General features: G+C 40.8%; 6 protein-coding genes and 2 long non-coding RNA genes across 9 annotated transcripts; 4 read left to right on the forward strand and 4 right to left on the reverse strand.

The window, feature by feature from the left end:
• The first annotated feature begins 791 nt into the window (after window positions 1-791).
• fam20cb (FAM20C golgi associated secretory pathway kinase b) lies at window positions 792-56,890 on the forward strand. The gene is made up of 11 exons (XM_031739668.2): window positions 792-2,078; window positions 2,267-2,442; window positions 6,850-6,928; window positions 48,256-48,348; window positions 52,233-52,348; window positions 52,961-53,141; window positions 53,409-53,518; window positions 53,741-53,822; window positions 54,325-54,384; window positions 54,593-54,743; window positions 55,170-56,890. The coding sequence occupies exons 1-11, from the start codon at window positions 1,567-1,569 to the stop codon at window positions 55,284-55,286; spliced, it is 1,677 nt and encodes a 558-aa protein (XP_031595528.1). The 5' UTR covers window positions 792-1,566; the 3' UTR covers window positions 55,287-56,890.
• A 4,830-nt stretch (window positions 56,891-61,720) lies between these two features.
• Window positions 61,721-64,152, forward strand: foxl3 (forkhead box L3). Its single transcript, XM_031739700.2, has 3 exons — window positions 61,721-61,963; window positions 62,674-62,842; window positions 63,155-64,152. Exons 1-3 carry the CDS (start codon window positions 61,857-61,859, stop codon window positions 63,620-63,622), a joined length of 744 nt encoding a protein of 247 aa, XP_031595560.1. The 5' UTR covers window positions 61,721-61,856; the 3' UTR covers window positions 63,623-64,152.
• A 5,270-nt stretch (window positions 64,153-69,422) lies between these two features.
• On the reverse strand, window positions 69,423-84,172 carry tom1l2 (target of myb1 like 2 membrane trafficking protein). 2 transcript variants are annotated; one of them, XM_031739693.2, is made up of 15 exons: window positions 84,069-84,172; window positions 83,587-83,671; window positions 82,783-82,861; window positions 82,338-82,487; window positions 80,795-80,929; window positions 80,519-80,665; window positions 79,426-79,542; window positions 79,140-79,273; window positions 78,927-78,978; window positions 76,568-76,736; window positions 75,575-75,701; window positions 75,379-75,454; window positions 74,576-74,635; window positions 72,203-72,239; window positions 69,423-72,096 (listed from the first exon to the last, which is right to left on the reverse strand). In XM_031739693.2, exons 1-15 carry the CDS (start codon window positions 84,118-84,120, stop codon window positions 71,948-71,950), a joined length of 1,569 nt encoding a protein of 522 aa, XP_031595553.1. In that variant the 5' UTR covers window positions 84,121-84,172; the 3' UTR covers window positions 69,423-71,947. The 2 variants fall into 2 exon arrangements, with proteins under 2 accessions (XP_031595553.1, XP_031595554.1); XM_031739694.2 differs by lacking the exon at window positions 74,576-74,635.
• A 421-nt stretch (window positions 84,173-84,593) lies between these two features.
• atpaf2 (ATP synthase mitochondrial F1 complex assembly factor 2) lies at window positions 84,594-90,936 on the reverse strand. The gene is made up of 8 exons (XM_031739653.2): window positions 90,595-90,936; window positions 90,458-90,502; window positions 90,180-90,328; window positions 89,812-89,909; window positions 88,976-89,056; window positions 85,993-86,105; window positions 85,653-85,768; window positions 84,594-85,403 (listed from the first exon to the last, which is right to left on the reverse strand). Exons 1-8 carry the CDS (start codon window positions 90,710-90,712, stop codon window positions 85,266-85,268), a joined length of 858 nt encoding a protein of 285 aa, XP_031595513.1. The 5' UTR covers window positions 90,713-90,936; the 3' UTR covers window positions 84,594-85,265.
• A 197-nt stretch (window positions 90,937-91,133) lies between these two features.
• On the forward strand, window positions 91,134-96,937 carry LOC116320128 (glucose-induced degradation protein 4 homolog). The gene is made up of 6 exons (XM_031739654.2): window positions 91,134-91,517; window positions 91,907-91,966; window positions 94,226-94,333; window positions 94,428-94,529; window positions 94,618-94,748; window positions 95,498-96,937. Exons 1-6 carry the CDS (start codon window positions 91,326-91,328, stop codon window positions 95,559-95,561), a joined length of 657 nt encoding a protein of 218 aa, XP_031595514.1. The 5' UTR covers window positions 91,134-91,325; the 3' UTR covers window positions 95,562-96,937.
• Window positions 96,938-106,680: 9,743 nt separating this feature from the next.
• On the forward strand, window positions 106,681-110,168 carry LOC116320104 (NADPH oxidase organizer 1-like). The gene is made up of 8 exons (XM_031739618.2): window positions 106,681-106,804; window positions 106,914-106,994; window positions 107,163-107,235; window positions 107,497-107,680; window positions 107,765-107,979; window positions 108,086-108,196; window positions 108,489-108,606; window positions 108,754-110,168. Exons 1-8 carry the CDS (start codon window positions 106,730-106,732, stop codon window positions 109,403-109,405), a joined length of 1,509 nt encoding a protein of 502 aa, XP_031595478.1. The 5' UTR covers window positions 106,681-106,729; the 3' UTR covers window positions 109,406-110,168.
• A 10,500-nt stretch (window positions 110,169-120,668) lies between these two features.
• On the reverse strand, window positions 120,669-124,010 carry LOC120441478. The gene is made up of 3 exons (XR_005614136.1): window positions 123,352-124,010; window positions 122,345-122,689; window positions 120,669-121,602 (listed from the first exon to the last, which is right to left on the reverse strand). It is a non-coding gene; the product is annotated as an uncharacterized LOC120441478 (long non-coding RNA).
• A 3,851-nt stretch (window positions 124,011-127,861) lies between these two features.
• On the reverse strand, window positions 127,862-128,936 carry LOC120441490. The gene is made up of 2 exons (XR_005614142.1): window positions 128,898-128,936; window positions 127,862-128,784 (listed from the first exon to the last, which is right to left on the reverse strand). It is a non-coding gene; the product is annotated as an uncharacterized LOC120441490 (long non-coding RNA).
• Window positions 128,937-134,865: the final 5,929 nt, after the last annotated feature.

The following is a 134,865-nucleotide window of genomic DNA, read 5'->3' on the forward strand; positions in this document are numbered from 1 at the left end:
TTGCTTCTTTTCACCTATTTACAGCCACTGGGAAGGGTGGAGGAAGCCTTAATGTCGCTTCAATTAGCCATAAAGACGAAACATTACTCAGCTGGCCAAATAGTTTGGCCAAGAGAAGAAGAATCTCTCATTTCAGTATTTAGTAAATGGGCTTTTTGTGGTATGCTATATAGGTCTGAGGTGAGGGCAGCAGGAAAGCAAGGAGCCTGTTCATTTTTCTTTACTGCCAAAGTCATTTCTTTGCCTTCAGAATGCAGCGCTGAAAGGTGCTTTGTGGTTTTCATTTCATGCAGCCTTTAAACATTATTGAAGATGCGATTGCTGCTGAGTGGCAGCAGTGGAGGATGGAACTGGATCCTCAGACTGATGAGCGGTCTAATAGGCCTGTCTAATGTATCATCGATGGATTGAGTGCCGTCTCGGAGGAGACATTTCAGAGGGATTCCAGCAGATGAATTTCAGATTTAAAGATAAATAAATAAATAAAATAAAACGCTTTGCTGCTGCGTGTGAGCCAGCCTGGATATTGGCCAGGAGAAAGACGCCCTCTTCTTGCGCAGCCGGGATGTGCAATGAGGATTTATTCCAAGAGGAATACAGACAAGCAGTTATATGCTTCACATGGTCTCACTGTCCGCCCCCCTCTCTCTCTCTCTCTCTCGCTCTCCCTCCCTCCCTCTCTCACCCTCTCTCTCCCTCCTCAGCCAATCTGTGCACTGTGACGCTGCGCAAAGGCAGGATCTAGCCTCGGCTTCATCATCATATTTAACACACCCACCCAGATTCACACATTCTACAAGAGGTGCGTTCTCTTGTCCCGCTGTACTCCTAAAGGTTGCCCGGCCCCGGGAGGGAGGGAGAGTTCGGTCTCCTGTTACCTTACTCCTTTGGCTCGCCTCTGGTGGTTTGACGGCTCTCGATGTGGCAGAATTACGCATCCCGGATCGCTTATAGGTGAATTGGAGCAAACACGGCGACTACTTCCCGGGGACTTTCCCCCAGAAACAACACTTAAATGTGAAGAGCTGCACTTCTCGTGTGTCTGTTCCGGGCTGACGTCCCGGCTAAACCAGGCCACTCTTCCTTGCGCAGGCTGGTCGGTGAGATCGATGCGCGCTGTCGGACCTCTCGGGCACCGACGTTTAGCGGATCGTTTTCTCTTCTTGTCCCGGCTGCTTCACCCGTCTTGTAACCTGCATTCCCTCTGATAATTTTACTGGCTGACAAGGAAAGGAGACCGGGGCCAGTGCGAAGAGGATGAGGCTTGACCAAATCGACCGCTGGTCTGAAGCGACTCGACCTGTTTTACCTGGACTCTTGCGGATGATTTGGCGCTTCGGGGATCTCGCCTAAAACCCACAAGCAGGACTCTGATGTTGAAAATACAAAGGCTGAACACTGAATCCTTTACTCAAGACGGCAAGCGAAGATGGGTCCTACGTGTTTAATGTGTATTTCATTAGATTGGCGTCCAGTCTGATAAACATCATCAGCGATGTAGTCAGCCTGTTCATCTGCGTGCTGATCATTTGCAGTAAGTACTCACATCTACTCAAAAGGGAGACCATGAAGATGATACTCCTGCGCAAATTCCGGGTTTTGATCCTCATGGTGTTCCTAATTGCATGCTCCATGCACATCATGATAGACTTGTTACCAAAGCTGGAGAGGCACGGCAGCACCGGCTGCTCCTGCTCGCACACGCCTAGCGAGGAGCCAAAGAGCTGGGGCAAGCAGGGTTGGCCTAACAAGCACAGTCTGCGGATCCTCCAGGACTTCAGCAACGAGCCCAGCTCAAATGTTTCCTCGCACTCCCTGGAGAGGGTCCCGGTTGCAGGAGATAAATCCCAAGCTTTCAGGAGACTTGACCATCAGGGCCAACGTAGTGACAGGAAGAGGCAATTCATACAGGACGCCGGGGTGACCAAGAACGTGCCGGCTAAAGGTTCAAGGCTGTCAGCTCTGTATGACCATCCCTTGTATAAAACGTCGCTGCCGCCTTTGACAGACGAGGACACGCTGTTCAACGTCAACACAGACATTAGATTTGACCCCAAAGCAGCAGAGGATCAGGCATGGTAAAGTGTTTAAAGCCAAACTTTAATGCAACAAAACATACAAATAAATATTTCATAATTTCTTTGAACATTACAGTAAAGTTCAGTCATGTGCAATAATACAGTAATAACATTACCAGCAACAGGAATACTAATAATAACAATCTCTACCTCTCTGTTCTCTCCTTGTCCCTCTTCTTCTCTTCCAGGGCTGGGGAGAGCAACATAGACGAGTTCAGCCCGACTGGGGAGCTGACAGCCGATTCCTACCCCAACTGGCTCCGCTTCCACATTGGGATTAATCGATACGAGCTGTACTCCAGACACAACCCGGTCATCGATGCTCTCCTGAAGGACCTGGCTACCCAGAGGATCACCAGCGTGGGTGAGTCATATAAATCAGCACAGGGGGGCAGCTTGATCGAAACAAAAACCAGCAGGTGGGCTTCAGCGAACAGATGGAGGGTCAAAATTACATTTGGTCTGAAGACACCATGTTGACACTACAGAAAACGTTTCTCACTTATTTTCGGCTGACACGCGTCACTGCAGCGTGTGTGGATTAAATCTGTGCATTTTGCAGCTGAAGGTGAAACAGCTCAGCCACTTTTCCGGTGTCATTTGGTGAACCGCTAAAACGAGATTATAGGGAGTGCGGTGTCTTACTTCAGAACAGGCTGATAGGCCAGTGTCTGCTGATGGACACAGATACCGATTGTTGTGCTCACGGTTTAAAACCTGTGCAATCCAATAAAGATATCTCTTGTGATGACTGGGTCAGCTCACCCAATCATCACAAAGATGTCTCATTTTTAATTACAGTTTACACAGTTCTCCTCTTTCCTGGCATTTTAAAATAATGACCTGTTATTAAATGGCTTAACTAGTGTGGACAGTGCCGATAAGCAAACACATCAGATGCCGATATTGCTGGTGAGAAAATTCTAAGTACAGTTTTTAAGTCCTTCCTTTCTGAATGTTAAGCTAGCACAAAAATTGATATGTTAAGAAACAAGAAAACTCTTTTGCTTTCAGGTTAAGAAGGCCAACATCGACCGATGCTGATGTCTTTCCACAAACATTTACAGAGCTTTAACCTAAATAACCTCTTTTTCAGCAAGAGCACACACTTTCTAAATATTTATTTAAGTGTATGCGTGATGATCCTCTGGACTTCTATTATACGTGTTTAAGTTTTGCAATTTCAAAACCATGATCAGAGTGGATAGAAAATAATCTTACAGGAGCAGATAAAGCTTCAAGGCTGCTTGTTGGGATAAAAACGAAGCCTAGTTGCAACTGAAGTGCCTTTTATTGATCATCACTTTTCAGTCGCTGCATGCTGAGCCTGTTGAACTGACTGCTCTGTAATGCTCAGCTCTGATTCCCTCTACACTACTGGGTGGAGTTATTATGTGAACAACTGTTTAATACCACCTGAAGCGGAAAAAGGGACGAGTGTATCTTAAAGTATTTCATCGGCGAGGACCTGCGAAAGTGGCACAAAGAGTAGCCCAAAGTACAGCAAGCCGCACAAAACAAATTTCATCTGCATGCTCGCGTAAGCAGCCCAAGTTGGGCCGGCGGTTGTGAGGAGGGGCTGCTAACTGACTGCGAAGCGTGCTCCTCGATCTCAAAGTTGTACACACAAGCGAGCTGCGGGCGCCGAATCTGATCAGCTCGCACGCTCCCGCCTCACAAGGCTGAAGGTATAATATAACACCCCGGTCTCTTCTCATGTATTTCCACAAAAGCGTCGCAGTGGAATACATCAAGCCCGAGAGAACACCTGGTCTCGATGCAAATCACACAGCTACACTGCCGTTTAAATCAAATCAAACTCAGACTTTTTATTTGATTGGCAGGTGGGCCGTAAACCTAGCAAGCGGCAGAGAACCCCTAAATACTTGAAGAAAGTGTCAGTAGATACCTGATAGAGGTGATAATGTGTTGGGTCATCTGCCTATACTGAATCTAATTCTTTCTTTTTGTTGTTCCTTCTTGGCTCAGTCTAGCTTCTGCATTCCAAGAGTGCTTGTTGACTTAAGGTCTCCTATCATTGGCTCGCTGTAAAAAGGTAGATTTCCAGATTTCAGGTTTTTCTGCCGGTGACTAAAATGTAAGTGGTCTGCAGCAAAGATTAAAAAATTGTTGGGGAGTGCTGTATGCTTATGAAACTAGCCTTCATGCAGCATAATTTTCTCAGATTTCTCTCCCTCTTGCTTTCTGTCTGTCGGCCTGGGTGGATAGCGGAAGCAGTTCTCAGCATCTCTTGCCAGCTAAATACATGGTGGCTCAGTAATTACAGAGTCTTAGCACAGGCCTCAGGCAGACTACCAATAGAAGCCAACAGCAGTCATCTATTATCTCAAATTCGGCATAGGAGATCTTGGATGTATTATATGAAGACCGAGCATGCAAAAGAAGACGATATCGAAGCTGATAGGATGAACCTGTAAGCTCACAGCCCGAGCAGAGACACAGGTAAACACTTTGCAACACGGAGGCTCAGTGAATACGGTTTGCTCGCTGAGAGTCGAAGCTGAAACATTATTTTCATGGCCCCTTGCATGCATGAGTTCCTAGCGACTACAGTCAGGGGTATCCATTATTTGAGATATCCCAAATGTCTGCACAAGCACACACACAGCTTTGCACAGCAGCAGGTGGGGGGGCAGATGGACACTGATCTTTCTGCCTCTATTTTTCTGTAAACAGTCTGCTTGTCGTCATGATTCATGTATGTAAATATAAATGAACACATTGATAGAGGAGGTCGTTCTCTGGCAACGCGCCACCGAAAAACAGCCTCCAGTCGATCAGTGTGTAGGAAATAACGGGCACTCTGTCATCTCTGCTCCTTTTTTTTTTTGGTGAATTTCAGTGGGTTTTCTGCCTGTCATTCTGGCACCAGCTAGTCCCACGAGGGCCTTTAGACTGCATTATCGTGTTCAAAAAGGGAGAGAACATGAAAGATGGAAGGATGAATAAAAAAACACAAAGACACACACACAGAAACAGAGGGATAGACCCCCCCAGAGAATACTGGGGGGGAGAGTAAACAGCAGAGGAGCAGCGAGCGCTGGGTGTCCTTCACCCTCTCGCTATCCTTTCCCATCAAACAAACACTGTGACATCAGCTCTCGGTCTTTTTGGAGTTCAAGCACACAAACATAACTGGCTTAGAAAAGACACATCGCCACCACTCGTGTATGAGCTTACATATGCAGCGGGGCTCTTCACTTAAATAGCAGAGGAGATTGATGTTTCTGCTGTGCTGTGAGATGTCGCTGAAGTGTAAATCAAATCATTCCCATTTAAAACGAGATCATGTCTAATCCATCTACAGGTTTGGTAAATCCAAGCAGAACATAGTTCAAATTTATGATGTATGAGAACAAAGGGCGCAAAGTCTGTTGCTGCTAAAGAATCGCATTAATACACATGTATGGTTAGTGTTACTATGTGTGAAATGACTACATAAAGTTAGGTGACAAGTGTTTTTAAATGCAAGTTTATTATATGCATTTAAAAAGATGACATTTGGTTCCATAGCATAAAGAGAGATGGTAAAGTGTTTAACACTGTTGTATCGCAGCAAGAAAGTTCCTGGTTTGAACCCCGGCAGGGACTTTGTTTGCGTGGGTTTCCTTTGGTAATTCAAAGGCATGTATGTTAGGTTCATTTGTGAGGTATATAAGTGCTTCAAGTGTATAAAGTGCTGTATGAATGTGTGCTTAAAATGAAAACTTGTAGTTTAAAGTCCTTTGAGAGGTGAGCCCTCATTACTAGCTTTGTTGATGTGTAAATAGCTTAGTCTTAATATTTAGACAAGAGAGTGATATTGAGCTTTTCCCCCTACAATGGTAAATTCTCTCTTTAAAAAATAAGGCAGTGTAAAAGAGACATTAAAACAGTGTCCTATAATGAGCAGACTAATCTTTGACTGTGCTGCTTTAAGGAGAAAGTTTTTCAGTAAACTTTGAAAACAGTGAGCACAGACTTGATTTAAATTTTCTTAGAGCCAGAGTTCAAAACAAGTACAGTACAGTCAAAGGCAAATTAGCTACGCTGCAAACTTGGAATGGGCAAAAGTTGAACACTGGCTATGACTTATTCTATTTATTTATTTATTCATTGTGATATGCAAGCTTACTGAATTAGCTGAGCTAAAAACTATACCTAGCTTAAGTTTAAATTTTGCAGGTTAGCTAGCAAAAGTAGCTAACACCACTAGCTAGTATCTAGCTAGTCAAGCGAGATATTAGCTAGTCAGTATAGATAGATACTTTATTGAGGTTAATTTTTATGTTGCAGCAGCAGAGTAGATCATTCAAATAGTGTAGTCGACAATAAATAAACAATATAGTTATAGTGAAAGCATCACAGGCATTTACTGAGCGCTTTATACTGTGAGATACCTGAAAAAAAATTATACATACACAACAATGATTATAAAAAAACAAAGAAAATAAAAAATAAAAGTGAAGTTAAGTTAAAGTTAAAGAGTAAAAAGTAAGACTGAGATTGTGCGAGAGAGTAGTGCAAACAATATTAATCAATAATATGTGCGCTATAAATCTTAGAAAGAAACTTAGAAACAGTAGCAAGAAGGTATGATACAGAATTTTAATGGGAGAAATTTTTGATTTAACCAAAACCTATATACAGTGGGTCAGTTTATCTCAGGGCATCTACAGTATTACGACTCATTTCTTCAACATACCCGCAAAACATGTGTAGCTAATATCAGTTGAAGTTAATAGCGGTCTTGTCTGTTTGACTCCAACAGCAATGAAATCTGGAGGCACTCAGCTGAAGCTCATCATGACCTTCCAGAACTACGGACAGGCACTATTCAAACCCATGAAGTAAGTTTTTTTTCTCATTTTGAGGTGTGCGTTCCTGCTAAATGTACATTTCTCCTGCTCGACCACACATGAAGTTCAGCGTTGTGACCCTGCTCTCTTTAAGAAAATAAAAACCAAACAAAAAAACGACCTTCGTCATATGGTATTAAAGCTCGAGTGCCATTTCAGCATAAAACACGAACTATGCAGCTTTCTGCCTTGGCTCACTTCCTTTTTTTCCGCATCTCACCACCTACCCATTCTCCTCACAACATCAATCTCATTTCCTCATTCTCCTTTCTGGCAATATCAAATTGCTTTCATTTCAGCACAACCTTGATATTAGATTGAAGGCCGACATCATTCTGCTGTGTCAGAGCCAAATGTTGAATAGGCATTTCACCTCTCGCAGCTTTAGGATGACACATCACATTCTTCAGTGGCCATGTTGGAGGCCTTCGGCTCTCAGCCTGAGACATTTTGTTACTGATTCCATCTGATTAGTTTTCTGTGTCCAGATATTATCGCGCCATCTACTCAAGCTAAATGTCCCTATCTTGTTGTCAGCATGTGAGCCACATGTAAGCAGACACCGTTGATCCAGCTTATCATAATCCAGTAGAAATGTATTGTTGCTGATATTTGCCTGTCTGGACTATTTCATCTTAATAGATTGTTGGTGATTGTTGGTAAGATTGAGGTAGGGATCAGGATCATGGCTGCAGGGGTGGCAATGTTGGTTGGTTCACCTTTTAGCCAGACTTTGGTCCAGAGCAAAGGTTAAACAAGGCATTTGTAAATGCTAATACTACTAAAAACATCCATGGCTCCCAGATGACGAATCCACACTAAAGTACACCAGCAGGCAATGTTCCCTCTAAGCTGCGCACGTGCGCAATTGCGCACTGCTGGCACGGTCTCTGCGCACAGAAAATCTGTGTGGGCACAAAAAAAATTAACCTGAATTGAAATTAAAATTAATACTTTAACAATTCTGTTTTGCAGTGTTAGTCAGTAAGTGACTGGCTGCTCCCATATTGTATTAGAACGATGCCACCTTATCCTATAGTCCAGCCAATAATGCGATTTACATTCGTATATACGCAGCCAATCAACGTCGTTGACAGGCTATGACAGCGTCCTTATGTGCCGACACCGGTGCTTTAGCTAGCAAAACGGCGTGGCTGATGTGGAGTGAAGCCACGTTAATGACAACGTGTACAACCATTGGAGACGTGAGCAGGACAGACGGAACAATTGACGGAAAAAGTGTGGACTTTATACCAGTTTTTAAATTGTGTTGATAGGCCACGTAAAACCAGAGTTATGATAAAAATATCTGCAATGTTTGGTTTTCTTCCTGAATACTGTCGTTGTTTATATTTACTGCGGGAAGAAACGGTAAAAACGGCGTTTTATAAGGAAAAAGGCTCGAAAGCGCTCTCCGCCTGTGAGCAAAAACAAACTCCACCCCCCTCTCCCTTTCCTATTCGTCCAAAAAAGTACCATGTCGACCAATCAAAAAATGATATGGCAACGTGGCATCTAGTTGTTAAGAAACGGGGGGAAGTTTTAGGAGTGACGGCGGTGCTTTGATATGTGAGAGATTTGCGACGTTTAGCGCAAATCTTGTGTAGTTAGTGTGTAGTTAGTGTGTAGTGTAGTCAATAGTTTTGCTGTGTGCGTCAGAACAATGAGGCCGCTGCTGAATGTTACAGGTGTTACAGCAGTGATACATCTCCTGTTGTCAGGCCTGCAGGTATCAGGCTGTTGTTCTCCTTTATTTCATAGTGGACAGAAATTATTTTTTGGAGGAGTGGCACAAATAATTTGTGTGGCATCAGATTTGATGCAGAACAGCTGATTGTTCTGTAAATAGTTTGAAATGTTTTTAAAAAAACGCCTTGGCTGCATTTAAAAAAAAAAATAGCTGCAAAAATCTTTGTTGTTTGCCAAACTGAGTTAGTTTTTTGATGTAGTAACTATATAATTAATTGCCCAGCATTGGTCATTATATACTATATTTTGCAGACAGAGAGTTACAGACTCTCTCCCAGACCACAGACTCATAATACAAGTCAGAGCTTTTTTTTAAAAAAAGAAAGAAAGTTGTGTTTTCAAAATTGAAGTTCAAGTTATTTTTACTTCCAATAGTGTTAACATGACTGGATTAACAGTCATAACAATAACAATGACTAGATTTTTTTTTACATTTTCATTGTAAGTGGGCTAAAGCAGTTAATTAAAAGTAGTCTAACATAAATGTAAATGCTGTAATTTGATTATTTTAATAAACCATGTAACTTGGATGGATTAGATCCCGGCGTGACCACAGTGCACACGTCTGATGTCGCTCACAGTGGTCCAAGGGATCGCTCAGGGAGTTTGTGTGTTCGCTCAGACATGTGAAAAATTCGAGGGAACATTGCCAGCAGGTCAATTTTTTTGGACTAACTACTAACTGAATTGCCACAAAACCTACTGCCACGATTCATGTAAGAGAAAGAGTGATGGATATTTGGGATGTTTGCATAACGTCTTCTTTTCTTCTTGGACTGAAGTGCACATTACCTTCTCCATGAAGCGGGTACAGACACTCCCCTCTCTTCTATGATGAGCTTTAATTACTTTGATAACCTTCATTCTTCATTAGGTCAGAACTTTTTTCAATTTGTGCCAAGACTAATACCAGTCCTATTATCTGTCCTATTGTACCTTGTGTTTTATATTAAGTAGCAAGTTTAAGGGTGGTGATAAAGTTATAAGCCGCCACTTTTCCGTCTTCACTGGTTCTTGAGGGCAAGGCCTTCGGTCTTGAAGCAGTACTGTTCGTAGATTTATTCGTTAGGTTCTTTTGTAGAAAAAGTCAGCTAACATGCTAGATATTTATATTTCTTTATATTTCTATCATAAAAATGAGGGCGACGGGCTTTCATGCCGATGTGAAGTGGTGCCACAATTCCTGTGAGCCTTATGGTTCAGCCCCTGTTCTTTGCCTCATTTCTGTTTTTAATCTTATTCCACTTGTGAATCACTGAACTACAGTAACCTGTATTTACCTGTGCAGACAATTTTAAACCCCTTTGGCTTAACCTGTAAATGTCTACCCAGTCGTTCCCAGCTGCCCCCCTTTGGCCCACATACTGTGAAATATTTTATTAATTCACTTTTCCTTTGTCTGCACCATCATATTTAGAAGAGAATGCATCTCGAGAAGAGTGCTCTTTGCTCCTAATTCCACCTCAATTGGTGGATTTAAATGTCACCCGTCCTTTGCTGTTGTGATTGTGATTTAATTGTGGGTTAATGGTTCTGTACGCGGGCTGTTTTTCTGGCCCCTGCATGTCAGTTTGGAGAGCGGGGTTAAGCCCGCGGATGATAGGTAGGAGGAAGGGAGGAAAAGCTATTCAGAGACTGTTGTAATTACTGTTTCGGTCGCACCCCACAAAGTCAGGCCAGACGCAACAAGCCTGAAATCATCCTTGACAGGCGGGGGAAAAGCAGAGATAAGAATGAGGAGAGAGGAGGCAAAGGATGAGAGAGAGTCTGGGGAGGTGAGGTGGGGTGGATTGGGGAAGACAGGGGGTAGGAAGGAGAGACAGATGAGGAGATGTGGGGAGAGAGCGTTGTCAATACATGCACGGAGTCCAAATCCACAGATTATCTCGGTGCACTGCCTCGAATTTGAACCCAGGCGCAAAATGTGAAATGACATTTTCCGAGAAAAGCACGGGCCGATGGTGTTGGATGTAAATCTGCTGCTTGACACTCGTGGCTGTCGGAGCCGCTGTGATGTTTGGTAATCCTGAAGAACGGCAGGAGCGAAGGGGAGCTATTTCATTTCCTCCAACTTGAATGCACTTGTCTTTAACAAAATAGGGCAACCCATGCAGACATGTACGTGTGCGTGTGTGCTCATTTGGGCTGCAATCAAGTTCTTGACAGATTTGCACAGTCATTCCAGATATGTACATCATTTCCCTCGCAGAGATCACACATGACATACACAGACACTCAAAAAAAACACACACATCCACTTAACACCCAACATCATCCCGTCGTTCCCAAATCTGCTGGTGTGTTTCCACACGGTGCATCAAAGAGACAGAGGCTGAGAGATCAAAGACTTCTCTGGCTTTGCGCTTCTGCTCGACTCCTCTCAGCTCTAATGCAAATGTGTGCCAGGCAATCAGGCAGCGAAAGGCAGGCAGGCAGGCATGCATGCAGTGTCTGGGTAACGATCGACCCTCCAACCATCCATATCTGTGTAAAACTGCACTCTCGCTCCTGCTCTCTATATGGTTATCAGCTCCTCTGTCTCTTTCTCACTTTTAGCATTCTCCATCATTCTCCTCCTCTGTGCATGCAACACTGTCTGCCGTGTGTTTTTCTCTCTTTACTGAACAGCAGAAATGCAGAAATCCATTAACAGACCTTCTGTATCGATCCTTTAGGTATTCTTTCCCCTGTTTATCCCCTCAGTTAGAGTCAATATCAGATGCTACGGTCAGTATTTCTTTATGCATTTGGAGAAGCAAAGTATGCCTCAGCGTGTACTTGAATGTGGCAGATATTTATTTAGCTTCTTGCTGTACTGGGTCACCACAAAGTGGCCTACAGTATCTGTCTGTACTGATGCAATAGGGATGAATCAGACCATTAAATCTGCTGTCTGTGGTCCAGCTTTCCAGACATGAAATAAACCCAGTCTTAACTAGTCTAATCTAACTCCAGGGTTACTTTGCAATATTTGTTAAGTCTGTGTGCTCTTGGAGGATCCGAGAGGCTTTACGGGATGGGGCTAAAATCCCAGCTGATGCCCAGCCCTGTGTTGCTTAAGCAGACAGATGAAAACATCTTTGTGCAATGTCTGTAACAACAACTCCATTGTAACCTGAGCAGCATTCAGCTGGATGAGTAAGCTCAATTATCATCTTTGTCATCCTCTGCTTTCGTTATGTCTGTGGTCTGGACTGAAAGAACATTGATTCACAGCAATTTCACAATTTCTGCCTTTAGTGCGGCAAAAAAAGAAAGAAAGAAAAAACTTTTCAAGTTGGATGAGGAGCCAAAAGCTGGTCCTGTGGTCCTGAGACTCACAGGGAATCTTTCTAGAGTCTACAGTGTAGCCTGTGTAAGTGATTACATCGTAGGCAATTGCCTACATTTATGCTTGTGCTGGTGCTTTATGTGTTAATTAGTGCGTGGTTGTGTCCTGTTGTTTTACATGCGATGGAAGCTGATAGGAAAAAATAACATGCTAGGACTTTTTTCCTTCCCTTTTGTTGTGGTAATGTTTTGGGGGGTGCACATATAATTATGACTCAAGTTTTTCTGCTTTTTTGGACATTCCCCATTCCAATATTCTTAACATCTCCTTTCAGGAAATTTGCGAGTCCTTATATTGAACCTATGATTATTATTTCTCATCCTGACGTGGTGATTGTTTTTCTCTTGCTGATAAATTTAAAAAACTGCAGCAAAAAAGTAGCTGGAAATGTACAGGAGGAATCGAGGGTGCTGAACAGGCTAATCGCGTTCCTCAAATCGACGTGTAGTTACAATTCTCAGGAGGAGCGCGTAAGGTTATGTCGTATGTTATGTTGTAGGGTTCCTGTAAAGTGGTTTTTAAAATCAGAATTTTTAAAACCAAGAATAAACACCTGACAGGTAGAACAAAGCAAAATGAGACATAGTCACACTGGTTTTGTATTATATGCAAAACCATTGCAACAATTACTGCAAACTATTTCTAGATGCAAAATGGCAGCAAAAGCAAAAAAAGCCTCAAAAAGATGCATTTGAGCACAAACAGATGCTAAATGACAGCAAAGAAACACAAAATGATCATGGTACCTGCAAATAGATGAAAACTGACCTAAAACACACACAAAATTCAAACCTCCAAAGAGGTACAAAGACAGACTTTTGGTGTGTCTTTTGCACTTGTAAGTTGGAGGTTTGTGGAGATTGTGCCCAGTGTGATGTTGTCTAACAGTTAACATCAACCAGTAACCAGTGAGCTGTTTTTTATTTTAATTATTATTATTATTACTTATGTTTTACAGCCGTGCTGGCCTTGAACAAAACAGTGGACTGCATTTCTGTGGCACTGTGGTGGAGTCATCCACAAAAGCTTCTGCATATGTGATGATAACCTCTCCACCAGGACTGGTTGAGTCATTTTGCCCTGTCGTTTTATATATGAAATGACATCTTTCAACCAAAGTGTGGCACACAGGTACATTTTAGGCCCCCGAAGGTTCTAAATCTGTATTAGAAATCATCACGTTGCCAAGCAACTACATAGCAACAGGATAAAATGATTCGTTTTTAGCATTTATGCGCCTATAAAAACATTATATCGTTTTCAATTCACAGCCAACAGCACGAACAAGCCAAACAATGCTAGTATGTTAAATGTAGCTGACCTGTTTGAGTAGGATTACGTGATATTTAAAGGATCTAGAATCTTGAAAAATAGTCTAAATGGCGAAACGAGCTGCTTTGAGCTAATAATAATAAATGGTAACTGTGAGCTATACTTACTACTACAGTCAACTTTGATATCGTCCATCTTTACCTTCCAACCATCCATCCATGCTCAAACCTAGCTCGGCTCACCTTTGCGTGAAATGTAGGATACTTTAAAATCATCCACATCTTTGATCAAAACACTGTAAAAATGACTTTTGCTATTTACCAATACCATGTATACAAATCACATTTTCAGCTTCTGCAGCAGTATTACATCTAAGACAAGCTCAGATAGGCCCTTGGGGCTCACCAACAGGTAGCAGAAAACTGTGATTCCTTTTTTATTCTCTTTTTTTTAACTTCATGTTCAACCCGGGTTTGTATGAATCCAAAAACCACTAGGGGTGCCTCTGTTCCCTGATAATTGAAAAACTTTTTTCCTGTCTTTGATTGACTGGCAGCTGTGAAGTCCTGCTCTGTAATATCTCACATTAGTCCCAAAGGGTCACTAATCACAGCTGTTCTGGTCAGAAACTGCAAAAAAAGACTGACTGAACAGGCAGTCCATGGTAGCAAAAAAAATAAAAAATTGCCCCTTTAAAAGGTACAGTCCCACTGGGAGTAACACTCCAGCAATGACACATTTTGTACCTTCAAAAGCTTACATTCAAGTTCAAATAACAGTAATACATATAATGCCTTTTCCTGTCACAAATGTCCATGTACCTGTTAGTGGAAGTAAAAAAAGGTATGCAGGTTATACTCTATGGACTGGGGGAGCTTTGGTACAAGTATTTGTGTGTACAGCTGTTGCTGGGCTTGATTGTACTTTGAACCTGAGGCGCTAGGTAACGAAAGCAAGCTCTTCTGTTCTATTTATCTTCAACTCTTCTTGTGTTTTCCTCCAATCTTTTGTCTTTCTGTCACCATGACTTTGTGCTTGTGTCAACGGCAGAGACGTGACTGTAATATTTACACTGAAATTAGTCTCAGAGCACACAAAGCCCATTAGATGATGAGTGCAGATGATCGACGAAGGGATGCGGGGGAAGGACTGATGATTGATATAATGATGGTCTTCCGTTCCTTCTTGCTTCCACTTAATTGTATCGCTTGTCAATCAGCCCGGCTGTTGGCTCAGTCGCACGCAAATCAATTCCAGTGTTCCTCGAAGAGATATCCGCTCTTTCCGCTGCTCCTCCTCACCGAGAGATCTATATCTGTCTCGAGTCGGGGTCCGTGAGTAATTTTTGATTGACACGCCGGGGACACAAGAGACTGATGCCACACGTCACCTCGTTTGTGTCGATAACATATTGACTGCAGCGCAAAATAACAGCGCGTAGGAAACGTCTGTGTTAAACGTGAAATATTAGTGAGAAATTGCCGGTGTGTATGGGGAGGATGTGTGATCAAGGTGCGTAAGCTGTGGAGGGTGAAAGAATAAAATTGAAGGAGCTTGTTTAATAAGGTGAGGGCATGTGTCCTTATTATCCTTGTCCCTGCAAGCTGCCCAGATTTGTCCTTGAAAGAGGCAAATGACCAAAGACTGAAAAAAAGGAGCAGGACAGTTCAGCGATTGTTCCAGCATGTATTCAAACTGTGACAGTGCCAAGCAAACACAACGCCTCCGTGGACCAAGCTCTGTATTTGTCCCTCAATTTTTTGTTATATATATTTCAACTTATAGCCGGGTTTTTGGTTGTTTGTGCATTCGCTCTTGTTTACTGTCTGATATTGTATTCACAAGGTCTTCTGTGCCTGTGCTTTGACTTTGACTCAGGAAATAAAGGGATGAAGCGCCTGAGGACAAGTCATTCAGAGCGCGGATGATGAGTGCAGCTCTGTTTGGAAACAGAGGAAATTCATAGCAGCACAGAAGCAACACCAGAGCTGAAAGTTCCACGTTAACCCTCAAACTGCTGGAAAACGTGTCTGGAAATGGTGCAACGCAATATTTTGGCGCCCGCGATTAACCATGCATAAGATATTTGTACAGTAGCGCAAAAGAAATTGCAAATGCATGCAGTATATATAGCAATTAAACCCTATAATATACACAGCTGCAGTGAAACTGTGAGTGTACAGAATTTCCTCGTATTACACACTTTTAATTTAAGCTGAATCTGTTTGTATACATCGTAAAATAACGCCTGAGAGCACAAATGACCAATAATGGGAATATCATGGGACAAGTGATCTGCACTTGCATACCTCTGCTGCTCTGCGATCACAGGCAGCTTCCAAAATACCACATTCAAGCTTCAAGTGTATTCAGAATACGAGCTTTACTGTAAATGCATCGCGGCACATGTGCCTTCCTGACTATTAGCAGAATATTATAAACGCTTGTAAAAGCAATGACCGCCCTTATGAAATATCTGAGGCCTATTCATTTTGTGCATTACCACTGGTTCTGTTTGATTGTTAAATAATTAATCTAAAATTATAGCCACAGTGCGATGTGTGATTTAACAGCACTCACTGCCTTTCGCTGCTCTCTCTCTGTCTCTCTCTCTCTCTGGCTAATATTTTGACTGTTTCCCCAGTGCTATAATTGTTTCACCAGGGTATTATTGTGCAGCCTTTGCCGAAGCTGAAATTAAAGTGTGTACAAGTGCTCAATTTAAAAGAGGTGCTCATGCCAGCAAAGCAGGGAAACGCACACACCAGTTTTCTGCATGTGCTGTAGATGAAATTTGCAGTAGCTGAGTGTACGCTGCAGCGGAATGATTCATACGATCAAATGAAACCCTTAGGCTTAGTAATCTGACCCCCTTTCTGTCTTCCCCACTGAGACCGTGACACACTGTGGGCCGCTTGTGCGCCAGGATCACGCAGCTCCACTGTGTTTTCCACTAAATGTGTTAGTCTGACTGCTACATGTAGCGAGATGGGAATAATCTGACTAAAACTCATTTGGTGTAATTCACCCTGATGCCGTGGAGTCCTACAAATATAATCTCACTCTTCTTCGGTGTTGCCAGGGATGCCAGGTGAATAAGGGGAAGGGAGAAGATTGGGTGCATTAGTACAGCGCCGATCACAAAACAGATGTAGTCTGAGACGAGGCAGTCGACAGGACGCCCTGAAAAAAAATGTCTGAACTTTAGATTTTTTTGTTGCTAGAGTGAAGCATGGCTGAAATGATCGATATTGGACAAGGTAGTGCCGCGGGGCAGTGATGCACACTGTGCTGTTCAGCTGCGGCCTGGTTCCAGTAAATCACTGCTATTTTTTTATTTTTCTAACCCCTGAAACACTAAGAATGTACACAGTTTCCCTTCCTTTGTATAAGCATATAAGCAAAACAATAGCTTACAATAAGAGCTTTTTATTCCACATTATTGGCTCATCGAGGCTACAAAATTAACTCCATGGGAAAAATCAGCCCCTTCAGCTTTTATTCTTATTGATGAATAATCCTTCAAAATTGTAGACCGGTCACACTTCCCCAGTTTATTTTAGTCAGCAGAAAGTATACCAGCAGTTTGATTACAGTTACATTAAAATCCTTATTAAGTCATCTAAAATATTTCCAGTTAACTGACTTAGTTTTCAGTCACTTGTTTTTTCATTTTAATTACACAAAGCCAGTGCAGCAGGCACAAGTAATCTAACTATACCTTCTCAAATTACATACTGCAATTACCGCTAATTAAATGCAATCATTATTCATTTTGTCTGGAATTCTTGATAAATATCAGCTTGGCAGATTGAAATGTAACTTTTTTTTACAATGAGCAGAGCAGCAGTCTTCATATTCCTGTCCCTGTCCTACCACAGTATGAATGATTAACTCAGCAACTCACCCTCACAACCCTTCAAACATTAACTCTTTGAGCTCCAACCCTAACCCTAACCTCACCCCTAACCCCGGGAAGAACAGGAACAGGAACAGCTTTGGCCTTCACCAAATCTAAGGTTATGGTTACCACTTACGATGACAGTAATGGTAAATTAAACACAACCTGAGCAGCTGAACGAATGAAATGCAGTCATATGAAAAAGAAAATTTTCACATCATTGCATAGAGTGCTGTGAAAATTTTCCCTTTCATATGACTAAGTACAGCCTATGAGCCAGTAACTTGTAAAAGCACCGTCAGCAGCACTAACATGAAGTAATCATTTTCTGTGTTACTTTAGAAGTCTTGTACATCTTTGAGGGGGAATTTTGGCCCGCTCTTCTCTGCAGCATTGCTTTAGTTTTTTGAGATATACCTCGATCCTTTTCTTTTTCAGCGATTCTGTTGTAGATTCGCAGCTGTGCTTGGGTTCATTGTCCTGGCCAGGCTTCAACTGTCATACAGGCCCTCACATTTCTAGAATACTTTGGAGTTCATGGTTGATGTAAAAACTGCAAAGCATCCAGGTGTTGTGCTGCTAAACAAGCCCAAATCATCATCCTCCGCCACCGTGCTTCACATCTTGTTGAGACGTCCAATCCTGGGGAAACTGTGGCATTATAGTAAAACACACAGCTGAGTCCTCCAGACCAGCAACCACCAACATCCACTGCTTTTACAGATGTGGTCACTTGCTGATGATCAATTATTAAAGTGCATTTGATTAACAGCACCTGGCTGCCACTTACCCACTTCCTAGAGGCAGTAAGAGGCTGTAAAAGAACTCATTATGATAGCATCCATAATATTTTAGCTAAGCTCTGTAATTTACCTGGAACTTCCACTCTATATATACCACGTATATAATACTAATGGAAAAGTACAGACTATAGAAGACGCACATAGTAGAAATAAGTAATCCCATACCTTTAAGTAGAGAGTAATCAATAATCAGCCAAAATATTTAAGGTTAAATATTTTGGAACTTTGGAACTTTTGGAACTTTTTTTTTCCAAAAAGAAAAAAAATGACAGTGATAAAAAGAAGTTTAGAAAAAAATAATGCCACTAAATCTATTTAATTACTCGGTTTATCTCCTGTGAAATTCCCTATAATTAAAATTAAAGGATAAACTCTCTCTGGTCTGAAATAATCTCTTAATTTGGGCCAGACAATGTCATAGACAGCATAGAGGCTACACTATAGCCAACCATGCTACGAGTACTCAGCAGCAGAAGCTTACGCAACTAATCTATGGTCTTGCGGGGATGCAGGAAGCTGCACATGAGCAAGTGTCCCACTGTAATAATCTACTAATGTACTGCTGGCACTCTGCCACCTACAGTAATCAGGCGTCATGATTTATGCAGAATGTAGGTATTAGTAAGCCTGAGATACTTTTTCTAACATATTCTATTGACATGTCTGTTAGACGCTGGCATTCACTCCTTTTATGTAATTTACACTTAATTTTTGGCAATCCCAGCATCAGCATCCGTTCTTCTCCCATCTTCCACACTATACATTGCTGTCGCTGCAATTGAAATCTCACTGTGTGTGCCTGTGTGTGTGTGTCACAGTTTTACTGCCACCTCTGATGACTTTGGACATGAAGGCATCCCAGCTGTCACAGTACTCATACTGTTGGTGCCTAGGAGACAAGGAGGAGAAAAGTGTGCTCCTATTTCTTTGTCTTTTCATGCCGATCCGTGTGTGTGTGTGTTTCTTGCTCATGCCCCCGTGCATACAGCATGGCTCTTCTGCGATACTGTTCCACGTAGCGCTTGCCCAGGCCTTCCAGGAGCAGGAATGTCTTGACGATATTATCAGTCAACTGCCCCCTTCAGGTAAATGTTATCAGCCTTAATGTTGTGCTGAAGAAACGATAACACAGTGTTGCAGCCAGCAGAGATGACAAGCCAGCATCCAATCTGCATATCAAAGCCTCGGCTAAATTCCTCTGCCATCTGTGTGCTTTTGTGTGCGTGTGTATGTGTGTGTGTGTTCGAGCAATCGCCAGAGCTGCACATGCTCACGCACAGACGGGCACATGCATTTTAAATACGTGCTGCGCTGCCATTTTTCTGCAGTCTCAGAAGCAAGCTTTTTCAACTCTATCACAATCGCGGTTCATCCTCGATAAACTCATTGTTTTTTGGGAAAGAAGAAAAAAGCAGTTAATTACTCGGGCATAAACTCCTCCGAAAACCTGATCCCGCTCTGTATTTCTATGGGAATGCAGGCTTTGATACCCTCTGTCATCTTGTCTCTTTGCTTTGAAGGGACTGTCACTCAGAGGCAGGCTTTACTCTGTCTCTGTCTGGACACAGTACACCTCAGCAGCTGACGTGACAATGGCAGCAGGCATCGATTCATCTGGCCTGAGTCCGGCCCCTCCACGGTGCTATTACTGAGAACCAGATGCTGGAAGCAGAGGCACAGAGGCTGTTTTCATGGCTGGAAATGAGCCCTTAATGTCTTCTGAGAGCCAGTGTCATGTGTCCTGTGTTTGGTATTGCGTACTCGACTTGGGTGGAAACATCAGTGCTTTTACAATCTGGGACTGCAAACTGATGCAAAGCATAAACTTCGGAGAAGCTTTTCGCACCTTTGATTATGTTTGTTTGATTTTGCTTCTCTTTCGGGGGGCCGATCCACGTTAAAGCTTCCACACTTGTATTCGTTGTTCGTTTTACTTTCAGGACGCAAGATACAAATCAAGCAGGATCTGTAAACAAAAGTCACACTTCCTCACATCATGCTCATTTTTACTGGACAGAGTTTTAGAAAGCTGTCATCTTGTCAAGACAGAAATTCTGGCAGAAGGGCGACTTTAAATAAATCTTAACTTCAGTCCCTTTAACTCCAGCCAAGAATCGTGGACTAATTTACTTGCTGTGCTGTTTATACCAGCGTAGGAGCGTGTGGAGAAAACGCTTGAGTCTGAGGATCAGTCCTTGCAGTTTTTTTTCCTTCTGCTCGGCTTCATCTCGCAATTTGGTCCTTGCACATTTGGACTGTTTACAGCGATCGGCCTAGATGCAGTTTCGCTTCTAAGGAGCGGCACGGAGCTCCTCGGTCCAGTTAGTTGAGCCTGTATGCTCAGGATAAACAAAGCCAAGGTATTGGTGAAAGTGTTGCCAGTCGTTTTAATTAAAGAAGAAGAAGTCTTTATTTCTGGACTTATTCTAAAGGGGGGAAACAAACATACTCTGTACTCCTGCCATGGTGCAGGACAGCTCTGGTTTTAGCAAAGTGTCCAACGTTTTATCGCGTGTTGGAGTTCCGCTCTGGTTTGCAGCAGAGCTCAAGGCCTCTTCTGTGATCTTCCTTCTTGCTTTTTTGGCTTCGCCTTCAATAGCCATTAAAGCTCACTGTCTCTTCACACTGTCCTGGCAGCAGAAACTGATCCCTTTTGTAAGCTGCAGTTAGTGTCAGGAAAAAACACCTTTAGGGGGATCATTAGACTGTAATGAAGCAGGAGGTAAAATACCATGTTCAGCCATCGCTTTCCAGCATTCCTGATTGTCAGGTTTAATTATAGCACTGCAAGGTCCTTGGCTGTTTTTTTGTTTTTGCAGCATTTATCTCATTTCTTGAGCTCACCATCTAGAGCCATCTGTGTCAGTTCTTGGACACTTGGTCTAATTAGGCCTTCTCTCCCCCTGAAGAGTCACCCTCTAAGGGAAGCATTCAGGAGCGTGGTGTTACAAGGGCATGTTGTGATACGTAATTAGCAACCAGCAGAGTGGCAGCTAAGTTTACAGAGGGAAAGAGGACAGCTGTCAGTGCACTTGCTAAGGTATAGATGTAGATTAAACATCTGTCCCACACCGCTGCGTAGCGCATGAGCTCGATTAAAGTAGAAAGTTTTGCTCTCACAATTCAACATCTGCATATTCCCCCAAGTTTTAGCCGTGGACGTCCTGTTTAGAAGGGAGAAAAAACCAGGGTGGGTAGTCTAAACAAGTGAAGCAGCCAGTCTCAGATGGGAAGATTAAAAAGTCAAACACAGCACCCGTGTCTCAACATGAATAGATGCCTAACATGAATCGCAATGGAAAAAAAAACGTACAACTATACTGAACTGTGAGTCTTTCTCTCCACCTTTTAGGACTGGATGTCTAAGAACTGAACATAATTTACAAGTGATGACAGCATGTAATTTGTTTCACTGGGATGTGCTGATTTAGTGGCACAATAATATTCTCAGATGGAGTTGCTCTTTTTTTTACTGGCCACACTTCAGTTTCATTACAGTTTATAGGGGCCCTCTTGGCATGTTAGCGCACTCTGCTGAAATAAAAACAACAAAGACAATCGTTACATAATTTGACAAAGTGACAACAAGTGCAGTAATGTGACTTTGGAGGCTTCTCATTCAGAAAATAGACAAATCTACTGAAAGAAAGACTTGCTTGCCTGCATTAGTGCTGGAGGGACCAAACATAAATTTTAAAAGACGGATGCAGCCACAGTTACATGACCCACTGGTATGCAGACTTACATTTGATGCCTTAAATTTATTTTTATGACCATGCTTTTATGACCATATCTTTTATTTTTGAAGATATTTAGACAAACGTGTGGAGTTGTTGTTGCTGGCTGATGCTTGCAAGCTGGGTTGTTTGACTGCATGGATACAACAGATACAATAACACAATTTCACTCGCAAACACTGATTGCAATGGAAGACTTCTTGAATGAGCTGTGCAACCAAATGAGTGAAGGCCTAGCAGATGGCTGTATTTGTATTGCCGACCGCCTTCCAGTCAAATCTGCCACATCCCTTATATTGTAAATTTTAAGCCTTAGTCAAATTTTACCTGCTGAATTATAAACAAAATCTTCACTCAAAACTTGGACATTTTGATGGGAGCCTGAAGTGGTCATTCAGTGAATTGCAGTTTTTTTGGACTTCGGCTTAGGCCTCAGTCACACAGACCTAAAGATCAGTCGGAGAATATCTGGCAGTCACTGGTTGCTAGGGAAAAATTAGTATTTCCCGGTTGTCGAGTGGTTGATTCAGGTTACTGGCTGCCGCCAAGTGAAACTGGTAACAAAACTGGTTGCGCTGCATACTTCGTTGTGATTGTTTCCTCACTAACACAATGTCACTGTTGCCCGTAGTTTGCATAAAAGATGCAGTTGAGTTGTCAAGAAAAACTTGCCATTTAGTCTCTGAGCTGTAGTGAAGCTTGAAATTTGCAATGGAGAATATTAGCTTTCAAAGTGAAAGTTTACCACTGCAAACAGCACATTACAAACGATACAAATTTAACTTTGAATAAAAATGTTTTTAGCTAACAGTTTGACTATTGCTTGTCACTGTCTGCCATGCTAACTACTGGGAACCTGCTATTGACTGGAGCCGAAGCAACTCGCAATGAGTTTCTTGGTGCAAGTTTTACTGGTAGAAACCTCCATTTACCATTCACCAACCAGTCACAGAATACACTTTTTTTCCATAGAGACTGGTGGCTATGGGTGACTGACTGGTCTCTAGTGTGACTGGGGCCTTAGGCTTCATTTTTCATCCTCAGAGGTTGCAGCTTTGCATGTGTGTGTATACAGAACAGCAAAATCTCCTTTGGCTAACAAAATGTTTGCAAAATGTTACAGTCTGCATTTGCACAAATGTAGTTCTTGGTCACCTAATGAAAAGTCTGTTGTTTCCTCTACTTTTAGCGCTGGTCCTGGAGGAAACATCTATCTCTTTAATAACTAAAGGCCCAGCTGTGTTCACAGCTAGTTGTTAACTGTGCTGGTGTTGAACAGTTAAAGCACAAATTGATTTTAAAGATTTTTGTGAAAACAACCAGCGCCTGCAGCAGTCAGCTAAACAAAGAGCTGAAATTACTGTAAAGCTACGAAGCACTATAGATTTATTGGCAAATCCTCTCAGGTTGTCAGTGTTTTTCTGTTGCCCTTTACAACTCAGTTGCTATAAAAAGTAGATATATTTAGAAGTTGAGCAGTGAATGATTTACAGTCTGACAGTTTTTTTTATGTCCTCATCATTTGCAGGAGAATCACAACACATCAGTCCATCAGTTTCAAAGCAAATGTCTTTTTCAGCCAAAAGAAGTACAAAAAAATGACAGTGGGATTATTTGAATGTTGGGAGTGTTTTGGCCCTATACCATCTCCCCAGCCACACAGATTATTAATGTCAGTGGGGTGTGGATAAAGAAAGGATAAAGAAAAGACCATATGGCTGAGCTCACCAAAGGATTATGATTTGTTGTTGTTTGCAAAAAAAAAAGAAAAAGAGAGGGAGAGGGAGGAAAAGTGACTTCAGCATTGTTAGGCCCTGCGAGGAGAAAGCAGCTTGGCAAAATTGCACGGATTAGTGTGCTGCGAGCGATGGTGCTTCTCTACCAACTGTGATGATGTGCTGTGTGTTCGCTTAACTCAGTGCAGGGCTATGGAGGAGGGGGGAGGTGGTAGTGGCAGGAGGGGTGGTGGTAGCAGTGGGGGCATTTACGGTGTTTGCCCAGTGCCTATTCAAATATGAGCTTTGGAGTTTCAGTTCTTGCCCACGCACGAGCTAACTTCAGAGGGGGCGTGGCTGACTCATCATTCAAAGTAATGGTCCGGTAAAATCATAGCCTAGAGTCTAAATCGAGGCAGGGTTTTCACCTTTAATTCTACATGTCCTCCCCTACTTCACTGTCAATGAACAACTCAAGCAGGGAGACCGCTTAAACATGCAGCACGCACTATCCGAAACACTCCCTCCTCTAAATGTAAGAGTGTAACTCGTAATTTATCAGTCAGTCTGAAGAGAGGCTTTCGCATCTTTCATAGCGTGTAAGGAAACATTAAAAGCGGTTTGTTTGAGCTCTCACTGAATATACACTCCTTTATTCAGCTGTGCAGTAAATGGAAAAAGCTGCAGTTAAGTGCAGCAGATGTAAGAAAAGGCTTCACATTAAATATGCAAATATACACAGATTCCTTTTTTTTCCCCCCTATGTATTTTTTATACGCTGAATTAAACGTGCATGCATCTGTCATGCTCTGTACATCATTAGTTACTGTTAGCTTGCTGCATTTGAAGCCAGTTTTTCTCGAGGCAGAAGAAAGAAAAAAAATTGGCATGTTACATGAAGATTTGCTGCTCGGTGCTCTTGTAGGAAAATGCGTGACGGTACACGAGGACTGAGCGGCAGTTTGTGTCTCAGCGGCCAGTTTGGCTTCTTCACTTTTCAGCTTTTTTCCCTTTCTCTTTGTGAATCTAGGAGATACTTTTACATTTTGTATGTAAGCCTAACTCATAAAGAAACTGTCTATTTGGTCAATTTGTGACAGTGTTCCCAATGGTTTTTGGTTGTTGTAGTCATTCCTCCTATCCATCCATGATTCTGGAGATCTCTTAATAAAAGGATTTAAATGTAGGAGACGCAGAACTAAATCTAAAATCTTCCTTTGGTGCATAATGCACCCCAAAGTTCAGCTGAAACTAATAAGAGGTTTAAACTCTGAGTGCCTTTTGCTAATGCTAGCCACGTTGCTCCAAGCAACACCGGTCTGTCAGTCAGTTGCTTTACTCATTTTCAATTGATTACCATGAAAACAGACATGCTCCCCACAAGTGGCACTCCAGTGACACCCAAGTAGGAGTCGGTGATATAGCCTCAAAATTATGATATATATACAATATTTAACGAAGATTTGCAACAATGATATTTCTGATAATCTAAAAGAAAGAAAATACTGAAAAAAGTAATGTTTTATTGATGCTTGTGGCTCGCAGAGCGCATGCTTTTTTAAGTGTATGTAAGGGAAGGGCTTTTTCCATCCTTCTTTTCCAATGAGCTGCTATCACTGATGACACACTTCCTAATTTGAAGTGTGAATCTACTGAAGCAAGTTGCCAGCAGCAGCAGCAGCATTATAGTGCAATCATAGTGACACAGAGTAAGGCAAATGTAAGCAGTAAAAATGTAAAATAATTGCTTAAGGCTTTAGTTTAACAGTAAAAAAGCAGCTTAACCTTGGAACCGATCAGAACGTGAAGCCTGCACAACTTTGTAACACCTTGGCTCGATCTTTCTCGTCCTAATTTCCCACCAGGTAACCACATCGGTCATTTCCATCGACTGTTTGCTTTTCTTGTCACATGGAGTGCAACTAGTGAGTGTCCCGGGTGATGCTCAGCAGTGTGCTTTTGACTCAGGTGGCGGAGCAAGTCATCATGCTAACGGTGGTGATGCTTTGTGCTAAATGCCGACAGTGCACTCATCGGCTTATTTAATTGGTACTCTCGTTTGCTTAAATACCTAATCAGCCAATCACATGGCAGCAAATCAGTGTATTTAGGCATATAGGCGAGATTCTAACAGAATAAGAAAGGAGGAGGAAGGAAAACAGCGACTTAAACTTCGTATATGTAGCCTAATGTTTAAATACAGAATTGGTTGTTTTTTTATTACTAATATTTATTTAATATTTAAATTACTAATATCATTAACTTTGTCCTTTATATCTTTGGTATGCTAAAATCAGTAAGCGTGATGTTCCACACCTGTACTCTGACAGCACCTTTTAGGCATTTCTCCTTTACTTCTTCATTCCTCTTCCAGCTTTTTCAGTTTTATTTCCTCATTCTCCTCTCTTCTGCCTCGTTTCTAACCCTCCCCAGGCTGTTTCCTGTTTTTCTCTGTCCCTTTTTTCTTCCCGTCACTTCTTTTAACCATCACTCCTCTTTCCTCCAGCCACACCCATCAATCTCTGGTCTTGGGAGAACTGAAAGCGAGAGGAGAGCCCTGCTTTCCCTCCCTCCAACAACACCTCCGTCCTCTCATTTTCTCCTGATATGATATGAGTGATTCAGCTGGAAGGAAATGGCTCAGTGTGCCGTATTTGCTGCCCCTCTGCTCCTCTCCTGTGAGTTTTGTGCCCCACTTACCCTCCCAGCTTTCACATCTCTGGAAAATCTGAATCTGTCATATATTGTTCCTCCTTTTCGCAAAAACTTGTTTTCCTCTGCTCATAAAGCCTCTCAGACGGCCCCTATAAATGCTTTACGAGCTCAGTTTTGTTGCTTTCCACCAGATTTCATTTCTGCGGTTTCCTTTTGTATCTGTGAGGATATAATGGTGGCACAATGGCAAAAAAACAAGTTGGCCCCTTACAGGTTGAAGGAGTAAGATGCATCCTGTTTTTGTTTTCTGGTCTTATGAAACAGAACAACATGACCCGTGTTAGTGAGATCCCATCAGTTTCTCCAGGATAATTTTCTCGTTCCATCTAATTTGTTCCCTTTCACTGTTTCTCACCCTCTTCTATATTTCTGTATCCATCTCCATCTCTGTGTTTTTCACTGAACGTCTCTGCAGCAGTGCTCCACATCTTATGTGGGGAGTCTTTCTTCCCTCCCTGTGCACCCTTGCCATGCTAGTCCCATGGCTCCAGGGTTTTCCTATGTGTATTTATTGCGTATTTATAGGCACTGAGCACTGTTTTCTATCTGCTTATCAACAGCCACCATGTACCCCACCCACCAATTTACCAGACACAGCCCTGGGATTTCAGGGCACCACAGGCCCTGGCTGCAGCCACTCAGACCTTGATCCCCGTTCTCTCTGTCTTTCATTTAAAAAAATAAAAAATAAAACTTTTCCCAAATCCCTTGATTTGTGCCATGCTTATTTATGCTTTTTCCCAACACCCATTTTTTATTACTTTTCTTTCTTTTACCATCTTTCCCTGCTAACCCACTTCCTTGGCTTTCTGCCTCTCCCTTCTTAGTCAGTGTTCTGCTCTGCTGTTTCACAGAGGTTCGCTGCTCTCAGACTCCCAATCCCTTGCTGCCCCTCGCTGTTTTTGTTTTGTTTAGTTTTTTGCCAGGAACTACAGAAAAGAACTCGCTTAAGCCCTCAGCTCTTCTATTCCTGTCGACCACGTATTGCTTTAGGTATGAGGTGTGAGCTGTGATCAACAGAGATTTGGGTGCCATAAATCACACGTGCTAGTCAGCTACCATGTTGCATGTTGCTAAATCAAGTCAGTGCGCATTTTCCCATGTTTATGATTTTGCAACAACACATTAGTCAAAGAGGAGACACGCACAGAAGCGCACAAGTTGGATCCTGCTACAGTGGCATGCCACCACCTTCTTAAGCAGGCGGCAAACAGTATAATTACACTAATTGTCTCAGCAATAAATTTCAATTCAGACATGAAAGAATTTGGAGGGGGCTGCATTACTAATTACTCACATAGTTTGCAGAGTGTTGGGACAGAGACAGAGCTTTAATGTCAGGAACTGGCGCAGTGGTGGATGGTGGGTAATTTTAAGCTAGAATTGATTAAAGAAACTCACAAGTCGAGGCACAGTTAAATTAAATTGTGCACAGCAGGCACATGATTAAAAAAAACCCTTGTTGGTTGTTTGTAGTGCGCTGTGTGCTGGAAGTAGTGAGAGAAGGAGACAGAGATAGAAACGACTTGGGAGGTAGACAGAATGAACTGTTTGTCTCCTCACGCCTAACTCGGCTTCTCAGAAGGGGACGAGCCACGAGAAGATTTGGTGACGTCTTTTATTGAAAGTAGTCACGTGCTTGACATTATGTAGTTCCCATATTTTTCCTAAGAAATAATTAGCCGGTACCGGTACCGGTCCGCGAGTCGTTTGGTACCGGGCCGCGAGAGTTGAGGCTCGGGTGTGAAATGTATGGTTTTCAGGGCTTTTATCGTTAACTCGGTCTTTTCCCGTGTTGTAGTTGCGTGTCTTATTTTGAAAGAAATATTTACACGTTACCATAGCGACCAGAGAACATTAAGGGGCAGAGAGGAGGATGTTACTCTCTGTTGTTGGCGCATTTCAGGAGGACGCTGCTGATAAAGTTACACAATTACACAGTGAATTCGCGTTTATTATTATATTTACAAATACCACAGTTTTTGTCTTGTTCGCATCATTTTATTTTGTTGTATTTATCCGTGACACCTTAAAGGCCGGTAGATGAAAATATTGCCTGACATTAAACCGGCGCAAAAAAGGTTGGGGACCGCTGATTTAATTAATAATGTTACTCCATAAGCAGCTGGCCGTGCTATTTTCAATGCAGTAAGGTCGGACAACTATGTTTCGGACTCTTGTCAAGAGTTAGATGGGAAATTAAGTGTGTCTTGTGCACAGTGAAGCTGCTGTTTTGTTGTTCTTGAATAGTGAACAGAAAAACATTATTTGAAGTCATTAAACAAAGATTTGTATTTGTATTTTTAACCAGTGTTGCTTTTTATTTAGTGGTCATTTAAGACGGAAACTTGACAAAAAGGGTTTAATTATTCTCCAGCATTCCACATTAAAAACCCATAAGCCAAGCTGTAAGACTGACTTGCTTGTTTCTCTAAATGTTTCTGAATTTGGTTAATTGTGATTAAAACATAGACCCCCCCACCCTCCCCCTTTTATCTCTAAATTTGAACCATTAACAAATCACAAGTCTTACCACCAGCAGCATCTCAGATCTTTTTTTTCTCCTTCTTTTAAGACTAAAGCCACAGGAAATGAGGAAAATCCATTAGGGTGGTGGTTTTAGCTGCACCCACTCACCCCCCACTCCTACCCACACCCACACACTCTGTAGTCTTTACTCCAGTCCAGTGGAAGCATATCACGCCCCGTGGGCCTGCGTGGCAAGGGCAGAGGAAATGGCCAGGCATTAATGGCTGCTTTGATTACTCTCTTGTCACTAATGTAGCAAACATGAAAGACGAGAAGAGAAGAGAGGGATGACTTCATCCCCAATGAGAGGCAATCTGATGGCATCTACATGTATCCGGGCCAGCACTTATGCTGCCATTTGGAGCACACAGTAACGTTGGGAGGTATACATACTGCACAAAATGTTCAGGTTTGGACAAAAGCGAGGTTATAGGATTCTTTTTTCTTTTGGAGAGGGCTGCTGCTCGGCATGTCTCTTGGCTGTTGTTTGGACTGTCTGACCAGCAACAGTACTCTACATAAAGGACTGTGCAAAGGTTTTGATCCAGCACCAAAGTAAAATGGAGTGAAATAGACAATTCTAATGAGCTTAAAAGTCAATATTTGGCTGCAGGCAAGCTTTCTGGTTGAGTAGGTCCACACTCCAAAACCCTTCCCTGGATGTTGGCGGCCTTTCGTTCTGTGACAGAGCCTCCACCATGTTTTACAGATATCTGTAGAAACACACTGTATGAGACAGGTCGCCACATATTTTCAGTCCAGTTCTAGTGTAATTTAGCATACCTCAGCCATGGCTCCCTGTTTCTCTTCCTTAAGAATGACTTCTTGACAGTCACCTTTCTGCTGAGACCATTTCTCATGATGCTTCAGTGAACAGTACATGGATCAACTGAAGGTCCAGATTCATCTATCAGGTCCTGTGTCAGGATGTCATGACTTTCAGATACTGTTCATTTGCTGTAGATTGTAGATGTTTTCTCCTTTTTTTCGGCCTGCCGCATCTATTTTTGTCCTGAACTTGTCCAGTTAATATTTTAAGAACATGCTGCACACCTTGCTGAGATGTGCCAAATTTGCAGTGGTACAAAAATGTCATTTTTTATGCCCGTCAAATTGTGTTATCTTTTTAGATTCAACTAAAGAAATGGGAACAAATAGTGAGTTTCGTGACAGGCTGCTAGTAAGTGCTAAAAGATCCATTTTAAAGTTGCTTTGCTGCTAGATACAACACTGGTTCATCCTTTGAGGTAGGTACTGTTTTTGTGCTTGAATGATTCATACTGTAGGTCAGTTTTTAAGTGGCTTAACAAACAAGAGAAAAAAAACATCTGAAAATGGTCAGGTACAAGGACTGGACTGAAAATGAGTCAAAAATCTGATGACCTTCAGACAGCCTGGAAAACTATTGCTTCAGACTCATTTCAAAAATTACTAAATGGCTCATTGAAAGCAAAATAAAAGGAAATGAGGGATAACTTAAGACTTCTGCACAGTACACCAAAGTATTTATATTCAACTAAAAGTGAAAATAAGGAGAAAATGTTTGTGGTTTTAGTCTTTCTCAATTAGGTTAAGGTTTTCAAGCCAACAAGCCCGAGGAGGCTTAGATGCATATGCATGAGTGTCTGCATGACCGTGAGTCAACTACTTTAATAAAGTGTTGTTTTTTAATATTTATTCTCAACTTCTGAAATCTTGCCCCTGACAAATGCCCTCCGTATTATAACTAAAACGAATGAAACGAATGAAAAGTTAATATTTTCAAAATATAAAAAGCAGAGTGAAATCCTCAGCCCCGCTCTGAAAATGAACCGAAACGAAACGAATTGACAATAAAGCTGATAAACAAAATAAAAAAGAGAATTAGAAAATACAAAACTGTAATAACTCTGGCTCTGACTCAATGCACCAGTTAGTCTGACGAGCTCATCTAAAACAACGCTGGAAAAAGCCCCAAAAACATCTGCGTTGTGTTTGCTGGTGTTTCCATAAGTTGGAGTGTGTTTGATCTCTCAGGGCCACCATAGTTTCTGGACCAAAACAATTAGTCAAATAATAGATGAACTAAATTTTTGCTCCAGCACACAAAAACTCTTTGCTTCAATTTACAACGTAATTTATCAGCTCAACAAATGTTGCACTCTGCTGCTCGCCGAGGCCTTCTCCAATGAGATTAGCCTTCACGGACGCTCTGGCCATTGACATATTTGGATAACCAAATTTTCAATTTACCATATGCATGTGCCCGAGAGCACCGGTGAGTCATATAAAACCTGATCATGTGCACAAAGCACAGACATGTGGTGATCCATCCTTTTCACAATTTCCGTTGCTTATACAGCCATTTGCCTGTCAGCTCGAGTAACACAAGAGCAGCAGGCAACCTCTGCCGGCACATGGAAACACGGGGTTGCATATAAACTACTGCAGTTATCTCTAAATGATTCAATTTCAAAGAAATGACAAAATTTAAATGAAAATGGTTTTCCTCAATCAATTTTTGGGGGGGAAAAAAGCAGCGAATTTTAAAAATGGACTAGACTTCATTTTTTATTTGAACATATACCCATCTTATCAGACTAAAATTATGGCTGCAATTGAGAAGAGCACGCTGTCCCCCCTCTAATTGACACTTGGTAATTTGCCTCATTTGCCCAAATTATTGATGCTTGCGAGAAATCTTCTCAGCGTGCATGGCAGATGAATGAAAACCCGACAGCGAATCACAGAGCAGTCTTTATAAAAGGAGCCAGCTTGCACTGTGTAGCAGGGAAGCTGGACTCAGCAATGAGTCCAGCTTCCCTGCTACAGTAGAAGTCGTTATTTTGAGGAGCCAAATTTGTGAATTGCAATAAATTCGGTCAAAGTATAAAACCTTTCTAAATGTTGATTTTCAGTGAGCTTTTGGGGAATTCATTCAGCACTGTGAATGAATTTTTAATAACCTCGTGCACTTTATTGCAAAATAATTACAATGAGACACCAATGCGTGTTATAGACATAAAAAAGTGCTGATTTGATTCTGACTCCAGAGTGAGACTTTCTGCTCGGCAGTAGCATTGATCAACCACATCAGCTCGTGTGTGTGTGTGTGTGTGTGTGTGTGTGTGTGTGTGTGTGTGTGTGTGTGTGTGTGAGTCAGAGAGAGACTTGAAATTCTACTTTTCTACCTGCTCGCTCAGCATCAAACCTCACTGGAAACAGCCTGGCCTGCAGGTCTCATCTCTCCCTCTTTTTCTGTCCGTTGCCTGCTACCCAAGCCGAGAAGTAGATGTAACTTCTCTGGGTTTATTTTACTCTGCGCCCGAGAGTTCATTCCGTGTCAGCTTTGGCATTACTGACCGTGACAACATCTGCAACACATGTCCATGAGAGCGTTGCCTCCTTTGGAAATGAATCCCCTCTCAACAGAAACATTGCTGCCATTCTCCTCTCCTTTCATTCCCTCCTCATAATTCTATTAGTGGGTCCTATTCAGGAATGGCCTGATAAGTCTGCAGCACAATGAACTTTGCGATGGAGAGGTTCTTCGGGGGTTTGGATGGCGCCGGCCTGTGTGATGTTTCACAGAGCCTTGGCTTTGTTCTCTGCACTGTAGCCTCTAGCAGCAGCTACCGCTGGTGCTGTAAGCCGAAGTCTATCAGCTCTGAGAGGCGCTTGATGAGCTTAGGAGAGCTCCGTTTTCTGTATTTTTTTTATTGTTGGGGCTTCGTGCTCTGCTTCTAATACAACAAATGGCACAAAATAACGTGTTGTGGCCGTGTATGTCATTAAAATGTGTTTGCATACACATAAACGAGCTAACTGGTAGACATATTTGCAAATGCAAAAAAGCACATCTATACATTTGTGCACCTGCACACTCTGTGACACAATCACACTGCTGCCTCTGGGAGTGTGTGCACATGCACATTTATGCATGTGCATGTGTGTGTCTAAGTGTGTGTGTCAGGCTGGGCTAGTCTCGCTCAAAGAAAGATTAATATTGCCCGTGTCCATCTGCAGTCTGTGTCTGTGCCAAACTGAGAGCCATAATCTGAAATGAACTATGGAGATACACTGACGTGGTCTACTTTAGGATAAGTCAGCTCACCGGCATATCACGTCTATCACTGTTAATCTTTTTGTTTGTACGGTCTAAAATCTTTTTCTGTGTTTGTCTTCAGTGTCGTGGGACAAGTCTTTTCACTTTATAAAAAGCAACAGACAGAAACCAGAAGAAACAGGTTTGAAGACTGATAGAGGAAATAGATGTTGAGTAGAAAAACACATCCACGCATACACGGAAATCCTTAGAGCATGAAACAATGCATGTGGTTTAAAACACAGTTTCAGTGAAGCCACATTAAAACTGTCTGTTGTTGCGGGCGCCGATGATAAAATATGCATTTTAAAGAAAGAACATCTCTCACGAGTATTGCTGTTGTGTTGCCTCTTGTTTCCTTCCTCTGGCTTTTGTCCCAACCCTCTCCCAAGTATCCACCCCCTCACCGCTTCCCCCTCTCCTCCATCCTTCGGGTCTGTTGGGATGTAAGCGCAGTAACGTCGGGCCTTCTTGGTAATACCTTCTAATAAATCCGTTGCACGCTGTGAGAGCAAAAGGGCGGATGAGGGGGATTGAGGGAGGAAGAAGGGAAACTGCGACGAGGAAGAAGGCGGGCATGAATAATGAAAAGTGCCAGAGCTCACGCTGTCCCATCAGGGCCCGGCGACACCCCGGCTTCGTCTGTTTTGGTTACAGGCAGATGAAGGCTGTTTGCGCGAAAGGGAGCGGGAGATGGAACAGAAGAAGAATGGCCTAAGAAGTGAGGGGATGGATATGTGTTACGTGCCTTGAGTGCTAAGGGCAGAGGCGGAGGAGAGCAGAGAAGCTGATAATTAGCGGTAATTGTTGTTCAGGAGGGAAATCAGGCAATTGGTTTGGGTTTCATATCAGGCGTTTCAAAGAATTTCACAGTGCTTCTGTTCCCCGCTTTGTTTATTCTAAATGATTTCATATTATATTTCATGTGATTGCACCATTAGACAAAGATTTTCTTTCTTATTACAGATGCAATGAACACATCAGCTTATTATTTTTTCAGTTGATCAGTTATAAATGTTAAACATCAATAAGTAGTTAAATATTCTTTTAAATCTTCTTCCTAGAGACTAAACTGGTGCCTGGGTATTCATTATATAACGTGTTATTAGTGTTATTAAAGGGGAATGTCTGTCATATGTGTGCTGTTTCAAGGCCAAAGCTTCAAATAATGAGGTGAGTGCATGTCTCATTAATCCATAAAAGCCAAAAGCTCAGGTGTCAGATTGCTTTACATATTTGGTTTCAGGCAGTTTTCTGCTATTGGGTCTAAATGATGTCAGTGAGAGTGAATATAGCCACATGGGACCCTGCTGCTGCCACCTTTTATAGATATAGACCAGTGCAGACTGGGAACACCCCATAAGAGCTGCAGTTTTGGAGCCATCACAATTTGGCCCTTATCAAACTCACTTAAATCCCTACGTTTTCCCATTTTTCCCTCTTCTAACACATCAACCTTGAGAACAAAATGTTCACTTCCTCCCTAACATACCCACCCACTAACAGGTGCCATGATGAAGAGATAATCAGAGGTATTCACGTCACCTGTCAGTGGTCAGAATGTTAAGCCTGATTGGTGTATACAGTTTTTAAAAAAAGGTCCGCTTTAATTAACCCATTGTCTTAGATATTCTGTAGATTGCATGTATGAGAAATAAACTTGATAGCTGCTGTCATTTAAATACTGATTTGCATTGATGGTGAACGTATCAAAAGCACGCCTTAGGAAGCAAACGGCACACAACAAAAGCGCGTGACCAAGCACCGTGTACAGCACTGGCATGTGGTGCTGCCACATTTGCGCTGTAAATGTAGAGCTGTAAAAAGCAAGCTTCCCTCTGCACACTTGAGTGCACAGGGTGAGGTGGGGTGTGTGTGGGGGGTTACACACACAAAGGGAGAGAAAGAGTGGCCATGACAGAGCTGTAAAGGAGCTGCTCTTTATGTCCTTACACACAAGCTGCAGTCGCCAGCGTTTGTTGCTGCACGCTGGAGAGAAAAGCTCAGTGTGGGTGAGTGAGCTTGGGCTCGAGTGCTGAGCAGAGAGGGCCACTCACATAGTCACAATGGCTTGCAGAAAGATTTGAAACTTAAGAGACCGACTCCTTTTACTTTCGGATTAAACTCCTCTCAGTAATGCGAGTCCTTCCCTTATTCATGCAGCATTTATTTTCTGCACTCTTAACACTGACTTTTAATTTTTTATATATATATGGTGATGTGTTCTGTTAACCCCCAGTGCATCCACCTGCATCTTATTACAGCAGACAATACCGATCCTTTTCTTACCTTCCTAACCCTATTTACTGAGCTGCTCAATTCCACTTGCATTGTGGTGATCGCATCACTGTGACAAAAGCTTACAAGGGCTGGTCAATGGCACCTAACCGCCGCCGCCGCCACACACTAAAGAATCGCAAACAGTGAGCGAGCTGGAGTGGCTATTGTTGACGTGAGCATAATTCAGAGAGGCTACATCAATCTTGTCATCAAAAATCAACATGCTTGTTAGTCTGTGTCTGTGTGAGTGTATACGCACGCTTGGTTGTGCCTGTAGTGTGTGTGTGTTTGTGTCCGATTCACCTTTTGGTCTGAGCAAGGTTTTACTGGACCGTGGGTCGATAGATCAATAGTGAGTGGAAGGCACGCACTCAGCAGAGCCAGAATAGCTCTGGAAAGGCCACGGCAATCAGTCTTAGCCGAGCCTGTCTTCTAATCATCCAGTGGAGATTTTTATTCTGAATGGAGGTTATTTTTTACAAATTGGCACGTCAAGTGCCTCCAATGAAGTTAAATGTGCAAAAATTACAGACACGGGTGAGTGAACAGGATTCCTTATCGGACTTGAGTCCGGGTTGTTTATTGTGCTACGTATGAGATGTGCAGATGTTATAGCAGCTGATCAGACTCAAGGTCAGACTAACAGCAGATATAATCCCAGTGCTTGAGATTGAACTGTCATCCCTTGATGTTCACACTCAATAAATAAGTGTTTCTGCCTTTCAGGAAAGTATAACCAAAAGTGTGAATAGCAGAAGAATCACAGATTTTAGATAGTTATTATAAAGGGAAAGTACACCCTCGGTCAGTTCTAATTTTTTACATATCAGGACACAATAAAGATGAATACATCTTCACCTGGACAACAGCACTCATTATTTTACTTACTTTTAATTATTTTAGTTACTTTTTATTATTTTACTTACTTTTTAAAAATAAAAATAAGCCAGAATGCAGAAGCAGTGTGTGAAAAACTCTTTCACCCTTCTTGCTTCCATGGGAATTAAGAGTAGAAGTAGCAGCCAGGTGCTGATAATCAAATGCATTTGATTGATTGATCATCAGCAAGTTTGAGGACCTCTATAAAAGCAGAGGCTTTAGCAGCTGTAGGTCTGGAGCATTCAGGTGTGTCTTAGTACGATGCCAAGGAAAAAAGACATCAGCAATAATTTTAGAGAAGCACCTGCTGCTGGTGATCAACCTGGGAAGAGCATTTGCAAAGAATTTGAAGTCCACAGTGAGGAAGATATTCACATATGGAAACCATTCAAAACAGTTCCCAGTCTTCCCAGGAGCTGATATTTTAGCAAATTCCTCCCAAGGTCAGACAGTGCAATGTTTGAGCAACTACTAAAAGGCTTCAGTTAGCATGCTAAACGTTAAAGTTCATGACAGTACAATAAGAAGAGGACTGAACAAGTATGGCTTGTTTGAAAGGATCGCCAGGAGAAAGCCTCTTCTCTCTAAAAAGAGCATTTCAGCACAGTTCAGGTTTGCAGAGTTGCATGTGATCAAAGCACGAGACTTCTGGAACAGCGAGCTTTGAACAGACGAGACCAAAGTGGAGATGTCTGGTGCTAAATCACAGCGCCACGATTAGAGATAGCATATCGGCGTAAATGCCTTGTGCGAGCTGTCAAGCACGGTGGCGGAGGGATGATGATTTTGGCTTTTTTTTTGCTTCACCCATGAACTCCTTCATATATCAAAGTATCCTCAAGTCAAATGTGAGAGCATCTGTCTGACAGCTAAAGCTTGGTGTAAACTGGGTCATGCAAAAGGACTGTGATCCCAATCAAAGCAACAAATCTACAACAGAATGGCTGGAAAAAAGATGGTCCTGTCAAAGTCTAGTTTTCTACAACTGCTTCTGCATTTTGGCTCAGTTTTGTTAAATGAATTATGGCGCAGTATAATATATTATGTGTTGTTGTTCGTCTCAGATTGGATTTATATCATTAAGACCGTATAGTTTTTAATTGAAACCCCAGAAATGACAGGTGGTGCGCTTTCCTTTTAGTTTGTTGGGGTTTTTTAGTATCCTTTAGTGGAAATAGCACAGTTAGGCTGTTTGTTGTGTTTGAGTTAGGTTGGAATTTAACTGTCTTTCAAGCTGTTTTATATGTGTAATAATGATTAACTGTAACAGTAGGCTAATAAAGATACATTAGGTAACTTAATACTTGCAAGTTATAATTCCCTGATGCTTACGCTTAGTGGGGGGGCACTTAGACGCATTAGCCCGCCAGGCTTGCAACACTTGTGTTTCCTTGAAAGTACCTGGAGTACCAGAACTCGAAGAACCTAGAGAAATAGAGACAGAGAACCTCAGAAACCTAAGATTTACTGAAAAAATAAAAGCAATGGTGGAAATCTCACACTGATTCCAACTGTGCAAATCACAAAAGCTGTACTCGTTTATGTCCTCCACAAACGTCGTAGCATATCCTCGCTTTAAAGTGTCACATTTCAAAGGCACGGATATATATTCACAGTCTGTACAGTTGTGTAACATAATGTGATTATTTGGTCAATATGTGGCCCTGCGTGTTACTCATTCACGCAGCGCCGTGTGAGCCAACTGATGTGGCAGCGCTTCACTGATGTTGTTCCTTTGAAAGCTGAATGAATGGGGCAGATTAAGGATCATCTTTTATGCCGTACAGGGAAATTCATCATCTCTCCTTCCCACTTGCAGACACACACACACACACACACACACACACATACACACACACACACGTAATCCAACCCTGCTTTAGAAATGGAAATTAAAAAACAGTATAGTCTTGCTCTTATATGGTTTATAAGGGAATTCACTGAAGCATGTTTGCATTTGTGTTTGAAAATCAGATCTTGTGAATATTTACCATGCATTCATGTTATGTTTCTCACATGAAGAGCAGGATTTCATAAGGAGAGAATTTATCCATCCATCCATCCATCCTCCCTTTCACTCTTTATGATTAAGTCCTCCGACTCCAGCTTCCAGGTGGAAGGAAAAAGCATTAGACGTTTTTGCAATACGTAATTGAATTTCACTCAATTTTTAATCGAAGGCAATTTAATTAAGTCGGAGCCCTTGCTGATTTCCTGCTGGCTTTGGCGCATTCAAAACCAAGTAAGAACCGACTGTGTATTTCCAAGGAATATTGCAGCACTGAAAGGACAACTCCTGGAAGTGTCTCCCAGGCAGTTTTCTATCCACAGCCATACCATAAATAGTACTTTTTCTTCCTCCTCTGACAAACAAAAAGAGAAAGGCATGTTTTTTTGTCTCTAATGAAGAAAGCGATAGATAAGTAGAGGTGTTGAGCTAAACGCTGGTGCTGTATTAGGATGTGTGCTGTTGCTGTATCCTGCACAGATAAGGAGATGTTGCCTGCTCAGAGGGAGTGGTTATGCTGAAATGATGACTTCATCTTTATGGCCAGTTTATCTGGATGGAATATTTGCACAATATCCACACTTCCCATGACGGATTAATGCGAAGATAATCCCAGTAGTAGTCTTAAAATTAATGGCGCGCACATTTCACCTTTTTCTGTCCCTTGTCTCTTGCCATAGTCTAAAAAAGCCTCTCAATAACAATCTAGTTGAACATCCTTCTTTCATCCTCCTCCTCCTCCTCCTCCTCTCACAGCTAACAGACTTCATGGTGTCATGCCACGCAATAAACCTCTAATAGCTGTGTTTTGCTCAGTGATTTTCATTTAGGGCTATTCTTTGCTTAAGCACAGGCTTCTTTGAAGTGGCAAAAAAAGGAGGAAAAAAAAAGCTGTTGTGTTCTAAAGGCGTTGGCTATTTATTCAGGATGACTGCATTTACATGGTGCTGGCCCCGGAGGACACAGAAGCTCAACTCGCAGCTGAATACAGATTCTTTTAAAATCATTTTTATTGCATAAATCATTATATTGACATTAGCTTCATGCACACACGTTGAGAATGCGTTTAACGCGCACGCATAGCTGTTTTCCACAGAGAATAGCTCAAGCTGTAACAGTGATTTTTGCACTGTTTGTGTGTGCGTGTGCTAACCTAGTTGTCATCATGCTATCTCAATACTTTCATCACTTGCCAGTGTGTGTTTAAGGATGTGTGTGTCCTATTCTGTGAAGCCTATATGTGCCTATTTGTAGTTCATTCTATCTAAACCCCTCAAAAATGTGTGTTTACACACCTTCCTCTGTGTGTGTGTGTGCGTGTTTTAATGTGTTACAGAGAGAGAGAGGGGTAGAGTGAGCTTTGCCAGAAGGAAGCAGCTGTCTTTCTGTATGTCAGGCCTGGGATCTGAAGGGGTAAAGGAGTATAGAAGGAGGAGGAGGTGGAGGTTGAAGAGCACTGCAGTGCCTGGGGAGCCATGACAGCTATCACACTTAGAAACTGTGACACACACGAACCTGTATTGGTCTGTGAAGGTTATTTAGAGAGCCTTTGAGTGTTTGCGGCATGCTAGTTAAAAATCCTTGAGTGAAATTTTTACTACCTGACTCATTATAGCTGTACACACTACGCTCGGACTTTACGGGGTGTTGAAGGTTGATGCTGATTTTTTCCAGCTCACATCAGTTTGTGTCTTTATAAACATTCATTTTTTTGAATTTTGTAATTGCCAGTGTGAAAAAAAACAGGCGGCGTTTCTGTTGGGCTCAGCAGCGATGGGAGTATTAAGGCCTTTCACTCAAGAGGTGCGCTGAAATGCTTTTTAAAGAAGAGTGGTAGAGTGCGCACCGAGGTGCCGCAGGTCAAATCATGATTTCGAATTTCAAAGAAAAAACACATTAACGTCAAATGAAAAGGCTTTTTTCCCTTTTCCTTTCTTTCTTCCTTCCCTCATTTCTTTTCTTTTCCTCCTCTTCTCTTTCCTTCAGTCCTTTTTTCCCCATTGCTTTCATTTTCCTTCCTTCTTCATTTCTCTCTTCTTCATTAAAATATAAGGGAATTAAGAGACAAATGTGTTGCTCCTTTTTCCTGCCTTTTCCTTTCCTTTGGTTTCATTTCCTTCTGTCACCTTCCTTAAAATATAAGGAAATACAAAAACAGAAAATGTCATGCACCTTTTCCTTCTTTCTCCCCTCCACTTCCTTCCTTCCTTCATTTCTTTCTTTTCTCCTTCTTTCCATTGCCTTCCATTCCTTGTCTTGCACCCTTTTCTGTCATTTTCCTTCCTTCCTTCCTCCCTCTTTCTTGCATTCTAGCTTTCTTTCTTTCACACACACAAAATGTCCTCTCAGTGCACCACCCACAGAGCGGAGCACTTACTCATACAAAATAAGATGTCACATCTTCCCATTTGTGCGGTAAAACCTGAGCAGCAGACATAAGATTACAGCAGAGGGTTATAGCAGCAAAGGCCAGTAAACAGCAACACGTATCGTCAGACACAAACACGCAGGTGCGCCTGTCTCATATGCTGGTAAAAGCCTTTTTTCTCAATTTATCAAATGTCATTGCGCGAAAGGTCAGCTTTCACACGCGTTATGCTTGAGATAAAACAATGCACCGCCTCCTCTCATCCCCAATCTCCCCGTGGTTCTGATGGTATTTTTTGACCCATAAATGGTATTCGCTATCTTACCCTCTTATGCATTTAAAGCTTACCTGCTGCCTTGGCGCTCAGCTCCTCCCTCTCGGGGTTTAGAAAACCATTTAAGCTGCTACGTTTTCTTTGTATGAATGTGTGTGTGCATGTTAACGCTGTGTTTGTGCAGATGTGTACGTACCAGCGTATACGTTTTTGTGCACGCGATCTTGCGCTCTCCCGCCGTGCCCGTGGGTTTGACGGATGATGTGTGACAAGTGTGTGGAGTCAGCCCTTTGGTGGGAACCCGCTGGGGCTGGAAGATGCCCTTGTCTTTTTATATTTTGCAGCATATCTTTTTACTCCTCTCTGCTTTTTTTCTCTTTATGCTTTGGCCCGCGACCATAGCTGCGGGCTTATGGTGATCGATTGGCCGCTCGACTTTGAAACAACAGAAAATATCCTCTCCGGTCTATATCCAAACGCACCATGACATGGTGACACCCGGGTTATTACACATCACCTTGGATAAGATATTCACTCCGGTTGTAAAGTCAGATAAAACGATATGTTGGGGATGTTTTGTTTCCAAAATTCAGCTCAGCTGCAGATGAAACAGAATACTGAAGCACGAGCAAGGATTGCTCAAAAGTGAGCAGTTGGACCGTGAAAAACATGAAATGCAAATGAAAAAAAAAGCATATATTGTGATTTGTGTGGAAGGAATTCACAGTGAACGGCTTTGTGCATAATTTTGACTGTCACCACATTTGAATTTTTCTCCATAATGAATGAGTTTAAGCCACTGAGATGCATTGCTGATGTCTTAAAAAGGATTTTGATTGTGAGCAACGGGAAAAACTCAACGAGGGAACATTCTGAGAAAAGAGAACATTTTTTTAACTTTGAAAAAGCAAAAGTGAACAAATAGTTAAGAGAGTAACTTTTGTTTTTTGGGGTTTTTTTTTACATCTTACCTTCTCAAAGGTACAGGAGCAGATGAAATACACTGTGGTAAACACTGCTTTCTTCTGCAGCTCAAAGCTTGTATTACACTCCAGAACACAGAGTTTGAACGAGATGCATATTTAATGTAAACTTGCTAAAAACTGCAGCTTTTGTTTCCTAAACCCTTGAGAGGCCTTACCTGGACAACAAGATGGATTTCTCAGTTGTCAGCTAATGCTAATGCTAGCTAGCTTGGTTAGCAAAGGGCATCTATGGATTATATGAATGGATCACAGAATTTAACCTGACATACAAATAAAATACTATAACATAGCTAATTATAAATAGAACAAAGACATCTAACAGGCTGTTAATGCAGGTAACAGCACAGGAAATCATATTTCTTTGTCAGAAGTTTGCATTTGAAAAGTCCAGTTCAGAGGTGATACCTAACAGGTAGGCTGGGATTATACTTTCCTATATATGCACCAAAGTATACTGCATGATTAAACCACTAGAGCAACAATAACTTGATGTAATTTTTTTCTGTATGACTTGATCGCTCTCTGAATTATGGCTCACTCTTCTTTACAATGTTGCTTCAGTTCATTGAGGTTTGTGGGAATTCATTTATGCCAGGGGTGTCCAACTCCAGGCCTGCAGGTTTTAGATGTGTCCTTGATCCAACACAGCTGATTTAAATGGCTAAATGACCTCTCAACATGTCTTGAAGTTCTCCAGAGGCCTGGTAATGAACTAATCATTTGATTCAGGTGTGTTGACCCAGGGTGATATCTAAAACCTGCAGGACACCGGCCCTTGAGGCCTGGAGTTGGACACCCCTGATTTATGCACAGTCCACACCACAGCCTTTTAGTCAGGCTGAGGTGTGGACTTTGACTGAGTCGTTCCAAAACCTTGATTTCAGTCTGTTGTAGATTTGCTGCTGTGCTTGGGATCATTGTCCTGTTGCATGACCCAATTTTTGCCCAGCTCGCATTTGACTGTACAATACTTTAGTATACAGAGCAAAACAAGGCAAAATCATCATCCCTCCACCACCGTGCTTCACAGCAGGTATGAGGTGTTTGTTCTGCTGTGCTGTGTTTGGTTTTTCTATTACTGTGCATTATAGCCAGCCATCTCCTCTTTATCCCAACTGTCCAAAGGATATTGTTACATAAGGCTAGTGGTTTTTTTCAGATGCAAGGTTGCTGTATGAGGCTTTCCCCTTCCCTTTTGAATACACCATACACATTAAATAATTTTGTTAGTGTACTCTCATAAACTTTGACGACTGCATGTTTATATCTACTGTGAAGATGGTTATTTTACCACAGGAATCTACTATGATTGACTTGCTTTTAATGCCAGCCTCAAGTGGCCATTTAAGGAACTGCAGTTTTGGGCCTTCATGCTGGCTTTATTATTAAACCCCTGAGGTTGTTGCGTGGTACTAATCATGCAGAAGAACTCTAAAAAAAGCTGGTATTGAGTTGCATCATGGGAAATTTAGGGAATCCTGTAATAGCTCACTTATGTGGCCATTCAGACAATTTGCAATAGTGGCTGGTCTGAGATAATTTTACACAGGGCAGGAGATCTAATATGATACGATACTATATACTTTATTGTACCCTTAGGGAAATTTACTGAGGAATAAATTCTCATAAGGGTACAATAAAATATATCATAGTGTATCACATCAAGCTTACTCGGTGTGTGTATTTCAGCTTCAACCGATCATTAAATCTATGGATTAGATTTTTATTTGCAGATCTTATTAAAATACTGTGTTCCAACTTGATGTCAATAGCAGGTCAAAGGGAAACGCCTTTTCCCCCTTTCTCCTTGGTCCCCTCTGTGTCTCGCTGGTGTTTGACAGGTCAGTTATGTCCTGTATGCACAGGTAGATTTTCCAGATGCAGCTCTTTCATTCACCTTTATGTTTTCACACTGCTGTGTGTTTGCTAATAGACTTTCGCTGCCCCGGTGGCTGCCGGGGGCCCCTCGGAGCAGAGCCAAGAAACTGTCTGGCTACTCAGTGTAAACTATGTGTTTACAGCAGGGCCAGGGTCACAGTGGGCATGCTCGGCTCAGTGCATCTCACCTGCTTGCGATGATAAAGGAGCTGATGTTTGGTGTAGAAAGACAGCTAGTTCTAAATATACTGTTACTTTTCTCTTGCTGAGGAGGAAAAGAAATGCATGCTGTAGATATCTACGTTTCGTTCAGCACGAGTCCGCCGTGGGTTTGTAAATATTTTAAAGGTTATGCTCAAGCAGGCAGTCAAAAATGAAAAGGCCGACATCTCTGCCCTCCTCCCCGTTTCCTTTGAACTCAGTGCATACTGTGTACTCAAACATTTATAGACTTTATTATGTGGTCATGCATTTATGTATGTTTTCTCTACCATGCTTTGATGGAACGCTTCCCTCGTAACGTGCCCTTAATGGTTTGTTTGATCAGGACGCGCGCAGATTTTCCAGAACGCAGGTGCTTCTGTTCCACGACTCAAACATAATGTTACATAATGCAAAACAGCTGCGTATTTGTGAGTTCAAAGGTACCCGAGAGACGTACTGTAGCTCGTCCTCCATGTCATCACTGCTAATCTGTCTGTTTAACCTTTCGTCGCAATTTATTTCGCGTCCTTCCTTCACTTCTTCCTCTCTTTACCCTTTTTCCTACCGCTCTCACTCGGCGGCGGGGCAGGGGGGGGCAAAATGACATGCTCTAAATAACTTTATTGACATTTGAATTGGTTGTGGACTGTGGTAATTATCCAGCCTTCCTGCTTCCTGGCTGGCATTCAGTGAGAGGAGAGCATCAGTGAAGCCACATATCAAGCCAGGCCACAGGCAGAGATATTTGTCTCAAGTATAAACATATACTGCTGGGCTCTTATATTCTTATTCGCACCATCGTAGAGAACAGCAGTGACACAAGCATATGCGCCTTGGACATGCTTTATTGTTGGGACTGTGGAGCACTGGGAGCTCACGAATAAAGCACCTTATTGTGGTTTCTTCCCCTATACAGGAAGAGGAGTGTAGCACGACTACGTGAAGTATTTTAGTGAGTTTCTTTAAGGCTGAGTGGCCATGAATCATCGCACTAGAATGTTTGTTCATTCTTATCCTCCAAGAAATCTCCATGACTACGCTCCTGTATGGTCAGTACAGTCATGAAACACTGGCACGTTAGGGCTGCAGTAACACACGTTTCCCTGTAGTATTTTTTTGCTTTTACATTATCTTTGTTTTAAACTATACAACAGTCTCCCGAACAGGGCTGGAAATCAGCTTTCGTTACTTCTAAAGGGGTGTTTTATCTACTGCTTTTTCATCTTATCACAATGTGCACATAACATTCAAAATGTTTAAGATTTTGGGCATCGCCATCTTGTTAACTTTGGAGCCAAAGATGATTACATCCGAACTAGAGCCGAGGTATTTGGGGATTTGAAAAATCTGATATATCAGCCGGTATAGTTTTTCTTTCGGGCACACGAAACAAACAGATTTCCCCTACGCTTGTTATTTGTGGTTATTTACGAGTCCTTACTAAGATAATGTGGCAGTGCAGGTAAGAAATACATTTGTTGTAGGTTACTTGTTTTCAGTCTGCTTAGACCATGTGGAAGCTGGCAGGAAGATTGCCATCTAGTGGATAAGCGATACAACATCTTTTTTTTTCTAATTGGAGATAAATTATCTGAATTTCAGGAGCGGGGCCACGCTTCCAAACACGCCCCTTCCAGATCTTATCTATATAGGACCCCCCCAGTTCTACAAGCTGTTCTTTCTCATTTTCATGCCCCACCCTCACTCCCCTTTTTTCAATTCCTTCACTTCTTCACTTCACATTAGTAAATAGGGATCTGCCAGGTGAAATACGAAATTATATTCATTTTCAAATAAATATATTTGGTGATACCAATATATCGACAGTTCTTTAATATCAGCTGATACTATCGGCCAAGATGAGAGAATGTGGTTTGCAAGGTGCGTCTATACCCATCTTCTAATCAGCATTTAGTCTTATATGAATAAATATCTACTCGCCAAAACTGGAGCACAGGCTTCTTGACGAGGTTGCTAGGGCAACTGAATGCACTGATAGATACATTTGTCGTGTAATTCCATTAAAAAGACTAAACAGCACCGCAAACATGGTGGGAATGGCCTGGTACTGACTTAATATAGAGGAGGTGCATCCGTCTGTCACCTAAAGCAGACATGCAACTAACTGATAACTGTAAATTTGATACATTTTAAACAGGTGATTATCACGTCAGCCAGCCTCGAGTGGTCAGTTTTCCACCCACTTGAATACAGGTTGGCCCAGTACAGCTAATAATGGATTTCTCTTAATAGGATTTATCAGCTTCACCTCAGATAATATAAAACTCTCAAAACAAACCCTTAAATTCAAAAAGAAATAGAAATTTTTAAAAGAGCAATGCATTTGAAATCACTCTTATAGAAAATGCATGCTTGGGTTTTGCCATCAGTTTAACTGAGTTACAAGTGTGGCAGTGGCAGCGCTTAAAGTACATTTAAAAAGCTTTCTGTTGTTCAGTTGTAAATAAAAAGTAGTTTTTGTTAGTGAGCTTTACTTTTGGTAGGTGGATGCATTGCACTGGTTGTTGTTCCTTCCTGTTTCCTTTGCTTCTGTATGCCAAGCTTTGCTGACCGACTCTGTGCATGTAAACATCACCTCTTCACATTTTAGTCTCCAAAATGCATTTATTCATTGGAGGCCAGTCGCCCTGTCGTTTCGGCAAAAAATAGATTCAGCACCTGACTTTACGCCGCTGTTGATAAAGTAGCTGCTTAATGTGTCGGCGTGAATGATATTTTTTTCTGTCACGGAGCTGCTGAGCAGCATTGGGGGTAAATAGACACTGCTTTGCGCTTTCATCATTTCTTTTTTTTTTGCCTTCGTGTGGAGCGAGAGCTGTGTCCCTGAAGCAAGGCTATCCAGAAGGAGAGAGCGATACAATCAAGAGACAGCAGTTGGCCTTTACTGGCAGAGTCTCAATGACCGCTCGGGAGTGAGGCCGAGAGTAAAAGAGAGGCAGCGAGTGAGGAAACAAAGACTGAGGAATGTTAAAGGAGGAATAGCTTACTGCCTATGTTAACTTTAGATGCTGAACGTAGTCGTCTAATGCGAAAACACAAGCCGAACGTCTTTTTAAAAAGCAATATTCTTGTATTCTGAGCAGTTTTGATGCAGGATTCACTCTCAAACTTTTCTGCTTGCTGCAGTCAAACTTGGCCACCCATCTGCACGAGGCTGCCTGTCAGATTGAGGATGGGGATAGATTTTAGAAAGACAGAACAAGAACGATAAAGAAGGAGAGGAAATTGGGGTGGGGGGGTTTAGTGGATGAGAGTGTTTCTGGGCTCCATGTTGGGTTAGTTAATGACTGGTGCATATGTCAGCCACGCAGCTGTGGAGCTACAATCAGCCAGCCAGCTGAGGAAGGGAGTGACGGATGGACTGGAGAGAGAAAAAGAGAGATGCAGACAGATAGAAAGTATTAAGCCGTGAATGCGCGCACACACACACACACACACACACACAAAACTAGAGAAAACAGTTCTGAGAGCAGTGAAGCAGAGGAGGTGAGATAGAGGATTTTGAGCGAAATAAACAGAGAGAGCCATCCAGAGGGAATAGAGAGCGAAGGAGAGAAAGAGAAGTTGCCAAGATAGTTTCCATTCTTCTTATCCTCCCTCAACTAGCTGAAGTAGAAATGGCAGAGGCTGCAGTCCAAATCATTACACTCAGCTGCCTTCCTGGAAAGTATTTACTGTTGTCAATAACAAAAAAAAAAACAAAGAGAAGGCAGAGTGTATAAAAGAAGAAAGTTTCATGGCTCTCTTTGCATTCTTCGTAGATATTTACATATTTTCTATAAGCAGCACCTTCTCAGGAATTCTTTTCACCTCTGCTTCCTATGACCCCCCTTCCCCCTCTTATTTTTACCCCGGCCATCCAGCCTGTCCTTCTCCATCCTGGCCCATGTTCCATCAGCTCTTGGATTTAAGCCTTTAAGAGCCTCTTTTCCCTCCAGTAAGAGCTTTAAGGCAGAATGTGTGTGGAATGCAGTTTTTTTTTTAAGAGGGGGAAGGATCAGAGCTGGACAGAAATAGGTACAGGGTGAGAACAGGAGCGGATGCTTCAGTAGAAAGTCTTTGACCTTGAGTTGTCCCCGCCTTCTCGCTGCCCCACAAAACACCCTGGGTAACTCTGACGAGGGTCTTTTTGTGAGGCAAGGACACTAGTTTATTGTGCCTTGGTTATTACTCATAAATGGTATTTGTAGTATTAGGTGCACAGGTGTAAAGCCTGAGCGGATTATCACTGACTGGGCTGCTGTGGAGTGAGACATCTGTGGAAATACGTTATGGGTTAATGTGTAGTGCACCCGTCAAAGACTGTGCCACTGAATTCCTGTCATTTTGCAAGCCTGCAGCTCGATTCCTTCTGTATCCATGCTAATTAGCCGGCAATATCCAGTTTAGTGTTAATACAAATCATTGAGAACAGTGAAATGCATGCATAGCTTGATGCATAGTGTCAAATCGCTGCAGGTTGCTGGTTATGCATAAGATATATATGAGTGTGTGTGTGTGTGTGTGTGTGTGTGTGTGTGTGTGTGTGTGTGTGTGTAACCCCTCAGCTAACTGTGCTTTTTTTTCTTTCTTGTGTTCCTGCAGGCAGACCCGGGAGCAGGAAACGCCGCCAGACTTCTTCTATTTTTCTGACTTTGAAAGACACAATGCTGAAATTGCAGCCTTTCATCTGGACAAGTAGGTGAACACCAGCCTGTCACAATACTCTGAGACTTTTTGAAAACCACCAGTCCCTCATATAAAGCAGAAGATCAAAAGATTTTAGCTTTTCCGTACTTTGCTGCAAAGGGCAAGATTATCAGCCACAGGCAAGCTACACATCACCATAAAGGAAAAGATAGACCTTTTCAATGTAAATGTTTTATTCTGAATTTTATGTGCCTGTATAGGCACAGATCACCCTCACTACACTGACATGCCCAACCAGTCATTTCAGTTCAAACCTTAAAAAAACAGGCAAAATATTTGTTTCCGTGCTTTTTTTTAAGTGAATAAAACCATAAAGCAATCTTTTTCTTTTTCCATAACCCAGCTGATGAATTCAGATTGAACCTAAACATGTGTCGATGAGGCAATCAATGATTTGCACATAACAAATTAAATCACATCATTTTTGATTTGTAATTTGTTGGTTTTTGACATTAGAGTTGGTGTGAACTCGAAAGCAGACTGTTTTGTTTTTGCAAGGGCAATTTATTGTGTAACATACAGACTTGTTTGTGAGCAACAGTACTGTGGCTAGCTTAAAAATCCTGACATGCAAAGCAAATGTAAGGCCTTTAACTTTATTAAAGTGCAGAGGGATTCAGAGTTGCAGATTTTTACTTGTAAAATATATGAACATCTTCATTAAAACACATTATAAAAAGCAAAAGTAAACACAATAAAAATACACTTTTATTCAGCTTCCTGGGTCCAACATAATAATGTATGTAACATGGCTAAAACAAGGAAAGATGCAGCTTGGCACAAACCAGAAGGCAAAGCTCAATTTAACTGAAACAACGTTAAAGAATTAGCTGTGAAAAGACCTCTTCCTTCAGGGGCAGCAGTGGGTGTCTGGCCTTGAGCACCATAACACCCAGAAACAGCCCTGTTGCTACAAACACTTCAGACTTAATAAGGAGGGGAGAAAAAAGCTCATGTTCTTAAATTTACACTAACCTCCCAAGTATTTTTTCCACCCTCGAGGGCCAACATCCTGCAGGGTTTTGTTCCTCCCTGATTGCTATTTCTTTTTTGCCTGTCCTCGTGTCAGCTCATTAACCGCCTGGGAGGAACAGAGATCCCAAAGAGAACACCAGATCCGTGTACCGGTGTCTTACAGTAACGCTTTAAGACACGTGTGCTCGTGTGAATATTCTCCATATTTTGTGCAAAGCCTTGCTAATTAATGCGTGAATTCTCTTACATAATTGCTCGATTAGCATAATCTGGTTATTACGATATCAAAGGATAAAAAGATCAAAATGTTGCCATTCTACCTGTTTTTAAAGGTTCGACTGAGGTAAAAGAAAATAGCCGATTGAAGTCACCCCAGGTATAGCAACACATAGTCTTTACGCCGTGTGGATGAAAACCTTCCACATTCTTCTGCACTTATTTGCACATTTGCTTCCTGTCCCTCAGAAACTCTTTGTTTCCCGCCCAAACACAGTGAATGGTTCAAGTTTGACCCATACAGCAGAAGCTGTGAGCTCCGAGAGGCCATGAGTCATAACGGATGAATGCTGAACTCCTGCAGCTAGCATCTGACTGAACAATGACTACAGCCTCCTTGCTTAGCTAACGACCAAGCTCTCTGACTTCACTGCCTTTACCAGGCTAGTACTTTACGGCCCACCCGGCTGCTGGAAAGACTTTAATGAAAAGAGAAATCCTCGCGAGGGCCTCTGATCGACGAGCGAGAGCAATGAGTTTTAGTGCGTTGCTGTTAAAGTCATGCTGACGTCACTGTGGCTGTTTGCTATTACGAGCAGAGGGCTTGTGTTGTAGTCTGAATCCTGGTGCTCCTCTGTGCTGACACGAGATGATACCGACGTCTTGCGTACATACACACAAACACACACGTCTACACACAATAGGGCCATAGAAGGCCGTGATGGTGAATCTGCTTTTCCTTTAGGCACAATGACACAGTTCATCTGGAATTGCATTAGAAGTGGCGTTCTTCACCAGTCTGCTTCACATCTGGTCCGCCTCTCCGCATACACACATGAAAATATGCTCCAGCATATGTGTGCCATTCTAAATATAAGCCAGGCAGGGTTTGCCAAAAGCAGCGCTTTATTTTTTTCCTTATTTTGTCTGTTCTAAATTAGAGCCTGTCCAGAGAGCTGCTGCTGCTGCTGCTGCTGGTGCAGAGGCTGAGGCTACACTGCCTCCCAGGGGGGCCCACAGACACACACACACACGCACAGGCACTTTTAAAGCATCGCTAGCACAGCCACGTGCACGCATACACACACCAACACTGACAATGTCTTTTCCTATATGGGCTAAACTGCTTTAGGCATCATTAATAATGTGATTGGATTTAACTGGGAAGTGCTGCATTAGGTAGTCAGCAGATTTAAAGTCATACAAGGCCAAATGTGACCTTAAAATATTAAACCATATAAGCCCCAATCTCACGAGACCCACTTGGGTCTTATACATTTTCTCAGCTGGGAATATGGGAAGCAGCGATTCCCACTGTTGTTCAATTCACGGCTCTTAGCAGGTTCTCTCAAACCCAAACTAAATATAACGCAAGTTTGAAATGGGCACTGTGGGAATTTGGCTTATCAGAGGGGACGAAGATGGAAGAAAATGTGTGTGAGCGATAAAAGAAGCAGAAGCCAGCACTAGCTGTTCCCTTTAGCATGGCAGCAGGCCCAGGCCCAGCAGGCCAAACAGCACCGTACAACACCGCATCCTGTGTCCTTCTGTCTCTTTGACAGGGAGCAGGAAAGAGACTGCACGTGTCTGTGTCACTGCACCCGCCAACACACTTGATGGCATCATTTGTATGATGGGCTTGTTCTCCCATATCGCTGCATCTCTCTTCTCTCATTCCCGCGCCTTCATTTCATTTAATCAGTCTGTCTCCCCGTGTCTCCCTGCCCTCAGGCCTTGGCCATTAGGTGTTGTCAGAGGTATCAATTTTTAAAGAGCCCATGCTGATGCTGTAGTTGGGTGGCTGCATGCATGCAGGAAGACATTCACGCCATATTAAACCTTTCTCAAATGCGTATCTGGGGTGGTTTCCGGTCAAATGATGCAAAAAAACAAACCCAGAAATAGATTAGAATGCACTGGAAGCTTATATCTCTCAGCATATTAAGGCAATAAAAAGCTGCACTGAAGTTAAAAAATGAGCTTAATGTAGAACCACAGCCACATGAAAACCACAGGGAGGTTTACCAGCATGTGGCGTAACTGTCTGGTACTTGTGTCACAGTGCCCCCTTCTGGTAGTGACATTCAATCACATAAGGTTTCACTATGACAGCACAGGTATTTCGCTCCAGTGGCATAAAGAATGAAGTACTGATTCCTCTAAGTGAGGGATTGTAAGTTCGCCTCCCATCTGGTGTGAAAAAGCTTTTCTGCATTACAAACAGCTGGTCCCTGTTGCTGCTGTGCACACATAGAAGTTCAATACACTGCAGATTTTCAAAGGACGATGAACGGAGGGGTCATCTAGTATCCTTTGGTGGCCCTATTGTGGCCTGTACGTTGATGTTTGACAGTGAAGACAGTGACATCCTGGAGAACATCAAGTTAAACTAACTAAATCACATCTGTGCTTTTAGAATTTACTCAATTATGATTCAGTTGTTGCTTATGTTATCCATAGAGTCCATATTATGCATAGAATGAAACATTAGGTTAAAATAATGACCTGTGTCTTGCTGCATTTACTGCAACTGCCAGCACTGTTGACGAGCGGTCCACATCCAAATGACCACGGTTAATGTATTTGTTGTTTGGACGTGTGCACTCATCGCTTTCATACTTTTTTGGTGGGCTGCCACTGAAGTCGGAGCATGACCCTGAGTATTTGTCTCCATCCTGTAGGATCCTGGACTTCCGTCGTGTCCCTCCTGTGGCCGGCCGGCTAGTCAACATGACAAAAGAGATCCGCGATGTTACACGAGATAAAAAGCTCTGGAGGACCTTCTTCATTTCACCAGGTACACATCTAGAAAAGAAAAACTTTCCCTTTGATTGACTTTTTAAAAAAATTTTCTCAAGCTAACTTGGATATACCGCTCAAATGTCAATCATTTCAACTATTTTTAGCTTCTCTTCCAAAAACCGCTCGTGTCCATGTGCAGGTTCCCAAACATCTGCTGATGGTCTGAATTGTTGATGTCAGAAGAACACCTTAAAAGATTTTTTAACATCCCCCCTCAAAAAATGCAAAAGCACAGCAAAAATAAAGCAACTCCTTGATCATAATGTAGAGCAAGTCTTATGGCCTGAATTGCTGTGATATTCATTTGCATGGGATTAGTATTATCAGGGGACTTTACCTTGTGCCAAAGCACGACAGTTAATTAGCAATGCAGCTTTACATATTATACACAAGGAAAATTGTCACAGGATTAAAATTACTGACAATCTCAGCAATTAATACAGGTCAGCGAGCGTCCCCAGGTAATTTCAAAGTGGTCTTTAAATATATGTGGAGCGAATGACAAAAAGACAAAAAGAGTGCAGTGACTCTGTAAGAATTTAACACTGACTGGCTGATCGGAGTATAAGTATATCAATGTGTTTGCTTTTATTTTTCTGACTTTTAGCCAACAATGTGTGCTTCTACGGAGAGTGTTCCTACTACTGCTCCACTGAGCACGCTCTGTGTGGTAAACCTGACCAGATAGAAGGATCTCTGGCCGCCTTCCTCCCGGACCTGGCCCTTGCCAAACGCAAGACCTGGAGGAACCCATGGAGACGCTCGTACCACAAACGGAAGAAGGCAGAGTAAGACGTCGATCCCGTGTTCAGACACTCCTGCATTCGCACACGCTCAGTAGAAGCAAATGCTGAGCGATTCACTGCAACTTGGGGGTGTTTATTGAAGTCACTGACAGTTACCAGCAGCATATACAGCCTTAATTTCAATCTTATTACGACGCAGTAAAAAAACACTTAGATCTAAAAGTACATAGCAAAAAAAGGGAAATGGGTTTAAAAGACATTTTTCCAAATCAGATGCAAAAAAATTAAAAGTATTAAACGTTTCTTCAGATGGGAAGTGGACCCAGACTACTGTGAGGAGGTCAAACAGACTCCACCTTATGACAGTGGCACACGACTGCTGGACATTATGGACATGACCATCTTTGACTTCCTCATGGGTGAGTGTCTGACATAAGACGATGAATCGGTTTTCTACCAACACCGAAAAGCCGGATTGTTTAGTGTTCAGTCGAGTGAACGTTATCATCCATGACTCTGCCATCAGTGGTTTTTATCTTTTCATACTTTTATACAGTATGTAGTCTTATTAGCAGGTTTATTAGTCAGATATTATAACATCCACTAGCTGATTTGTTTTTTGTTTTCCTCTTTCTTAACAGGAAACATGGATCGCCATCATTATGAGACATTTGAAAAGTTTGGAAATGAGACCTTCATCATCCACCTAGACAACGGCAGAGGGTGAGTCAGTGCAGTACGTTTGCTACTTTGACTCATAGCTTTAGTTTAAAGGGTTGAGTGCCTGCTGTGGGTCAGGGATGAGTCGTTGCTCTAAATAGAGGAGTTTAAGTATCGTGGGGTCTTGTTCATGAAGGAGGGCTTGGCTGCAGTGATGCAGACGCTGCGCTGGCGCATCGTGGTGAAGAGAGAGCCGAGTGTAAAAGCAAAGCTGTCAGTTTATTGGTTAATCTACATTCCTACCCTTACCTATGATCATGAGCTTTGGGTAGTGACCGAAATAATGAGATCACAGATACTAGCGTCATAAATGAGCGTGCTCCAAAGGGCAGCTGAACTCTCCCTTAGAGATAGTTTGAGGTTGTGCAGTCATTTGAGAGGGTCTCACAGTAGGCCGGTTGAGGTGGTTTGGCTATCTGACAGTGATGTCTCCTGACTGCCTCAGAGTGTTGTGGACATGATGCACAGAAATCTGGACACTTATATTTATGCTTTTCCGTCTTAGCTTTGGAAAACACTCGCATGACGAGCTGTCCATCCTGGTGCCACTGACCCAGTGCTGCAGGTGAGGTCTTCATTTTTGATAGTTCTGGGAGAATAGTGCAATATAGAAGGAAAAAAACCTATTTAAAAATTATAATCTGTATGAAGCTAGTAAAGGTGCACATGGGATGCTGTTGTATTTTGGTGTGAGTGTTGCTGAGCAGAGGCAGAGATGTAAAGCGTGTGGCCGCACTGACTCTTCCCCCCCCCCGGCTGTTCTCTTTCTGCAGGGTAAGGAAGTCTACCCACTTGCGACTGCAGCTGCTGGCTAAGGAGGAATACAAGCTGTCTGTGCTCATGGCAGAGTCCCTGGTGAGGGACCGCCTCTCTCCCATCCTCATCCAGCCACATCTGGACGCCATGGACCGACGACTGCGCCAGGTCAGTGCTTCACACTCATAAAGCAGTTTGCTTGGGATTGTCTATTGAATGTATGAAACTATAAACAGTCAGTTAAATGCATTCATGTCATAATTACTTAATGTTTATCAGCAGCTAGAAGTGACTGAGGATTTGATTTCTGGAGTCATTGACCAGTAGAAAGTGTGTTTGGAGGACAAAAGAGGAACACATTTGCTTAAATGCAGTCTCAAATACTTGATCCCAGATTTTCCCTCGTTTCTTTTCATTCATAAACAATAAGAGATCACGAACTGGAAGTCTCGGCTCTTTGACGAGTCATCAGCAGTACCACAGAGGTCTGAGAGTTGTGTCACCGTTCTCTTGTTCTTGGAAAAGCTAGTCAGTACTTAGTGGTTACAACAAAGCTCACCATGTACTAACAGCTTGGCGTTTTCTTGTCACCAGGTGCTAAATGTGCTGTCAGATTGCATCGAAAAGGAGGGATACAGCTACGTTGTGGAGGACGACCTCCAGGGATACCAAGGGACAGACCACGCCCACAACGGCCCAAGAAGGAGGTAGCTGCCTCGGGGTGCGCTTGTCGGGAGGACTTGGACTGACTACCTGGAGATTTGAGGAAGGACGGACCAAACCCAGTCTACCTTTAAACTGAACTGGAATCCTGCAACGCAGATGAACTCCATCTGTGCTTAATTTCTCCGAGGGCTTAAATTCTGCTGAACTTACAGGAAAGCCCACCTGCCCGAGGTAATAAGCTGCGCGGAAGAGGACGCCTGCTGGATAGGACTGAAAAAAAGAACAGTGCAAAACCTTGTAACTGTACTGATGCCCGAGACACGGGCGATGCTGAAGATTTCTGGACCGATCCGGGGCGTAGCAGAACCGAACCACCCCGCGTCACCTAGCCTCCTTTGAAAAACCCAACCCTGAGTTTAGTGTACCACCACAGCCGACCCCGCCTACCAACCAAACCGTTAAAGTCTTGCAAAGGACGCCTTCTCTCGCCTTTCTGGTTCAGGACCCGTTTTTTTGAATTCAGTGAATTCCGAGGGACTCGTAAAAGAATCCGGCCCCCTCCTCTTCACATGCTGAATTATGTGTTTCTACCTGCTGTTGAATATTGCAAGCGTAATGGTTAACCAATCAGGGTGGCTGGAAGAGGTAGAAGGGGACTTCCTGTTCTTGTCATTATGAAAATTATATTGATTTGCTGCGATTTTTATTTTTTAACTTTATTCCTGCTGAGCCGTTTCAGCATCTCATAGTTGGACGATGAAAAATTTTCGACTGGAGTGGAGTGCAGGTTTACTCCTGGATTAGCCCATGAATTATTGCCCATAAATGTTACATGTCCTTAAGAGAGTATTTATTATTTATTGTTCAAAATGAATACTAATCAGTAACATATCTTCTTGTTCCTTTTTTCTTTGTCTTAAAGCTGAATTTCCTTATTTTGTCCACAAGAGGGCAACCTGAGCACGTGCAAAAAGGGTGGCCAGCTGCCGGGTACTGGCAGTCCCATTTTACAGGGACCACAGATCGCCACGTGTGTTTACAGCATTTACATTTTGTTTTTGTTCCCCCAACTTTATTGCCTTCAGCGCAACAGACATGTGGTTAGAGTTACGGTACCAAAAGCCAAATGTGACACTAATGTTTCTTTGTAATATATATTTGATGTCCAGACGTTGCTGTTGTGGAGAGATTATTTTTCAGGATGTATATTTCATTCATTACCAGCAGCTCATAGCTTAACTGTTGGTGTCGATGATTCAGTCACTGGCTGAAAGTTTAATATATTACATTAGGAAAAATCTAGTGCCTGTGCAATGATAGAAATACTTGAATGTCTGGATTCATAGCAGAAAGGGTTAAGCTCCTCCTGGGTACGAGCTATAGATAAGACACAGAGGTCTACATATGTGTGCTGACTCCATCTGTTCCATAAGGGGTTTTTATTAAGTTTCCATAGTCCTGTGTCAGGGCGGTACAGTGTGTATGGATGTATGGGTGGATCAATGGAGAACCTTAGATGGTGTCCTTGAAGTGAAAATGCTTCTTTCTTTTTCTTTCTTTTTGTTTTTATTCCGCTCATCGTTTCTGTGGATTTTATCTTGAATTTCTTTGCATCATGGTAAAAGTGCAATAAAACAAAATCAGCATAATTTGAGTGTTTTTTTTCCCTCCATACACACTTCTTCCTGACAGTAACAATGTGTCATTTTCATTCTCTAAAGCAAAGCAAGCAACGTAATGTGAAATGTCATTAAACAAATGATATGCAAGCACTCCTCCGCCTCTTTTTAGTGAGCCAGATCGTTTTGACTCGGCTCAAGAAGAAGAGCGAACCTCCTCACCCGTCTCAGTGCCTCGCAGCTTTCTGAGCTCTCTCTTTTTCTTCTGACCTTCAGTCCTCAGGATAGTTAGGATAGGATATTGGATTAGATTTGGTCCGTTCAACTTTGATGTGGATCACTTGGTTTGTGGGAGTAATTACTGTTCCTTTTCATGTTACACAAAACACATAATGTAGTTCAACAACATTTAAAAAACTTCATAACTCGTTATAAATGTGCAAATGTTCCTTGGTTGGTACTTTACCTGAAAATGCCCCAAACTTTTCCCCAAACTTGCGAGACCTGTGAAAGTTAGTAAATTTATTTGAAGCCAAGGCAGAAGTGGGTAAATTGCAGTTCCTCTTGATCAGAGATTTAAAACTCATTTTACATCGAACGCCACATAAACTTAAGTGGGACAGACCAGTAAAAACACCGTTCTGTGAGTGTAAACAAGTGTAGTTGTATATTTCATCCCTGAAATGTCTCAATATAAAAAAAGAGGTGCAATTTCAACAGCACTTCTCAGTTTTACTACATGAAAGAAATGCTGCTCTGTTTAATGAATGAAATCTATCAACATGACTCTTTGGGCTTAAATTGTAAAAAACATAAATACATGTGTAAGATTTATTTTACTGTAAACTCAATGTAAAAAACAGAATTTTCTATTGTAGATAAAACAGGAGTTTTTTTGTTGCTTTGCAGGTCTTCATCAGTAAGACAAGCTCTAATACTTCTGAAAATACAGTTAAAAGCCCAAAATGTATATCGTCGCACAAATTTTTAAGACGTCCAGTGGACCAGATTTGAGTCTTGGCTAGGCCGATTCTGGTCCACGGGCCTTATTTGTGACACCCCTGCTCCAAATGCTGCTTGAGGCGAGCTGTAAAAAGAAATCAATCTTCATAGACTCCCACTTGTGTCTAGTGTCATCCTTCCAACTTTGAGTGGAGGGAATGTTTTATATTTGGATAATTGCAGTTTGTAAATACATTTAAACACAAAGCACCCTTTCATTTAACTGGTAACAATAAGTCTGAAAAATATAATAATAAATGCTCAACATGCATCACAAACATGAGTCCAGTTTGGTGACATGTATTTGGAGGGGCAGAGCTCGTCAGTGAAAGCAGTTACAACCATAATAACTCGGCTGTCAAGTCAAGATAAAAATAAAGAAATAAAAAAAACAAAAAGCTAAGATGAGAAAAGTAGCGAAAAGTCAGATAAATAAGATTTTAAAAAGTAATTAATAATTAAAAATTCTTGAAAGTTCCTGGAGTGGGTGGGTACCATCTGCCTGAGGGTAACAAGGAGAATAGCTGGTGTGCTACGTGGATGGCTGCGATCCTTGATTATACTGTGGGCCTTACGCAGGCACTGCTGGAGGTAGATGTCTTTAATGGCAGGAAGGCTCGTGATAGTGATGCTCTTTGTCACATCATCACGGAAAAAGCCTTCCTGGTTGTGAATCATGTTGTCTTCCTCTTGTACACAGACGATTAGACTGTTACCATAGCCTGTTTCCTTTTAAAAAAAATTAAAAACACTTACAAGGCATCTGTGTTTATAAGCATCTAAACTGATGTTAGACTGTTACAGCCACCAGATCTCTGGGATCACATAAACCCCACATTGAGTGTGAGGCAATTATCTTATAGGGAAATAAATAAGATAGTGAGTGTGTTAGCACGAGTCTGCGGGGGAAGTGTGTGTTTGTGTGTGTTTTGTCTTTTTCTTATCCCTTCTGTCAATGACGTTTTATTTATTTATTTACAAAAAAATCTTTCTCTTGCCAAAATTTCTATTGAGGACATCCAGGTATTAAAGAGGTCCCTGAAACTGATGTTGAAGTTGTGGAATTATGGTTAAAAGTTTAAAACTGTTTGTTTATTTTTTTATTTTTTTCCTCCCAGTTGTAAATAACATCTGTCAACATCTGTAGACAAGTAAATAATTAATATGCATGTACCAGTTATGGTAATATATTGAATTCAATTCAATTGTATTTATATAGTTGCCTCAAGGTGCTTTATATTGTAAGATAAACACCCAACGAAGCACTTGGTGAAAGTGGGAAGGAAAAACTCCCTTTTAACAGGAAGAAACCTCTGGCAGAAGCAGGCTTAGAGGCAGCCATGGGGAGGAAAATGGGACAAAAGACACACCATGGAAGAGAGCCAGAGATTAATAATACCTCATATATAGTATTATGATCAATAATAATGATTAATAATAACTAGTTCATACAGTCAATAGGTGCTTTTGACAAAGGTAAAAAAGGGAAAATCGCCTCCCCTGTGATACTGAAGAGCTCCACATCATCCAGTGTAATTTGTCAGGGAGTGGTGGCAGTGAGGATGGCTGCACAGTGCACTGCAAAAGAAAATGGCCCTCAGCCTCAGATCTGTGCATAACCATGTTTACAGTTCCCAGTGCACGGTTGTGTTTTGATAACCTTTCCTCACAGAACAGCCCCCGGAAAGGCTCTTCGGTTGGTTTATATAAATGCATGCACACACACGCAGATACGCAGAACGAGGCAGACAGAGTGATGAATGGAGGAAGCTGCATCTGAGACAACCATCAGAGGGACAGAGAGTGACCAGAGGAGAACTACTGAAAGCCGTAATCACCGCGGCCGGCCGCAGACAGGACGCCAGAGGAAGCCTCGTCATGGGAGCGAGCCACGAGGTGCTTATCAGATCTCAGTTCAAACCAGCCTGATACTGTGACCTCTTCTTCTCCTCCTCTGCGCCCCTTTTCTTCTGTCGGTCCTGTTTACAGCCATGTTTGAACTGCTCTGTGTTTTTTTCTTGGCTGTACTCCTGAATGAGCTCAAATCATTCATACAATTTAAAAAAAAACATGAGGGGACATTAAATCAGTTTTAAAGCAATATCTTTACTTGCTTAAGGACATTTGTTAATGTGACAAATGTGCCGCCTTAGCATCTGCTGCTCAGCACCTTACACTGACCTTCAAGGGTTAATCTTGTTTTTACCTTCACTTCAAAACTGTGAATCCTTTCGTGGATGAAGACTAAAGAACAACATTTTTTCCAAGAAAATTAAGCACGGTTTTGACCTTTCAGCTGCTCGATCAGCCGTCAGAAATAAACACGAGCACTGCTTTAACGTCTGTGCGTACGCACCAGCGTAGGACCTATATGTGACTCCTGCAGCAGAAAGGCCACACACAGAGGCTTGGCAGACCTTGGGGCTGTTTTCCCGGCCTCTGTCGCCCCACAGGAGAGCTCCAATTGCCCCGTTAAGAGCCCTTCAGAATACACATCTCCCTGTTTTAAAGACACGGAAACAATTTATGGCCATTAAAGAACATTATAGATAGCATCTACAATACTTCCCGTTGTTGGCTAAAAAGTCTGCCAGAGTGGACACACACATACACCCTAAAGAGTTAACGGAGAGAAAAGGAAAACAAAGATGCAAAGGATTTTGTTTGTTGATTTGGGCTTTGCTGTTTTAAGTACATTTGGAGAGATTAAGCTATAAAAAGAAGCAAAATAAAACATGAAGGCGGCCTTCGAGCCCTGCAGACCACCCAGAATCCTGCTGAAGGTGGGGAGGGGGGAGAGGAGCAGTCTGTCCTGTGTATGTTCTCTCCGGGTACAGCGAGAGGCTGCGTGGACTGCATCAGCACAGCAAGAGCTTAACAGAAGGTTGCACTGATTTTATATGATTGTGCACAAGTCACAAGACTTTTCAAGCTGCAGTGACAGCTGACGGTGTCTTCTGAGTCTCCCTTACAGCAACGTTATTCTCACTGTAACGTGGCGGCTCTGCGTGAGCACGCAGGAGTGAGTGAACACAGCTAAGCTCACCTGAAAACCTAAAGTTGCACTTTACTAGTTCCCCAACCAGGAGCTGTTGATTTGTCCTACATGATTGGAAGTGGGTTACATTTGAACTTTATTTTACACACCGGTCTGCTAATAAGTGATGGAGAGTATGTATCATTACTCCAAAATGAGCCGCAAGATGCCGCTTGTCTGTGTCAGGTGGGGCTGGAGATTACAAGGAAAAATCCGGGAGTGTAAATTTGAAAGATTTTAATACCCTGCAGGGCATCCATCATCTCTGGCTGTGTCCAGATGCAGGACAACTGAGTGGAGGTTAGGGGTAAAGGTAGACTTCAAGTTTTGATACAGAGAAACATTCTGCTCTATAATATATAGTTTAGATAGTATATATTATAACTCCTTAGCTATAATTCTCTTTCATGTGCTTTCAAGTCTCCAGTCATTATTCTGAAAAGTCAACAACTACTCTGTGTTGTAGCAACACTGTTGCAATGTAGTCAGGTGCATGATTTACATCTGAGTTTGCATAGATTTTGAGTGCTACACCCACCACTTAAAGCAGTGTGTAAACACACAGCGATCAGAGGTAGGGGACTGGCTTAGAAACAGGCCCTGACCCTAAAATAAAAACAAGAAAGGTGGGAAAAAGCGCTCTTTTTCAAGAGGTTGCCAAAAATACTGGTGTTGCAACGGAGGGTCGCAAGGGTTCAAAGACCTCGTAAGAGGAGGCTGCGAGTCTCGAGATCAGCAGCAGTTCCTGGAGAGCAGCTGGGACCAGGAGGGGAGGGAAAGAGGGAGGGGGCTGGAGGCAGCCGTCATCAGCAGGGCTCGGAGAGAGTGTCAGCCGGCTGAGCAGAGCATGGTGGCAGAGCAGAGCAGCAGGACAGGGTGTTGCTGCTGGGCCTTGGCCAGGACACTCAGAGGAGCCAAACACCTCGGATTACACGTCCGACTTGTCAAAGTGTAGATATGTTTGACAACTCTCACTACCCCTTCAACTGCTTCAACTACGATGGTGATGGATACCCTTCCTCCAGCACGGACGAAGAGAAGAAAATGTGCAGACCGGCGTACAGGTATGGAGGGTTATTAATACAGAGTTCCTTCTTTCTTATTCTTTCCCCCCCTTTTTTGTATATTAGTCATTATACACACAATCATACACACAAAAAGACATATTTTACATTTAGGTCCAGTTCAGTTTTCCAGTGGGACTTTTTGTCTCTCTTTACAATGTAAAGTCATAGAAAAGCAGTTTAATAACAGCTTGTTAGACAAAATGATACTTAGAAAAATGCCTTGTGATTCTTTTGTTTTGTTTTTTATTTCACCAGTGCTACAAATCTGACACAAAAAACTGGATGATAACCTGGTTTAATTTAACTATAACTGCAACTTAAAGTGAAATTCATTATAATGCTCAAAACTTTTCTCAGAAAAATAAACCAGACTTCTTTTTTGGGGATTTTTTAAATTTATTTTTCAGCACAGCTGAAAAAACAAACTATATTTTGTCTTGTTGAGCTCACAGCCATCTATGATTGGTGCTGACAGCACTATTATTCTCTAATATAAATTACTGTTTTTTAACAGAATCAATGATAAAAAGTGTCACTTGGGGGATCTATGTACTTTCTGATCTTTGTAAAATAAATTAAATCAAAATCGAAGATAAAATATTGACAAATTTTTTTTGTCAGTATTTTTTCTTCTCCCCATTTGATTGCCGCTTTTCGTCTTACTACGTTTCACCTGATGAAAGTTTGTGTGTGTGTTTGTGTGTCAGCTACATCGCTCTGATAGCCATGGCTATCCAGCAGAGCCCCGACCAGCGGGTCACTCTGTCCGGCATCTATGAGTTCATCATGAGGAGATTCCCCTACTACCGATCCAACCAGAGAGCCTGGCAGAACTCCATCAGACACAACCTGTCTCTCAACAGCTGCTTCATCAAGGTAAGGACACACAGCACAGCGTGCAGGGAGAACTAAAAGTGATGCATCTCACACACAGATATTTATTTTCCAGTAGGCTTTTTCAAGAAAGAAATGATCAATTATTTGTATTATTGATTTTAGTTGTATTCAGTTCTGTTGTCATGATTATTTATTGTTAAGGACTTAAGAAGCTTCCTTATACATATTTTTACTTTCCTGATGAAGCACAGAAGATGTGTTCCTCCTGTTACAGCAGCAGAATTATTTTTGAATACATCCAATTATTATTATTATAGTAAATAAGGACGTATTTTTTCTTATTTCCCGCAGGTTCCTCGGACTGAGGGCAATGAGAAGGGAAAGGGAAACTTCTGGACTTTTGCCACTGGCTGTGAATCCATGCTTGATTTGTTTGAAAACGGCAACTTTCGCCGTCGCAGACGCCGGAGAAACATGAAAATTGGCCTCCGTGACTCAGGAGAAACCCCTTTCAACTCTTTGGAGAGCCACAGCAACCAGCACGCGCCCTCAGCTCGACGTCCTGAACCCGAATCCACCCTCTGCCCTTTAAACCCCGAGAGACCAAGACCCCAACATAACCACCTTATCCCTAACCCCACCCAGCAAGGCAAACCAGAGTCAGAGATCAAGTTCAGCATTGACTACATCCTATCCACTCCAGATCCACCCCTGTCTGGGCTCAGATCCTCCCATGGCCCCATGCATATAGGGCCCCCAGGGCCGCCGATACACGTTCTGGAGCCACAGCACCTGAACCTGCACTTCTGGACTCTGTAGGAGGAGAGGGAAGCAGACATTAAATTTATTCTTTCATCACGGTCTGTGTCTAAAAGTGGGAAGTACAAGGACATCTGAGGACAAGAATTCCAAGAGGAATTTTACTTGAAAATGTAAATGCGGAAACAAAATAAGGAGGTACAGTATTGTGTGGTGGAATCTAAACGAAAAGTCTAAGAATACATGTGGGAATTCATCCGAGAGATAAACTTTGAACAAAACGCAAAACTTCAGCAAAGGATATTATCATTATACTGTCTGTGGTGTCTAGTGCTGACATAGACTAGGTTTATAGATTTTTGTCTGTCTGTATATACACAGAAACTGTGAGCACAACTATGTGTGTAAAACTGTTTTAAAAGAGATCAGACAAAGGAAGTTATTGGATTATGTTCAGATCAAAAGTTGATATAAAGGGAGAAAAACTCAAAATTGTATGGCTTGTTCTTTGAAGCTTTTCCCTTTTTTTACACCCTTTAATGTGGCTTACACAATTTGTTTTTCTCTATTTACACCCCAGCTCAATCTGAAACCCCTATCCAAAAAGAAAATAACAATAATGATAATAATAATAATCCCCAAAATATTTTCAAAGGTTTAAACACTTTAAACACAAAATAGTAATAATAATAAAAATGTTTATTAATATAGGTATATTTTTAATACCTTTAATAAATGAATTCTCTTATTATTTTCTACATAAAAACTGATCTGATCAGAGAAGCTCTAACATCCAAGTAAAAACATAATAATACGTATATTACATTTCTGGTTAAAATTTTAACTTTTTTAAAATTAATTTTAATTGACAAAAAAAACCCATTTATTTTTGAGCTTTTTTTTTTTTCAAAAATCTCATGTGAACTCTTTAAAAAATGTCTTTCTTTTAGTTACAAACAGGCCTTAGCATAACCAAGAAAAATCATGTAGGTGTAAATAAGTAAGTGCTAGGCTCAAATTAGCTTTAGCTTCAGGATCCTTTGTGTTCTAAACAAATCCAAATTACAAATACCCAATTTCATACACTTAAATTTGATTCATATGCTATTTAAAAATAACTTAACTTGATTTTATAGTCCATTTATTGCTTTGATACCCAATAAATAATAATGTATTCCATAGTTTTATGTTTGTAAGTAGGCTAAATGTTAGCATGCTAACATGCTACACCCTATCGGGAGACCTTATGGTCATTAGATAGTGTTGATTGTTAGCATCCGTGGCATCGATTTCTGTCCATTTTAATTGGTCAGTTTATCTGTATGAACACTCAAAACCTGCTTACAATTAATATGCATTTTTTTTAATGTTTTTTTAAGGGTTAAAAACAAGCACTAGATTAGCACCATTGCTAATGTAATTAGTAATAGCTAAGGTTTCTCAACTATGATAAATGTCTGCTGTCAAGTAAGCCTGTTCTGGTGGAATTCAGTTATTTTAAACCTAATTTCAGCCTGCATTTTGCAAATTCTGTTTTCACTGACCTTTTGAAATCCTGATTGACTGACACTTAAATTCTAATCCGCTCACTTATTACAGCATATTGTATTCATATACTTAAAGGAGTCCTAACTAAACAGGTCTGCCTAACATTTCTTTCCTGTACAAGAGAGATCAATCATGGCATGTACCCGCACTGTGGAAGGGGACATTTTTCAATTTAACCTTTATATTATGTCTTGACTACATCAAAGGAGGGTTTCAACACACTTAACATGAGTGGCATTTAATATAGCATAACACTTGCAAGGTGAGGCCCAGGAGTGACCCTATTTAAATACCAGACCCCCCCTGCTTCCGAAGCTTAAACGGCAACACCACCCCCAGCAGCGTGCGCACACCCACAAACCCCTGACGCAGTTATAATTAAACACACCTTATGCCTCTTTTGCAAATGCCCCTCATCGATCTGTATGGTTTTTAACATTCATACGTGAGCTGCCCCCCAGCAAAAAGTCTGTGGCGGCACAAACGTTTATGGATCAGCAAGTTTCCATTAACAAAGTTGTTGATGTTGAGGCGGCTGCCGTGATGCCGCGGATATATTTGGGTAAATTAACTTAGCATAAAGTGCTTCCAGGCTAAGGGAGTCTGAGGAAAGAGAAAGGCACCAGTGAGGCCCGAAAAGTCAATGCACATATTATGTTGTCAGTGAATATATGAAAGTGTAGCTACTGGCGCGGTGTCCCAATGAATGGCCTCTATTAAATAATAATATCTGAATCCGTCTGTTTGCCTCATTCAGTCCTTCTAATATTTTGCACCAGTCATTTATAATTAATTCCACAATATTTTCCATTTACAAAGTATGATTTTGTTTGAAACTTCATTATGCCCGTACTGCCAGGTGAAATGAGCAGCTGAGGGCGAGAAACAGTGGAACTGCAGGTAGAGGAAATTGGGAAACCACTGGTCTGCAACATCAGTAACAAGTGAATTATAAACACAAATAGGTCATTTAATCTTGAGTGTTCGCAGCTACTGGATTTCACTGAGGCTGTGGTGAGAATTATGGGATTAGAGATGAATTTAGGTGTTTTGATCTAAATGCATTTTGCGCCATACTGTCTAAACTTTCCTTGAGCTATGGTTGCAGACGTGCAAATGAATTGTGGGGCAAACACTTCCAAGACATATTAGGGTATACTAACTAATGAAGAACAGTGAAATAGCCCGAGGACCTGCACATACACACACCTCTGCCCTTTGTCGTTTCGTGACACGTGCAGAGCTGCTTTAAAACTGGAATATGCTATTATTTTCAAATGTCTTCAAGTGTGTGTGTGTCAGCAATGAGAAAATCAACATATCATGTCAATCAGCTGCAGTTGGGAGACGTGTTTATATTTCGGCTGCACGCCCCTTCTAGGAATACAGCAGAAGTGGGAGGACTGGAAGTAACCGGGAGGGTTTTGGGAAAGAAAATGGAAAATAGGCAATTTAATGTAGTAAAGGGCTTGACATTTTAATGAAAATGCAAGCCATGAATCTTCCAGATATCTGTTTAAATATGTCAGTTCTCATGTGGCATGCATGCCAAGTTAAGTGAAGTTTTGGGGACAGCAGGGGTTAAAGGTTTGGTTGGAGGCACAAATATGCACAAATTGCACAAATAAAAAAGAACAGGGTGCATTTTGACATAGCCGAGAACAATGGCTTCAGATACAGCGGTTTACCAACACTTTAAACCTAACTAAGGTGCTATTTAAAGCTGTTATTTTTAGCACTCCAAACACCGACCTCCTGTGCTAAAATTAAAAAAAAGAAAAGAAGCAATGATAAAGTGGCCAAAGCTGCAGTTACTTTAAGTGTCACTTGTGGCCGGCTCCAAAAGTGACTCAATCCCCACAGGCTTAAATGTTTAACTTCAGCCTGTATAAAAATATTTTTGGTTTCTATACCTAATCCACCCCGCCCCCGTTAAATAACCACCGGGTGTCTTTAATCGCTTTCTCAGATTTTTGTCAGGGCTTCAAGTTAGGGGTGTGTCTGCTGTAAGTGTGCCAGTACACGGGGAGCTCTTAGCCGATTGCTGTCTGCAAGGCCTCACCTCTGCTCATTCCAGTTGCTGAGCCAGAGTGCTGCTGGTCCCTTTGGAAGCTTTTTGATGACTTAAATTCATTTGATTTATACGCTTGTTTTGTAGCACTAATAAGTACGTGCATTGCACCCAAGTATGCTAGGTAGGTAGGTTTTATGTACAGTATGAGGACATAAAGATAAAAATTCTTCTGGTCCTTATGAGGTTTTACATTTAAATAGAAGCTCAAATGAACAACAACACATGGCATATTACACTGGTTCATTATTTATTTTACAAGAACTGAGCTAAAATGCATGATGATTGCATGATTTGATACTTTTTAGCAGTCTCTCACTCATCACTGTGGTGGATTTTTGGCCCACTCTTCTTTACAAAATTGCTTCAGTTCATTGAGGTTTGCAGGTATTTATTCATGCACAGCTCTGTTAAGGCCCCACCGCAAAATTTCTGTCAGGTTGGGGTCTGAATTTTGACCATGCTATTGCACGATCCAGTTTCAACCGAGCTTTAGCTGTTGGACAGATGGCCTCACATCTGATTCTACAATACTGTAGCATACAGAGGAGTTCACGGTCAACTCTATGTGGCAAGGTGTCCGGGTCATGTGGTCATTCTACCACCGTGCTGGACCGTCAATATCAGGCAATTTAATCCAATGTGGTGTTGTGCATTATGGCCAAACATTTCCACTTTGGTTTCCAAAGTCTTTTGGTGAAATGCTCAAAAGATTAATTTCTCCTGTTAATTTTTCCAAATACACGTTTCTCTCTTTTTTATTTTAAATTTGCTGTCCTGAACATGAGCCTTTAACATGCTAAACTGAAAACTTGAATCTTTTTTTTTTTTCATATATACATATATATATATAAACATTAAATGAAAGCGTTTATAGACATTTAAAAATATATGCTGTTAGTCATTTTTAGCAAAGGCAAGATAATTAAAAAAGAAGCTAGGCATTGTAGTTTTAAGCAGATGTTACTGTAGTGGGAGTAAATTGTGCATTTACGGAGCCCATATTCAGCAGCAGTAGTCTCTAATGACTGTTAAGGCAGCAGCATGTGGGACTGACTTTTTCAGATAATGAAGGAGCAACAATGTAGTTTGTTAATGCTTTTTTAATAGCTGTGGACCAGTATTAACTTGTTTTAATGGGATTTGAGAATATGGAAAATGACATCATATTTCCACTTAATACTGTTCATGTAGTGTCTATGAAATAAAATAAAACCGTATAGAGCAAATGGATTAATACCAGCTTACTGGAATATAATATATTCTGAACCTAGAGTATACAGGTTGTTCATTATTTTGAATTTGTCCTCGAGATAAACTTTACGCAACATCACAGCAGGGACCATAGTTAGGCATAAAGCAACAGTGCTGCTGATGGTCTAAGAGGACTAAAATAAAGCTGGCAAAATGACTGAGCTATCATTTAACCATGTTTGTGATAGTCTGTTGTAACATGCAGTGGGACTACAATGCGCCACAGCACTGTGTCAGCACTTCCTGCAATTTATACGGCTAAACAGACCACCGTTTGCATTTGCTTTCTTGGTAAGTGGACGTTTAGCGTTTTTGCCTGTGGCATGACCTCAAGTATGTGTGCCATGAGGTTCCACGGTGCAGCCACCAGGGTGTGCTAGCTAACCGCCTGTGGAGACTTGAATGCCAGCTAAGTCCAAGAAAACTGGATCCTCAGTACAGCTTTTCGTCAGCTCCTCTAATGTGAGCTGGTGGCTGTGCACACTCAGAGCCTCTGCAACACATATGGGGAAAAAAATGTAAGTGAATGTGGTACTTGGCATAATTAACACTTAGTTTGTATTCGAAAGGTAGTCAAATACAAAGTCAAAGTAGTGACATGCCTCCACACAAAACAAATGACCATCTAAGACCAACAAGACACACATGCTGTATGTGCTACTGACAAAAATAACTGATTTCAACCATATTAGAATATGTCTTCCACATTTTTTCAGTGAATTTGTCATGAAGTTTAGGCAGAGGTCTCCAACACTGTAAAATGCTACAAACAGACGTCCTGTATATTTCAGTGTACTGTGTGACAGACAACCTTGTTTCTTGACCAGGAAATGCTCCAGTGACTGAAGCAGAATATGAGGGGAAATGTTTTGGGATGAGGGGATTCCCTACGAACAGCGGGTAAGCCCCATTGGTGTGGGGCCCATTGCACTCTAGGAAGAGATCGAGGTGCTGGATTTTCAGCAGGCACAAAAACCACACAGCAGATCACACTGCCAATCTTTTATTAGAGATCATGCATAAGTCAAACAACACAAAGAGAAATGAGGCAACTGAGGAAAATTAGCAGTCGTACAGCACAGCCTCCATTATCGGCATCTCTTTTCGTATATTCCAGTGACTAAGAAACATGTTCTTCTGCAAAGAAGGTCTGAGATGACTCTCTGACAACGTTATCAGTACGCTGAGGTTCAGTTACAAATCACCGACAGAGCTCACACTGAAAGAAACCAAACATGTATTCATTGAGCTCACATTTGGAGCTTTCTTAGTTTAATTTAAAAAAAAAAAAAAAATCAACTGAGATTAAAATGTTTCAGCATCACACAACAGACACAACACTAAAACAAGGAGACAGGAAGGAGGGAGAAAGGAAGCTTCCCTTTCAAAATGTGCAATGATGATGCTTTGTTCAAAGTGTCCAAACTAAGTTACTTTGTGTCAGTTTCTACCCCCCCCCCATGTGCTGGTCAGTCCATAAAATCTATTCAATATGTATCTTTCATGAAACAAAATGAGACAAGTAGTGTAATTCTTTAACAGCTACAGACCAGCGATGAAACACCATGTGTGTTTACCTTCCTCTACTTTCAGTCACCGAGGATATCCACATACCCAATAAACCCAATCATGACAAATTAAATACACTAGCCAGCAACAATGTATAAAACAAACCAAGAAAAAAACAAAAACAAAACAAAAGGAGTCTTAACTACATAAACAGAAGCCAGAAACACTAAAAGATACACAATTTCCCATCTCATCCCTTAACACAGCTCATTTCCTGTTTTAATTTTTCACAATAAAGTGATTTAAAATACTGATCTTTAAGAAAAAAAACAAAGGAAAAGAAATAGTGCTGAATAAATTATTCATGTGCTCATTAATTAAATTAGGCTAAGATTCAGCTGATTTACAGTACAAGTTGAAACACGGCCATCAAAGTGCACACTTGTTACGATTGTGTGAAATGTTGCATTTATTACTGTCGAGAGCAAAAAGTCTCATTTGTAGCCGGACGTCTGCAGCGAGCTCATTTCTGAAAAAACAAATCACGTTTGAAAGGTCAGGCCTTTAAAGATGGCAGCGTGAAGAAATAAAAAGGAGAAATGCACAAAAATAATGTGCAAACTGCTTCTGTTTTTATTTTTTTAGGGTATCTGTGAATTTAGAAAAAGAAACAGGAAAAAAAAAACTGAATTTTAAAAATTAACGAAACACAAGAACACAGTTATCAGGACATTTTTCCTTCCACATCCTAAATGAGATCGCAAACTTGGTCCTCTAAGCTCCAACTTTAAAAAATAAAATTAAAATAAAAATGCATACAGCACAATCTTCCCTCAAAACGCAGTTAAAACCTACAGCGAGTAAAAACTCCTGAACGACAGCAAACAGCTCTTCAGCTCCCAGCATGCACCTCGGACAGCACGCATCAGAAAACCACTCCCATCCACAACTCCATGACACTAGCTTCAGCATCAATGAAAATTAAACTTTATAGTTTACAAAACTATAGCAGCTTCAGGCTAATGAATCTCAGCAAAATAATCTCAATAAATCTGTTGTGACCAGCAAATCATCGAAAAACTGCACGTACGTCTGTCACGGGGAATGAGAAGGCAAGGTAAGACTACGCGTGCGTGGGTACGGTGCGCAACGACGCCAATCCGCAAAAAACGACATCCCTTCTTAACCCTCGTCTCTTTTAGCTTTTGTAAATAATCACGTGTACAATTTTTGTCCCTTCTCTTGAAAAAGCTCAGCCCAATGAGGTACATCCCTACTGTCAAAGCAAGGGCAACATATATCCTTTTTCAAAAAACAAATAAACTACATTAAATTACCATCTCTTACATACTTGTGTAAGCTAAAATATACACACAACTAATAAACCCGACATTTGTCATTTACAGATATATACAATTCAACTTAAGACAGACTTGCAAAGGGACCGATACAAACACCAAAACCAGAGCCTCGTAGGTATGATCAGTGCTTCTGCATTTAAGGGGAATAAGTCTGCAACAACATCCATAATGTTTCTGCAGCGGATTCTTTAACAGTACAAACTTTGTCTTGATTTGAGGGTTTTGATAGGAAACGAATTCCCTACTTATGACAAGGATTCTTTTTTTGCCTTTTTATACAAATCTACATCTGCAGTCCACAACATCCTGAAGGAGATCATTTACACAGAAGGCGGTGTAGGGGTGGGGGGGACCTGCTGCCTCACCGTCTCTAACACTGCTCATCGAGTGGGATCCATCTCGTTTTGGCGTATGAAAATAGGACGTTTTCTTTTCCCTTTGCGTGAGAAATTAACGGAGAGCCTTAACATAATTATACTGATTTCATGTGCAATTTCCTGTAGTGTGGGTCGAGTAGCGCTGCGATCAATCGTTAGCAGAGGTGGGTGTGATTCAGTGTCGGGTCGGTCTCTCCTAAGGTGAAGCTGCATAGCTGGTCGGGTCTAAGGCTGGAGGGGAAATCGGAGGTCAAAGCTGGAAGGTCTACGCGGCAAACAAAGTGTCCTCTGGTCTTTCTGGCTTTTTGCGGCTAGGGGTTCCTTGCACTGCTCCTGGGTTACCACTCGGGGGCGACGGTAGGCTGGGGACCCTCTCAACAGCTTTGGCTCTCTCCTCAAGGAACTTGTCAAATTCTGGGGCAGAGAGATAGATAGACAAATAAATAAATAAATAAATAAATAAATAAATAAATCTGGAGGGAGATGGAAGAGTTAGAAGAAAAGAGTCATGGTGTCATACCTTCACTTGTGACGCCTTCCTCACCTTCATCTCCCTTCTGTTGAAAAAGGAAAAATCACCATGTCACGCCTGTGAGGCGATTCTGTGACAAACATTACCCACTGCAAACCAAAAACCAAATTATTGACCCCTTGACCAATAATCTGATTCAAACCACATTAAGAAACAAACAAAACCCCCAAAACTGACTTACCACTCAAATTTCACAAGAGCCACTTACCCATCATTAGCACTGACCAAAGGTTGTGAAGGTAATATTAGAAGTTCTAATACACTCTCATTGTTCCCCAACCAAAACACTCGGCACACACTCGGATTAAATTTGCGCAACACAAGCACAAATTTGCACAAAATAAGCAGTAAAGTCTTGAAATGCATTATTAGTCATTCTGGGTCACAAACACTCACCCAGATTAAAAATAAATAAATAAAATAGCGCTAACAGCTCTGGCAGTTTAGATGTTTTGGCTAAAGCAGACCTATTCTGGTAGATTGTCATATACAGCATAGCAAAAGTTTTTTAAATCATGAGATTAACATACAAAAAGGTCATCCTTGGAGCCAAATGCTCACTCTTCAGACTGCACTATAACAGATTCAGTTTTCCTCATATAGTCATCTGAAGCAAAGAAAAAGCTTTGAGCACAGCACCCCCCAAACACCTGATGGACCTGACAAACTTTTTCAACCGGCTAGGCTCAAAGATTGGGCAACGATGAGGAAACAGAACCACAAACTTTAAATAATATTTGAATTGAGCATAAACAAAGTAGCTTAAATCACTGTTCATTACCTAACCTATCGTTTAGGTTTTATCCGATACCAGTACCAAACCGGTACTTTTGAAATGGTGCCGGTGCTTAAACGGTGCTCGAACCGGTGCTTAAAGAATGAAGAACACAAACTTTGTCCAAAAACCTCTCATGTTTAGCTGTTTCCCACTTTTTCTTTGGTCATTTTAGCCTTTTTGGCCAGGGTGAAGGGAGTATCTGCCATCAAACAAGAAGACAGCCGCATGTAACTACGACGGTGTTTGCTAGTTCACCTTACGTGCATTAATTTAATAACGTGGTTAGCATACTCAACGTTAATTACACACGAACAACATGAAGCTACTCACGCAGAGAAGCAGCTACTCAAGCAGAGGCTGCTGCTGCCATCATCATCCGTCATCATTTCTGCTACGCTGGCAGGGCTAGGGCCCAGGACTCTACTCTTCGGGTTTTTGGGGGATGTTGCTAACTCCGGGTCCGATAACAGCCACCACACCCGCAGTAGATGTGCTCGGTGTGAGGTCTCGCAGCAAGCTATCAAATGCGGCGCATTTCTCGGCTTTTAAAAAAACGCTATGCCTCGCCAGGTGTTTCATCAGATTTGAGGTGTTACCTCCTTTGACAGTATCACAGTATCAGCTTAAAGCACTTGTTGCAGGCTGCTGAGTTTGCATCTTTTGCTGTGAAGTACAGCCAGACTTTTGATCGCTTCGCCTTGGGCATTTTTAATCTGTAGCTCTGCTCTAAAAGAACGTACGTACCTGGGCTTGCCTACTACGCTTGCAAAGGTAAAATGATTGGCTAGAATCCAAAGTGTATGACATCTCAGGAAAAAAAAGCACCGAAATGTGCGCTGCTTTTCGGTCTGGTTACTACCGTTTATGTCAGAACCCGATACCCATCCCTACTGTTCATGCAGTTAAACAGTATTGTTAGTGTGGCTATTTTAGCTTTCAAAACAGTTGTAGCTTATATCTAAAGCAGCCTTTTATGTCACTAGTGGACCTTCAGTCAGGTGGAAAAGGCTCTGGGTTGACTGCAGTACGTTTATTACAGCATGACTTTTGCTTTAAAGATGAGAAATTGTTTTTATATCAGGTTTGTTTTCTGAACTACCACTGATGGGCTTTCAGGGACAGTAGATGAACTGAGGAGATATCTATAGGCCAGTGCAAGCTAAATAAGGATTTTGTGACTGTAACTAATGCAAAGCTACTAAAGTGTAGTAACAATGCTGGAAAAAAAAAAAAAAAAAAAAAAAAAAAAAAAAAAAAATGCAAAATAGGTCTGCTTTAACTCAAAACAAAATTTACATACATATTTGCATTCAAGACCTCGTGCTATTTTGCCACAGTCTCCCATAATTATATCAGTCGCCCCTCACAACACACTGTTAGTAAGATTTCAGTGAACTAAATTAAAATGTGATTGATCAGTCAGGAAAAATGCCATTGAGTAAATGTGTTAATTTCAGGCTTCAAAAGCCAGTAAGAAATTTTAAAAAGTAAGACGACAGAGTGAAAAAAAAAAGGTAAAGAAGCAAGCATAAATGAACCAAAGAAAAAAAAAAAAAAAAAAAAAAAAATCATGATGGGCTCACCACGTCAGTACTCAGCCACTCCTCTATGTCATCCATGACAGAGGACTGGCCTCCGACACCCTATGGGGGCAGCATCGAGACCGCCACAGGTGGCCAGAACAAAAGCAGAAATGAAATCCCGCCCCAAACACAACAGAAAATGACTTAAGTGAACGTCAGTGGTAACTCAAATGCAGCTTAATACAGTTGTGAGAAAAACAAATGAATAAACTGAAATCAGTGTTTGTGATAAAGCTTTGAGTGCGCGAGTCATACAAAAACAAATCCATGTGCAGGTTAAGCTGGGAAGACAGAGCCATGCTGGTGAAAATGAATAAAGCAAGCCGTGGTACAGGGACACCACGGCAAAAAAACCCCCAACATAAAAATAAATAAATAATAATAAAATCCTACTGGAAGATCTATAGCATAGCGATTAATACAGCTAGCATAGCATTTCCTTTCCTTCTTCTCAGAAGATGACAAAGCTGAAAACAACTCTAGTTAGTACTGCATGAAGAACAAGATCCATCTCCCCACCCACCTCTTAAAAAAATTATTCATTTTATAAAAGAACATAAGAAGACAATGCACAGCCCCAGTATTCAAACCCTCTCCGTTAAGCTGTAAGATGCAAATAAACAAAGAAACTATATTTCTCAATTTTTTCAAGGTATTAGTCGCATTTGCAGCAACAGTGCAAGCATGAGAAAGCACATCAAGCTCAGGAAGCGCACAAACACAAATATTCAGTATCAAAATGCTCCGACAGACTATGATAACACCGACTACAAATTAAGGCCCAAATTGTCACTGAGACTCACCCCTCCAGCAGCTGACTGTAGAACATCCAGAGTGGGAGGAAGGCCTTCAGCGGCCTGAGTGTTTTCTGATGCAGTACTGAGACAAGACACATACAAGCAAATGTTATTACTAGCTGCTCCCTCCCCCACTTTTAACAGAAATAAAAAGGTAGATTAAATCCCAAACTAAATCTGACACTCCTCATTGGATTCTTACGTCTTCTGTGGCTCTGACATGGTTCCAGTTCTGGTTTGAGCAAACACATCAAAGTCGTCCTGGGCCGGTGGAGGCTTACAGCTGGACAGGGAGCTCAGAGTACTGCTCACACTGTCTGCTCCCATGTCTAGAAGAAACAAAACAAACAAACAAACAAACAAACAAACAAACAAACAAGCAAGCTTAATATCAAGCTATCAAACTGCACAGATAGGAGAGCAGAGCGCATGGACTCAGCAGTGATGCCTTCAGTGACACCTGCATGACTGAGTAGTGACACTGACAGCAGCAGGTACAGGAAAACAACAGACAGTGAACATGACTTATATGGTACATTAGTGATGCCTCGAATTTTGTGAGTTATTGCATTTCAGTGTTGATGGCTCCATATTATAGTGGTTTACACAATGGGCCTTTCCTTGCATTACACTGTTAACATTGTGGTGAGCTGCAAGTCTTTCCTGAGAAAGATTATTGAGACAGCTTGAAGTTCTCTGCACACACACACACACAAGGAAGTAGTAACCCTGGAGTAACCCTGGGTATGGTACCCACTGCACCCACGGTGTCACAACTTCACTGGGCTAAAGTGAATTTAAATAAAGCACAACATGAGAAAAATAACTATAGACTGATGTCTTTACCTGTCCTGTGTTTGGAGGCTGGCCTGTATTTGGTCGTGTAAACCAAAACCCATCAATTATCACAAGAGAGCCAGGAGTTTATTGACCAACAGCACTTATCTGAAGAAGAACATTAACTCTAACAGATCCAGACTTGCTTTTTCCTCGTCTGTACTTCAAGCCTCGGATACTAAATCATCTACCAATCACTAACTTGATATTAGCTTTCTGAGTTTTCCTCCAATCCAAGACTGTATGACCATCTGACATGAATTCAGCAATATGTTCTGAACAGGTTTGTATTTGAATATTCAATGAAATTGTAGCTAAAAATGTGACTATTGACTGTTTCAAGGGATTTAGTGCATACCGAGACCAGCCAAGCGGGAGGCCAGAGTAGCTGGGGAGGAGGGCCTTCCTGCAGGGGCTGTGACAGTGGGAGGCAAGCTGGTTGGGGCTGCATTTGGCATATTGCTGACCACAGCAGGGGAGCCTGGGCCGAGATCTATCAGGTTGTCTTCTGTAGCCTCACTGAGGACCTGGATGAAGGAGAAATGATGAAACAGTTTCAGGTAAAATTGAAGGATTTACGGTTTTTCGCATATGAGGAGCAAAATAAATCTTTTGTGGGAGGCTATTAAAGGCAGGATTATTCAGTACTTAGCTTTTTAGTTTAACAGAACAAATGTGGAAAACAAATGAAAGTGTTTAGCTTCAGGAGAGCATGAAAAATGTCTGTGACTCAGGGCAGCAGCAAATCAACTCAATTTCTGCAAAATAGTTTCTTAAGGGGGTAAAACAATACAGTTTTATTCTAGAGAAATAGTTATGCTTTAATTCCACTTCATATAGGACAAATGCCAATCAGGCCATTTATTATGAATGTACAGTGATGAAAACAACCCCCTTAAGAAGGCAGAAATACAGCGGGCAGGGAGGAGGAGTGTAGACTGAATCTTTGGGCTCTGTGAAACTTTCTCTGTTAAGACCAATTTGCAGATCTCAAACCTTGACGGTCTGAGATGACGGAAAGCCAACATGACAGTGATTCTAGGGCATACATTCATTTAGGTGCCATCTTAAGCTCATGTCGCTGTCAGCCTGCCTCCAGGTTTCACATATCATTGGCTGCAGACTGAAAACATGCCATATGGTTAAAAAGGTACTGCTGAATGCTGGCCCCATGTTCTTTAGTCATGTTTTGAATGTCACAGTTGGGTGACTGATCATTTAAAAAGGGGGGGGTGACAATATTTTCATACTTGCCTGTTTCAGCTAGCCACAGTAACAGAAGAACAGAAAAGAACAGAAAGGAAGACACAGTGAATACCATTAACATGCCTGTGTATGGACACACTGTAACGGCATGATAGCTACGGAGGATATATCATGCCTAAACCACTTGAAACCCACTAAGGTGGTGATACTGCTCCAACAGAAGATTCCCTTTTTTTAAGCACAAAATGTTACGTTATCAGATCTGTTAGTTAGTTACTGTAGTAGGAAATTAGAGGGTAGCTTGGCCAAACTTGGAGGTAATGAAGGTTTGGGATTAATCAGGATCCAGGAAATTCAAAAGGAGTTTTTAACAACTTGATATTTCAACTCACATTATGTGAAATTCTCCAGAAAACATAAACAAATCCAAATCCAATTATCCTTCTATGGAAGAAATTTCCAGCTTTGGCGGCGGTTTACAGCCTCACACTGATTGAATCACACTGATTATAATTAATTAATGAAAAAAAACAATTATTGTGATGCATTGTGTTTCACAATAATGTTCCAACTCACTGTGTTAGAAATGCCCCAAAAATGCACCTTTACAACTGTTTGTGTCCCCCTTAAAAGCCTAAACTTGCTCCCTGTTTAATTTAGTTCATTTATAATGTCTATTAATCCACTTTGACATGTTTTGAATGTTTTAATTGAACAAATGGAAGATGTTTCTAAACGTAACGTGCAATCGTGTCAATACGGGCCCAACCCTACATTCTACTATAAGCAGCTCCAGTCATGTGATCGATGGCATATTAAGTTAAGGAAGCAGCAGAAAATAAATTTGCTATTTAAACACTGTTTCTTTTTTCCTGATAGTTTGAAGCACTGCGAGGCAGTACTGTACTTAAGTGACTAATTTATAGACATATACAAGCTTTAAATAAATGACACAATACTGTTAGATATTGTTCTGGAGCATATTGCAAAGCAATGCTTGGCTTGCTGGTTTTATGTATTGTGCAATGAATAAAATACATTGCCCAGCTCCAGTGCAACAGCAATTAAATTTGGTTTCTTTGCTGTATAATTATAGTCTTCGTTTCACTTACTGTGGAGAACTTAAATACAGCATTGTCTGACTTGAACTATAGTGTAGAAATGCAATCTGACACTTTCTGAGAACAGAAAATCTAAACTAAATATAAATGCCTTCAAAGGTGTCTCTATTTTTTATCGTGAAACCAATTCCATGTGTCTTTGTTGGGTTTCCATTTAATTAGGCATGTACATCTGGTAAACAGCTGACAGGTTTTGACATATAAAGACGGCACGTGAGAGCCACTGTAAAGCCTGACTGGTAATGTTCACATGCACATCCACACTGCAGACACTGAAAGGTGTGGATGTCCAAGAATGCAGAAAATAAACAGTGCAAATTAGCTCAAAACATTCGGAGAGGAAATCCAGGAATTTTAAGTGTGATGCGATCACACTATGAGCTGACTCACCCCATTGTTTACACCCTGAGCTGAGGACCTTCCAGACCTGAACCTCTCATACCTAAAAGCAACAAAGAGATAGCATGAAAGGAAGGAACAAAACACCTGTAGTTTACCAAACTCAGTCTGTGCTGAGAGGGTAAAAACAAGTGTGGCTACGTGCACCCAAAGTCAAGTTTACACCTGGACTTGCACAACATGTTTTTGCCTGCGTTTTCTAACCTGTCGTAGCGGAGGAAAATGTTGTTGAGGTCGTCATTGACATGCAGCAGCTCCTCCGTTACTGCCTCATTAGAAACACAGGAGATGAGCTCCACTATTCTCTGCTGCATAGCTCTACAAGTCCTGTTGAGCTCCTAAACAAAACAAATGTATACAATACAAATGCTTACAAAAAACACACGTATGCAAACGGATCCCAGTCTGCTTTTGAGTCACATTTGTACATACAGGCTTAAAAAGACTCATTAAATAAAGTTAACAAATAAAAATATAAGTGGTGTCTTGCCTGTAGTAACTCGTAGTCTGAAGCATCCTCCTGTCCTGGCACCATTTCGGTCAGCATCTCTGACATCACTTTAGTGTTTCCACGAACAATGTCCAACTCACTGCGTAGCCGGGAAATCTACATGATAACAGTGCAAGTTCGTCTAAAAAGCTAGTTTATTACTTGGAAACTGGGTGATTCAAACAAACAAACAAAAAAACAACAACAACAAAAAAAAACTGAAAAAGTAAAGCATAAATCACCTTAAATAAAAGACAATTTTATATTATTTTTTATCAATTTTAATTTAAAACACACAAGTGTTATTGTGGTAATGAGGAAAACCACCAGAGAGGGATACTTGCGACCCCTATGATTCAAAAAAGTATAAAGGTGTCTCCCCTTCAAGATCGTCTCTTTGTGCACGTTTGGACTGCTTTCAGCACTCTACTTCCACTGTTCACTCTTGGACTTTGAAAGCAAACATCAACCTCTGTTTCAAGACTGAGTGGTTTTCATTTGAATGGCGGCACGCGTGCTTGTTTTTCTGACATTCATTAGATTGTGAACTGGGAATTCCTTGCATAGTAACATCATGACCTTCAGCTGAAACAGGCTGAACACCAATGATTGTGAACGTGCTTTCAAGTTGGGTGGGGGGACCTTTGGATACACACATACTCATGGCTCATCACTCACCAGATATACCTCCATGTGATTGACAATGAAGTTTAAGGATGACCACTGTGACACAGTGGAGGAGGAGCCCAGCAGAGGCTTAAAGTCAAAGGGACACAACAGGACTTCTAGGAAGTAATCTATATTTATCACCTGTACTGAAACCAGTCCAGAGGTGCATAAGAAGATGACCTTGAAAACTGGAGGTGAGGCAATTCAAAATTACAGAAGGATCGTTAATTGGGCAGATTTTTGGTATCTTCATGGCATACACTTGAGAGTGGATATTAAAAAAAAAAAAAGTTCAGTTTTCTTCTTTTTGTTCATGTGGATAAAATATCATATTGGCTTCCTTAGCACAGAAAAGGAAAACCATAGAATATCGTTGTTTTGTAGGACTGTTGGAGAAAATGTGGTTATAGGATTACCACTGTACCTGTTCGGGTGTGGGATTAATGGCTCCGGTGGCATGAATGTTGGGGACTGGAGGGGTGGTGTAGACTGGTGGCACAGAGTGTTGTGTGGGCTGAGTAGTGCTGCTGTACTTGTGTAAGGTAGAGTCACCCTCTGGAGCAGTGGCTGACTAGAAACAACAGAGAAGGTGATAACAAACATATCAGTAGGCAGCATGTTACCTGGGAACGTAATCACACCAAATAGTTCTGGCAAAGAAACTTCAGCAAACTAGGCTGTCAAGCATGAGCTCTCCTACACGCTGAGGTGTATGTATAGGGGACAGCGTCTCCAGCTCTGACGTTGGGAACTCGATGCCTTTTCTCTTTAGCTCCTCGTAGATTTGAACCACACCCGTGAGGTCAGGACTGCTCCTGAATGCATCGGCCCACGCCTGGATAAAGATAACGAAGAGTAAAAAGAGTTAAAAAAAAAAAAAAAAAAAAAAAAAGAGAAATGAGTGAGACCGACTGAAAAAAGAAAAAAAATTAAACAATGGATAAAAGGGAAGGCTGACACAGCAAACAAAGCAAGTGATGCGCAGACAGTAAAAGGAGTCTGTTCTCTGATGATATTTGTTTGTCTGCCCTGAATACATTCAGCGAACAAACTACAAAGCGTTTGGCTTCCCTCTTACCAGAGGGTAAATTGAGCTTGAGCCATTACAACAGCTTAAATATAAGACAACACAACAGCCCGAAATAAATGCAGGTTACCAAAATAATCATCGAGCTGGCAGGAGTTTAGCTACAATTTATCGACTTTTGACTTTAAACTTGTAAAAGCTATGAAATGTGCACACTTGCCAACTTTTATCAACTCCAAAGTGCACACATTCATCCCTGAGAGATGAAACAGTTGGTTAGGGAGCTGCACCAGCACAACCGCAGCCTGCTGCCCAGCTGGGTTTTACCTCTCTTACTAATGAAAATGTCAACAACACTCCAGCTGCTGCACGAAGGGAGTGTTACGCTATAAATATTTCCCATGCACTTTTCCCAGTTGACCTTCATGTCATAAACTGGTTTCTCTGACTACTAAATAAACACAGACACAAAGAAAAAAAAAAAAAAAATCTAGCTTCTCCCTCACAACTACTGTATGCCCCTCGTGGATCCATGCTGTAAGCTGTGGTCATACAGCATCCCTGATGGAAATAACAGCAACACACACAAACCTTGCTGGGTTATCTGAGCTCTGACAGGTAACTAGAGCTGCTACTGGCTGAAGCCCTGGAGACAGTGTGGCTTACCTGAGACTGTGCCTGGGGATGAAAGACCACCTGTGCGGCCACACAGTCGCAATAAACACCCGCTCCATAAACCTCATCTCTCACAAACCGGCTCAGTCACAAATTATTAGGTCTCTCACAGTGATGTATATCGTTGCAGAAGCAAATATATTAAGGATGCGTGGTTTGTGAAATTTTGGGCACAATTTTAAATAATAATTTGATGTTTATTTTGTTTTCTTTAAGGGTTTCCGCCACATACAGTGTCTAAATACATAAAACAGCTGAGGTGAATCTCAATATTTGTTGGGAATTTACTAGGTCCACTAATTAAACTGTAATATTTAAACAAGGTTAAACATAATTTGGTCCTCTCCCATATACACACACACATGCTACTTTCTCTTCATGCTAGAAAATGGAAAATAAACCCCTTTGCGCAGAGCTCCACCTACACTGTGCACTCTCACTGGAAGTTATATATTGTCATAAAAACAGGAAAAAAAAGTGGGAGGGAAAAAACAAATACACGAGAATGCACACTTTGTGCATTCAGTTCTATTGTTCTTACCTGAATCAGGGCGAGTACTTTATCTTGAACAATGGTAGGTGGGTTGTTCTTGGGAGAGATAATTTTAACAAGCACGCCATCAACGAAGTCTCTGCTAGTCACTAAAGCGTGGAAACGATGGCCACAATTCTTCACACACGTCTCCAGAACCTGACAGATGCACAGAGGCCATCAGTGAAACAGCTCCTCTTACAGAGAGGTTCAGAAGTTTTGGAGCCAAGATACTAAATGGACATAATGTGTTGGACTAAAAACTGCAAATGCAAATGATGTTATGCAATCAACTTTAGTACTAATACCAAAAAAAAACAAAACAAAACAAAGCACCTTTGACCAGTTCATTTGATTTTTGTATAAGACTGATATTAACATTATATGCTAATATATTAACACATTATATAAAAAGCATACATTAGGTGCTCTCCTCCTGCTCATGTGAACTTACCGTTAAAGCCAGCATTACTTCCCTATAGTTCCGATTGCCATTTAGCCTTTTCTTCATTGCTCTAATGGCATCCTTTGGCCTGCATACACACATACAGACACAAGTCAAAGCCCACATTAAACACACAAAAATAGCACATTATAGCATGCCTGGCTGGTGTGCTTTTAAAAGGACTATGAAAACATGTCCCACAGGGAGAGACCCATGATTTCTAATAAGCTAATAAATTAAAGCTTTAGCTGCCATTTTCAGTGGCACTGACAAGATGTCAAACACTGTGACAAACATTAGAAAGTTGAATATCAGAAGCATGGGTCAATAATTCTTTGACGCTGTGGCTGTTCTGCTCTAAGAAGTAAATGATTAACTTTCTGTCTCCATTTCTAACAGAGCAAACCAGCCTTGCATAAGTGGATGTGTTACACCCATTGCATTCCTCAGACAAAAGACAAGCAGACTTCTTATTACAGTACACTTCTGTAGGCTAGAGCCACCTAATCTCAAATGCAATCCACTGATCAAACGTGGACTTCACACACCAGTTGCACACAAGGTTAATGAGGCAAAGAGATAAGAAATGAGGCCTCGCATAAATCTTCCTCATGCAGCCAGGGCTAGACTGGCTCACTTATGATTCAAAGGTAGAGAAAAGGAGAAAAGATGAAGGACTCTATTGTGTTTGCAGCACTCCACAATGTAAAAAAATCACAGGCGCATGGATGACAAAACCAAACCAGTGCACAGTTTAAACAGAATATAATCAACACCTATGTGGTTATTCATTGATTTTCACAGGGTACTCACCCATCCTCTGTTTCATTAATGATGTCACATATTTCCATGTTGAGAGTCCAGTCTTCACTTTGTAGGGATCCATCAGTGGCTCTCTCTAAAACACACATGTACTTACATAAGGAAATCATCTTAATAACGTCTTAAAAACTGCGCCCCGAATATATGACGATGGCTGTTGGCTAGCTGTTAGCTAACTTAGCTGCTTGTCATTATTACAGATGCACACGTAAACAGCTTGTGCGAAACCGGTAATGGCACAAAGGCACATTAAATTTATTAACGGGAGAGCTTGCACAGTGACAGCAAATGTTGCAACTAATAGTTAGCTAGGCGGCTAACGGTGGCTTTCCAGCTGTAGAGAACTCATTCAGGGACATTAGCATGCTAAAGGTAGCAAACCCGTAAATGACTATTACATAAAATAGACACCTCTCTAAGATATACACATACATCTCTCCACAATGTCCTCCCCTAAATAATTATTTACATACCAATGCAATGTCCCACTGGCGTAGTGTAAGGATTTCCCAAAAGGAACTCCATCTTGCTCGACAACAAACAAGTCAGTCCATGGGTTGATAACGATGATACTTGAGGAAACGTCCAGCAAGACCCGCCTACGCATCAACGTAATTGGGTGAAAAAATCCAATGCTCCAGTGTGATTGGACAGCAAGAACACCCATTATGAGAGTTGGGCGATTGTAAATAAAGGGAACCTTTAATTCCTTTTACTAACCAAACTAATATCTTATGGAAGTAGCATTAGTTCTTCAGTTGGTTAATGTAAACATTGAATTGTTATTTTATGTTTTTACCCATTCCTGGTATTTTTTTTTAATATTTAATTTATGTTTATTATGATCATTATTATTATTAGTTAACTATAGAAAAGATATACGTCTATAGTTATCTTTATCACTATAAAAAGTATTACATAAAGTTTATTATCAGCAAAATATGACATAAGGGAAAATGTTTTGTGAAAAAATAAAGAATATGAATCATATCCACAAGCATGATGTCATTCCTTGATTTATATCAACTGTAATAACAACAATTCCTGTGAAGACTGGTCTTTGCAGAGAAGCTTTACTAATAAAGGCGTTCTCTCTACATTTTCAGTTTTACACATCACCAGCAAAGAAAAATACCGTGACATATAGAATATAGTTAATTCATTACCGAAAAATAATTTGAATTCAGAATTTATTGAAGTTTATATTTTTCACATGTAATTGCCAGAACCAGACAGTACACAGTGCAGTCAGTACAGACTGAATAGTGTGCAGTTAAGATGAGCATATCTGCCTTCCAGTAGTGACATTGTTGCTCAAAAACAAAAATAAAAAAAATCAAATACGGAATTATCGCTCCACTGCTACAGAGACAACAAAGACCTTCACTATTCTTCTGAGGCAATGTGTCGCTGTCCAAAATGTCACGGGTGATTTAGAACCCACTGGAAACTCTGTGAAGGGTGTCACACTTGGCAGCTGCTACATGTAAACACTGCAAAAAGGAGAGCCAGCATGTTTTACTGGAGTGAGATGACTGGATAACAGATCACAACAGAGCAGCTGTCACTGCTAAACAGAACAGACAGAATATGCAGCCTTTTTATGAATGCAGAGACATTTATACAACATAGGTGCTGGGGATGTTCTCGGTAGTTGATCCTAATCCTTTTCAGTCCTGCAGAAGTTTATGTTTGACAGTCGAACTCTCGGATGTGAGGTGAACAAAAAGGGCACCAGCAGCAGTCCGTGCCCTCAGCTCATACATGTCGTAGTCATGGGCCCACTCCACGTTTCCCCAGCGTCGAATCTGTGAAGGGGATGGGGGGAGGAGAATATGTTAAGAGTGTTGGCCACAAGATCATCATAAATCAAGACATTTGCAAATTGTTACGCCCTGGTAACACAAATAAACAAGCAAAACTTTCAAGTTTTATACATTATGTACTGCCAGGGTTGGTGTCATGCAAGAGCGTCAGTAAAGCTAAAACAACAAATCTTAGGAGCTTCTCGTCATGCAAGTAATATAAAAAAAGCATATCACTCAGCAATTCCCTACCTGGTATTCCTCCTCCAGTCTGGAGAGCAACACAGCCTGCTCCACGCTCAGGTGCCTGTCAATCATGCCCAGTGACAACACAATAGACTTCAGCTGGGTGATCACATATTCAAGTCCTGCACAGGAACAACAACACGGATGTAAAACTTAGTCAAATCACATATCAACCAAACCGTGTGATTTAAACATCACACCATCTCCACTTCAAACAGTGTTTCCCCTCATCATCATCAGCTACATCACCAAACAAGCAAAACATGGGAGATACAGGCAAATCCCATCTAAAACAAGGTCAAAGAGTTAAAAAACAAAACAAAAAAGGCATATAGGTGTGTGTTACCTGTCAGAGACCAGAAGTTGTAAGACTTGAGATGTTGCCGTAAGTTGTCTTTGGTTGCTTCTGGAATCTCAGGACCCAAAATACTGGCTGAGGAGCCGATGGTGACGTTATATCTGCAGTTGTGGGGAAAACAAAAATTAGTAAAGCACTTTCAACTGTTTCCAAACAAGAACGTCGATGATGTAGGAGCTCATCGAGCTCACGCGCCATCACACATCACAGGTTAGTGTAATGTGTGAGAAAGTGATGCCGTTTTTGTATCACTGGTTGGTTTTATTGCACAAACTAATGAGATTTTAAAAGTCATATCCAGGGAAAACTAATCTCATTCTGCACCAAATGTATGTGTTTGAGCTCAAGAGTACCATGACTACATGGTCAGTAGTAACTATGGCCACAAAAAGCATAATTAAGTATCAGCATGTCATAGATTTAATTATAATGCTGACTTTATGGTGTTATAAAGGTTCCAGCCACACCTTCGAGTGGAGTCAGCCAACAGGACCACTCCCTCCCTGATCATGACCACCACTTGTATCTTTTTAGGTGGTGATCAGCACCACCTAAAAAGATACAAGTGGTGCACAACTAAGCAATATTTCAAGCTATTACATCATATGGTGTTTAATGTAGTCCCTTCTTTAATCTTAAGTTAACAGCTTTGCTAAATGGTTTGAACTGAATATTGTTCAGCACATCAGGAGTGAGATTTTAGTGAAACTGTAAGCAGTGTGCATGAAGGCCACACTGAAGAAATCCCAAATGGAGCGTCTGAAATTTGTCAAATGGCATCCTATTAGTTCTTGTTTTCAATCATCAGGCTTGTTTTTATAATTTATCATTTTAAAACATAATTGCAATCATTTTGTGGTCTGAGCATGCTCAGTTCTCATTTTCAAATTTCTACTTTTAACATGTAGTTTTTCTAGTGGTTAACACATTTGCCTTACATGCAAAAGATCCCCGCTTCAAGACCAGAAGAAGACCCTTAAGGGATCACATAATATACTCCTAGTATCAAACCCAACACCAGACAAATGGGAGTATTGTGTCAGCACAGCATCCATTAAAGATCTGTGCCAAATTAACATCTGGTGTGGTGAGCCCTTGGGAGATAAGAGAGCAGACGAACGTGCCAACCTACCTCAGAAGCTGGGGGATTTCTTCTCAGTTATATAACATATTTAAAAGATTTACACTATCTGAAGATATCAAATTCTCACGCATACCTTTCTGCTTAGAAGAGAAGAAATACCCGTATATATGGCACAAGGCTAAAGAACAACATTAAATGGGTGTGAAATGAATTAAAGTTCCCAGAAATCACAGCACTACACAATCTGTAATCTGACCAAATGGATAATAGAAGCTCACTCAGCTTGTTATCAATGAAACGTTCAGAAACCTCTATCAATACAGAAACAGCTCCGTAGCAAGATTCTAAACTGGTTAAACTGGCCAGGCTACAGTCCAGACCTGTCAACCATGAAACAAATCTGGCCAGTGTCCAGGTTGGTATTCAAATAAATAAATAATTACTAGAAATTGCTGTTGACTTTTTTGCATTACTTTACTTATTTACTCCCCACAGCAAGTAATTCGTTTATCTATGCAGGTGATACAGATCAAGTAGTTAAACTACAGACAAGAAGAAACTACTAAATTACGAACTCTAATTTCCTGCTTCTATATTCAGACAAAACTTAAGTATTTTTTACTTTGTCTTAGAAGCATGGCATGTAACCAGATATAGATATTTACTTGAGATGGTTTTAACTTGGCCTTTAGTAACACTGCGAGGAATCTTGGAGTCATTGTTGATCACAGTATGCTTCAGTGAGCACATTAAACAAAACTGTAGGAATGACTTCATTTATTTGTGCAATATTCCTAAAATTAGAAACATCCCAGCAAACTTATTATTATTTATTATTGATACTGTACTCATTATTATCATAAGGTTGCCTTAAAAGCTCCTTGAAAAGTCATTCAGTTGATGCAGAATATCACAGCCAGAGTATTGACATGGACTAGAAGGAGAGAGCATATATTATATTATATTATAGCATATTTTAAAGCTTATAGATCAGATGACACTGAACCCTCCCTTAGTTAAACTGCAATATGCCATGATGCACTGAGTGCTTCTTCACTTACTGTCTAAGGAGCTTGGAAAGAAAAAAGCGTCTGGACTTGTTTAAGTTGCTTGAAGACTCTCATCCGAGAAGCTTCTTCAGTTCTAGGGTTTTCAAGCAACTTAAACAAGTCCAGACGCTTTTTTCTTTCCTAGCTCCTTATAGACTACGATGACCTGGATGACTGAGAACCTTCACAGACATATTCTTCACTTACTGTGCGTTTATACATCACTCTACATTAATCATTAGTTATATAATCTCTGGCTCTTCTACATAGTGTCTTTTACCCCGTCTCCCTCCCCCAACCCCAACTGGCCCCGGCAGATGGCTGCTCCACCCTGAGCCTGGTTCTGCTAGAGGTTTCCTTCCTGTTAAACTGAGTTTATCCTTCCCACTGTCGCCAGGAGCTTGGTCAAAGGGCGTGATTATTGGGGTTTCTTTCTAATATTGCAAGGTCTTTATCTTACAACATAAAGTGTCTTGTGGTAACTGCTGTTACGAATTGGGCTATATAAATACAACTGAACTGATCTGAATCAGATACATTATTATAAGGCTTATGTTATCTGTTATTGCACAAGATCACCTGTGTAACTTTCTGTTAATAATATTACATTAAATTTTCATATGCCTGTATTTCTGCACAAATCACTATTCAAATAAGGAGAACATACACAAGATTTTCTTTAACTATTCTGAATTAAGTACAGCAATGTGAACACCACAGATCAGGCCTTTTACACTTAATTATTGTTATCAGGAAAAGAAAGGATACCCTGAAAAGAAGAGGAAAATTTTACCTTCAAAACTGCAGCATGTACAACAAGAGCTAAAGCTGTTCTTACCTTTTTTCAATCCACTGCAGCACAGGGTCCCATTCATTCTTCTGCAGCTCGACTAAACCATGGGGCTCATCTACTCTGTAACTACACAAAACATAAATCCTACAATATTAAAGTCACAATAACTCCAATCAATTGGTGCCAACTAAGCAACATAAAAAACATCAACTCAGAAAATAACCAGCTAAGTTTGTCTACAGTGTGTCGGTGTCTCTTTTATAGGTGTTAAAACACTGATTTATTAATAAAATGAATAAATGAGTGGCTTCTATGAGGAAAATGTTTTAAAATGTGATATATAACAGTGTAACACAAGTAGGTTTTATCAGCAGGAAGGGGAGTCCGATATCCATTTACTCTGCTATTGTAACAAAAATAAATTTGTTCTTAAGTCTAAAAGTAGAATTTTCCATATTTATCCTGTAACTCTGATGTTGGTTTAAGGAAAATAGCTGAATAGCATCATCATTATGATCAGGAAAGCATACGTATTTAAAGCTATAAAGAAACAACAATTAACTGTAGTGCAATTCGAACTGTTCTTAAAGTGTCATAGCACTCCGCAAAAGGACATTTTTTTCCCAAGGTGAAAAAGGCGAGTATAAGCGTTACTGGATATTAATAACATAAAATAGTTTGTTTTATTTCATGTCTTATTTTGTATAAATTCAAATTTAAATAATTATCAGATGCGTACGTGGAACTGTGAATGCACATGGGTGTTTATAGGATATATAGACTATGTAGATGTATATACATTTATTTCCAGATGAGTTTATGTTTGAAGTTTCAGAAAATTAAACAAACCTAAAATAAATAGAAATAAACGAGTGCCATACCAGATGGTGTCAGTCTCCAGAAACTTGAGAGCAGCGGTGATCATTTGTTCTTTGCTGCGTTGGGTGGGATTGTCGAGAGCCGTGTTGCACAGGGTAGTCTGAGGGAAGAGTTTCCCAAAATTAATATTACTGTAAGTTTTGTATAAATATCATGGCAAAGTTAGTTCAAAGGTACACGTCCTGCAAGCTGTTGGAAGATCTGGGTAACATTCCTTTTATAAATATGATCTATCAAATCATAAAAATCCTCTCAAATTTTCCTTTTCTCTCAAGATTATTTTATGTAACATAGACGCCACCATAAAAACAAACACAAAAAAACCCAAAACATGTGACACTTTGCTATAACTCCATGTCAAATGCTTTACCAAGTGCATAGTGTAGAACTTGAGCGTGTCCCTTTGAGCATCCCACTCAGTTGCAACAGCGATGGCCAAGGCTTCATTTGGCACCGTGAACAGCTTCCCTCCTGGAGTTTTCAGCTTCCTTTGGTCGAGGTTTATCTCATATAAACCACCTATATAGAGATATTTTTCAAAAGATATCCACTAAATTAAGGAATGACACAAGCATAAAGATGGGGCAGGAAAACCTGCTACTACAATACTATACTTGACTGGATTACTAATGACCATACTACACATACCTTCACTTTGAGATATGCTGACATCTTGATAAAATCTCTTCCTCTCTGGTGAACAGAAAAACGCCACATCAGGGTGAAATGACACAAATGTTTTGCAGATGACCGGAGCTTTCGTTCACGGTGGTTATTGCTCTTACCTGCTGTGGCTGCGGAGTATCTCGCAACACATTCGTAGTGCTGATTTCTCAGACACACTTTACTGAGAGAAAAAGCATTCCCAACCTGACTCTGAAGTCTAACTATACACCTAAGCATAGCGGAAAGTATGTGAAGATGTGATGCTTTTAAGTAAGGCTGACTGAGAAGAAAACACACCTTCGAGATGTCTGTGTCTGAAACGTCCTCATTAAACAAGAGTTAGCAATGCACGCATATTTTCCTATTAGCATAAAGTCTTATTTTTACTGCATTTATCAGCTGCTCAGTTCTTAAGCATCTTTGTGTTCAAAAACACGCGTGTGACCTTCGGCGCTTGACAGCAGCGTAGAGGCTTCTAGTTTCTTTGGGAAATGTAGTTTAAAGAGCGCTTCTATACGTGCGCCACACACCCTTACACAACAGTTGAAAAACTACATCCAAATATTTCCACGAAACCTTCCGCACGCCGAACCAATGAGCTTCGAAGATGTTCGAAAGCCAGACTCAGTTGACCAATGAGAGCGGAGGATACTTCTGGCTACAACACCGCGTCGAAGTCCACTTCTTTGGGAGCTTGGTTGCTGGTAAACTGAACTGTAGCGGAATTAAGTGGAATTTTAATGTTGTTGGACCTCTTCGGCTCTCCGCCACCTCTTTGTAGACGCCGACAGAGTACCTCTCCTCGACGGCAATTGCCCGCGGTCGGTGCCCGGTCAGCGAAGCCGGAGCCATGCCTGTCCCCGCTGGATACCTCAGCGACTCCACCACCGCGGCCTTCACATCCTCGGTCTCACTTATCCCGCCGCCCCCGATAAACACGCAGCAGCCCGGTGTTGTCACTTCGCTCCTGTACAGCGGTTCCAAATTCAGGGGCCACCAGAAAAGCAAAGGAAACTCTTATGACGTGGAGGTTGTTTTGCAGGTGGGGCAGTGAAGCGGCTATTTCGTTATTCAGTCGAGATGTCAGAGGCATTTGGTCATCTGTCAAACGGGCGGCATGATGATTGACAGCTGGTAAAATCAGCCCTGTCCTGTCCCGTAGCAGTGCCCACGACTGAATACAAACAAACATTTTAAATTTGTTGTCAATGTTTTAATGCATCTGAAGTAATTTATTACTAAAAATACAAATAAGGACATTCAGAATTGGTGTGAAGGCCTACACAAACATTTACCTCAGTAGAAAATTATTTGTATTTGAGGTTGCTGTTAGAAATTAAATATTTAGCATTGCCTTTGTAAAACCATAACATGATCTGAACTGATGTCAATGTGATGTAGTTTATTGTATGTCTTGCTTTCTTTTTAAAGCATGTGACCATGGAGGATTCCTACTTATGTGGCTACCTGAAGATAAAAGGACTAACAGAGGTGAGAGAGGTGATTCCCTTCATTAAAGCATGAGCATAAATAATTTATACCATGTCTGGCCACAGCTGTCATGGAAATTGTTGTGACTATTTTTGTAGTAGCAAACATGTCTAACAGTGCCAAGAGAAAAAGGCATTAACATAAGACAACACAAAGACTATTGGGCTTTTCAACCAAAGTATCAATTGATGTAAAAAAAAATTCACTATGGAAAAAGTAAGTACAGTTGTTTAGCAAAAGGTTTATTTGCCCAGAGTAGAGGGGCTAGCTTCTTGAAGGCTTTTTGCAGCGTTGTTCAAAAATCTCTTTAGGCAAATTCCTTCAAATGCAAGATTTTTTAAAGGTTTTCTTGCACATACTGTCCACTTTTTCCATTAAACATCTACTAATTCATTTGCTGGTCACTGTAAAATATCAATTTCTAGTTTAATTTCAACTATTGAACCTTTTCTTTGAGTGCTCTTTGAAATAGTTGAATCAGTAACTGCACTCTCCCCCTGAGGCAGATCACATCAGTTATTGTGGCCGTGCAACTCCTTTTTGATTGGGCTGTCGAGAACACATTGTTCTAATATGTATGGTGTCTCATCAATAAAAAATGTTGTTGGATTAATAGTTAAAAGTAGTTTTGAGATTGCCACACAGGTCCTTAAAATCCTGTGGTTAACTTGTTAACGGCTTAACGTAATAACGCTTTAATACCTACAGAAATGAGCGGGTAGTCTGGATCGGCCACAGACCGAATCATGGCAATGGTAGAGAAGATATAAGACACCCAACATGTGTTATTCAGTAGGCTACATTTTGAGCTCACAAACACACCGTTTGAGTTTGTGTTGAGGCTGCTTGGCACCAGGTGTCAAGAAAGGCAAAGTTTATCACAGGTTGAACTCACATGGCCACACATAATCAGAAGATAACGAAATGTCAAAACAAGACTTTAGTTACAAGTTAAATGATTTCCTGAAAACTTATTTTTAGTACCCTTGATAATTGAGGCCTCTGGTCTTAATCTAAATGTTTAGAGTCAAGCTGTAGCTTAGCAAAGGTGTTTTCCTTTCATGCCTTGTAGGACAAAGCTTTGCAATTGCTTTCTGATTACAGACATTTGCACTTATTCAAGTTACCCTAATGAAAATTTGTGATTCTAGGAGATTTCTTTTTGCACTAAATTTGCTAGGCGCACACACAAAGAGAAATTTGCTTCAATTTAGGGTTCTTTTTAAACCAAGCACAACACAGGACAGCTGTAGCTCAGGAGGTAGAGCAGTTCATCTAATAATCAGTGGTTCGATCTACATGCCAAAGTATCCTTGGCCAAGATACTTAACCCCGCATTGCTCTCAGATGCATCCAGAGTGGGAATGTGTGTGAATGTTAGATAGTATGCAGGCATAGAAAGAAGTGCTTGTATGAATCCATCATGTTGTATAAAGCGCTTTGAATGCTCAAATAAAGTAGAAAAGTGCTATATAAGAACCAGTCCATTTACCATTTACCAAGACTCATTGGCATCCAGAACCTTATCTGTAAAGGTCTTAGAGACCTGGAACCAGTGTTAAGGAAGCTGTGATAATGTGACTGATGTCTGTGTATGTTTTCTTTTTTTAAATTTAGATATACAAAGCTTACTTCCAGCTCTAATTTATATCCTTTGCCTCTGCTAGAGTAGCTTTGGATGATTCTGAATAATCTTTACTGGGCTTTCATTTCATCCTCTGCTTCTTCCTTGAAGACCACGTTCACTTAAATTCAACTTTCTTCTGATTGGTGGATGTTATACTACTAATCATGCCTTAATAGCAACATTCAAAGATAGTGTAAATAAGATGTTATCAGCACACTGGCAAAATAACCATAACACTATGTTGTTAGGACGTGTGTTAAACTCTATTTCACAGAGTAAATTACAGCTAACGCAATACATGCTATAATTAGAGTCCTCGGTTATTACAGAAGTAATTACTGGGTAACAGCTCACGTCTTTGTGTTCCTGCTGTACAGAGCATCCAGAACATTCCCACTGTATGAATGCAGTGGTGAACTAGCTGTGACATTGTGTTGGCTTATTACACATACCTCTTATATGTCAGTCTCTAAATGATCACTTTCTGCTGTGTTTTAGAATAGAACTGTCTTTTATATAATTGAACATTAAATAGACAGATGTGTTTGTTTCATTTAATATTACTTTCTTTTTAATTGCAAACAGTAGAAGTGACCAGATGTGTCTTCAATTGCTTCTCGTTGTTGTTTTAGGAATATCCAACTCTGACCACTTTCTTTGCTGGAGAGATCATCAGTAGGAAACGGCCATTTCTCACTCGGAAATGGGATGCGGATGAGGATGTGGATCGTAAGCACTGGGTAAGGTGAAACCACTTTTATTTGTAAATTACAAAAATTAGTCTCCATCAGACTGATTTATTCTGTCCTATCCTGTAAACGTTTTTGTGTCCAGGGCAAGTTCCAGGCCTTCTACCAGTATGCAAAGACATTCAACTCTGATGATTTTGACTACGAGGATCTGAAGAACTCTGACTATATTTTCATGAGGTGGAAGGTATGATTACCGAAGAGTGAACTTAACTGAATTCTGCAGTAGGTTGGCTTTTATATTTCTGTTGGTCTTTCTCACCTGCCTGCCTTAGGAACAGTTTTTGGTCCCTGACCACACAATAAAGGACATCAGCGGCGCTTCCTTTGCAGGATTCTACTACATCTGCTTCCAGAAATCCACAGCAACAATTGAGGGCTACTACTACCACAGGAGCTCCGAATGGTAACGCAGCACACTAAAAGTTATTGTGATTCAAGGTTGACTTGTGTTAGGAGCTTTAACCAGCTGGCTCGCCTCTGAAAAGTTGCTTTAGACTGGCTGAAAATCTGGTTGGGAAACCTCATTCAGTCATCTTCTCTCAAGTTTTCTCGATTGTGGCTCCTCGGATAATTAGCAGATCAACGTGGCTTTTTCAGACCGCTCCAGTTTAAAATGTGTAATTTTATATACACAAAGCAGAACAGTCCAACCCGCAGTTTGGTCTGTTTAATTTATGTGGTTATGCTGCCTGGTTATAAGCAAACTTAGCCCCACTTTTACTCCATCTCTAGTGTTTTTGTGCATTCTGTGGCAGCAGTTTAACTGTTGCTGTTCAAAATAGTCTCCAAGCCGTTTTTATCTGACCAAATTCACACCTAGAGTCAATTTACAGCCACCAATGAAACTAACATCCAAGTCTTTGGGGTGTCGTTGTTGGCACCATTGCCTTACAGTCTTTCTGTATGTTGTCCCTGTGCAAAAATGTTCATATTGCATCATATTATACAGAATGAAAGCCAATACCAATATATTTGCGACCAGCCAATATCAGATAGGTGATTGATATAGGTCTGGTTGTAATAATGCATTCGCAAAAGTGCAGCACTACTCTGTAGCCTGTACCTACATAAATGTGCCTTCTCACTCTTATGTCTGTATTTCTGACATAAGGCTAATGTGTCCACATGCTGACATATACTATCTCCTTCCAGGTACCAGTCTTTGAATCTCACCCATGTTCCCGAGCACAGTGCAGCAATCTACGAGTTCCGGTGACCCTGGTCGGCGTTGTGGATCTTTCTTTTGTTGGACTAAGACTTAAAGGCAAAGCAGAGGTCTGCAGACGCTACTGGGAATTTGGACTTGGAGCAGTACAAACTTTTACATGTTCTCAACCAGTGGGTGGACAGGTGAAGATGAGTATACAGGATATAAGGGACAAATGAATGTACGCATGGAAACGCTGGAAAGGAAGAAAGTGCAGGTGTGCTCCCTGGTTGGAGCTTGTAAAGTCAGAACCAGCAGCAAAGACTGGGTGCGGTTCATATAGTGTGCCCCTTTCTTCATTTCTTTTAATGTCTGGCTTTAAAAATGCTTGGCACAATATCTCGAGACACTTTAAGCTGAGTTGGGAATTCCCCTTCTTGTTTTGCAAATCGAAACGTATCCAGCTTTCATTCAATTGGAATGAGCAGCATAAACAGGTTCAGCAACCTTTGGACAAGGATTTCTTGCAGGACTCTGTTCTTATAAACACAATCTCTAAAGAAGTAAATCACCATGTCGGTGGAGGAAAGCCAACACAGAAGGTTAGGTTTATCAGGTTTTACAATTGGAGCTTTAATAAGCTCATAAGCTAGAAAGTCAGTATTTTTAAGCTAAGCTGGTTCTTCGTTTGCCTGCCAAGAGTATATGTTGTTGTTTTACTCTGAATGATGGTCACTGAGCGGCACTTTTTCTTTCTTTTTTAAATGGATACAATCTGAGAGACACAAGCTTTTCCCCTGTGTTTATAAAACCGCTTGGGAGATCATCACATAGGATTGCTGTGGATCTTATTCTTTTGAGTTATGTTTGCACAGGTTTTGTTTTTGTTACTAAAATGCTTGCAGTTAGCGTTCTACACTTACATCCCAGTACACAAGCTTCAAGGCCGCAGGTTACGTTTTCACACTTTTCATGTTCTTTATTACGTGAAGGCTTTAGAGCCAGTACAATCCCATAAAAGTATTCAGAAGAGAGTATTTTTTATCCTGCGCTCTGCATCAAACGAAAAGCTTTTTACTCCTCGTGTGTCGTTTTAAATTAAGATCCCCCACCACCCTACATTTGTCTCCTCAACTATGCAATACTTTCAAGATAGCACTCCCTAAAAGTAAGGTCCTGATATGTGAGAGGGAAAATTTTATTCTATCCTTAGAGTATATGAAAAAGAACTATCTTAATTAAAAGGAAATATTTTTGTTATAAATGTATGTGACAACACTCTCCTGCCTAATCATGTTCCCCTTCTATTTGATGGTGCCATCTTTTTAAAGCTTATTAGAGTTGTATTATAACAAAATGTGTTTGTTTGAGACTAACATTGGATTTGATTGGTGATGTGACTATAAAGAGTGGAATATGGATTTTAAAAAAATAATTTCAAAACACCCCTTGTTGTGTTTGACCTCTTTACAATAAGTTGTGGTGTTTGTTTATTTCTAAGACTGAAGAAAGGTGTGATAAACTGGAAGAGCATCTTGCCCTCTGCTGCCTTCTAGTGTCGCTAAACACTTGTTGCAGCCTTCCTGAGGATTTGTCGACCCTGACTTTATTTTGCAGCATTGTGCAAAGGTCTTGACCCACTTACAAAGGTCTTTTAAAGTTCTTCTTTGGACGTTGGCTGCTTTTTCAAAGTCCAATCCTTGTACTTTTAACCCATTTTTAAGAGAAGGTTGTTTTTGTTCGTTTAGCCTAGATCTATGAATCATAAGCACAAAAAAGGCACTTAAGTCAAGGGATTTAACCAGTGTTATGTCTACACATACCAGTTAATTTAACAAAGAACCAGTTGACAACTTTAAATCTTTAAACACTTTGTTACTGGCAGTCTGTTACAAAAAGACACATTTTGGTCAAATTTCTTTAGTTGAATCGATATAAATATGTGAAATAAAACACAATTTGGCAGACAGGAAACTGTATTTTGCACCAACAAAATGATTCACAAAAAGCTACAAACTTCTCAACATGGTGTACATTGTGTCTGTGAAAAATCTGACTAAGCTGGGCAAGTGGAGGACAAAATTAGAAGTTGAAGGACTAAAAAAGATCTGATGATTAACAGTATCTGAATGTCATGTCTGTAAGTAACAGGAAAAAATAATCCAGCAAAGACCTGACGCAGGATCTGAGAGGTCCATTTGATCCTTTATTTGATTCATCTATTGAAGCCTCATCAGAAATGGTCTCAGTGGGAGAAGCTGTTCTGAATGAAAGGAAAGCAGGTAGAAAAAGCTGAGGAATGCTAAATTACACAAGAATTGGACTGGATTTTAGCGTGACAATGATCCCAAACTTTGCCACAATATAATCATGCTGACAAACCCTGTCAGTCGTGGATTGGCCTCCCCAGAGCCTGTACCTCAACATTTGCGACGCAGTGTGAGATCATCTGGATGAAGAACAGATGAAGAACAAGAAGCCTGGAGAACTGTTCATCAAGATTAGTAAAGAAAGTACCAGAACTCTTGTCTCAGTGAGTTCACAACATGTTGAAGATGTGGTGTGAACAAATGTTTGAATGCATTTCTGTATTCATTTCCCATTTTCCCAACAAAGAAACCAGCTTTCAGCTGGCTGAGACACAAACGCACATCCTTTTTTGAAAAAGGAATGAAAGTATTGTTTGAAAAGTAAGAAAGAGACGCTCTTCTCGCCTAAGGAAAAGCAAGCAGCTTATATATATTTGTTAGCTAACATTTACCTACCTTTCATTATTATTATTCTTTGTTTTTCTTGTCTGCTGACCTGAATTCTTCCAATGTAGCAATCCAGTTAGTACACACAGAGGAAAACCTTACTGATGGTTAAGAAATGGGGAAACTGAATAGTTGTGTTAAGATCAGGCTGGACTGCATTTTCCAGTTTTTCCTCTGATTAGTTTAGAGGCCAGAAAATCCCAGAATCAACATCATTTTCACTACGTGACTGCAGTGAGAAGCAGGTGCTCGTTGCAATAAACTAGAAATGGTGAAAGATAGCTAACCTATCAGCACTTTGTAGTGTTATCCCCAAAGGTATGTTTTATGAACGCCAAGAGTAAATAAAATAAAAAGTAGTATCATCAATCTAAAAGCTTTGCTTTCGCTAAAGATCTTGTTACAGGTAATGTAATGCACCTGATTTAAACATTGTGTTCTTCAGCATTGCATCCTTCAAAGAATAGATGAGAAAAATACAAACACTTGTCAAACTGACAACAGAAGCAAAAATATGCAAAAAGATATGTGTTATTACGACGGTCAAATGTTTATAATACACCAGTTTTAACTGTGCTTTTACTGTCCAGAGCTAACACATGTAAGCTGCCAACAAATGACAACCACCATCAGAGACGCTCAATCCCAAAAAATGGATAAACTAACATGTTAACGTAACTGAAGCCATTTTTGTGGTGTTTTGAGCACAGATTCAAAGGATTGTTGTACTGCGACGCTTCCTCTATCAACACACGAGCACAAACGAATTTTCCCTGTATTCACCGCATTACCACCAGCTCCATTCCTCTCCCATCCGGTAATTACAGCTACCACTGGATGGTGCTAAAAGCCATGCAAAAGAAACACTAATTACAATGACTGTTGCATGTCAATAGGCAAAAAGCAATTAATAAAATGCATTATTACCTATTAATTATTGCCCTTAGATACTTACAGACTTCTGCCAAACAACAAACTGCTTTGAACTTTCAGTTTTTCAGAATAAGGGAGGACAATGTAACATTATCTGGCAATGTTCCAATTCTTGTTATCCAGAAGCTGGAAACTTTTTTGTTTTCATAACTTCAGGTGATCCAGATTTTTTTGCTTCTCCTGCCATGGCATGACATTCGTTACATCCCATCTGTGATGTATTATGTAGCCGGTACAGTTATTGCTGCTCCTTCGCCTTAAGCATCACCAACAATGGACAAAGCTGTAGATCAGCCAAAGACAATGAATATCTTGTCGTAAGAAAACATTTCCTAATACCAATAATACCATTTCGCAGTTAGCCACTACAATGGAAACCACTGTTAATTAAATAACAAGGTCAAAACAACAGATTATTAAAATTTCCGTAACCGGTGCCAAATAGAAGGGCGTATTTGAAGTTTGGTAGTTTGATTTTGCAGTTTGCGCATTTATTGCAGTCACTGTAAGACGCGATACCTGCTAATTCTTTAGATTTATTAATAAAAAAGGGGTTTTTTGACCTTGTTATTTACTGTGATTGGCTGCTGACACCAACATTAACATTTCAGGGTAACTCTTGGAAAACAATAATCATCACCTTTCCTCCACACTGAGCTAAAGTCTTGAACCACCCCCAATAAATTTATATTTTGCTGTGTAAGATATACGATTTCACATTTGGATTCCATCCATCCTCTGCTGCTTATCCTTTTCTGGGCCTATGGAGCCTATCCCAGCTGTCTTAGGGCGAGAGCCAGGGTACACCCTGGACAGGTCGCAGGCTGCCGCAGGGTTAAAAAAAATCCTTCTGCCCTTCCGCTCCAGTTCTTGTATAATTTGGCATAACTCGGCCTTTATTTCTTGTTTTTCACCATTCCTAACGAGTCTTCAGTGAACAGTGGTTTGATAACCCAAAGGGCCAGATGCATCTCCCAGGTCCTGTGACAGGTCTTTAGTGGATTTTCCCCCCTTTTTATGGACATTCGGACACTGTTTTCTGCTGTAGATAGTTTAGATCGCTTTTTAGTCATGCTACATCCCAGTTTTCTTAAGCAGAACTATGCCAAGATAGACAACAAGGAACAAGGATGGTGCAAAAATGCTATAAAATACAATGTTATAGCTGTCACTCTATGTTATCTTTGCCAATTTGTTTTTTCAATTTTTTGCACAGATTCAACTAAAGGACAAAATGTGCATTCTCTGATTTTTTCGATAGGGCGGATGGATGGATGGATGGATGGATGGATGGATGGATGTGTTTTTGTGACAGCCTGCTTTAACAAAGTTCCTTAATGTACAATTTAAAATTGGCTCATCCCCTGAGTTAGGTAGGTGACTTTTTATGCTTGATTGATTTTAAATGGAAAAAAAAGAGTTTAGGTACAAGAACTGGATCCAAAATGAGGGAACAAGCCTCAAGAATTACCACTTAAGTGCATTTTTTTTTTAATGTATATGAATGCCTGGTTGCTTGGAAGCAAAATATGAAAAAATAGTTCTGGCTTTTATCCCCGTTGGTAGCTGGAATAATTGTGACTTACGATCTTGCTCTGCTCTGTAGATCCTTTGTCTGGTACGAAGACTGCAGACCATCTGAGGATGGACAGGCCTGGGAACCCTGACCTATGTGGGCGGTTTGCGTGTCTGATAATTCTGAGAATAGTGGCAGGGATTTCTGTTAACACTTTAAAGGGGCTTAAAAGAGGCTCAAGTAGCTTAATGTGAAATACCGGTATTACCAAATAACATTCCCATTCTCAGAATTCTTTCCCTGAAGGAGTGGCGCTGGGTCACTTTCACATTTTTTATTCCTTTCACACTTTCTCTGCTTATTTCATCAAGCCAAGTATTTTAGTTTGACCACCAGGCCACTTAGCATTGTGAAAGCTACATTTGTGGCTTCCCAGAAGCTTTTTTTAATGTAACTTATCAGAATATGCAGAATATATTTAAATCAATTAACAAAGCACTTTTGTTTTTGAGACATGTTACAACAAGCCTCCCGTGTTATATTAACTACTTTGTAACTGGGTGAATGTTTCGCAGTAGGTCACAATCCAAGGCATTCTTTTTAACGCCCACGATTTTCTATTATGTTGCACTAAATATAAATTATAGCCTGGTATTGTCTTTGCTGGATAAATGGATAAACAAAGCCTTCTCTGAGAAGAAAGCAGCATTTGAAAGGTAGCAAATGTTGCTCCAAAACGTGTATGCTCCCCCACAGTGTCGCAGATAGTCAGGAGATGGTGATTTAGTGTTTCAGGTTCATGTTCCCGTATGTTTAAGCCCATGCAGTGACTTCCGAGGGGCCAAAGAAGCCAAACATTCCATATCCATATGTTCCTGAGAAAGTCTCCTAAGTGTTTCAATAAAAAAAATTTTGCAAGCCGGGTTGCACATTACACATTTTTGCCACCTTTTGTACATGGTAACATGCTTTAAAGTGTGACTGGTTGTTTATTAACAGCTGACATTCTCATGGGGAGCATCAGGTTCAGGTTTTATTGTTCCTGGGAGGCCTCACTGGTTTAAAGCAGTAGGTTTAAGTCTCTTTTCTCAGAATCTAAAAATGTGAGGAAAAAGCAAACACTGAATGGGTAAAAAGTTGAAGGTGATGTATGCAGAGATAAGAAGTGGCTTTAGGATTGTGCATATTGTCAAACTACATATTGAATGACTTGGTGTTGCGCAATTGTGGTTGTGACCCTGGGGAAAGAAGCGCCTACAAAGACAGGGACAAAAAATGCTGTAGGTGGATGTGAGCCAGTGACACTGGCTTATTATTCTTAGATACTTTATGTCTGAGTGAGTGGGATTCTTCCTACTCACTCAGACATAAAATCTGCCTTAAAGTTGGCAGCAGGAGAAGATAACGATGATTATGAAAAGTGTCACTCCTCTGTATAGTTAAGAGTCCAGGACATCTCTGATTAGACCAGTGGCTCTTAACCTTGTTGGAGGTACCGAACCCCACCAGTTTCATATGCGCATCCACTGAATCCCTCTTTAGTGAAAAATAAAATGTGATTTTTTTTCAAATTCAAGACATAGATATGTTTTTTACTGCTGCACAAAATGAGCCGTGCATGCCACTGGATTAGACCTACCGGGCATTTTAAAAAACTGTTTTAGGGCAGGATTGTGAGCATCATCTGGGCAGTTCCATACTAATCCATAAAAGTTCAAATCTGTGGCTTTGAACCCAAACCTCGCCTAATTAACTGGACTTTTTCTTCTTCTTTTTTATTTCAAAATAGCTCCAGTAACCAAATCTAACAACAGCCACAGCCAAGTGATCAATCATATGTGATTATCAGTGTCTGGGTCAACAATACGAGGCATTGTTGCCGTCTCATAAAATGACAACTGATGATTTTTGCTTTGCACAACCACAAGTGACACAAGCCCGATTATGTTATAATGTCTCTGCTTGCACTGACAATCCAGATTAGCAGAGGTGTCTTTAACAACAAATAAAGAAGGACTTTTTTTTTTATTAATGGTCAACTTTATGAGCTCTTAATGGTTAAAATTATTCAAATAAAATGTATGCAGGCAAAGTCCATGCTGTATTATTACACCATGCATTTCTGTGTTACTCCTTCGCATTCAGAGCAGCAGCTTTGCAAGTAAGCATGATCTCCTTTTAGCAGAGGGACATAAATGCACCATAAATAGAGCATCTGCATTCCCAGCTTAAACCAAACGCCTACTAAGATGGAGATAAAAGTGGATTAAAATAACTCCTGCTGAGACAAGAAGAAGGTTTTAGTCTTGGGCTTGTCAAACAAAAACAAGGTGGGGCTGTTGATTAATGTGTTACCGTAACAGAGGAATTTGCATTCAAAAATTACCCTGCCTGGAGACAGATCTAGAAAGATATGATACAGGAGCTGTGAATTCCAGCATTGCCTTACATATGAGGTGAGTCATTATCCTAAGAGCATATATCACGTACAATGGCTGTTGTGAGTGTACCTGTCACTTCTCGGCACTGGCTATATAATTACAGTAACGGGTTTCCCTCCAGCACAGCTTCCTCTATGAACAACCAGCTCTGCCTTCTTATGTTGAATGTAAGCGACAAAGCATCCGCTGCACATCACAAACATGTTTAAGACTCTTCTTTTAGAAGCTTTCACATTTAGTTGCATGTTAAGTGTTGGCATCCTTGAGGTGATTTATTGTTACATTTTATCACTTAAATGTGGACAGCACAAACATCTCAGCGCTTCTCAGCGCGTACTGAACTGATTACGATTCGGTACGCGGTGATGTCTGCGTGTTAATGAAAAGGATTTCAGGTCTAGCTGTTTCCTGAGGTTGCGTTTGCATCCCTATGCCTCGCTCTGCTGACATGTTTATTCTGCTTGAAGAATTTGGCAATGTTTGTAAGGGGCTGTGCTTGAAGTCATAAAAGCGTGACAATTGGCACATCCGCACTTTGTTTCCTGTCTGTGTGACAGGTAATGCATTTCTTCATGCATTTCAGTTTATGCTGCATTTTATTACAGTATTATAGTCAATGGAAACTAAACTGAAACGAGACGTGAACAAAAACAGCATTTTAGTTACTGGCAATAAAAAGAAAAATAGAAAAATGACTTTTGAGGAAAATTTAAACCAACTGAAATGATTTTGTGAACTAAAGTGAAATAAAAATGAAGAGGTAATGTGCTTAATTCAGTGTTTGTTAGTTTTGGGGGGGATTTTCATTTTCGCCTGATGAAGCATTGATGGATGTTACGCCTCGGGAGTGAGAACGGTCTGGTTTCTTGAGATTTTAGGAAACTTCTACAGAAAAACTTCTTTGCATCTGACATATGCCCTCCATATAATAATAATTTTTTAAAAAGACTTAAAAAACTAAAAAAAAAACAAAAAACTAAAAAACTAATAAAAGCTAAACCAAAACTAATCATTTTCAAACAATAAAAACTAAACTGAAATAAGATGTTTCCCTCTGGAAACTATTTGAAACTAAAGTGAATTAAAGACACTAAGATAAAAAAAGAATTGATTACAATACACAAATTTATAATAACTGTGGTCCTTGAATATACATTTGACAGGTTTGAAATTGAAAGAATGTCTCAGGTTAAAAACACACACACACACAAACCATGGTGACACACATCTTCCAGTAACTTAGAGGAAAGCAAAAGGTATCAGCCGTGCACCTGGTTATTTGCTCTCTCCTTTCAATTCTCTGTTTTAGAGTAAAACCAAACAAAGAGATGACTGTGACGCCACTCGAATTCATAGGAAATGTGTGACGCTCGGGGAAAATTCTGGCTAAAAGGAAACAAAGCACCTTTCCTGAGAGTGGGCTGTTCGTCTCATTGTCAAACTCCTGGCACTACGAAATTGATGATAATGATGATGATGATGGCACTGCTGAACTATGAACTGATTCTTGCAAAAATACTCATCATCTGTAAGCCGATGGGTGTTATTAGCTGATGACTAACCTCTGCCACTGTCCTGAGGAATGCATTAAAAGTAGAAAGTTCTTTTTAGAAGCCTCCAGAAAAGTGGGAGTTTCCAAAGAAAATAGGAGATCGCTTTGTTTCATCATCAGTCAATGAGCTATTGTTCAGTCATAGGCTGTTTGCTTACACAAACATTTTTCCTGGTTCGCTGCAATAATGGTGCTGCATTCCACTTGAGGGAAGTCCTGCTGTTGTTCATAATGCTTCATTGATATGAATAAGAAAGCAAACATGGGCTTAGCTTTGTCTTTTTCAAGCAGTCTCTTGTTTTTGCAGTTCTGCCACCAGCCTTTGGAGGTCATTGCCTTTAGCTTTCTCCTTTTTTCTTGGCTTTCTTCTATCTACTGTTTAGCATATTGTTTAACAGACTGTATAGCTTTAGAAAGGCCAACATAAAAACAGAGAGTGCATAAAGAAAAACAGGAGATAGCAAATGGCAAACACCCAGCGTTTTGCACTGAACAGGGCGTGATTCTCAAAAGCTGAACGGAGCTCAAATGTGCATTCCTTTTTCTTTCTTTCTGTTTTGTTTTGTGTTGTTTTCTTTTTATTACATTTGTGTTTTAAAGTTTTCTTACCACAAAGTGCAATACTAACCAGCTCCACTGCATTCAGTTATGCAAACGTTACAAAAACCATATCAAAGCACACAGCTCACACACATGGCTTCATTGGTGCTTTTTTTGGCATTCAAATGAAGTGAATTCCCAGAAAAACCTGTAAGAAAGCAAACAAGCCTTCGGTAAATATATTAGAAAAGCGTTGCATATTCCACTGACAGGTGAGAAGAACCGATGCGCGCGTGATTTGTGGGTGCAGTTAGGTGATGGTGTGCAAGTTCCTGTGCAAACATCCACTTGCACATGCGTCTCAGTTACTGGATCCGTCTGCCTGCACTTGGTTGAGTAGTCCAAAAAAGAAAGACAAGAAAAAATCAGAGTCATGGTTGTTTAGACTACTTATTGTTGAAAATCCCAGTGTGGCTTTACCCTCAGGTGTTGACATCCTCACAGGTCACTCACAAAGCTGGACAGTCCCAACCTTTCAGATCATAAAGCAGTGTGTGTGTGTGCATGTTTGAGACAAAGGGCTGGCATTGCTTCATACCAGTACTGCACTGTCTCAAGACTGGTCGGGGTAGCCCCCTCTGACTCCGGCCCTTTCATGCCATCTTCACTTTGAAGAAACACCTGTTCCCCACAACACACACACACACACACACACACACACACACACACACACACAGATCCAGCTTTACCTGTTCAGTCAGCCTCAACAGACACACACACACACCTAGCAACGCAGCTCTCTGCACTTGTTTCTGATAAGGGGATATTGCTGCCAGGTGATAAATGTGAAGAGACCGCACGTGCAAAAATGTTGTAATTATGAGAGCTGAGGATACAAGGGATTCCGGGAAGAATAAGGAAGACGGGAGCGGAGCAGCTGGAAATGTAATAATAATCATAATATTGTCAATAAACCTTCTTCAAGGGCAAAAACATGAAAAGAGTTCAAATATGTGAGCTATCTGTATCATTCCTTCATATTCACCGACTCTTCAGTTATCTCATTTCAGTGTAGATGTAAGATGTTCCTCATATTTTATTTAAACACAGATTTTATATGTAGCGTGCAGAAGAAATGAAACATTTAAAAACAAATAAAATAAAAATAAACATTTTTTAGTGTTTTGACTTTCTTTTCATTCCCATTTCATGCACCACATACGCCATTTGGGCTTCCGGTTCCACTGCATTCTCCTACACTGTTTGTGGTTCTTACAGGTGTTTCTGTTCACGCGCTGGGATGTTGGCATCCTTCCTCTCAGACCACGCCCCCCTTGACTGTTTCTGTTCACGCGCTGGGATGCTGGCATTCTTCCTCTCAGACCACGCCCCCCCCCCCGACAGTATATTAAGCAGCCAGAGTAGCGGAGGAAGGCATACCTGAGCTCAGGAAAGAAGCGGCTACTCATCCTACGAGCAGAGACACGAAGTGGCAAACGATGGCTGACGAACACCGCTTTGTCTTCAGCGTCCGCATCATTGGAGGTGTTCACAGGGACGCACCGAAACTCAAGGTGAGCTAAGACCAGACATTAGCTTTAGAAATAAAATGAAATAAATAAACGGATAAAAACTGAGAGTTTGGGCTGTTTTTGATTTTGATTTTTTAATCTCCGTCCACAGATGTTCATGCTGTCTGTGCTCTGGTCGGACCAGAATGAAATTATTATCTACAGATCATTCCAGGATTTCAAGGAATTTCATGTAAGGAACAAAAACATATATCAGCTCATCTGTTCTTCTTGTTCTTCTTCTTATTATTTTTATAATTATTACTATGACTGCGACTGATCTTGGCTGCTTTGTATTGTATTTTTTAAAATAATTGAGGCTAAATGTGTATTTAATTAATTTTTTTTAAATTTTCAACAGAAACAACTAAAAAAGAGATTCCCTCATCTGAACCCTTTCCGGAAAGACGACAGAATGATCCCAAAGTTCACAGGTGAGACTGATTCACCTGCTGTTGTTGATGTGTATTGAGTTAATCTGATGAAATTCAGAAGCCCTCTTCCAACTAGAGGAAAGTTCGAGTAAAGTTAGTTAAGCATGTCTCCAAAACTGGGTTAAATTAGCAGCTCAGTCTCTCAGAATTTGAGCAAAACACTAGAGCTGTCATTTAGCTGTTTGTTTAGCTTTGCTCCTCTGCAGCTCATGTCTTGATAGGTTTTTTTTTGTTTTTGTTTTTGTCTCGTCTCCTTTCCAGGGAAGGCCAGGAGGAGCAGCGTGCAAAAGAAAGGGTCCAAGAAGTCAGTGCGACGGATGAAGTTCTTGGAGAGCTACCTCGAAAAACTGCTGAAGTGCGACCAAAGCGTGACCCGGAGCATCGAGGTCACCCGCTTCTTCACCCCCAAAGACCACGACCTGCAGCCAGACTACACCAAAAACAGGTATGCTCCCAGCTGAGTGGGAAACTGTGTGGAGCAGATAAGAGCTTTGACCATTTTTGGTAACATGACTTTTCTTTTATACAGTGTCATGATGCTGCTTTCTGATGATCAGAATGATGAGTCAGGTGGAGGAGGAGGCGGCTCTGCCCGCCACTTTCACCATGGAGGCAGCATCACTCACCCTTTTGTGACCCAGACATACCACTGCGTGGCTGCCTACGAGACAAAGGACACCAAGAACCGCCCGTTCAAGGTGGCCAAGGACGAGAAGCTGGACGTCCTGATCAAAGACCCTGCAGGTCAGTGCTTTCAAATTTATGCATTTTTATTGAAAGTTATTATAGAATCTTATCTTTTTACTAAACAAGCCACTGCCATGCTAATTTTCTTTTATTTCATCTCCAGGCTGGTGGCTTGTGGAGAATGAAGATAAGCGCCTGGCTTGGTTTCCCGCTCCGTACCTGGAGCTGTCGGAAGGAGACGATGACGATGATGAAGATGAGCTTCAGCTGAGAGGTGTGTACTTGTGTTGCACTTGAAAGAGTGCACTGGATACACATTTACAACATAAATGAGCTGTTGTTGTGCCTGTGAGCAGGTTCCACATGTGTGCTGATGAAGCTTTGCCTTGTTGTTACAAATAGCCAACACTAGCTGTCTTCAGCCATTTTAATCAGTGCATGTTTCCTTTTGATAAAAGTCTTCACACAGTTTTTTAGATGCTGTTTTGCATTTTAGGATACTTATTTGACCACTTTTCAGCTCTGCTTTGTTGCTCAAACTTTTTTCTCTTGCCTGTGACTTTTAGGTGCTCTGTACTGTGCCGTGAGAAGTTACACGTCTAAGAAGGTTGATGAGATCTCTGTGCCCATTGGCTCTGTGGTTGAGGTGCTGAGGAAGTCTGACAACGGCTGGTGGCTCATTAGGTATGTCGGTCTTGTCTGTTTGCTATTGATAAACTTATCATCTTCTACTTAGAAAACTGGAAAGTCCAGATTTAATAGTATAGCAGTTTGTAGACAGTTTAATTATTTTTTACACATTTGAATTACATCATGTTTTGTTCTTTACAGATTCAATGGCAGAGTAGGCTACATCCCAACCATGTACCTGCAGCCATACAACAACCCTAGGGCAGGCCTTCATGGTCTGCACAACAGGCTGCATAGCTCCTCTCTGAATCTGGCAACAGCCAGCAGGGATCGCCAGGCTCCCTACCCTCCCAGTATCCACGAAGAAGATGACCGACACCAGAATTATCCTGGCCCCTCCAGACAATTGTCTGAGCCTGCGCGTCTCCACAAGGCTCGATCTCTTGATGTCCTCTCCGATCCCTGGCCTCAGGGGGAGGAGGAGAGGGAAGCCCCAGCCTCAAACACCCGGCCCAGCATCAGGAGCCAAATCAGCTCTGATTCCATCTTCTCTGAGTTCTCCTCAAGCAGCGACTCGTCCTCCAGTCTGAGGGAGGAGGCGCAGAACCACGCAGACCACCCTGCAGCCTCGCAACAGCCCAACAGCTCGCACAGCAGCCCCGATCCCAGCCTTTCAGACGGCGTCAGCTTCAACAACGGCCCAGAGAGAGGCAACGCCTCAGTCGTCCCCAGGGTACCACCCCGACCCAAAACAGAGGAGATCCTGACCCGCTGCACCACCATGACGCGCAAGGCAGCCCTGGCCACCAAGGCTCGGCTCCAGATTCAACCAGAGTCCATTCACAGCCGTTAAGGAAACCACGGCACCAGTGCTATACATTACAAATCCCACACTAAGTTGTATTCTTGGTGATACTCACTTGTTTCTGCAAAATGTGTTCATGAGAAGAAAATGTAACCTGTTCAAAGCCACATTTAAGTCATTGCTTAACTTTTTCGCTCTTATATGAAAGGTTAAAGGGAAAGCAGCTTGGACGAAGCGGCCGGAGGCTAAAATTTCATAAAACGATGTCAAGACAATTCCCATTTTATCAAATGGAGCCTGACATCCTAATTTTGAATATTTCAGTATAAGTATGAGACTAATGTAGCTTCAGTGAAGCATTATGAGGAGCAGTAAGTCTGCGTATGTGACCTATAGTCACAATAAAAATAAATACGAGATAATAATAAACTTTGTTTTCTAGCTTTAAAGAGGGTTTGGGGTGACATTGAAGCAGTTGTAAATGTACAGGGGCTTTATGGCTGTTTTAACATGTAAAAATCAATCAAATCGGCTGTGTATTCAAAAATATTGTAAAAGATTGTGAATATATGGTTAAATGATTCTTTTCTCATTATTCACTGCAGTGCTTGAGCTTGTTAGATTTGAAAAAATAAAAAGAGCAGCAAGGCACGCATCAGTGAACAGACTGAATGCAGACGCAAAGGCCTTCCTACTACACTGAAACCTGATGGGTGTGGTAAACAAGCTGTCTTGTATGAATGTGCTGCTGCCTCACTATGTACTTTATGTCCTGCGTGAAACAGGTCAATAAAATTGAATGTGAACCGATTTCTGTTTGTTTCTCCTGTGTTTGACAAATTTGGGTGTCAGAAAAGATTTTGAGCACAAAAAACAAAGAGGGCAACCATACAGGGTTCTACATCTCAGGTCACAGTCTCTTTTGATGATTGATGAAGTATATCATGGGAAGCATCATGGGAAGCCCCCAGCAGCCTACAACTACTGCAGCATTTCTAAGGGAGGATTCAGGGTCACCTGACCCAGTCCTAACTATATGCTTTATCAAAAAGGAAAGTTTGAAGCATAATATTAACTTATAAGAACCCACACAGGTGCCTCTTTACATATTGAAGAAAGTTCCTGTTAAAGTTTCAACATTGACTTAGTTTCCCTGACAATATAATGGATCTGGGTTCTTATGGGTTAAAAGTAGAGAGGGTGTCCAAACTGGGAGCTGGTTCCCCTGAAGAGGGATCTGAATTCTACTCACATTCTACTTTTAACTACCAGCAGTCTGAGTAAACTTCTCTATTGGGGTGATATAGTACTATGGTCCAGCCTAGAAATAATACATTTATAAAGTTGTGTGACAGGGGTGTGGTCTCCGGCTCTGCTGCAGTGGAAGGGTGGTACAGTAAGCTCACAGGGTGGTGCCGGGAGGTCGGAGGACAGCTGAGAGGGATTGCAACTAATGAACTCTCACCCTTTTCAGTGGGGAAGTAGCATTTGAGCATAAGGTGCCGAAGCAGTGGAAAACGCTGTGTTTTAAAATACAAGTGCTGACACTCAAACGCTATGTGGGCCCTGATCATTTCACAAGTAGTGTTTCAGCATCATTCCAAGACAGGATGTTTCTAGTTTTAGAAATATTGTGCAAATGCAAAAAAAACTGTCTACATATTTGTTTTATATGGAGTGAAGGCCATATCCTGGTCGAAAATGACTCAAAGACTCCTCTCAGTGTTACTGGAGGCCATCTAGAGTAAGCATCGGGTTGGATACCATGTTTCTAAGATTTTTAGTACAATAACCTCAGTTTTATCTAAATTTAGAATGAGGAAATCATCGTCATATCATCATATCTCTTTAAGACATTCCTACAGGTCACCTAACTGGTGTCTGTTATGTGGCTTCATTCACAGATAAAGCTTGGTATCATCTGTATAGCAGTGGAAATGTATCCTATGCCTTCTAATGATACTGCAGAAGGGAAGCATGCATAATGTAAATACAATTGCTTTGAGCCCAGTGGAACTCCATGTATGATTACAGTAAGAGCAGAAGTCCTTCATATAATCATCTCTGGCACACATCTCTGGCTATGTACCACATGCTGTTCAAACCAAAATGTGTGAGGGGCAGCCGGAGCTAAAATGCCTTGTTTCAGACAGCAAATGAATGGAGCGGATGAGTGGTTGAGAGAGGTGATACAATGTCCCAGACACGACAAACTAACATTTTACAATCTGTAGCTCTTCTCATAAGTCTGAGACAATGTGGGCATTATCAGAGCCAAGCTTCACCTTTCTCACATGGATTGAATCACAGCAGTTTATCTAGTATTGTCTCTTTTTTTTCATAAGATTAACTTTGGGTAATCACTCAATGCATCTGCTTGTTTGATTTATGAGGAACCCATTGTTTCCTTTTTCTTTTGTTATCTCGCTATGTTTGTGTAATAATGTAAGGAATCATCTTTCCCTGACTGCAAGATTTCCTGCAGAAAACAATTAAATAAGAGGTTAAAAGGAAACTTTTTTTTTTTTTTTTTAAAAGATCTAGGTCATCTATAAACTTGCAAGTCAACGATTAAAATCCATTTTAAAGTCAGAGGTGTGCAAAAGTTAAAAGAAATCCTCATGCCTATATATTTTTCTTCAAAAAAGTCAAAAATTTCTTGTATATTTTTTTAAAAGTGCTCTTGAGTAGACATTCTCCGGGGTTTCTGAAGGTCTTTCAAAGTTTTTCTTTGAAAGACATTTTTACACTTGTTTTCAATCCAGTCCTCATAACCGACCATTTTCAGAGGCGTGTGTTTTTGCTTGTTGAACCACTTAACACTGACATTTGAATCATTCAAGCATAAAAAGGGTCCAAACTCCAGAGATGAACCAGGGTTGTGTTTAGTGGCTAATTAAGCTGATGCCCAGTTTTAAACTGTAACTTTAGGCACTTTGTTATAAGCAGCCTATGGTCAAAACATACAATTTGGTCCTATTTCTTAAGCTGAATCTGTAAAAAATGCCAAATCTAAAACCATTCAGCAGACATTTTTGCACCAACAAGTTGATTCCCAAAGAGGTATTAGCCAAACACCTGGCACAACAGAAATGGCAGTTGTAAAAACAAACAAACTAATAAACCAAAAATTATCTACAGCAGACAGAAGAAAAGACCTGACACGAGACTTGAGGTCTGGCCCTTCAGTTCATCCACTGTTCACCAAAGACTCATCAGGAACGTCTCAGTGGAAGGCTGGCTGTCAAGAAGCCATTCTTAAGGAAGGACAACGATGAGAAAAGGCTGAAGCCTCAGCATTATTAAAGCAATGTGGCATCATCTTAGCAGGAACAAAAAGGAACAACCAACATCCAAAGACGAGCTCTGAAGCTTGGAGAGCTAATCCTGCAGTCTGCTTCAAGAAAATACAAGAAAGCTTATCTAAGAGTTCAGGCTGTGCTGAAGCACAAAGGTGATCATATTAAATATTGACTTACACGCTCGTTACAATTGCATAGACTTTGTTTTCCCCTTAAAATCTGTATTTACAAAAATTGCTCCAACTATTTGATGTTTTATTAGGAAAAATATAAAGAAATGAGGAGTGGCTCAAGATTTTTGCAAAGTACTGTCTAATCTTAATCTAATTAATATCATTTACTTTTATTTACTCTTTTTATTAACTTTCACTTAGTGAAAGGTTTTTTTTCACATGACTCTTTATTTAGGAACAAAAGTGAAGCTGCACCTCTCCCCAATATCGGTTGCATTCCCAGACTGCAGCTTTTCCACCTTTGATTCTTGGAAGTATAATTATACCTATTATTAACAGGAAGAACTTTTTCAAATGTGAACAGGTTTCCTTTAAGGAAGAATTGGTTTATGACTCACTCTTTTGACTCCTTTTGTTGACTTTCTTTTTTTTTTTTTTTTTTAGTTCATTCAGGTTTGTAGCCACAGATAAAGTTTTACTTATCAGTCATTTCAAGAACTAGGAAGTGCACTCAAATGTGAACCACGTACGTGTTGGGAGTCTTACCCCAGCTAAGACAGACAGACACTCCCATAGGCTAAAGATAATTACCATAATGGGAATGTGATCTTTGTTGTAATAGGGTATCTATTGCACCATAAGTGAGCAATCGCAAGAAGAAAACTAAACAAAAACTGCTTTTACTTCCTTAAGGTTCCTGTAAAGACAAAACAAACACACAGACACACACATGGACATATTAACAGACACACAAAAACTGCCATTTTATTCATGAAGCTGCCTCAGTGACAGAAGCAGACTGAAAATGTATTCAATAAAAGTGTGTCAACCACGTGGCATATCTTCCCATCAGCAGCCCACTTCTGGCTAATTATTCCCCTCAGATCTCCTTGTCCATGTCAGTAAACATTTAACCCTTGGTTGATAATTGACTGTAAGGTAAACACAGCAGGAGGCTCTATTTCCTCTTGAGTGCACTACATGAAAAACAGCATCGACATTGTGTTTTTATGGCATTCGTTTTATGGGGCAAATATTATGAAGCCGCTGTAAAAGGAAGTCTTCAGAAATAATTGTAATCGCTGAGGATTTATTTTGCACCGTTCAGTTTGCACAGGGAGTCTACGTGACCACTTGTGAACGTGATGCATTTTTTTGGATTGGGCGTATTTGCTTAAGAACAGTGTCCTTTATCCTTTTTGAAAGCTTGGAAAACCCAGAGCAATGTGTTAGATTTGAAATCGAATAACCTTCCTCTTTGGCGAATGCAACTTAACACGTGAATGCTGCTGACCCTGGATTCACGTGTTGATTTGAGCACGGGTGCACGTTTCAGCTTTGATGTTGTGCGAATTATTTCCCACACATTTGATAAAAGTATGTATCTCGCAGCTAATTTGGTTTTACTCAATGAAAAGCTTCGATAGTTGGACAAAAGATTGAACTTTGTATGTGAGCGACAAGAAGTGCGCGGCTTAAAAACCAGCATCTGTGATGATGTGTGGCACACGGGGCAACATGTGTTGCCATGCAGATGATTTCTTTTTCTACGCAGGCAAGAAAAGAGATCCAGCCACATTCTGAGCATGCACCAGCACGGCTCTGTTGTCAAACAGTCTAAACTGGCTTAACTGGCCCGATTGCGGTCCAGAATTATCAAGCAACTGAAACAAATGATAAGAAGCCTTAAGCTGGTGAGCTTCTCAAATCTATACCTACATTAAAAATGAATGAAAAACATTTCACTTTTTAAGGCTCCAGTAAATGCTCTGTGCACTTTCCAAAAGCTTACAGTGTTGATGCAAAAAAAGAATTTCCACATTTTGAGATGCTTGGTACTTTCCACCATTCCCAATGGGTCACCACAGCAGACGGATCGGCATTTAGATACAGTTTTAACCTGCACAGGTTCAGTTTGTGCTGTCCTCCTGGTCTTAAACTGGGGGATCTTTTTGCACATAAGGCAAATTCTTTGCATAATTTGCAGAAATATAAGATAGAAAACAAATCGTTAGAGAAATTTGAAGCGTATTGCATTACACTTATTGAAAACATACTCATGTTTTTCAAATAAATATTACACAGCTTTTTGGTAAACGTAAGTTCTCCAGGTTTTATTTGTGCTTTCAAAATCATACATCTTCATTTATATTCATGTTCATTTTCAGTTTGTGCTTTGTTGTGAGAAACACAGTAAAACCCTGCAGACTCCTATAAAAACAGTCTCATTTAGTGTCTTTTTATTGTGATTCAAAGTAGTAAATGTATTTTAAGTTATCATTTCCCACAAGGATATGCTGCCACCAACCCTGTAAAATGCATAAAAGACTGGTACGTGACAATAATCCACCAGCTTTACAAATGGCCAAAGCATCCATAGAATCTCATATCAGCTTTGACAATGAGGCAATGTGTGTGAATATAATGTGTGATTGACAAATAACAAACTCCAGAAGTTTCCCAGCTACAAAGCTCCATTTCCTGATCATTACCCTGTAACCTGAGAATATACTGCAGCACGTCCAACATGATCAAGTTTCAGTGTAGAAGACAAAGCCTCACACCGTCTTGCAATGTGATCGCTTCAGATTTAACGGCAATGTTGACAGATAGGATAAAGAAAGCTCGTGTGGGGACGTTACAGATGGAAAACCTCAACTTAATAATCATCTGTCGGACCTGTTACACCTGTAAAGTTTGATCTGTACTCATTACAAATGATACTTCTAGGATCTCTCTCTTTCTCTCTCTCTCACACACCTACACAAACACAGTGCTTGTCTGAGTAATGACGCTGAGGCAGCAGGCACTGCTGTACATAACGAAGAAAAGAACAAATAAATGTGGGCCACTGTGACTTGTTGTCTTGATGCTTGCTCAATCATCTAGGTAAATAAATCCCAAAAGTTGATTCTGTTCATCTGGACGTAGCGTTTTCAGTGGGAGAAATGTTTCATCACTCATCCAAGTGACTTCTTCAGTCTCAGCTGACTGCAGGTTTCCCCAACCTTACAACCTTATAAACAGTACATTTGCACAATAACTGAAACTAACCCACTGAATGAACAATGGGCTGTGAGGTCAGTTCTTGATGATTAACATGCAAATTCTCATGACCACTGATCAAAGACCACTGATCAATGGCCATGAGTACCATTCACAGAGTTGGGGAATGGCTGCACAGCATTGTAAGATGGCTAAAGATGTACCCTTAGGCCCCCTCCTCGATTCAGAAATGGTCTTTCTCTTTTCACATAAATGGCCTCCTTGACTCCCAGCTCAAACCCCGCTCCTCCCCATCCAGGATGTGCACATCCTCATCACTGAAGGATGGTCCACTGGCCCGTAGGTGTAAATAGACTGGCCTGACGAGGTAGCTCTTCTGTGTTGTCCGCTTAGCCAGAGGTTGTTTGGTTCCCCCGATGTATACATCATCAATCAGGCAATCCTCCTGGCACTTAACAACTTACACTGTATTACTCTGTTTGTGTCGGAGGACCCGATCCTTGTGGTGGACCAAGTTTTGGCACCGCGTTTAAAAGCCACTGAGATGCGGTCATTAGAAAAAATGCGTCTCAGCTGTTCAGATACTCCTGACACGTTTGGAAACACTACAGGTTTTCGCTTAGGCAGCAGTTGGGACTTATGGCTGCACTATGACTTCATTGGTGGATAATATTAAGAGCAATTATATAAACATAAGTATTTGAAACATTTTAATTGATCGCAACAACGATCAGCCACGGGCTTGTCTTCCTATTGCAGTATTGATGCCAGCATTACTGCAGCTCTGTAGAGGTAACTTACAGGACATCATCACAGTTTATCATCACTGATAATTGAAGACCATCCCAGTTTCACGCTCTTCGAACCATGACCAGTAAAATATTACGAGGATGAGTCTCAAGGTTTGGAATTTACCCAGAAACTCAAGGATGTTTAGTGTTACTGTCAGACTTGGGAGTAGCTCCGACGGGAAGTTTTTAATCTTCTGGGTTTGGAATAACAACAAACGCCAGCAGAAACCACCTTTAAAAAAAAAGCAAAAAGAAAAAAAGCAAATGCAGTTTTAAAGTAATATTTTATAATCTATTCACATGTCAGAGAAACAAAATGATAATGATAATATTTACAGGTAGTTTACTCACAGCAGTTTATCTAAGCATCTCTATCTGACATTCTTGATAAAACAATGGCAGGTATTTAAACTGACACGTGTTACGAAAAAAACAGAGCAGGATGATGTAATGAGCCAAAAATTATGCAAGAATGATTATTCATGTTGAGCTGCGTAGATGAATTCTCGTAGATGAAGACAGTTCTGGGCACTTAATTACGGTAGATTATTTTTTTCATTGACACTTTGTAGTAAATGAAGTCAGTTTGCTGCTCAGAGGATATCGCAACATCATGTTGCGTATTAAAAATAAAATCCCTACTTGTTATTGTGTCCTCACGTAGTGAATTAACATGCTAGCCTATATTAAATCCTATAATTTCAATGTGCTTTTTGACTCACAACTACATTCAGTAAGACATTATCAGGTGCACGTACTGCAGCTGTGCAGGTTTCAACTAAATATTTTGATGTGATGCAATCCTTGCAGGCCTGCTTTCATAGAAGATTTTGTAATATGATATATGTTTTCTGATATGCACAAATCTGACATGCACATTCGCTTTAATCTGTAGAAATAATATGACGTTTGCAGGGAAGGTAGTGCAGTGTTGTCTCTTTCCTCCAGACACGCACTGTAAAATTAGACCGGTGTTTTTGGAGAGGCCAAGGATCAGAGTCTACTGCCTTATCAACCTCGTGCAAGAAAAAATAACACAACGGACCAGACAAATGAAATACCAAACAACTCAAATAAAGAGGTGAAAAAAAAAAACAGGCACAGAGGGTGAGGTTTGATATATTTTGTAGTTCTGGTCAAACGTGACCAATGTGACATTTTCATTTCGCACGCCACATCCAAACATTTGTGAGCGTGTCTTTGATTTCTGAGCTGTATTGTTGGCTTTTGATGTGCTGACTGTTAAGCGGTAATAATTAACTTCTATATCTCTAATATGCGGTATGCCACACATGAAACCGCAGAATAGTGCAAACATGTATTTTACAGGTTTTATTTAACACTGAAATGACCATGAGCACTAATGCATTACGTTGATCGGGTTTCCTTCCTTGTAGCTACATGGATCTTGTTGCTCTTGGAGTCAACAACGTGCAGTAACATTCATTCTTCTTCCTTATCATAAATCTTGTGTGTGTAACATGCAACATAATCTGAGCTGCAAGCACCAAGAGAGGCAGATTTTGCAGGTGTAGTTTAAATCTTCTATTATGACGACTAAATTAAAATTTAGATTAGCTTTACTTTAATCATTTGTTTTATAAATACTTGTTAATTAAGAAAATTCATTTTGCTTAGGTAAAAATATTTGTTCTGAAGGCTGAGCATTTCTCACACACACCCTTCTTTTTTACGCCTCGTGTATTTGCGTGCCATTATTGTATGTCATACATTATCTGCCTCCTATAGTTTGTCTTGCCACCTTTGTTGTTTATCCTTCACCTGCTCATCAGCTGTGGCAGATGATGTCTCCTCCCTGGACCCAATTCTACCAGATTAGTTCCTGAGAAAAAGGAGTTCCTACTTCCCACTGTTGCCAGGGTTATATTCCTATGTTGGTGTTTACACTTGTGTAAGATGCATCAATTCTGACTCAGTCTGTGATAGGTTCAGATGTTTTCATTTGTGTTGCAGTCTGTCTCATCTTCTTGTTAGGTCACTGTTACTTGTTTGGGCATCATAATCAGGAGCATTGTCCTCCTCCAATTGAGGATACGCTACTCAGCACCACACCAAACTAGATCATTGTTTAAGGGAATTTTTTAAGGAAATATTTTTACTTACCAGAATGGCAGACTTACATAACAAATATAGTTAAACTGGTTATGCTATTTCCTATTTTATGTAAGAATGATGGGATGCCCAACCCACATGAAACCGGAAGTACGAAAGGAGCACAACACATTAATGACAGTAAACAAGTCAATTATAAGTGCTGCAATGAAAAGTATCCCAAATCTCATGAATAAAATGTGCCAATTCAGCAATAACCTTTTACCTACTTTACTTTCAGAGTCTTTGATGGAGCAGATGTATGAGTTCGCAGCTAACAGACATGCCCGAGGACTCTCTCTCTATCCATGTTAAAAAACACTCATACAGAAAGCTGCAAGGAGCCTGTACAAAAAATCCCCAAACAAACAAAAAACAAACAACAACAGTCAATCATTTATTAGCTCATTTATTAACTCATGTGGTTTGTAATGTTTCTTAAAAGTAATTAAAACACTGTGTAAAGAATGAAAACTACATCAGCAAGCAGACTAAGTGGGTTTCTACTAAAGGCAAAGAATTTGTAGTCTAAGACTTCCTCATCTCTGGCAGAAGGTCCAGAGTAAAACTCAACGCAGAGAACAACGCTTTTTAAAACAAAACAGGAGGAGAGACAATCGGGAGACACAAAAAGACCCAAAGACAAACACAGAGACTAAACAAGACATTAAACACAAGGCATGAACACACAGTCTCCACCCTAAACAAAACAAAAGGTTTTAAGCCTAAAAAAACATGAAGCAATAATTCTGAGTAAAATGCAACTTAAATGCATAAAATCAATCAATTTATTATTAAATTAAATGATTATTAATTACAATGTGCTTTGGATAAACTGAATTTATATCGGTCAAGTACATTTCATTTTACATTTATATATATATTTAGTTAAAGTCACAATTTTAGGACGATTTATTCATTTATTTGGTTTTGTTTGTTTTTTTCTTTTTGTTTCTTTGTTTTTTGGGGGTGAAAGACTGAAATAGAAACAAAAGTGAAACCAAGAACAGAACATTGTTTCACTATTACTCAAACTAAAACTTAAAAATAGAAATACAAAGAAACAAACAGGGCCATGCTGTTGTTCGATAAATGAAAACAAATTCAAAAACCACGTGAGCTTCAGCTAAATTATAATCATTTTTATAACATATTATTCAATCAACTGTTTTGTTTTTTTTTGGTTTGCTTTTGTGTTGATACACAATTTACACCATAAATCAATCTGTAATGCTTTTAAGTGGCCTGTATTAAGATAACAAAATGAGAGCTTATCTTTTAATTGTGAAATGATAAGATATGCTAAGAAGGTCTGCCTGGCTTCTGTGCTCGCTGCTCAATGATGAACAAATGCTGCCCTCTATTGTCTTCACAGGTGATGCTACGTGGTGCCGATACTCACTTTAATATGTCAAAAATTCAACTCTGTCCTCTTACAGCGAGGACTGCACAACCTATTAATTAAACTAGATCAAATTCCAACAACCTGCCTCGTGCTTTCAATGGAGAACTGAAACAGGACAACTCAAAGGACATTAGGAGTTGTCTTTTATACAATTTTATATAATTTCACTGTGGAATAATAATTTCATTCACTGCAGAAATGAATTTGCACCTTATAACAGTTTCACACAGAGACCTGGGGTCTGTCTAATGAGCCATGCTGTGAATAACTCAGAGCCAATAATGTATGTTAGATTGTCAGTTGCTTAGTATGCTTCTGTACTGTTAGGGGCACAAACTCTATTTGAGTATAATTCATATGCAAAAAAACACTTAAAGCATTATTGATTGCATGTTTCTTCCACTTTTTGAGCCCAATTAGAAAAATGAGACTTTGTAAAAATCTCATATTGTTACAGTCATGACGCCAATATGATTCTTCAAAGCTCCTGCTTTGAAATACTGAACTTTAAAAATTGACCTGGTGAAAGATAATAATTCACAGTGACACACCGTCAGGATAAATCTGACTTTAATATCACTGTAGTCATCTGAATCAACTTTCTCGAATGTGCTGTGAACAAATGCTGCTGCAACCCACTGTGGGAAACCTGTGTTATTAAAATGAAAACATTTGTGACACATGGAACACATTCACAGAGGACACAAAGGGAGGACATGCAGAGGCTGAATTAAAGTCAAAAGTCCAAATCTTTGGTCAAAAACAGGCAGCGGTTACAAGACAAGGAGCCCATCAAACAGTCTGCAGGGTCAAGCACACAATGAACTCAAACAGAAATAAAAAAAACTGGACACTGAAAAATTTAACAAAGTGATGCGGGAGGGGAAAAAGGGAAGCAGCACTGAATTATCATCAATGAAAGAGCAGAGATTGCAAAATAAATCAGGAAAGGACTTCAAACTTACTGAGACTAAGGCCTCTGTTACAAATCTGTCTCATACAAAAACATGTTGTACAGGTACAGTATGGTAAGTGTTCATAGTAATTCATAAGCCGGCTCTACCTGAACCCCTTCAATATTTAAAAGTTTGTGTTTTTCTTAATTGCAGTCAGAGTGTGGCTGCTAAAGATGAAAACACATACAGAATGTAAACTGAGCTTGGTGACCTTTGTTAGTAACAAATGAGGCCAAAAAAACAAAACCCAAAACACACAAACACGATATTCATTAATAATTAGAAAGCATCTAAACATTCTGGTGGTGGATTTTTACAGTCTTCCGCTCGCTGTCATCTTCATAACCATCGTGATCAATACGTGACTTGGCGAGGTCCTGAGGTAGGCGGGCTGTCTCTGCTGATGTTACCTTCACAGGCAGGAACAGCGTCTGGCACGAGTTGGGGAAACATCCCAGTGCACTGGTGTAGTTTCCTTTCCAGCTGTTTGACATTTGACACTTCAACATTAAAGGGAACAAGAAGAAGCAGAGTTGGGTCAGGTGACCACATGGTTTGTAAAATACTGACAGGAAGTAACCAGGTAGTTAGAAATGGATGGCAGCATGTGTTTAGAGGGACTGCGTTATAGTTGGTGTAGTTAGGTAACTATACTTACCAAACGCAGAAGCACACAGACGAACAAGGATCAGATGCTGAATGTTGCATAGCCACCACCAAACAACTGACTTATTTTTACACACCGGCCAGCATCTGGCCAATCCACCACCTTTCATTATTTGTACCGTTATAGAAAAAAAACAACAAAAAAAATCCATCATCCCATAAAAACGAAAAATCACCATCGGCCCACCGGGCAAATGGCCGGTATGCCCGATGGGCAGTCCAACTATGAGTCTAGCACTAGGCTTAATCCATTCAATTCAAGTTCCAAATAATGTCAGTGTGTTTATTGTAAGGCAGATTAATATGCATGCTAGGTTGAACCCACCCGAGGGATTCATAAAGTTTTATCTATGAATTCCTTAAAAACTTTTTTGCTTTACAGTCACACAAATGTTGACCATGAAAGCTTTTTGTAGTGACCTATGCTGCCTTCACCTACAAAGTCCAGAGCACACAGTACATGTTGGTATAAGCTACACCACATAGCTGCTACAGTTATATTACACCACAGATTTGTGTATAATCGTTATCGTGAGACTATGTAACAAGAGCATATGATCTGTTGATAAAACTCACTGTTATGAAGATAGATTGGTTCCAGTGTGTTCATGAAATGCTGGGTTTATCCATCTTCTGGGCCGTGCCTACAGTGGACTTCGGAAGATTTCCTTGTGAGGGAGCTGGTGGTGAAGATCTCGAGGTCCTTCTTGATTCCTGCGATGAGCTTCAGTCTTCCTGATGTTTCTAAAATTATGCCTCTCTCAGTGGGTCAATAGAACATCTGGCACAAGACAGCTGTGATGAAAGAAAGGGAAGAAGTTTCTCCAGACCTCTGGACCAAGAAAACCCAGCTTGGTCCTGATGTTCTCCCTCACCACACATTTCCCGGGATGGATGTAGCTGTTGATATTAATGTGGACTCTATTATTAAATGAAAAGAAATAATTACACTACACTACTGAAAATTTATGCTGCTCTTCTTTAAAGTTTCCATCTTACCAGGCTGTAGAGTGCTCCGAACATTTAAACAGTTGTAAATCTATTACACTCACAGTCTTATGTTAAAATCCCAAAGGACAGCATTACATTTTTAATATTAAAAGTAACTCTGGACTTCTGTGAAGTGTGCAGCTGATCTCATTACTGCCTAAAAATGGAGAACAAAACCTAAGAAGTGCTGAATTATTCAAAAGATACAGAGTATTAGAGTAACAGGGGTGTAGCATGCTAACTAGCTAGCAGCAAGCCTCTAACACAGTGTGTATGCTAGCGGCTAATCTAGCAAACAAATTAACAGAGTGATTTTAGGTGTTGTAGAAGATAAGATGATAAGCTGTGTGTCTTTTTCATAATGATGTGGTTGTATTCAAACCCATTAGCAGATAAACTGGATCGGTCTGCCTACCTAAAAACTGTACGGGAGCCTGAAGTGATGGCTCCAAAAGTGCAACGTGCAGCTCCGACAAGCGGGATATTTTGGCTTCATTTTTGCACAATGGGAGAGTCATTATTCCACACAAGCACATTAACATTACTGACACTCGCTGGCACTCTATAAATGGTGGGCATTTCAATGGTCTTACCTGTAAGCACTGGTATATCCACCAAAAAAAGAAAGGATGTAAAGTAGTGACTGGTGTAGCTGCAAATGGTCTGCTGAAAAGAGGCAAAAAAAGCTGAGGTGTGTGCTCAAAACATACTGCTGCTGGGAGGTTTTGAACCAGGACCGATAACGCCTTCTCTACTGGCTGAGCTAAACCTGGGCTACCGCCAGCTCTATGAACAAAGCTTAAATTTCTAGTGTACAATGAGAAGTTAAAACCGCCGTTTCTTGCTGTTACAAAACCTTGTGTAACTGGAAAACTATCTACTAAGGAAAACTAACTAATGACAGTGAGGAAAATCGCTATGTTTTGATGTGTAAATTGTGTGGATGGAGCGGAAATTGAGTGAGTTGGGAGCGTTTGTTGAGAGATTGAAGCCATGTTGTGTGTGAAAAATTGCCGTGTTTCCAGGCAAAAGTTAAGGAGGGATTTGAAGAAAAGGGTAAAAAGGCAGAGTGAGTCTGGAGCTCTACAGACTCGCCAGGTTAGGCTGGCAAGTCTGGAGCTCTACAGACTTGCCAGATTAAGCTGGCTGAAGGTGTACTGAGAAGAGTACAGAGCGTATGCAGATGGCAAGTATGGGAATCGAACCATCGCCGCTCGGGTTCAAACTCTGCTTACAAGCCAAGTCACTCTATCCCATAGGCCACTTGGCGGGCCAATCCAACAGCAGCAATTCTGCTCTATTTAAAGGGCACACCCCGCGGCCGCGCAGCTGCGCGCTCCCGCGATCTGCAGCTGTGCACTGTCAGCTCTGCTTCTTTTAACCTGCTTTACAACTCAACATCATCATCATCATCATCACACTGTGCGCACAATCACCTCATTCACTCTACTAAACATGCACCGCCAGCTAATGTCACTGACTCTGTCTCCATGGCAACATATACACCTATCTACATATATCTTATCTACATACATGTATATGTTATTTGCTATGTAAACAGCTTCCAAACATAGCGGAATAGCTCTCTGCAGCTCTAACACTTTGACTGTTTGCAAACCATTTCATATGCACTCATTTCATCAAGAAAGAATGTGCACTTTAAATGGAACAAATTTGCCCATATTCACTTGGCCCACCAGGTGGCTCACGGGCTATGCGGGCAGGTTTCAAATACCAAGGTCCAAGGTTCGAATCCACTGCTTCACACCTGGCTCTGGATCTAATCCTACCCTTGCTCTGTACTTGAATCCTGCTTTCTTTTTACCCCCAAGGGGACTGCAATTCAAATTCAAACAACAGTTTTGATCTCATTTCATTTATTTACACTATTTTACCTTAGTATTCAACACAGCTTTAACCTCTATTACTTTTACCACTTCACAGCTTAAACTTCAATCTTTTAAATACTATTCATTTATTTATCCTTTCACTTTGGCCTGGATCTTGTGCTTCCAGGGGACCAGGTCATCAACCGCAACTCATTTGCCGATGACCCAAGAAAGACAGGCTGTGCCACTTCACTCAACTGCTTTGTATTTCCTGCATCAGCTAAACATTGCCTATAATAAGACAGAAAGATGACTGGAATGCCCTGCTTAGCTTGCTGACACTTGCTTTGCTTAAGCAGAACAAAATCAGCCAGTGACAATATGGCTATTATAAAAATGCCATAGTTTGCAAATATTAGCTATGTAAACATCTTACAAGGAGACCGCCATTGCTCTCTGCAGCTGTAACACTTTCATTGTTTGCAAATCATCTTTTTAGCCCACAGACGCACTCGAGCTGCTGGCGCGTTATGTGCAGCAACAGAAGGAAGAGAGCTGTTTGGCTCATTAACAGAGATTTTATTGGAAAAGTACAGAAATTTTGCACCAAAAAATATTCTATTTTTCAGTATCGATACCTACCGAATGTTTTCGGTCGGCACTAAAAAGGTATCGAGTTTTGGTATCCAGCCCTACTCGCATTTCAATTCAATTCCAATGATCATGTCAAGGATACAATTCAATATCCCAGTGCATCATGATCACTTCATTTCAGTTTGTTTGTTTTCGTCAACAAATAAAGGATGTCACGTATAAGCTACTTTTTTTTATTGCTTAAAACTTGTCTGAACACAGATTGCACTTGTTGGTCCACTGTGACGTATGTGGCTGAAGAAAACATACTGCTGTTATTTTTAGCGTGTACAGTCTTTGAAAAATGGCAAAGAATCCTATTTTGCATGTTTGGATCTTAACAAGGTTCCAAGTAGAGCTTCAACATGCAACAGGAAGAAATGGGAGTGAGACAACACATTTTTTGAGCATGCAATTTATTGAAAACAATGCTTTAACTGAAACAGGCTGTTTTACAGCTGATCAAAAGTTTAGGACCACACTTCCCCAAAAAAACAGTAAATCAAAACAGAAATCAAAGTTCCAAACGTGTAATGAGTAGCTCCACCGTTATTGTTGATCACTTCAAAAATGAGTTGCGATGCAAGCGTTTCCACAAGGTGAGTGGAAACATTTGTCCATTTTTGTAAACATCCCTTGCCATCCATCCTCAAAGGTTCTCAGTTGGATTTAGATCAGGGAACACGCAGGATGGTCAAAATAAAACTATGAAGACACTCAAAATAAATTTCCTGTGGTTAGAAACTACTTAGTGTAATTTTTTGTATTTACAGTTTTGAGGGATATATCTCTGAAATTTCTCTAAGTAGAAATTTACATTATGTTATGTTTTTTATTTAGGAGTAATTATGGTCCAAAAAACAACAGTTCACTGTGAATTTTACATTTATCAAGTATAACGTTATGTATTCTGCATTATTATTATATTTTCCATAGTGAAATTCTGGCAACCACAGCTGCCAGCAATTTACCGTAAATTCAACATTATTACATTAATATAATATAATTATATATTATAATATATAATATAATATATGTGTGAATGTGTGCGTGAATGGGTGAATGACTGGATATGTAAAGCGCTTTCGGTCCCTTAGACTAGTAAAGCGCTATATAAATACAGGCCATTTACCATTTACCATTTAAATTATATTATATAAACATTAAAAGCATGAAGTAATCCCCAACCTGATTTTATGAATTTGCAGTCGTTTCTTTCAATAATGATATTTTCCAGTGGGAAAATGTGGGATGACTCGTGGGAGCCCGGCAGTGAATTTCAACACCACTTTGCCGTGCCTGATGTGCCACCTCCTTCAGCCAGTGAGCAAGTCTGTTCATCATATTGTGTTGGTCGTTTACAAACAAGTAATATTATATGATCTTGCTTGTTTGTAACATTTGTAACAGCCAAAATCATCAATGACCCTCTCACATTCTTCACCCGCATTTCAATGGCTCCCCTCTGGGCGACGCCTCCGCTGCATTTCATGCAGGACTGAGAGGAGGAGAGCCACCTTTGTCCCCAAAGCCACCCTGCTTTTTAACTCCAGCCAATAAGAACATTTCCCACACCCATAAACATAAACTACATTCTTCTTACACTACTGACACTTTATTCACTTTTAGTCACTTGCAGTTATTTATTCACCTTCAGTCACTTTAATTTTAAAACTTTGTCATTTTAAAACTGTATATACTGTATATTCTGTGTATTTATTATTTCACTCCTATTGGCTGTTCTTATTGTCCTTATCTTCAAAGCAGTCTTTGACGACAGCTTTGACAATGCATTTCTGTTAAAATCTGCTCTCATGCATGAAATGGAGAAAAAATGGAAGTTGCGTCCGTATGCTCGTTATGCTCTTCTGATCATTGTTATGTCTGTGAGTCTGAAAAAACCATCTCCAGCATGACTAACTAACACGGGCCCATTCTCTGGTGACTCACTTCTCTACATCAAATAAGTACGAAACGTCATCCTTGCACAGTTTCTGTAACCATCATCTCAGACTGAAGCTTCCACAAAATTTACTTAAAAACAAAACAAACTTTAAATGTTCCTAAAAGCTTCCCGTGTTTGGAACAATTAGTAGAGGAAGAGCTTGACGTACCCGGGAAGTAAAAATGACCTGAGATCTCCCAGTTCGTTCTCCTTCCACTGTTATCTTCTGTTGTACACAAAAGGGGATAATAGAAGATTGAAAATGTCGCCTGATCTGATGGGTCTCAATCTCTGTAACATTCAGATTTTGGTGTCAGAATTTGTCTTAAAAAACACAAAAGCATGGATCCATCCTGCCTTGTATCAGGAAACGCTGATAAACTCTGAGCAAATGAAACCACAACTATAAAAGATTATTTTCCTAAAAAATTTTGAAAAGAAATTCAGAAGTTTTAACAGCAAGTTTGAAAAAAACAACACGATTTGAAAGATCTTATTTTTCTTAAATTTAAGATCAGAGTTTGTAATAAGCTGCAGGAACCCTGTTCAGTGTGAGGGAGGGAAAGCCAAGTGTCCTCTGATAAACCTCCATCTGTGTCACTGAAAACAGTTCATCTGACTCTGACTGTAAACATGTTTCCATTCATCCCTCGAGTCTTTACTCTGAAAAACAGGAAATGACATCATGGCTCAAACTGTCATTAAACCATTTCTTTATTGAACATTTGGATTTTTTATTTAACCGTTGCAACGTTTCATAACACAGACAGCCTGAACAAAGAACACCTACAGAACACATGGATCAAAATACATTCAATAACAACTTGATTACATAACAACAGATTGCTTCTTCCAACAAAACAAAGCTAACCACTCGATAAGAACACTAAAGTAGAAGAGTTTAGAAAGCTTAAGATGTAACTGCAGGAACATTTATATTTACAGCAGCCTCATCAGTTCTTTACATGAGATTCCAGCTGAACTCTGTGGAGCCTGATCTCAACAGTTTTAATTCTGACCCTGACACCAGATTCACCGTGATCCGGAGATGGGAATGATTTCCGCCCCGCGTGATCATGCGGATGTTTGCACAGAGCAGATAGTGAAGTGAAGGTTTTTGCACATTTGTAGCAGTGAAACAGTTTATCTGCAGCGTGGGATCGTTTGTGTTCAGAGTATGAACTGAGATTCCTGAAAGTCTTGTCACACCGGTCACAGCTGTAGTTTCCTTCCACGTGGGTATGTTCATGATGGTTACGACTACTTGACTGTGAGAAGCTTTTGTCACAGTGTCTGCACTTGTATGGTTTCTCTCCTGTGTGGACTCGTTTGTGTGTTTTAAGCTCACCTGCAGTGGTGAACGATGACCCACACTGATCACAGAGGTGCTTTTTAACCCCACTGTGAATGACTTCATGGTGTTTTAACTCACGTGATCTGGTGAAGCTTCTCCCACATTCTTTGTAGTATTTCAGTTTCTCTCCAGTGTGTCTACGTTGATGTATTTTTAGGCTCTTTGCATGACCGAAAGATTTTCCACAAAGGTCACAACAAAAGTCTTTCCCACCACCACAGCGATGACAGGGTTGAGAACTGGATCCATCTGCGTCGCTCTGCTTCTAAACAAAGACACAAAGACAGTTGAAGTCAGTCCTTCAACATTTGCATCGTGAACGTTGCCTGAAATAAAGAGCATCTCTGCCAACGTCCAATTACTTTTTACTCCAATTACTTTTTCAGTTCAAAAGTCTTCTCACACAGGTCACATTTATAAGGTTTCTCCTCAGTGTGGGTAAACATGTGGCTTTGTAACTGCGCATCTGTTATAAACCGTTGGCCACGCTAATCACACCAGTACACAACATGTCTGGTGTGAATGCGTAGGTGTCTATTTCGGCTGTCTCGCCGACTGAAAGTTTTTCCACAAATGTCACAGCTGTATGTCTTAGTTCCAGAGTGGGTAACCAGATGCCTCTGTAAGCTGCAACTGCGATCAAAAGCTCTGTCACACTGATCACAGCTGTACGCTTTAACTCCACTGTGGAAGAGTTGGTGTTTTCTTAGGCAACTATCCCAGGGAAAAGACTTTCCACACAAGTCACAGCTGAACGGTCTCTCTCCAGTGTGGATGACTTGATGCCTTGATAGTGAAGCTTTGCGAGAAAAATCCTTCCCACACTCGTCACAGCTGTAGTTTTTCTCTCTCTTTCTTCTGTGAGGTTTGTCAGCCTCCTGAGAGCGCTGACTTTTCGGTCCATGTTGGTCCTGCAGCGACAGAGATACAAACACAGGCAGTGAGTGAAATGCAGTCGTTGAACAAACTGAACCTTCAAAGTCCCTCCATTAACACTAATTTTGAACCTGAAGGTGGAGTGTGGCACCAAACACCTAAAGGTCTCTTATCACCACCTACTGGTAACAGTAACACATTACATCCAACCTGGTGTTAAAAATACTGAATGACTGTTCAAACACTCTAAAATCCTGCCCATCCCTCCTGCTTGTACACAAATATTCATGCTAGCATGCTAACACACTCAGAATAGTAATACATGTTTACCAGGTCTATACTCTCTTATATTTCTTTCTCCTGTTTCCTATCATATATTTCTATAATTTGCTAGTTTATTCAATGATAATAAATCCAGTGTAATAGTTGCAAGCTTGGTTCAGTGAAGGAAAATGTCAGAGTCTCTTTGTAAACTAAGGTTGTTGTTTTTTTAAAAAAAAAAAAACTTTTACTCCCTACTTAAAAAAATAATCTGTGCTTTATACTCCTTACATTTTGAAAACAGATGTGTTACTTTTGGTGTAAGGCCTTTGAGAGGAGTTATTTCATCACTGCAGGCATCAAACATCAAACTGATTTGAGCTTAAACAGTAACACATGAAAGGCAATCCAGATGGTGTATTAATCACCAGAGTATGACACATGAAAATGAAAGAAAGAAAAGTGGGGGCCATAGTCAGGGGTCAAAGTGGGCCAGTGCTTTTTTGTCTTTTCTCGGCACAACACTGGAATGACTGCAGCGCTCATACGTTGCTGTCACAGTACTTCAGCATCTAGCTACACAGACAGACGAGCGAGCATAAATGGAGTAATAGTTTTTAAGTGGCAGCTAATTTCAAATGCAGCATTTTTATCAGCTCAACAAAAATTGGAAAGCACACAAAATGTTTGTGTGCAGTTTGTCTCACAGTGTGTTGCTAGCTAAAGGTCCAGCTGCTGTATTTCACAGGGAGAAAAGGTAGCTTCAAACAAAAGGACCAGTCAAAACAAATCGAGGACCTTACTCCTAAACGAGGGGCTACCTCTGTAGCATGGACGGAAAAGAGTATGGAGAGAGTTTACGGATGTTATTGATATCAGTGATGGCCAAATGAAGCTTTCTGAAACACTGAAGCTTGTATTATAAGCAATGTAAGCACAACAAGGGACAATGGTTGGAAATTAGCTGTCGGGGGAAAATCCCAAATAGAAGGCTGCCAAGTAAAACAGAGACACAGTGAGACAATATAATCAATCACATGTACATGGGTGAACGTCTCGAGAGAGAGTCACACAGTACACTTCTTTATTGCAGGTTATATAGGCATGCGGTTATCACAACAGAGCGGAGGCAGTCTCCTCTTATTCTCAGAATATAGATTGCTTAACAGACAAATGCATATCTTGTTAAAACATTCTGTCCATACTATACTAAACATCTGCTTAAGAGGAACTTTCCGTTCTTTTGTACACAGGAACTTGTCTTCACAGGCATTTGATAAAGCATAGGCAAGGCTTCATGTTTATCAGGGTGAATCGTCATTCAGAGTTTACACAATTACAAGCAAAGCATATTTGAAGAATAAACAAAGTCTTTTCACATTTCCCTCCTGTTGTTTAACTTTCACACTAGTTAAAACACCATTGGTTTATTATCTGTGCATGATTTCTTGCAGCGCATTTTTAATCAGCACGTCATACATTGGTGTATCACAGCATTTCAGTGTCAGGGGGATTATCATCATCTTCGTCCATGGGCAGTGTCAGGTATGCCTGCACATGAACTGCAACAACTTTATTAATCATTGATTGTACACATGGCAAGATACAAGAAGTAAAACAACAGAGTAGGAGTAGAAGAACTCCTACAAAAACCAGTCCTTTTATTAAAAGAGATTTCCAGGAACCACTCAACAGCCAGGTAAGCCAGTCTTCAGTGTTCGTGACGTAGTCCTGTTGCTGAGCGTCCCTGAGTTGTTTCAGCGTGCGTAAGGCGTCGGTCATGTTGGAAGAGTGAACATTATCAGGAATGTACGTACAGCAGGTATTGTTAAAGAGTATACAAAGTCCTCCTTTTTCAGCGAGAATCATGTCCAATGCTACTCTGTGTTGCATTACTGCAATGCGTAGAGCGTCAATTTCTTGGTTTTGTTCGTCGTTGATTTTACATGATGCGTTCAGAAAGAGTCCAAAGCGATAATCCAATGTTTCAATCTTTAACATGTTTTTTCCGGTGCCCACCCATGGAAACAGTGAGTGGAGGACCTTTTGTCCGGTGGTCCAAAGCTTAAATTCCTCTGGCACATCACTGCCATAGATGGGGTCATGTGGTTGCACTGTGGAGACGTCTCGTCGTTGTCTTGTAGTCTGAGAGCTATTTACAGCTGACATCCTGAAGGTGTGGTCTGAAATGAAGATTGGGGCACAGGTGCCCGTCCATCCGGGTGGCAGTATGAAGTAGGCACGTTGTCCACACAGCCAGGCCATTCCCTGCACCCAATAGGTGCCGTTGCTAGGCGCGGACGTGTTTACAGGTGCGCCCTCTCCGTTGGCTGCGGTTTGGTTACAGTTGGTGGTGTTGCCTAGGGGTCTGTTACCGTTGTCTTGTCGGTAGCACATGGAGTGGTTCTTCCTGGGGTTTGGTCCAAGAACACTGGGAAGTGAATGGACGTGTTCGATTCGTCACGTTGAAGTTGATCCAGAAGAGCTGGTCACACGCCCGTTGTCAAGTCCAGCGTTTTCGACGGTGATTACCTCGTATCGGGTGGTCCCTGGAAGATACTAAAAGGTTAGCGAATAGATGATAGAGCTTGTCTCATCAATGATGATTTTCTTATGTTGATAGCCAATGCCCGCGAAGCTGGCAGCGCGCTTGGCTTATGCTTTTATTCATGTGGTTTCCATAAAAGGTGGAAATGTCGAGGTGCATGGCATGTGGGAGCAGACGTAACATGCAGTGTTATTAGGCTCTCCCTTAGTTCTGTCGTGTACGTAGCGGTACCAGGCATTGTTCATCCATGGATGGATATGGTCTTGCGTCATGTTACGGAGGTGTGAGTTGTCGTGTGTCCATCTCGTCTGTAGGTGGTGCTGTTTGTCTTTTTTATTGTCCTCGAAAAGCGGGAGGAGTCCTGCTAGGAGCAGGAGGACAGCTGCTAGGACGGCGAGTGTCTTCATGACAACCAAACACACCTAGGTCCTCAGGTGAGTAGACTACTGGCAAGAAGCAGAGGGCGGGATATACCCAATCAGCCCTCCCTTCACCAGTCAGATCACCTGAGGGTAGGGGTGCCGGAGTCTATGAGTCTGGGCTGTCACTCACTTTTTTTCTTTTTTTTTTTTTCAAAACAAGAAACTAAGTTTTAATTTTTCAGCCTTGTCACATAAAACAAAACAGACAACCCAGCTCTCAGCTGGCTCTGGACTTATCATCATCAAGGACACATGGTGAGAGCTACTTCAGAAGTTACAGTACTCATCACACTGCACAGAGAACAACAACAAGACATAACTGAAGATGTTGTTCTTGTTTGTTCTCCTTGAATTTTAGAATAAAGTTATTACATCTGCATTAGTAAATCATATGCCTAATCATTATGTGCCACTGTGATCCACAAGTATGATCACAGATTTATTCATTTTTCAAACCAACAAAACAAAAAACAAAAATAAAAAAACAAATTGCCGATGGCATGAAGGCTTTACACACATGAGTCAGGACACAAAAAGAAAAAGAAAAAGCTGCTGCCAGAAACAGAGCAGAAGTGTGAGGAAAAAACTGAGCTCACAGACAGCTGCATGTGTGAGCTTTAATATGCAGCTTCTGCTCTAAAAAACAAATAAAAATGTGTAACTTGCTCATCAGCTTGGTAGTGTCCACATATTTAATTCATTTTATTCAGCTTCTCAAACCTGTAGCTTTAGCTGTTGTATACAGGGTTTGGCTTATTAGTTGTTAGTATAGGTTTGCTCTTCATCTCAACAAAGTCTCATCTAAGATGACAGGTTTACAAGCAGGTCAAGTGTCTCTATGCACCTGATTAGTGTAGTTATTTCCTTATTTTCTTCATCTCCTATATCATTGTACTGAGTTTGAGCAAACCTTAAGCTTGAATCAGACTACTTTAAACAATCTTCCACCTCGCATCATAACTGACTGAGGTGCCTCTTCCTATTAATAGTATGTCATTATTAATGTTATCATTGTATTGTTTTTCCTTTTTTATAACAGCAATAGTATATCACAATACACTACTTTACTACTAATATACGATAGTATATTAGTTTATATTTTATTATGTATCCATCACGGGTCTGTGTGAATCTGCAGCTTCACACCTTCCCAAGCTGGAGACATTTCCCTTGGCTGAACAATGACACAGCCTTAATATACCTTATGCATCTCTCTTTTTTATTTGATATATTTTGTGTGAATTATCTGGTTTCACGCATTCTATTCATTCAGCTTGGTTGTCTTCCCAATTTTGTTTCATTGCTTTAATTTAAGTTAACCTTAATTTAACCTTTTGTTTATTCTACTTCATTCCTCTTTCCATGCTTTAAAATATTACAACTCTTGTGTATGCTTTGATTTCTTTTAGCTTCCTTTTCAGTATTTATTTCTGCTTGGAGGGTTTCTTATAATTTAGTTAATGCATTTTCCCTCCCACGTGGGACATTTAGGTTTTCTTTGGATTTCTCCATCTATATGCACTAATTTGTCCGGCGCCTGGACATTTCTTTTCTAGCCACTGCTTGTCAGCAGTGAGTTTTGTTGCTTTATTACCCATTATTAGTTTATGCTTCTTTTAGCGCCTAGTAATACACACACACACCTGCGGCGCTTTCACTGGCATGAGAACAGAGAGAGGTGGCTGACACGCCCTTCTACTTTCAAGCTATTCTTGAAAGCAGTGTCACCTTTACGTGATGAAACACGACCTTCCTCTCAGTTCACCAGTACTTCAGCGACCAACAGTAAACAAATCAGTGGAATACTTCAGCCTCCTTATTGTGCTGTAAAAATCAACTTATTCCACCAAAAAAATAGACAATAAAAGACAGACAGTTTCAACGCGCGTTCACGCTACCAGCTTCCTTAAAGCGAGCGTACTGCTTCCAACCCTCTTTGGGCGAGCTAATTTTACCCTCTCGGGGAGCTACCAATCACTCTGGATGAGCTCAATGTTTATTTTACTTCCAGCCCCTCTGGGCGAGCCTAATTTCTTTTAAGTTTCGTTTTCGTTTTTGCGCAAACCTTTATTATCTCAAAGTAGTCTGTCTTACCTTGGCGCTGGTTTCTTCAGATGCACCTGATCAGCCCCCGACGGTGCGGACCGCTTGTAAAACGTTGGCCAAGACCCGAATTCACGTCCTTGGACTTTATCACACACCTAGTGCGTGAGCTGCCGGCAGACTTCAACGTGGGCTT

Source organism: Oreochromis aureus, linkage group 8 (genome assembly GCF_013358895.1).
Source record: "Oreochromis aureus strain Israel breed Guangdong linkage group 8, ZZ_aureus, whole genome shotgun sequence".
NCBI lineage: Eukaryota > Metazoa > Chordata > Actinopteri > Cichliformes > Cichlidae > Oreochromis > Oreochromis aureus.

What these genes read in the sequence shown, in the direction of transcription:
- foxl3 (XM_031739700.2), top strand. Translation starts at nt 61,857, where the DNA reads ATGTTTGACAACTCTCACTACCCCTTCAACTGCTTCAACTACGATGGT. An exon ending in ATGTGCAGACCGGCGTACAG is followed by an intron (nt 61,964 to 62,673) that starts GTATGGAGGGTT and finishes TTTGTGTGTCAG; the next exon opens with CTACATCGCTCTGATAGCCA. An exon ending in TCAACAGCTGCTTCATCAAG is followed by an intron (nt 62,843 to 63,154) that starts GTAAGGACACAC and finishes TATTTCCCGCAG; the next exon opens with GTTCCTCGGACTGAGGGCAA.
- LOC116320128 (XM_031739654.2), top strand. Translation starts at nt 91,326, where the DNA reads ATGCCTGTCCCCGCTGGATACCTCAGCGACTCCACCACCGCGGCCTTC. An exon ending in ACGTGGAGGTTGTTTTGCAG is followed by an intron (nt 91,518 to 91,906) that starts GTGGGGCAGTGA and finishes TTCTTTTTAAAG; the next exon opens with CATGTGACCATGGAGGATTC. An exon ending in TACCACAGGAGCTCCGAATG is followed by an intron (nt 94,749 to 95,497) that starts GTAACGCAGCAC and finishes ATCTCCTTCCAG; the next exon opens with GTACCAGTCTTTGAATCTCA.
- fam20cb (XM_031739668.2), top strand. Translation starts at nt 1,567, where the DNA reads ATGAAGATGATACTCCTGCGCAAATTCCGGGTTTTGATCCTCATGGTG. An exon ending in CCAGAGGATCACCAGCGTGG is followed by an intron (nt 2,443 to 6,849) that starts GTGAGTCATATA and finishes TGACTCCAACAG; the next exon opens with CAATGAAATCTGGAGGCACT. An exon ending in CACAAACGGAAGAAGGCAGA is followed by an intron (nt 53,142 to 53,408) that starts GTAAGACGTCGA and finishes ACGTTTCTTCAG; the next exon opens with ATGGGAAGTGGACCCAGACT.
- tom1l2 (XM_031739693.2), bottom strand. Translation starts at nt 84,120, where the DNA reads ATGGAGTTCCTTTTGGGAAATCCTTACACTACGCCAGTGGGACATTGC. An exon ending in CTCAGGGTGTAAACAATGGG is followed by an intron (nt 76,737 to 78,926) that starts GTGAGTCAGCTC and finishes TCCTTCATCCAG; the next exon opens with GTCCTCAGTGAGGCTACAGA. An exon ending in ATGTCAGAGCCACAGAAGAC is followed by an intron (nt 75,455 to 75,574) that starts GTAAGAATCCAA and finishes GTCTTGTCTCAG; the next exon opens with TACTGCATCAGAAAACACTC.
- atpaf2 (XM_031739653.2), bottom strand. Translation starts at nt 90,712, where the DNA reads ATGCTTAGGTGTATAGTTAGACTTCAGAGTCAGGTTGGGAATGCTTTT. An exon ending in CTGCAGTGGATTGAAAAAAG is followed by an intron (nt 86,106 to 88,975) that starts GTAAGAACAGCT and finishes CCACAACTGCAG; the next exon opens with ATATAACGTCACCATCGGCT. An exon ending in CAACTTCTGGTCTCTGACAG is followed by an intron (nt 85,769 to 85,992) that starts GTAACACACACC and finishes GTTCCTGTGCAG; the next exon opens with GACTTGAATATGTGATCACC.
- LOC116320104 (XM_031739618.2), top strand. Translation starts at nt 106,730, where the DNA reads ATGGCTGACGAACACCGCTTTGTCTTCAGCGTCCGCATCATTGGAGGT. An exon ending in CCTGATCAAAGACCCTGCAG is followed by an intron (nt 107,980 to 108,085) that starts GTCAGTGCTTTC and finishes TTTCATCTCCAG; the next exon opens with GCTGGTGGCTTGTGGAGAAT. An exon ending in AACGGCTGGTGGCTCATTAG is followed by an intron (nt 108,607 to 108,753) that starts GTATGTCGGTCT and finishes TGTTCTTTACAG; the next exon opens with ATTCAATGGCAGAGTAGGCT.